Source organism: Vipera berus, assembly GCF_964194415.1.
Source record: "Vipera berus genome assembly, chromosome: 2".
Classification (NCBI taxonomy): domain Eukaryota; kingdom Metazoa; phylum Chordata; class Lepidosauria; order Squamata; family Viperidae; genus Vipera; species Vipera berus.
Genome location: NC_138203.1, coordinates 278,827,092 through 278,968,843, shown reverse-complemented (window position 1 = coordinate 278,968,843; position 141,752 = coordinate 278,827,092). Strand labels below are relative to the sequence as shown.

Below are 141,752 nucleotides of genomic sequence, written 5' to 3'. Positions count from 1 at the left end.
AAGCTGCCAAGTCTGCATCCAAAGAAGTTACCTGAATGGGAGGGCTTCAGGACCCCTTTTATCCCCCCACCCCCACCCCACAAAAAGTCCTTGCTTTGCTCTGTTGATTGACAAGACTGGCAGCTACTGATTTACAAGTCCTAGTAGCTGTTGATGGTGTTTGGGTGAGGGAGGGTTTTTCCATGTGCGGGGACCCAACTTTTTTTGTCTGATTCAAGTGACCTTTTTCTTAACAACTTGGTTCATTTTTATCTCTCTCCCTTCTTATCTATCTCCTGACGGGATCTAGACAAGATTCCTAGCTTTTGATCACCTTCCTTCCCTGCCTGCTTCGTCTTTAGAGATGGAATGTTTCAGCCTAGTCTTGAATTACCTAGATTTCTATGTGATGTCAAAATAATTATGTTAAAGGCTGGAGCCGTGGTGGTGGTGCAGTGGTTAGAATTCAGGATTGCAGGATAATTCAGCTTACTGCCAGGAATTCGATCAACACCGGCTCAAGGTTGATTCAGCCTCCCATCCTTCCGAGGTCGGTAAAACGAGGACCCAGATTTGTTGGGGGCAAATATGTCGACTCTGTAAACCGCTTAGAGAGGGCTGTAAAGCACGGTGAAGCGGCATATACTGTATAAATCTAAGTGCTGTTGCTATATTTCTGTTTCAAACAGTACCCGATTAATTCTTGGAGCGAGGGCGTTCTTCCTCCACTTCTAAGAGACAATTTGGTTCGTTTCCTCCGGAAGAAGCCAACAACGGATCCCACCCTAGTGGATTCTTTTAATCCAGTTGCTAACCTCACCTTTTGGGGTACAGTGGTTGAGAAGATGGTTGTTCTGTACCAGCCTGCTACCGGCCCTGCAGAAAAGGCAGGGACAACCCCTTTACAAACGGCAAGAGGCTGGAATTACGCCTGCCAAATTTATAGCTACAAAAACAAACAAGACACGAACCAAGAAACAGGAGCTTTAAGAAGCACGAACTATCCAAGCGGTTGCCTTCAGCAAACCAGCCCTCCCCACACATTCCCCTTATATAGAGTTCAGGGCGTGGCTTCTCTCTGCCTCCTTCCGAGAAGCCCCATTGCCTTCCTCTGTTTACTCCTAATTGACTGCCTCCTGCATCGGGCGTCCTTGAACAGGGCCAGCTGTGGGTCATCTTCATCCACGCTGTCAGGCTCACACAGCTGGGTCTCCGTGGTGACCAAGTGGGAGGGGCCTGGCTGAGGGCTCTCATCAGCAAGATCTTCAACCCCCTCAGCAAGGTCTTCAACACCCCCCTCCTCCTCCTCTGAGTCGTCCGACCCAACTGCCGAACCCACAGGCTGACCCTGAATCACAACAATGGTTTTGCGCATCTTCAGAGGACCTAGGATCCTTTTCCAGTCAGGGTTCAAGATCTGGGTATAGGATGGGGAAAGCATTGTTTGTATTTTTGGATGATCTCTGGCGCGGGCACGATGGGGGTAGTGTCTCCATCCTCGGCAGATTTTGATACCATCAACCATGGTATCCTTCCTTACTGCAGGTAAACATCACAGATGTTCATCATTGAGCTGCCCAAAGTTTTGGGTTGTATAGATTCAAACTCAATTTCATTGAGGGCCGCATCAGCATTGCGGTTGCCCTCAAGGGTCTGGGTGGGTAATGGCCAGGGTGGGTGTGGCCTACTGGGTGGGCATGGCTAGAGTGGGTGTGGCCTACTGGGTGGGCGTGGCCAGCTCTATATCATTTGCATCAAGGGTGCCTATGGGGGCCTGGGCAGGAGTGGGGCAGATCTGGGGGTCTCTGGTAGAAGGAGAGTCTCTGGGCCAGGGCCAAGGCAGTGGGGGCCGGTCCCTCACTGTTTCCAGGATGGCTTCGCGGGCCACATGAAACCACTTCGCGGGCCGGATCCGGCCCCCGGGCCTTGTGTTTGACATGTCTGGTATAGAAGAAGCCCCAAATAGCTCTTTTTTACGTAAAATCTTAAAAGGGCAACATTTCACCCCAGGATTAGGGCTGATTCCAGGGGTGACAGACAGGCTGTACGTCAGGGGTCTTCAAACTTGGCCCTTTTTATGACTTGTGGACTTCAACTCCCAGAATTCCTCAGCCAGCATGCCTGGCTGAGGAATTCTGGGACTTGAAGTCCAAAAGTCATAAAAGGGCCAAGTTTGAAGACCCCTGCTCTACGTTAACACCCTGACTCCTTCGGAAGCACATTTTGGAGGCTGGAGGAGAGTGTGGCCCAGCCAGGTTAAGCCACCTGCAGACCAAGGTGTACTTAGAAGAGTTTCAATCTCACGGGACTGGAAAGGCTCAAATACCCGCCGCGTTCCTACATGCCAGGAGCAACACAGGGCAAAAGTTACTCAGCTGCTGAACAAGCACTTCAGATACATGAGGTTGCCGGGGGGTGGGGGTGGGGCATGTTGCTCTTCTCCACCTCACCTGGACCGTGCTCTTAAACTCTGCAGGTCAGGGGCCGAGTTGTTACATAGTGGGTGGGCATCCTTAAATGTTTTCCCAATACTCCTATAACTTTGGGTTAAGACTGCGTCACGGAAATCACCGCACCAAAACAGAAGCGTTTAAGGTGAAACCATGTCCATGATCATCAAATGGCTGAAGTTGCGTGTCCCCCCAGCTGGTTTACCTGCCTCACCTTTCCTTCCCATCAGTCCCTGTGCTCCTCCTGACCCCACAGGAAGTCCTTTGCCAAAAGTACTGCTGGGGCGCAAATCTCGGCTTCTCTTTCCGCCTCCCCCCCCCCCGTTTAACACAGCTCTGCATCCCTGTTTTGGGAAAGGGGGTGTTTTGTATTGGCCAAGGAATTTAGCAAGATAGGCTATTGTGGGAAAATTTTTGTAATACTTTACAATATCTTCAGCCCTCGGTATACAGGTAGTCCTCGGCTTACAACCGTCGTGGAACCCAAAGTTCCGGTTGCTAAGTGAGAAATTTGTTAAATGGGTTTTGCCCCGTTTTGCTACTTTTCATGCCACAATTCTCCAGTGAATCAGGGAAAGTGGGTGCTCCATCACTGGAGGTTTTTAAGAAGAGGTGCCAGACAGTCACTTGTCTGAGGTGCAATAGGTTCTCCTGCTTGAGCAGGGGGCTGGACTAGAAGACCTCCAAGGTCCCTTCCAGATTCTATTCTATTCTATTCTATTCTATTCTATTCTATTCTATTCTATTCTATTCTATTCTATTCTATTCTATTCTATTCTATTCTATTCTATATATTCTATTCTACTGTACTCTATTTTCCATATTCTATTCTATTTTATTCTATTCTCTGTTTTCCATATTCTATTCTATTCTATTCTATTCTATTCTATTCTATTCTATTCTATTCTATTCTATTCTATTCTATTCTATTCTATTCTATTCTATTCTATTCTATTCTATTCTATTCTATTATTATTTTCCATATTCTATTCTGTTCTGTTCTGTTCATTAAGTTACTGACACAGTTGTTATAAATGAGCTTGGCTTCCCCATTGATTTTGCTTGTCAGAAGGTCGCAAAAGGGGATCACACGACCCCGAGACGCTGCAACCGTCATAAATATGAGTCAGTGGCCATGCTTCTGAATGTAAATCACGTGACCATGGGGATGCTGCAACGGTCATAAGTGAGAAAAGTGGTCATTTTTTCCCCAGTGCTGTTGTAACTTTGAACAGTCACTACGTTTTGCCGGTTTCAGGTGTGGCCCGGTATAATAATAATAATAATAATAATAATAATAATAATAATAATAATAATAATAATAAGAAGAAGAAGAAGAAGAAGAAGAAGAAGAAGAAGAAGAAGAAGAAGAAGAAGAAGAGGAAGAAGAAGAAGAAGAAGAAGAAGAAGAAGAAGAAGAAGTTGGAAGGGACCTTGGAGGTCATCTAGTCCAACCCCCTGCTGGGGCAGGAAACCCTATACCATTTCAGGCAAATGGCTGCCCAGTCTCCTCTTAAAAACTTCCAGTGTTGGAGCATTCACCACTTCTGGAGGCAGGTTGTTCCACCGGTTAGTTGTTCTAACTGTCAGGAAGTTTCTCCTTAGTTCTAGGTTGCTTCTCTCCTTGACTAGTTTCCATCCATTGCTTCTTGTCGTGCTTTCAGGTGCTTTGGAGAATAGCTTGACTCCCTCTTCTTTGTGGAAGCCCCTGAGATATTGGAACACTGCTATCCTGTCCCCCCTCACCCTTCTCTTCATTAAACTACACATACCCAATTCCAGCAACCGTTCCCTGTATGTTTTAGCCTCCAGTCCTCCAATCATCCTTGTTGCTCTTCTCTGTACTCTTTCTAGAGTCTCGACATCTATCTATCTATCTATCTATCTATCTATCTATCTATCTATCTATCTATCTATCTATCTATAATATATATATTATATCTATAATGTATATATTATATATACATATATATAAAGAAGAGGGAGTCAAGCTATTCTCCAAAGCACCTGAAGGCAGGACAAGAAGCAGCGGACGGAAACTAGTCAAGGAGAAAAGCAACCTAGAACTAAGGAGAAACTTCCTGACAGTTAGAACAATTAACCAGTGGAACAACCTGCCTCCAGAAGTGGTGAATGCTCCAACACTGGAGGTTTTTAAGAAGAGACTGGACAGCCATCTGCCTGAAATGGTATAGGGTTTCCTGCCTGAGCAGGGGGTTGGACTAGATGACCTCCAAGGTCCCTTCCAACTTTATATTATTATTATTATTACATATAATATATATTATATATATATATATATATATATATATATATATATATATATATATATATATATATATATATATATATATATATATATATATATATATATATATATATATATATATATATATATATATATATATATATATATATATATATATATATATATACACACATATAGATATACATATAGATATACATATAGATATACATATAGATATACATACACATATAGATATAGATATACATATACATATACATATACATCCCCTTCATGGATTACTGCCTTGTCGTGGCGAAGGGGCTTGCGTAATTCAATGAAGCTATGAGCTATGCCGTGCAGGGCCACCCAAGACGGACAGGTCATAGCTGAGAGTTCTGACAAAACGTGATCCACTGGAGAAGGAAATGGCAACCCACTCCAGTATCTTTGCCATGAAAACCCTATGGACAGTACCAAAAGGCAAAATGATATGACGCTGGAAGATGAGCCCCTCAGGTCGGAAGGCGTCCAATATGCTACTGGGGAAGAGCAGAGGGCTAGTACTAGTAGCGCCAGAAAGAATGAAGCGACTGGGCCAAAGCCGAAAGGACGCTCAGCTGTGGATATGTCTGGTGGTGAAAGGAAAGTCCGATGCTGTAAAGATTTTTTCTCCATAGGAACCTGGAATGTAAGATCCATGAATCAAGGAAAGCTGGACGTGGTCAAACAAGAGATGACAAGACTGAACATCGACATCTTAGGTATCAGCGAACTAAAATGGACAGGAATGGGTGAATTTAATTCAGATGACCATCAGGTATACTACTGCGGGCAAGAATCCCTCAGAAGAAATGGAGTAGCCTTCATAGTCAATAAAAGAGTAGGAAAATCAATACTGGGATACAATCCTCAAAATGACAGAATGATCTCAGTTCGAATCCAAGGCAAACCATTCAATATCACAGTAGTCCAAGTCTATGCCCCAACCACCAGTGCTGAAGAGGATGAAATTGACCGGTTCTATGAAGCCCTACAGCACCTTATAGAAGTAACACCAAAAAATGATGTCCTTATCATCATGGGGGATTGGAATGCTAAAGTAGGAAGCCAAAAGATAACTGGAATAACAGGCAAGTTTGGCCTTGGAGTACAAAATGAAGCAGGGCACAGGCTGATAGAATTTTGTCAAGAGAATACGATGGTCATAGCAAACACTCTTTTCCAACAACCCAAGAGACGGCTCTACACATGGACATCACCAGACGGTCAACACAGAAATCAGATTGACTATATGCTCTGCAGCCAAAGATGGAGAAGCTCTATACAGTCGGTAAAAACAAGACCAGGAGCTGACTGTGGCTCAGACCATGAGCTTCTCCTTGCAAAGTTTAGGCTTAAACTGAAGAAAGTAGGGAAAAGCACTAGGCCAGTCAGGTATGAATTAAATCATATCCCTGTTGAATATACAGTAGAGGTGACAAATAGATTTAAGGAATTAGATCTGATAGACAGAGTGCCTGAAGAACTATGGACAGAGGTTCGCGACATTGTACAACAGGTAGCAACCAAAACTATCCCAAAGAAAAAGAAATGCAAGAAAGCAAAATGGCTGTCTGAGGAAGCTTTGCAAATAGCTGAGGAAAGGAGGGAAGCGAAAGGCAAGGGAGAAAAACATAGATATGCCCAATTGAATGCAGAATTCCAGAGAATAGCTAGAAGAGATAAGAATGCCTTCTTAAATGAACAGTGCAAAGAAATAGAAGAAAACAATAGAATAGGGAGGACCAGAGATCTTTTCAAGAAAATTGGAGAGATGAAGGGAACGTTTAATGCAAAAATGGGCATGATAAAGGACCAAAATGGCAGGGACCTAACAGAGGCAGAAGAGATTAAGAAGAGGTGGCAAAATTACACAGAAGAACTATACAAGAATGAGCTTAACGTCCCAGATAATCACAATGATGTGGTCACTGACCTCGAGCCAGACATCCTAGAATGTGAGGTGAAGTGGGCCTTAGAAAAGCTGAGCAACAACAAAGCTAGTGGAGGTGACAGTATTCCAGCTGAGCTATTCAAAATCTTAAAAGACAGTGCAGTAAAAGTGCTACATTCAATTTGCCAGCAAATTTGGAAAACTCAACAGTGGCCACAGGATTGGAAAAGATCAGTTTACATTCCAATTCCAAAGAAAGGCAGTGCCAAAGAATGTTCAAACTATCGCACCATTGCACTCATTTCTCATGCTAGTAAAGTCATGCTTAAAATCCTACAAGCTAGACTTCAGCAGTATGTGGATCGAGAACTACCAGAAGTACAGGCAGGATTTCGAAGAGGCAGAGGAACTAGAGATCAAATTGCCAACATACGCTGGATCATGGAGAAAGCTAGGGAGTTCCAGAAAAACATCTACTTCTGCTTCATTGACTATGCTAAAGCCTTTGATTGTGTGGATCATAACAAACTGTGGCAAGTTCTTAAAGAGATGGGAGTACCAGACCATCTTATTTGTCTCTTGAGAAACCTATATGCGGGTCAAGAAGCAACAGTGAGAACTGGACACGGAACCACTGATTGGTTCAAAATTGGGAAAGGAGTCCGGCAAGGCTGTATACTGTCGCCCTGCCTATTTAACTTATATGCAGAGCACATCATGAGAAAGGCAGGGCTAGATGAATCAAAAGTTGGAATTAAGATTGCCGGAAGAAATATCAACAACCTAAGATACGCAGATGATACCACTCTAATGGCAGAAAGTGAAGAAGAACTAAAGAGCCTCTTGTTGCGGGTGAAGAAGGAGAGTGCAAAACTTGGGTTGAAACTTAACATTAAGAAAACCAAGATCATGGCAACTGGCCCTCTCAATTCCTGGCAAATAGATGGGGAAGAAATGGAGGTAGTGACAGATTTTGTTTTCCTGGGCTCCAAGATCACTGCAGATGGGGACTGTAGCCAAGAAATTAAAAGACGCTTGCTCCTGGGGAGGAAAGCCATGGCAAATCTAGACAGCACACTAAAAAGCAGAGACATCACCCTGTCAACAAAAGTGCGTATAGTCAAGGCTATGGTCTTCCCAGTTGCAATGTATGGCAGTGAAAGTTGGACCATAAGAAAGGCTGAGCGCCAAAGAATTGAGGCCTTTGAACTATGGTGCTGGAGAAGACTCCTGCGAGTCCCTTGGACTGCAAGGCGATCAAACCGGTCAGTCCTAGAGGAGATCAATCCTGACTGCTCTTTAGAAGGCCAGATCCTGAAGCTAAAACTCAAATACTTTGGCCACCTAATGAGAAGGAAGCACTCACTGGAGAAGAGCCTAATGCTGGGAAAGATCGAGGGCAATAGAAGAAGGGGACGACAGAGAATGAGGTGGCTGGATGGAGTCACTGAAGCAGTAGGCGTGAGCTTAAATGGACTCCAGAAGATGGTAGAAGACAGGAAGGCCTGGAGGAATGTTGTCCATAGGGTCGCGATGGGTCGGACACGACTTCGCAGCTAACAACAACAACAATACATATACATATACATATATATATATATATTCTAATCGTCACCTCCATATTTGTAGTTTCCGTTTACAAAGGGTAAGTAACCCAAGAATTTATTTTACAGATATTTTCCTGCTAGACTGCTAGATGAAAAACTCTTCACCCCCAGGAATTTTACCATCTCTTTGGACCAGAACCGAAGGGCTTCGCGCTTCTCGGTCTAATCGCCAAGGGGCGTGGCTGCCTGGAGGAGGCGGAGCCCGAGAGGAGACCCGAAGCCCCCCCCCCCATCGCTACTGTATTCCCCGGGAATCTCTCGAGGTTGGATCCTTCGAAGGAGGCTTCTCAGCCCCGCTTACGGCCAGGTAGGGCTCGGTCTCTTCCCGCCAGGAGAGCTTTTCCCCGCCAGCAGAAAGGTAGCTGCGGATCCGCCTCTTCGTCCTGCAGGGATTTCCTTGGGGAGATTCGGCTCTGGCGTCGCCTGCAGGGAGCGGATCCCTCCCTTCCCTCCAGGGGGGCAAAGGGGGGGATCCCTCCCCGGGCTGGATCTGCCCCCTCCTCGCCCGGCCGAGGCTCCCCGCGGGGCTCCGGGTGGATCCGGGAAGGAGCTTTTGGGGAAGACGCTTTCAGAAGGTCTCTCTGCGGTCCGTTTGAGCCGCAAGTCTCTGGACGTCGGTTTCTCTCCATTTCTGCAAGCGCAGCGTCCCTCTGGAGATCCTCCGTCATCCAGGTCGCACGCTTGTCCCTAAGGCGCTTTTTTTTCCTTCTTATTTTTTAAACGGCAACTTTTATTTTATTTATTTTTATTTTAATCCCATTTATATCCCGCCCTTTTCCGAAGACTCAGGGCGTCTTACAATCTAAGAAGCACAAATCAAATGTGCTTAGCAATAGCCTTCATTCTATGTATATGCCTGCTTATTAGGGCCTTCGCCCCCCCCCCAAGCGGCATTATTACAAAGTCAGCTTATTGCCCCCCAACAATCTGTGTTGGAATAACCATGATCTCTGTTCCTGAAGCTGGCTAGTACTTTTCTACCGTGGAAAGTCTTCAGTGAATCATGAATAAGGAAGTAAACCAGGAGTCTACAAACTTAGCGACTTTAAAACCAGTGGACTTCAACTCCCAGAATTCCTCAACCAGCCATGAGGTCTGAAGAATTCTGGGAGTTGAAGTCCACAAGTCTTTAAAGTGCCAAGTTTGAAGACCCCTGAAGTAAACAAAGAAACCTAGGAGAGATGTCATTGGCTACAGCCATATAAGGGCATGATTACAGAATTCTTTCACACCATCGGCTATTTCGTGTCAGGCCAATTCTGACGCCTCCTGCAGGTGATTGGTCATGACTGTATTTGAATCTACTATTAACACCAATGTGTCCTTTCAGGATAGGTTTGGAAGAGCACGTGTGTACTTAAATCATGCAGGATTGGCAGGATGTAACCGTGTAATCATGATTGGTTCATTTGAACTATAAATGAACGAGGTCCGCCGCTCCTCGTGGTTCGGTGTTCATCCCAGGAGCAGCGGGGCCCTCATCCCGAGAGATCTCTTGTGTCCTTCTTTCATGGGCGCCAACCCTGGGCGGGAGCAGCCCCTACCCAGCTTCACCAGCAGCTAATGATTCTCAACCCGGCTGTTCACAAGCAGCAGGTTCCCAGCAACTGGTGACCCCGACGTGATTCTGCGGAATACGTCCTCAGCCGTCCATTCTCATTCGCAAGACGGGTGGCCGCCACTCATCCTCGTCCGTCGCTAGACCCAGGACTTCTGGTGAGTATGGGCGGAAAATTCTCTCAACAGCAGACAGCGCATCTGCAGGAGTTGAGGGAGTTCATTGATAATGGCAGGGAATTGGCTGCTTTTAAAACAGGCAAACAACCTCCCCCGGTGAAAAAGAGAGACTTAATTCAGCTTCTTTCTTACGTGTGGGAGCAATGCCCAAAATATCCTGAAAGGGGATCCCTCAAATTGGCGACGTGGACCCAATTGGGAGAATATTTTCATGAGACCCTTAGGGCTCCGGTAAAAATTTTAAACTTGTGGAGGATCGTAATGGAATGTTTAACTCTCCACTATGCATGTTTTAACCAGATAGGAGGGACGGGCGGAACATTGGCCTTCTCCGTGCCGCCCCCACCCTATGAAAAATCAGAGAAACTTCCTCCTACTCCTAAACCCCCTCCTCCCCCCTTCCCTCCTCCTCCTCCTTCAGATCTCCCTCCGGAGAAACTTCCTTCTACTTCTTCTCTTTGCCCTGCTGTGCCTGTCCCTCCCTCTGCTCCAAAAGCCTCTGAGTTTGTTGCCATCACTATTTCTAAACCTCCTCCTCCTCCCTTCCCTACTCCTCCTTCTTCAGATCTCCCTCCTCCCCGCCCTACTCAAGGGGCACCTTTTGTTCACTCTATGCTTGCAGCTCCTGCCTCTGGGATGTTAGATCCAGAGGATTTAGAAGTTTGTGCTACCTATTCTGTCACTTTTGTAGTTCCTCCGGCTGCTGCGGCTGCCGTGGCTCCCACTGCTACCCCCCCACCAGCTCCACCCGCACTCCCTGTTTATGCTCCTCTGACTCCAAAAACTATTATGGAGATTAAAGCTGCTGTGACTCAATATGGCCTTCATTCTAAATACACTCTCGGCCTGATCACAGGTTTGAGTCACCTTGGCGCTCATATGACCATCGCTGATTATCGCATGCTGTTTGACATGATTTTAACCCCATTTCAAAACGTCGTTTGGTCATCAGAGTATGCCAAGCAAATCCAAATTTTAGAATGGAGAGGTCTTCCCCAAGATGTAACCAGAGAGCAACTATTGGGGGCAGGCCGATTCCAAAATTTGGACAATCCACTTCAAATGAGCCAAGCTGGCTTTCCTTTAATCGCACAAGCTGCCATGGCTGCGCTCAGGAAAGTCGATGAGTCCGGCAGAACACCCACCCAGACATTTACTAAGATCCAGCAAGGACCAAAAGAAAGTTATCAAGACTTCATCAGTCGTTTGACGACTGCTCTAGAAAGACAAATTGACAACGTTCAGGCTCGAGATGTACTTCTGCTCAAATTCGCTTTTGAAAATGCAAACAAAGATTGTCAGAAAGTGCTTCAGGCGATCGCAAACAAGCCTGGGGTTACTGTGGCTGAAATGTTGGAGCAATGCCGCATTGTTGGCACCATCACCTACTCCATGGAAGCACTGGCATCAGCCATAGTCACTGGCTTTTCTACCCAGGGGAAACTCCAAAAGGGGTCCCGCCTGGGCGGAAATTGCTTTAACTGTGGTAAGCCAGGCCACTTCAAATCTCAATGTAGAGCCCCCGGCGGAGGTGCTTCCAAATCAGGCAACCAATCGGCTAAACCGAAAACGGTGTGCCCCCGCTGCAAAAAGGGGTTCCATTGGGCCAATCAATGCCGCATCTCTTCTGGCTCCCGGCAGGGAAACTAGAGGAGGGGTAGTCAGCCAGCCCGACACCCAAGACTGACATTTCTATTCCTCTTAATGCTTCTAACCCCTCTGAACTTTTCACTGATTCTCTTTTTCATTCTCCCCCCGATTCTCATAGTCGCCTCCGAGGAGGTTGCAATTAATGTTCCTGGCTTAGTCTATTTTCTGCCTCCTGAACCCGATCCTAAACGCCCTTTACCTCCTCAAGGCCCACTCCTGGTTTTTCCAGTGCGCGATCTTATTGCCAGGGGAATTCTAGCCTCCCCATTTTTGCGAGACTCTTGTGACTTTTCCTCTGTTGCAATGGCGGTTACCGGAAACACGGCCACATCCTATTTTTGTTGCTCACCTTCGTAGTCATCAGCCTTTCCCAGGTTTTTTGCAAGAGGGAAACAATGTTGCAGATCAGGCTGCCTCTGGACCTTCGGCCTGTTCTTTGCAACCCCTTACTCCCTGGGAAAGTCATTCATATTTTCATCAAAATTCCAAAGCTTTGGCAGAAGCAGTTTGGCATCACCGCTGCAGAAGCAATTGCAATTCGCCAGCAATGTCCAACATGCAGCAAACAAGCAACTGCAATCCCTATGGGTGTTAATCCAAGGGGATTGGAGCCTTGCCAAATTTGGCAAATGGATGTCACACAATATGCACCATTTTCCCCATGGAAGTATTTGCATGTTTCAATTGATACTTTTATCATATTCGGACCTTTGCAATGCTGGGATGTCCAAAAGAACTCAAAACAGATAATGGCCCTGCCTATAGCAGTCAAGCCATGGCAGAATTTTGTCATCATTGGCAAATAACACACAAATTTGGAATTCCATATAATAGCCAAGGCCAAGCCTTGGTGGAAAGGGCTAACCAAACCTTGAAACATGCATTAGATCGTTATAAAAATCAGAACGGGGGAAAACGAAATCCCAACCTCCCAGCAGTGCAAGAAACTCTTAACCTTTGCGTCTACACTCTGAACTTTTCAAACTTGACTGGCCATTCCTTAACCACAGCTGCAAAGCAGCATTTTTCTTCTTCTTCTTCTTCAGATCTCCCTAAGCCACAGGTTTGGTACCGACAACTTCCAGACCTAACTTCTTGCCAACTTCTCACCTGGGGCAGAGGCTATGCTGCAGTCCAACTGCCAGACAAAGTGCTGTGGATCCCAGGTCACCACGTTTGTCCGTATCATGCCTCCACAAACACAACTGCAGAACCCATTAAAGATGACAGCATGGTTTGTGATTTTTTTCAGCTTTGTTCTTACGCCACTGACTGATGCCACTAAAACACAATTCCATCTGAAAGCTTACCCCAGACGTCAACTCCACTTCACCAGCTATCCCATCCCGTTCTTTACAATGACTCACACCTTTGACATTGCTTCCAGTCAAAAATGACTCTTTTCACACTGTTTTTGCCCCATCGCATGGACCCAGAAGGAACAACCTATTGTTAACAACGAGTCTACCATCATCATCCACGTCGCCACTATATTCAGACTGAGGGACAATGTGAACTCTGTAGCTCATGTTCCTGTCCAAACTTGGAATGGTTTCAACTTTCAGGAATTATTTGGCTCCTGGTTTCCCAAGGTACCTGGTTTACAAGCTATTGTAGCTTTAATTGGTATGATTGTATTAGGATGCATTGTTTACCTTGTGTCTATCCTATCTTTATCAAAAGTATTACTAACAGTATCCTATCTTTATCAAAAGTATTACTAACAGTATCCTATCTTTATCAAAGTATTACTAACAGTATCCTATCTTTATCAAAAGTATTACTAACAGTATTTCTTTGATAGCTGAACAGAGAGCTGTTAAACAAATTAATTCTTTATGGTACAGTAAGTATCAATCCCTTCCCCAGGAGGATTCAGAAGAGCCTAATGCTCAATTTGAACTAGAGACTCCTTTGTCTCCTAAAAGAGGAAAATAAAAATGCCTCTTGGGCTTGTTCGCCTCTTGACTCTCCCGAAGGTGCGTCTCTAAAGAGCCCATCCCTCCTCAACTTTGAAGCGGAACATACAAATTCTGCATTTAAAACAAAAACGGAGGAGATGTTGGAATAACCATGATCTCTGTTCCTATACATGTAGCTGGCTAGTACTTTTCTGGCTAATACTTTTCTACCATGGAAAGTCTTCAGTGAACCATGTGTAAGGAAGTAAGCCATAAACCCAGAAAACAAAGAAACCTAGGAGAGGCCATTTGGCTACAGCCAGATAAGGGCATAATCACAGTATTCCTTCACACCATTGGCTATTCCATTTAAGGCAAATTCTGACGCCTCCTGCAAATGATTGGTCATTACTGTATTTGAATCTACCTCTAACACCTATGTCCTTTTAGGATAGTTTAGAAGAACACATGTGTAACCATGATTGGTCAATTTGAATAATAATAAAATGTGATTGGTTGCTTTTGCTATAAATAAACAAGGTCCACTGCTCCTCGTGGTTCAGTGTTCAGTGTCCAGTGTTCAGTGTGCATCCCAGGAGCAGCGGGGCCCTTCCCCCGAGAGATCTCTGTGTCCTTCTTTCATGGGCGCCAACCCTGGGCGGGAGCAGCCTCTGCCCAGCTTCACCAGCAGCTAATTTCTCAACCCGGCTGCAGCAGCAGCAGCATCCCAGCAACAGCAGCATCCCTGCAAAAGACCTTTGAAGCAGGTGTAAATTACTCAAGATGTTCAGTAAGTCTAAGCAATAAAAATGTGTAATTTAAAAATCCCGGCAGTCTTTGATATATAGAACATTGTTACTTAATGCTTACATTATTGTGCCTTTGGTTGGATTTTCATCCTTGCTAAGAGGAAATGAGGTTACCCTTAATAGTATTTTTTTTTTCCTTAACACAGGGGTGTCAAACACAATTTCATGGAGGGCCGCATCAGCACTGCGGTTGCCCTCAATGGGCCGGGTGGGTATGGCCTGGGTGGGCGTGGCCTACTGGGTGGGCGTGGCTAGAGTGCATATGGCCTACTGGGTGGGCATGGCCAACTCTACATCATTGGCACCAAGGGTGCCTATGGGGGCCTGGGCAGGAGTGGGACAGATCTGAGGGTCTCTGGCAGATGGAGGGTCTCTGGGCCAGGGCCAAGGCAGTGGGGGCCGTTCCCTCACTGTTTCCAAGATGGCTTCGCGGGCCACATGAAACCACTTCGCGGGCCGGATCCGGCCCCCAGGCCTTGTGTTTGACATGTCTGCCTTAACATTACTTTCATATTTATACTTTCAGTGGTAGGATCAGTAAGAAAAGAATGGAACTGATTTTAAAACATTTTCCTGGTCGCTAAAAGCTTTCCCAACCAGGAATTTTAACATGTCTTCGGACGTGAGATACACAACAGAAGACGAAGGGAACGAAATCTCAGGTTAAATCTTTCAGGAAGACGTAGTGATTGTGAAAGAGGTTTTTATGACCGAAGGTAGATCTTTCCTGGCTGCAGTTTTTTTCCCCTTTTCTCAAAGAATCAAACGTTCCCAAACAGTTTCCCTCTAATCCTTCAATTCGAAGGTCAACTGGGCTACAATTTCTAACTTCTCTAGAACGGAAACCACCCCCGGGAGAAAATTCATGGGTCCCGACTGAGTTCATGGCCAACATCTCTCTTGACAAAGAGGCTGAGATGTCAACAGTGATGCCACGTAAATGAGTCTTTTTTTTGTGTGTGTGTGTCCTGGAAGAAGCATTAGAAAAATAGGGTTACTTGTTGATGACACAAATGATGGGAATAGAATTGTGATATAGGCAGATCTTCACAAGGTGCCAAACTGAAAGAAATCAGCCAGGGCACATTCAACAAAAGCAAAGGAAAAGAAGTTGTCAGCAAAAGGGAGTATACATGTGATAAATGTCAGCCCAGGAAGAGGACAACAGGATGCATATGTCTGGGTCAAGATAAAAATACTAACGGCTTAGCACAGCTACTTACTTGCTAGCTTGCAAGCTAAGGGGAAGTAGGGCAAAAGTCAGAGGCCTTAGCTTTGAGAGCTCTGCCACAGCCTAAACCAGGGGTCTTCAAACTTGGCCCTTTTATGACTTTTGGACTTCAACTCCCAGAATTCCCCAGCCAGGCATGCTGGCTAAGGAATTCTGGGAGTTAAAGTCCACAAGTCATAAAAGGGCCAAGTTTGAAGACCCCTGGCCTAAACCAAAGTTACAATCCTTCAGGCCATCAGACCTTCTGTCCCACCCTTGGGTTGACCGGTCACACCTGAGTTAGTCCCTGATTCTGCATTGCCTCAATGGAAACTGTCAGGATGATGATTTAAAGGCTAAACAGCTTGTGTAATTATGTAAAGGTGTAATGTAATGTGGATGATGCAATAATATGTGTAATATATTTATTTTATTTTTATTTATTTTATTAGGCTTATATACCGCCCTTCTCCCGTAGGACTCAGGGCGGTTCACAAGGTTTTTTTAAAAAACAATGCAACGTTACAAAAATTAAAAACAATTAAAATAATTACACTAACCTTGAAATATAACACAATTACAATTAAAAATACAATTGAAACCCCAGTTAATACTCTCAGTCTAGGCCAGAAAGCTCGAAGAGCCAGGTCTTCAGGTCCCGGCGGAATGAGCGAAGGTCAGGGGCAGTCCTAAGCAATGCAGGCAGCTGGTTCCAAAGGGAAGAGAAGGCCACAGAGAAGGCCCTCCCCCTGGGTGTTACCCGCCGGCAATCTTTTACCGGCGGCACCCTGAGAAGACCCTCCCTGTGGGAGCGCACAGGACGAAGGGAGCTTGATGCCGGCAGCAGGTGTTCCCTCAAATATCCCAGACCCAAGCCATTTGTTGTTGTTGTTAGTTGCGAAGTCATGTCCGACCCATCGCGACCCTATGGACGACGTTCCTCCAGGCCTTCCTGTCCTCTACCATCTTCTGGAGTCCATCTAAGCTCACGCCTACTGCTTCAGTGACTCCATCCAGCCACCTCATTCTCTGTCGTCCCCTTCTTCTATTGCCCTCAACCTTTCTCAGCTTTAGGCTCTTCTCCAGTGAGTCTTTCCTTCTCATTAGGTGGCCAAAGGATTTAAGTTTCAACTTCAGGATCTGGCCTTCTAAAGAGCAGTCAGGGTTGATCTCCTCTAGGACTGACCGGTTTGATCGCCTTGCAGTCCAAGGGACTCGCAGGAGTCTTCTCCAACCCCATAGTTCAAAGGCCTCAATTCTTTGGCGCTCAGCCTTTCTTATGGTCCAACTTTCACTGCCATACATTGCAACTGGGAAGACCATAGCCTTGACTATTTACACTTTTGTTGGCAGGGTGATGTCTTTGCTTTTTAGTGTGCTGTCTAGATTTGACATGGCTTTCCTCCCAAGGAGCAAGCGTCTTTTAATTTCTTGGCTGCAGTCCCCATCTGCAGTGATCTTGGAGCCCAGGAAAATAAAATCTGTCACTACCTCCATTTCTTCCCAATCTATTTGCCAGGAATTGAGAGGGCTGGATGCCATGATCTTGGTTTTCTTAATGTTTAGTTTCAACCCAAGTTTTGCACTCTCCTTCTTCACTCGCAACAAGAGGCTCTTTAGTTCCTCTTCACTTTCTGCCATTTAAACCACATTTAATTACAAACCACTGTTTACTGTATTTACTCCTGGATTACCTCAACGCAATAAGACTGTGCATGGCCTGATACAAACATGGTGAAGATTTTTTTCAGTTTTCTCGATCCAGTTTTCCCTCTCCCTGCTTTGTCCCTGTTGAATTTCTGCCTTGCTGATTTCTTCCATTCTGGCAGCAGGTTCTTCCCGAATTACAGTTGTATCCCCATTATTTTCTATTATCAAGAAATAATCCTATTTTTTTTCCCCTAATGCCTCTTTGCAGGACATTTATACATAGGTTCAGCATTTTGCTAAGCCATTTGAAATTAAAAAAACAAACAAACCTGTGAATAGGACGGGAGTGGCGGTGTCCCGGTTCATGTCAATCGACACCTGAGACAGTTTGATGTGCTGTAATGGTTAAGGCACCAGTCGAGAAACTGGGGGTTTTAGTCCTGCCTCAGGCACAAAGCCAGCCAGCTGGATTGCTTTCGATGGGCTGGATGACAAAACAAAGCAAGATTAGGCATACTCTTCAAAACAGACCACGAAGCCTGTACTTGTGGAGTTTGATCTGGCAAGAACAAAGAATGCTTATTCACAGGGAATATGTACATACATGTAAAGCTTGTAAGCAAACATTGTGTGGAGAGGAAGTCTGTCACATTTTCTCCCTTTAAATTTGTTATGTCTCCCTCCTGTGCAAAGAAGGCTGCTGCTGGGCTCCAAGGATGGGTGCCACTCTCCGAGAGGGAGGAAAACAGCTCTACATCCAGTTCGGTTTGTAAGTCCCATTCCAATGAGCCACATAAATTAAATTTATCTGATAAGGTGCCTGCGAATGAGTTACTGACTGGAACAGACTGTCTGTTTGCAATATAATCTTCCATTTTCTGCTGCTTCAAAGGCTTGGATAAACTCTCTGCTTGCAGAGTGCTGTCTCTTCCTTCATTTCCCCATTCAGGTTTGTTAAAAACAGGTTTAAAAATAAGTTTAGGTTTTAAAAGGTTAGAATGGGTTAAAAAGGGGTTTAAAAAGTTAAAAAGGGGTAGGTTAAAAATACAGTATTAAAAGAGGTTAAAAAGCTAAAATAAAAATAAAGTAAAATAAAATAAAACTTCTACTTTTGGAGGAGCTCTTTACAGCCTTTGCTGCCTGTCCACCATCTTGGCTCCAATATATATACCTGTAAAGCTTGTAAATACTGGGTGGTTAGAAAGCTGATAAGGGACGCGGTGGCTCAGTGGGTTAGGACGCTGAGCTTGTCAATCAGAAGGTCGGCAGTTTGGCGGGTCGAATCCCGAGTGCCGCATAACAGAGTGAGCGCCTCTTACTCGTCCCAGCTTCTGCCAACCTAGCAGTTCGAAAGCACGTAAAAATGCAAGTAGAAAAATGGGGACCACTCCGGTGGGAAGGTAACAGCGTTCTGTGCGCCTTTGGCGTCTAGTCATGCCGGCCACATGACCACGGAGACGTCCTCGGACAAGCGCTGGCTCTTCGGCTTTGAAACGGAGATGAGCACTGGCCCCTAGAGTCAGAAACGACTAGCACGCATGTGCGGGGGAACCTTTACCTTTTTAAAGCTTGTAAATACTGCGTGGTTAGAAAGCTGATAAAAATAACAAAGAGTTAGGCAGCCCTCAGCTAAAAGTTAGGAGCAGGGATGTCGGGGAGCAAACAGGATAATTCCTGAAGCATTCATTTGCCAAAGCTTAGGAATAGGGACTGCTAGAGACTTGATAGAATAATTGTTAGATTATTATTGGAATGTTTATTAGATGATATTTCTTATATATATTCCACCTTATCCCACCTTCTGCTTTAGAGAAAATGTGTAAATTCCGTGATTCGGGGATCTTCTGGCATTTTGGCCAGGATCCCTTTTCTTGGAGCGCTTCAATAAAAGACAACAAGACCTGCAATTCGTGTCCGGTGTTCTTCCATCGGCGTCAGCACCAGGCTCAGAGCCGAATTGGGGACGACAGTCTGGTCCAGTCCCTCTTTGTAATCCCTCTTCTGAAAGAAGCAAGGGCACAACCATTTCTCTAACCACTTGCCAGAAACACTGCAAAGATTTGAACAAAAAAGTCAGGACTGATCAGAAGATGAGCCAGCCACAAAAGTCTTCCAAAGAAGAAGAAAAAGCCAAAAAAAGGGGACCATTTTTCTGAAGAAGAGGGAGAGGTTTACAGGTAGTCCTCGACATACGGCCACAACGAGCCCCAAATTTCTGTTGCTAAGCGAGAAATTTGTTGAGTGAATTTTGCCCCATTTTACGACCTTTCTTGCCACCGTTGTTAAGTGAATCACTGCAAGGGTTAAGTTAGTAAAACAGCTGTTACAGTAAACCTGTTTCCCCCCCCCCCTTGACTTTGCTTGTCAGAAGTCGCAAAAGGGGAACCACACAACCCCGGTGAGGCAGGCCATAATAATAATAATAATAATAATAATAATAATAATAATAATAATAATAATAATAATAATAATAATAATAATAATAATAATAATAATGAAGAAGAAGAAGTTGGAAGGGACCTTGGAGGTCATATAGTCCAACCCCCTGCTCAGGCAGGAAACCCTATACCATTTCAGTCCAATGGCTGTCCAGTCTCTTCTTAAAAACTTCCAGTGTTGGAGCATTCACCACTTCTGAAGGCAGGTTGTTCCACTGGTTAGTTGTTCCAACTGTCAGGAAGTTTCTCCTTAGTTCTAGGTTGCTTCTCTCCTTGACTAGTTTCCATCCGTTGCTTTTTGTCCTGCCTTCCGGCGCTTTGGAGAATAGCTTGGCTCCCTCTTCTTTGTGGCGGCCCCTGAGATATTGGAACACTGCTATCATGTCCCCCCTCGTCCTTCTCTTCATTAAACTAAAGGTAAAGGTAAAGGTAAAGGTTCCCCCGCACATGCGTGCTAGTCGTTTCCAACTCTAGGGGCCGGTGCTCATCTCCGTTTCAAAGCCGAAGAGCCAGCGCTTGTCCGAGGACGTCTCCATGGTCATGTGGCCGGCATGACTAGACGCCAAAGACACACGGAACGCTGTTTCCTTCCCACCGTAGTGGTCCCTATTTTTCTACTTGCATTTTTATGTACTTTCGAACTGCTAGGTGGGCAGAAGCTGGGACGAGTAACAGGCGCTCACTCTGCTACGCGGCACTCGGGATTCGACCCGCCAAACTGCCGACCTTCTGGTCAACAAGCTCAGCGTCCTAACCCATTGAGCCACCACGTCCCTTTTTCATTAAACTAGACCTACTCAATTCAAGCAACCGTTCCTTGTATGTTTTAGCCTCCAGTCCCCCAATCATCTTTGTTGCTCTTCTTTGTACCCTTTCTAGAGTCTCAACATCGTTTTTACATCGTGGTGACCAAAACTGGATGCAGTATTCCAGGTGTGGCCTTACCAAAGCATTGTAAAGAAGGGGTTCAGATGTTGCTACAGCTATATTGCTCTGAACCTTTGCGCAAATAAATCAAATTTCTTTTGATTCCAGGGTCTGAGTCTGTTGATTCTGCAACACCGGTGAGGCAGGCCATAAAGAAAGAGATAAAGAATGCATAAAAAGGCTGCATGACATAAAAGTGAGGTAGGACATAAAAGCGAGGCATAAAGAAAATGCGTGTATTAGTTTGAAGAAGAACAAGGAAATGGAGAATGCCAAACCACAAGTTCAACTGTTGCTCACACCTCGTAGGCCAGCACAGAGTTCAGTTACAGCTAACCACATATGTCTCGCTTGTAGCTAACCACAAATGGAAGGCCGGAAACGTAGACGCTTAGCAAGACGCTTAGCAAGACACCTGTGACCTTTGCCAGAGACAAGGTTGCAAGACATTTAGCTACAATTTAGCATCGCTAAGGGGGGGGGACTAGGGGTGAGCTAGAAGGGGCCTAGAACTCGTATAACCAATCAGAACTCGTAAGTTACATTTCCGTGTTTTGCTACTTTCGAAGACTATTATATGTCCTTGCTTTTCATTGAAAAGGTGTTCAGACATCAATATTGCTTTTTGCTCTGAACCTTTTGCACAAAATAAATCAAACTTCTTTTAATAATAATAATAATAATAATAATAATAATAATAATAATAATAATAATAATAATAATAAGAAGAAGAAGAAGAAGAAGAAGAGGAAGAAGAGGAAGAGGAAGAAGAAGAAGAAGAAGAAGAAGAAGAAGAAGAAGAAGAAGAAGAAGAAGAAGAAGAAGAAGAAGAAGAAGAAGAAGAAGAAGAAGAAGAAGAAGAAGTTGGAAGGGACCTTGGAGGTCATCTAATCCAACCCCCTGCTCAGGCAGGAAACCCTATACCATTTCAGGCAAATGGCTGTCCAGTCTCTTCTTAAAAACCTCCAGTGTGTTGGAGCATTCACCGCTGCTGGAGGCAGGATGTTCCACTGGTTAATTGTTCTAACTGTCAGGAAGTTTCTCCTTAGTTCTAGGTTGCTTCTCTCCTTGACTAGTTTCCATCCATTGCTTCTTGTCCTGCTTTCAGGTGCTTTGGAGAATAGCTTGGCTCCCTCTTCTTCGTGGCAGGGATCTTTGATTCCGGGATCTGAGTCTCTTGATTCTGCAACATCTTGAGTCTCTTGATTCTGCAACACTGGGACACTGCAACCGTTATAAATCTGAGCCTGTTGTCCAGTGGTCTGAATTCTGAACAAGTGACCATGAGTAGGCTTGAAATGGTTTTATTTATTTATTTATTTATTTATTTATTTATTTATTTATTTATTTATTTATTTATTTATTATGGGACTTGTATGCCGCCCTATCTCCCGAAGGACTCAGGGCGGCTAACAACAATAAAATACAAATAAATACAAATATATATAAAAAATAAACTATCACAAAGCCCCACTAAAACCAATAAAACATTAAAAACATAATTAAAAACCCTTATCATCACTCCAGGTCGGCCTGTTGGAAAAGGTATGTCTTGAGGTCACGACGAAAGGACCGGAGATCAGGGACCATCCGGAACTCCAGGGGAGTTGATTCCAAAGGGCAGGTGCCCCCACAGAGAAGGCCCTCCCCCTGGGGGGGGTCGCCAGCCGGCATTGTCTGGCGGACGGCACCCTGAGGAGGCCCTCTCTGTGTGAGCGCACAGGGCGATGGGAAGTCGTTCCTGGCAGCAGACGGTCCTGCAAGTAACCCGGGCCTAAGCCATGTAGGGCTTTATAGGTAAGAACCCGGTTGTGTGAAAAAGGGTCGTAAGAATAATAATAATAATAATAATAATAATAATAAGAAGAAGAAGAAGAAGAAGAAGAAGAAGAAGAAGAAGAAGAAGAAGTTGGAAGGGACCTTGGAGGTCATCTAGTCCAACTTCAGGCAGGAAACCCTATACCATTTCAGGCAAATGGCTGTCCAGTCTCTTCTTAAAAACCTCCAGTGTTGGAGCATTCACCACTTCTGGAGGCAGGTTGTTCCACTGGTTAATCGTTCTAACTGCAACGCTCTCTACATGGGGCTGCCCTTGAGGACCACTCGGAGGCTTCAGCTGGCGCAGAATGCAGCCGCGCGAGTTGTGATGGGGGTTTCCCGATACTCCCATGTAACACCTCTGCTCCGCGAGCTGCATTGGCTTCCGGTTGCCCTCCGGGTGAGATTCAAGTTGCTGGTGATGACCTATAAAGCCCTGAATGGCTTGGGTCCGGGATATTTGAGGGAACACCTGCTGCCGGCATCAAGCTCCCTTCGTCCTGTGCGCTTCCACAGGGAGGGCCTTCTCAGGGTGCCGCCAGTTAAAGATTGCCGGCGGGTAACACCCAGGGGGAGGGCCTTCTCTGTGGGTGCACCTGCCCTCTGGAACCAGCTGCCCGCGGAGCTTAGGACTGCCCCCGACCTTCGCTCATTTTGCCGGGACCTGAAGACCTGGCTCTTCGAGCTTTCCAGCCAGGACTGAGAATTTTAATTTGTAATTTTATTTTAATTGGGTTTTAATTGGAGTTTAACAGGGGTTTTATTTTATTCAAGGACTAAATTGAATGAATTTTAATTGTTCTTAGCTTTTGTAATTTGCATTGTTGTTTTAAAATTCCTTGTGAACCGCCCTGAGTCCTAAGGGAGAAGGGCGGTATATAAGTCCAATAAACATAAAGGTTGACTCAGCCTTCCATCCTTCCGAAGTAGGTAAAATGAGGACCCAGATTGTTGGGGGCAATTAAGCTGACTTTGTAATAATGCCGCTTGGGGTGTGTGTGAAAGCCCTTATAAGCAGGCATATACATAGAATGAAGGCTACTGCTAAGCTTGTAAGCCGCCCTGAGTCTTCGGAGAAGGGCGGGATATAAATGGAATAAAAATAAATAAATAAATAAATAAATTAAGCTGACTTTGTAATAATGCCGCTTGGGTGTGTGTGTGTGCGAAAGCCCTAATAAGCAGGCATATACATAGAATGAAGGCTACTGCTAAGCTTGTAAGCCGCCCTGAGTCTTCGGAGAAGGGCGGGATAAAAATGTAATAAAAATAAATAAATAAATAAATAAATTAAGCTGACTTTGTAATAATGCCGCTTGGGGGTGTGTGTGAAAGCCCTAATAAGCAGGCATATACATAGAATGAAGGCTACTGCTAAGTTTGTAAGCCGCCCTGAGTCTTCGGAGAAGGGCGGGATATAAATGTAATAAAAATAAATAAATAAATAAATAAATAAATAAATAAATAAATAAATAAATAAATAAATAAATAAATAAATAAATTGAGCTGACTTTGTAATAATGCCGCTTGGGGTGTGTGCGTGAAAGCCCTAATAAGCAGGCATATACATAGAATGAAGGCTACTGCTAAGCTTGTAAGCCGCCCTGAGTCTTCGGAGAAGGGCGGGATATAAATGGAATTAAAATAAAATAAAATAAAAAATAAACATAAACATAACTGTCGGTTAATTGTTCTAACTTTTTCTAATTTTTTTCCTGTGCCACTGTAACTTTGGTCACTAAACGAAGTGTCCTAAGTCGAGGACTGTCTGCCTGTATTGTGGCAATCGAAGTCAGATTTTATTTTTATTTTTTGGCGACTGATCCAGCCAGGATTTTGAAGCAGAAATGGAGAAATCAGAGCGGCTTTTCTCCCTTGTGGGAGGGGGAGCGGGGGGGGGGGGGAAGGAGCTCTCCTTGCACAAGGAGTCCCCCTTTATTTTATTTATTTATTTATTTATTTGATTTATATACCGCCCTTCTCCTGGAGGACTCAGGGCGGTGTACAGGGCAATAAAATAAGAACATTACATAATACATTAATAACATAACATAATAACATAATAACATAATACATTAGATACATTAAGCCCCGCCCACCCCACTCACCCACCCCCCGCGAGGAAATGCAGCACCTGCCACAGTGGCGAGTTCAGGGAGCAGCGCTTTCCCCGCCCCCCCCCTCCCGAACGCGCAAATTGGTACGTTCCTTCCGCCTCGCCTCCTTTTGCACGGCAAAGAAAAATCCCGCTTTGGACGTTCGGGGGCGGAGCCAATTTTGCTTCCAAGCGGCTTGGCCAATCGCCACGCGAGGGAAAGGCCGGCCAAGATCTTCACGGCCAAGGGGCGGAGCTGCCGGGAGGAGGCGGAGCCCGAAGCCCCGCCCCTCGCAGCTCCTGTCTTATAAGCGCTTCTCTTCTCTGGTCGATCCGCGGATTATCCTTTTTCTCAGGCTTTTTGAGAATCGGTGCTGGATCTCCTGGAAGGAGGCTGCTCGGTCCCGCTTCGGCCAGGTAAGGCTGATCCACCACCCTCCTCTCCCCTCCGGCCAGGACAGCTTTTTTCCCCGCAAGGAGAGAGGTAGCTCCGAATGCCCGCCACGGTTGGCATGCAAGGAACGGATGCCCCCCCCCACACTTTGCATCGAGGGGTGCAAATGAGAGTTGGGGATCCTGCACTGCCGGCTCCGGGAAGGCGCTTTGGGGAAGTTGTTCTTTGTGGTCCATCCGATCCAAAGTCCTTCTTTCCCCCCCCAAGAAGCAACTGGTCTTTTATGGGGGGGTTCCCCCCCCCTTTGAAAACTTCTCATCTGTCAGATAAATCATTTGGGGTTTTTTTTAATTCCATTTATATCCCGCCCTTCTCCGAAGACTCAGGGCGGCTTACAAGCTTAGCAGTAGCCTTCATTCTATGTACATGCCTGCTTATTAGGGCTTTCACGCACACCCCCAAGCAGCATTATTACAAAGTCAGCTTAATTGCCCCCAACAATCTGGGTCCTCATTTTACCTACCTCGGAAGGATGGAAGGCTGAGTCAACCTGGAGCCTGATGGGATGCGAACCTGCACTAATTGCAGGCAGCTGTTGTTACTTAAGGAGGCATTAGCCCACTGCTCCACTGTTCCCACTCAAGCCGGGGTTGCGCAAGAATAAGTAAAAAAAAATGAGATCCAGACAGCGGTGAGCAAAGAAGAAATATACCATTATACCGTTTGCCTGAAATGGTATAAGGTTTCCTGCCTGAGCAGGGGGTTGGACTAGATGACCTCCAAGGTCCCTTCCTCCTCCTCCTCCTATTATTATTATTTCATTAAACATGAACCTCAGTCAACTGAACATTCAAATTGACTGGCGCTGATAGTTGACATGGGTTGCTGCCAGCATCCTGGGTATTATTATTATTATTATTATTATTATTATTATTATTATTATTATTATTATTATTATTATTATTATTATTATTATTAATTCATTAAACATGAACCTTCGCTCCTTCCGGCGTGATCTAAAAACTTATCTATTCGAACAAGCCGGCCTGGCCTGATGGATTTGGGTTTTAAAATTATTTATCTAATGTATTCTTATTTTATTGCCCTGTACACCGCCCTGAGTCCCCCAGGAGAAGGGCGGTATATAAATCAAATAAATAAATAAATAAATAAATAAATATTATTATTATTATTTATTCATTAAACATGAACCTCAATCAACTGAACATTCAAACTGACTGGCGCCGACAGTTCACATGGGTTGCTGCCAGCATCCTGGGTATTATTATTATTATTATTATTATTATTATTATTATTATTATTTATTCATTAAACATGAACCTCAATCAACTGAACATTCAAATTGACTGGCGCTGATAGTTGACATGGATTGCTGCCAGCATCCTGGGTATTAATATTATTATTATTATTTATTCCTAAAAGCAAAAACAGATGGCCTTTAGGAGCAGGCTGCAGAGAAATGGGGTAGCAGCTTATCCGGAAGGGTCGACGTCAAGGGGTCCTCAACTTTGGCAACTTTTAAGACTGGTGGACTTCAACTCCCAGAATTCCTCAGCCTTCTGGGAGTCGAAGTCCACAAGTCTTTAAATGTTGCCATGTTTGAAGAGCCCTGCTCTATGTGAACAGTTAGCAGTCTAAAGATTTGTAATTTCATGCTCCATGACAGGGGTCTCCAAACTTGTCAACTTTAAGACTGGTGGACTTCAACTCCCAGAATCCCTCAGCCTTCTGGGAGTCGAAGTCCACAAGTCTTTAAAAGTTGCCAAGTTTGAAGAACCCTGCTCTATGTGAACAGTTAGCAGTCTAAAGATTTGTAATTTCATCCTCTATGTCAGGGCTCTCCAAACTTCTCAACTTTAAGACTGGTGGACTTCAACTCCCAGAATTCCTCAGCAAAGCTGGCTGAGGAATTCTGGGAGTTGAAGTCCACCAGCCTTAAAGTTGAGAAGTTTGGAGACCCCTGCTCTTTCATGTGTTTTCTAAGAGCTGATTCTTGACAGAAAAATGTTCCACACTCAATGCACTTGTAGGGCTTCTCTCCTGAGTGAACCTTCTGATGTTTCCAAAGTGCTATTTTTGGAGCAAAACATTTTCCACACTCCCGACATTTATTTGGCTTCTCCCCTGTGCGGATTCTCTGACGGGCACCGAGTCCTCCCATTTCCCACATTCTGTTCATTTTGCTGACCGCTGTGTGTTTTCTTATGACTCCGAAGAGATGAGGTATGAGTGAAACTCACCCCACACGCTAAGCATTTATAAGGCTTTATCCCTGTGTGAATCTGCTCGTGGGCCCGAAGGTCGTAGCTGCGGGCGAAGGCCTTGCCACATTCCCCACAGTTGTAAGGTTTCTCCCTGGTGTGAACTCTCGCGTGCTTTTTAAGATACTCTTTGTGAGCAAAATGTTTCCCACAGTCCAGGCGTTGATGAGGTTTTTCTCCGGAATGAGTGATCTGATGCTTCAAAAGATGCGTTTTCCTGTAAAAGCGTTTACCGCACTCCGAGCATATAAAGGACATCACTTCTGCGTTTGTTACGTCACCCTTAAGGGACGTCATTCCCACATGCTTTATGCGGCTGTGACTTCTAGTGGAGACACTGATTCTCAGACCATTGTGGATTCTGTTAATATTTTAAGGGAAGATGGAAACAGTATAAAGAATGAAATATATTTGCATATAAAACTTATCACAATAGTACCCTTGCACACATCTATATGGAGTATAGTACCATTTCAGGGACGCGGTGGCTCAGTGGGTTAGGACGCTGAGCTTGTCGATCAGAAGGTCGGCAGTTTGGCAGGTCGAATCCCGAGTGCCGCGTAACAGAGTGAGTGCCTGTTACTCGTCCCAGCTTCTGCCAACCTAGCAGTTCGAAAGCACGTAAAAATGCAAGTAGAAAAATAGGGACCCCTATGGTGGGAAGGTAACAGCGTTCCGTGCGCCTTTGGCGTCTAGTCATGCCGGCCACATGACCATGGAGATGTCCTCGGACAAACGTTGGCTCTTCGGCTTTGAAACAGAGATGAGCACCGGCCCCTAGAGTCGGAAACGACTAGCACGCATGTGCGGGGGAACCTTTACCTTAATTTTTACCATTTCAGGCAAGTGACTGTCCAGTCTCCTCTTAAAAACCTCCAGTGATGGAACGCCCACAACGTCTGAAGGGAAGCTGTTCCAATGGTTAATTGTTCCAACTGTTAGGAAGTTTCTCCTTAATTCAAGGTTGCTTCTCTCCTTGATTAGTTTCCATCCATTGTTTCTTGTGCTGCCTTCAGGTGCTTTGGAAAATAAGTTGACACCCCACTCCTCTTGGTGGCAGCCCCTCAAATGCAAGAATGCCGCTATTCCTTTCTCTAGACTGGCCCTTCCGAATTCCTGCAACCATGTTTTAGTCTCCAGGCCTTTAATCATCTTAGTTGCTCTTCTTTGCACTCTTTCCAAAGTCTCAACATTTTTTCTGCAACGTGGTGACCAAAAATTGGATGCAAGTATTCCAGATGTGGCCTTACGAAGGCTTTATAAAGCGGCACTAATACTTCACGTGATTTCTTACTTTTATTTGGCTACACAAGAAGAAGTAAGCAGACACTGGATAAGGTATACTGTAGGAATGATAAAACTGCTCACGTGTGCATTCCGTCGTTTTTGATCACGTGCTTAACTCACAGGCTTGTGGTTTCTTGTGGAAATTTCCAGAACCCTAAAGGCCGGCTATGGCCTGAATTTTATTTCTGTCATTTCAACGTAAGAACTTTTTTAGACCAATTGCCAGAATTACCAGAATTCTTATTAACCATCTAAACCAGAGGCCCCCCCAGGCCCCAATCTTTTGGGCACCAGGGACCGTGGAGAAAGGTTTTTCCGTGGAACGGGGGGGGCGTGGTCCCGCGTCCAGCCTGCATCCCACAGATGGGGCTTCGCTTGTTTGCGCTGACCGGTTTCTAGCATGCCGCGGCCCAATGCCGGTCCACAGACCAGGGGTTGGGGACCCCTAATCTAAACCATAAAGAAATAACAGGGAGCCATTCCAGGAGGAGCCCATGTTAGTGTCTGGTGGCCCAAAGGACATAAGACCTACATAAGATGCACTGTCTACATGTAGGGTCTGTGACAACTCGCTATGGCCCTCGCCGTGGGCCAACTTGCTGCAGGACAGGAGTTACAGAAATATCAAAGAAGTTAGGAAGGAATAGAACCATTAAAGAAAGGCTGCAAAAGGAGAGACAGGATGAAATGTGAACGGCAAAAATTTAAAAAAAAATATTTTTTTCATTTTAAATAATTACATTGAATTGTTAAATTGTCCTGCAACAAGTCCCATGGCGAGTTGTCCAGTTCCGTCTACATGTGCGGATCCTTTTTACGTATGCAAGTCCAGGGAGCTGGGCAGTCCGTGCAATGGATTTCTCATCTGCATCACACACACACACACACACACCCCGGAGAGAAATGTTCTGTACCAGCCTGCTACCGGCCTTGCAGAAAGGCAACCCCTGTACAAACGGCAGAGGCTGGAGAGCGTCTGAGGCTGGAAAACGTCTGCCAAGATTTATTATACAAACAAGCAACAAAACATGAAACAAGATACCGGAACTTTGATCCTCAAACGGAGCGGTTGCTTTCAGCAACCAGCCCTTCCCCAAACACTCCCTTTATTAGAGTTCAGGGCGTGGCCTCCCTGTGCCTCCTTCCGAGGAGTCCCACAGCCTTTCTCTGCTTGCTCCTGCTTGACTGCCTCCTGCGTTGGGCGTCCTTGAACAGGGCCAGCTGTGGGTCATCATCATCCGCACTGTCGGGCTCGCGCAGCTGAGAAGAGGGGCCTGGCTGGGGGCTCTGCGAAGCCTCCAAGCCATCATCAGCAAGTTCGTCTTCAACACCCTCCTCCTCCCCCTCGTCTGAGTCATCCGAGTCATCCGACCCGGCTGCCGGACCCACAGGCTGACCCTGAATCACAACAAGAAATGAAAAGGCAGAGGTCACCCAAGTTCCTTCCACTGTCCTTACCACTTTCTGTAGAGCAGTGGTGGCGAACCTATGGCACGCGTGCCACAGGGGGGCACTTGGAGCCCTCTCTGTGGGCACGCGCGCCTTGCTCTTGGCTAAGTTTTCACAGGAAAAATCCATTTCTCAAACCCCTTCTTAGCCAAAACAAGCCTCCGGCGCGAGCAAGCTGTTTTCAGCTTCGAATTATATCAAATCTGACACCAGAAACAGACTAAGATGCCCTGAGTGCTGCATGTGTTGCTCTCAAACTTACAAAGTATGAGCCAAAGTTAGACAAATTATCAGCATGCATACAACAGCAAAAATCAAATGAGTTGTTCAAAAGCATGCCAAATGCAAACTTTTACCTTTCAGTAAAAAGTTGTTTGTATCATTGAAAGCTTTGTTATTGTGTTTTTCTTTTAAGGCAAAAGATGTTAATGTATGAGTTGTTTTTTTTCTAAAATAAAACCTCAGTATTCAGATTAAATTGCCATGTTGGCACTTTGTGGCAAATACGTGGGTTTTGGGTTGTAATTTGGGCACTTGGTCTCTAAAAGGTTCGCCATCGCTGCTATAAAGGGATGATCGAGAGCATCCTGTCCTATGGGTTGACTCAGCCTCCCCTCCTTCCGAGGTCGGTAAAATGAGAAGCCAGATTTGTTGGGGGTGGGCAATATGCTGACTCTGTAAACCGCTTAGAAAGGACTGCAAAGCACTATATAAGTCTAAATGCTATTGCTGTTCCGTGAGAGTCTGGTTTGGAAGCATCCCTGCTTCGGACAGGAAGGCGGTGCAGAGAGTGGTGAGGACGGCCGAAAAGATCATTGGCAGTTCCCTCCCTCCCATCCAGGACATAGCACAGAAGCGTTGCTTGAGCAGGGTCGACAGTATTGTCTGAGACACTACACATTCTCTTCACAACCTGTTTTCCTTGTTCCCTTCCGGGACGAGGGGGCTTCATGGAATCTGAAGCAGAACATCCAGATTCAGTCACAGCTTCATTCCATACTGTATCAGCCTGGTGAACTCTCTTCTTCCTCTTTCTGCTATGTATCCTATGTATTCAGGATGGACGGGGATTAATATTTATATGTATATTGATGTAAGAGTGTAGGTATATATATATGCCGTCTGGTGGCTCCCAGAGGGAGGGCGTTCTCTGTGGGCGCGCCTGACCTATGGAACCGTTTACCGGTTGAGCTCCAGATGGCTCCTGAACTTCGCTCCTTCCGACGCGACCTAAAAACATATCTGTTTGAGCAATCCGGTCTGGTCTGACGGGTTCTGTTGTAATTATTGTTTTAAGGTAACTTATCTTCTGCATTTGGGCAAAATTAGGGTTTAATTTGTTTTCAATATCTGTATTTGTGCATTCTGATATTTATGTCACTGTTCACCGCCCTGAGTCCTTAGGGAGAAGGGCGGTATACAAATCAAATAAATAAATAAATAAAATAAATAAATATGTATGTATACAGCATGTCTGTATCTGGGTTGTGTGTGTGCACACTTTTGAGAGCAGGCAACAGAATTTCATTTTTAATGTGTGCCAGTGTGCCCACAGTAAAAAAAAAAGACAATAAAGGTTATCTGACCTTCAGCCAGGCAAATGAGGGTCTACAGGGATTCTCTTGGTCATCCCTCCCCTCTTGATAAAAAAAGGGGAAGGGGAGATCTCAGATCTGCTCCACAGGGAGGATCCCAGCATTGCTTTGATTTGGGTAAGAGGAAATTGGGCATCCTCCCAGAGAACATTAAAGAGTCTTCTACCTATCATTTGGGCCAGGGGTAGGCCAGCTTGGCTCTCTTATGACTCGTGGACTTCAACTCCCAAAATTCCTGAGCCAGCATGGCTCAGCTTGGAAACCTCTCCCTTTCGCCTCAGCATGGCTGGCTCAGGAATTCTGGGAGTTGAAGTCCATGAGTCATAAAGCGGCCTAGGCCAGGGGTAGGCAACCTTGGCTCTTTTATGACTCGTGGACTTCAACTCCCAGAATTCCTGAGCCAGCATGGCTCAGCTTGGAAACGTCTCCCTTTTCCCTCAGCATGGCTGGCTCAGGAATTCTGGGAGTTGAAGTCCATGAGTCATAAAGCGGCCTAGGCCAGGGGTAGGCAACCTTGGCTCTTTTATGACTCGTGGACTTCAACTCCCAGAATTCCTGAGCCAGCATGGCTCAGCTTGGAAACCTCTCCCTTTCTCCTCAGCATGGCTGGCTCAGGAATTCTGGGAGTTGAAGTCCACGAGTCATCAAAGAGCCAAGGTGGCCTACCCCTGATTTGGGCTATTTTGGGAGCTGAAGGAGAGCAAATCTTCCTCCTCATTTCTTTTTCCTTTGTCCTCAGGTGCAGCCCGGAGAAACCTGTGGCCAAGGTTTTGCTTCCAAATAGCCTCTGGTTACAAGGAACCGCAAGCGACCAACTATGGAATCTGTGCAAGGAGGAAAATGCTTCAAACGAAGATCACCTCAGAGGAACCGGGAGAGACACTCCATGTGCTCTGAATGCGGGAAACCTTTTGCTTACCGGTCTCTCCTTTTGATCCACCGGAAGCTGCACACGGGGAATGGATCCCATCTGTGTTTGACATGTGGGAGATCCTTTCCTGACCTGTGGACCTTTGCCAAACATCTCAGGAGCCACCCTGGACTGAGGCCTTACAAATGCGGAGAGTGCGGGAAGCGTTTTGCTAAAGGCTCGGATCTTGGAGCCCATCAGCGGATCCAGCAGGGAAAGAGACCTTGGGAACGCCAGAAGGGGTGGAAAAGACTGGGCTTGTCTCAGAGCTCAGAGCGGCTTCAACATCAGCAAATCCACACAGGAGAGAAATCTTACAAGTTCAGACAAGGCGGGAAGAGCTTCCCTCAGCAGTCACAGCCTTGGCTCCAGGAGAAGGATCACAAAGAAATAAAGTCTTACCGATGCTTTGCGTGTGGAAAAACCTTTCCTGAAAGATCCTCTCTTCGGAAACACGAGAGTCAGCACACTGCTCCGGGAAGAGGAGAATGCCCAGAATGTGGGAAGTTTTTCTCTTGGAAATTAAGCCTGGTGCGACATCGGAGGCTTCACTCCGGAGAGAGACCCTACGAATGCCCAGAATGTGAGAAGCGATTTATGTATTCTCATGATCTTTCGAAACACCAAATGTCGCACAAAGGAGAAGAATGTGAGGAGGATGGGAAACGGAGTGTCTCAGGGACACAGACTGGGATTCATCAGAGTAGCCACACAGGAGAGAAGCCCTATAAATGTGGGGAGTGTGGGAAATCCTTTGTTCAAAAGGGAGGCCTCTTCCAACATCAGATGATCCACTCGGGGGAGAAGCCCTTTCAGTGCATCGAGTGTGGAATGTTTTTCCTCACAAAAGGAGGCCTCCGGCGTCATGAGAAAGTTCACACAGGGGAGAAAGATTACAAATGTTTAGACTGTGGGAGAACATTTGCTTATTCATCATCCCTTAGAAATCACAGCCGCATCATGCATGTCGGAGTGACACCCCACAAGTGCTTTGAGTGTGGTAAATGTTTTTGCAGAAAGGCAAATCTTTTGAGGCATCAGCAAATTCATTCCGGAGAAAATCCTTATCAGTGTCAGGAATGTGGGAAGTCTTTTCCTCACAAAGAATATCTTAGGAATCACGAGAAATTTCACGCAGGTGAAAAACATTACAAGTGCGGGGAATGTGGGAAGGCTTTTACTCGTAGTTCAGACCTTCGGGTCCATGAGAAGATACACACAGGAAGAGGTTCTTATCCATGCCCTGAGTGTGGGAAAATTTTCAGCTGGCGTTCGTCTCTTCGCAGGCATAAGAAAGCACATAAAAGTCAGCAAAAGTGCCCAGAATGTGGGAAAGGTTTTTCCCACAAATCAAACTTGGTTCGACATCAGAGACTTCACACTGGAGATGGACCCTATGAATGCCCAGAATGTGGGAAACGATTTGTGGAGTCTGCTGAACTTCAGAGACATCAGAAGGGGCACGCAGGGGAGAAGCCCTATCAATGTAGGAAAAAGTATGGAAAAAGTTTCTCTCAAAAGTCAGAACTTTGTGTACCTCAGAGCATCCACCCTGAGGAGAAACCGTATAAATGTGGGGAGTGTGGAAAATGTTTTGCTGAAAAGGCAGAACTTGGAGAACATTGGGAAATTCACTCAGCGGAGAAGCCCTATCAGTGCATCGAGTGTGGAATATTTTTCCGTCGCGAATCAGCCCTTATAAGTCACATTAAAGTTCACACAGAGGAAGAAATTGTTCTAGATTGATGTAAATGCCCTCACCGCAACCCCCTAGGTGCCCTCATGGGAATACCCTCGAGATCCTTGCCAAGAAGAGAAGAAGGAAATCCTGTTTAGTCACCTTAGACAAAGGAGTTCATGGAAGCCGTCTTGTGATTTCAGTGCAACTAAACAAAAAAAATTCTCTTCAATACATATTTACCTCCAGGCCCATCCTAAAGTTCCTGGTGGTCCCCCATTCAGCACTGGTGAGCTTATTGAATATTCAACTATTGAATGGAAATAAAAAAGAGAAAGAAATAAACTTAGAGAATCTTTTGATGACTCGGTGGTAGGTTTGGCAGAACTTGTGAAAGGAACAGAAATGGGGAAAATAAATAAATAAATAATTTAAAAAGTTGGATGGGACCTTGGAGGTCATCTAGTCCAACCCACTCCTCAGGCAGGAAACCCTATACCATTTCAGGCAAATGGCTGCCCAGTCTCCTCTTAAAAACTTCCAGTGTTGGAGCATTCACCACTTCTGGAGGCAGGATGTTCCAATGGTTAATTGTTCTAACTGTCACGAAGTTTCTCCTTAGTTCTAGGTTGCTTCTCTCCTTGACTAGTTTCCATCCGTTGCTTCTTGTCCTGCTTTCAGGTGCTTTGGAGAATAGCTTGACTCCCTCTTCTTTGTGGCAGCCCCTGAGATACTGGAAGACTGCTATCATGTCACCCCTCGTCCTTCTCTTCATTAAACTACACGTACCCAATTCCAGCAACCGTTCCCTATATGTTTTAGCCTCCAGTCCCCCAATCATCTTTGTTGCTCTTCTCTGTACTCTTTCTAGAGTCGCAACATCTTTTTTACATCGTGGTGACCAAAACTGGATGGAGCATTCCAGGTGTGGCCTTACCAAGGCGTTGTAAAGTGGTATTAATACTTCACGTGATCTTGATTCTATCCCTCTGTGTTGGCACTGTGTTGGCTTTTTTGGCAGCTGCAGCACACTGCTGGCTCATATTGAAGTGATTGTACACTAGGACTCCGAGATCCCTCTCACAGTTACTGTTGTTGTTGTTGTTAGTTGCGAAGTCGTGTCCGACCCATCGCGACCCTATGGACAATGTTCCTCCAGGCCTTCCTGTCCTCTACCATCTTCTGGAGTCCATCTAAGCTCACGCCAACTGCTTCAGTGACCATCCAGCCACCTCATTCTCTGTCGTCCCCTTCTTCTATTGCCCTCAATCTTTCCCAGCATTAGGCTCTTCTCCAGTGAGTCCTTCCTTCTCATTAGGTGGCCAAAGTATTTGAGTTTTAGCTTCAGGATCTGGCCTTCTAAAGAGCAGTCAGGGTTGATCTCCTCTAGGACTGACCGGTTTGATCGCCTTGCGGTCCAAGGAACTCGCAGGAGTCTTCTCCAGCACCATAGTTCAAAGGCTTCAATTCTTTGGCGCTCAGCTTTTCTTATAGTCCAGCTTTCACTGCCATACATTGCAACTGGGAAGACCATAGCCTTGACTATACGCACTTTTGTTGACAGGGTGATGTCTCTGCTTTTTAGTGTGCTGTCTAGATTTGCCATGGCTTTCCTCCCCAGGAGCAAGCGTCTTTTAATTTCTTGGCTACAGTCCCCATCTGCAGTGATCTTGGAGCCCAGGAAAATAAAATCTGTCACTACCTCCATTTCTTCCCCCATCTATTTGCCAGGAATTGAGAGGGCCAGATGCCATGATCTTGGTTTTCTTAATGTTTAGTTTCAACCCAAGTTTTGCACTCTCCTTCTTCACCCGCAACAAGAGGCTCTTTAGTTCTTCTTCACTTTCTGCCATTAGAGTGGTATCATCTGCATATCTTAGGTTGTTGATATTTCTCCCGGCAATCTTAATTCCAACTTTTGATTCATCTAGCCCTGCCTTTCTCATGATGTGCTCTGCATATAAGTTAAATAGGCAAGGCGACAGTATACAGCCTTGCCGGACTCCTTTCCCAATTTTGAACCAATCAGTGGTTCCGTGTCCAGTTCTCACTGTTGCTTCTTGGCCCGCATATAGATTTCTCAAGAGACAAATAAGATGGTCTGGTATGCCCATCTCTTTAAGGACTTGCCAGAGTTTGTTATGATCCACACAATCAAAGGCTTTAGCATAGTCAATGAAGCAGAAGTAGATGTTTTTCTGGAACTTCACAGTTACTACTATTGAGCAAAGTACCACCTATACTATACCTGTGCATTTGGGTCTTTTAAAATGAATAGTCAAAGAGGACGATGTTCACAAAAAATGCAGAAAGGGAAGACCCAATAAAATTGACAGGAAAAGCTGGTTTTAAGATTGAGACAGAAGTAAAAACCTTTGAGTATTTTTACCCTGAATATGAATTGTACGTAATTTTAAAAACATTGGAGTAAAGCACGGAATGACATGAAGGGGGATATGTTAAGATGGGGGAAAATTACAACTGCCCGTTGGGATCAATTTCTATGAGAAAAAGGAATATATCACCCAGAACGATGTTTCTGTTTCAAATAATACTTATCTTGATAATGGATGCACTATTTAAGCGATGGCAGAAAGATATAATAAAGGGCCACCTTCTTTTTATGACAATTCTGGCTTGTTAATTTGAGTGGGTGGCTTCTGGGGGTGGTGAATTCTTGTTTGATTGAGAGGGTTGTTCTAAACAGGGGTAGGCCACCTTGGCTCTTTTATGACTCGTGGACTTCAACTCCCAGAATTCCTGAGCCAGCCACGCTGAGGGGAAAGGGAGAGGTTTCCAAGCTGAGCCATGCTGGCTCAGGAATTCTGGGAGTTGAAGTCCACAAGTCATAAAAGAGCCAAGGTGGCCTACCCCTGGCCTAGGCCGCTTTATGACTCGTGGACTTCAACTCCCAGAATTCCTGAGCCAGCCATGCTGAGGGGAAAGGGAGAGGTTTCCAAGCTGAGCCATGCTGGCTCAGGAATTCTGGGAGTTGAAGTCCACAAGTCATAAAAGAGCCAAGGTTGCCTACCCGTGTTCCCCCCCTCTCCTCAAGAAAGCCATTGTTGCATCCTACCACACTGGAGAGTTTTCATCCAGTACCGAACCTCCCTTTGTGGGGGAAGGTGGTAGATATGTGACAGCTTCAGAGGGCCTTGGCAAAATAGATTATCTGGATCCTTTACCCTCTGGATTGAGATCTGGACATGGCATTCTTTGTGCTTTTGGGTGATCTCTGCCATGGGTGGGATGTGGGTTATGCATCCATCCTTGCCCTATTTCAGTGTTTCTCAACCTTAGTCACTTTAAGATGAGTGGACTTCAACTCCCAGAATTCCGTGCTGGCTGGGGAATTCTGGGAGTTGAAGTCCACTCATCTAAAAGTGGCTAGGGTTGAGAAATACTGTCCCATTTGACCTCTTGTTGATTTTCAGTATCATTTCCCATGGTATCCTTTTGCATGATCTGACAGGATTGGGCGAGTGAGGTATGGTGTTGTGCTGATTAATCCCCTTTATCCAGGGTTGATTCCAGTCAGTGATTGGCAAGGCGAGTGTCAACAACATCCAGCTTGAGAATCCAGAATAAAACTCCAGGTTCATTCTAACTCCGAAAATCTTTGTTTATTGAATACACTGCATGGTACTGTCAAATCAAAACTAACTCTAAGGTTCCAACACCAATTCATACACTTAAACAATAATTCCCCCAGCCAAACCCTCAATGTTTTACATAGTCCATATAAAAAAGTTCACTTTGTTATGGGAACCATCTGCTTCAAATCCACACCTGTTCTGGTGTCCTTGAAAAGGTTTCAGGCTCTCACGGTCTTCAGCAGAATCGAAGAAGTTTCGTTTGTCCATCTAACCCACTTGAAAGTAACACTCCCACCCCATTAATCTAAAAGCAAGTTGAAACGCAGAGGCACGTAGCTGCCAAAGTTTCATCCTGACAGCAAGATCGATTGTGGTCATAAGTCAAGGACTTTTTTTTGGTAACATGCAAAAATTCGCCTATTCCTAAACTAAAAACTGGGATGTTTTCTGGACTTAAGTGTTGCGTTACATCGCCCCTGTGTTCATGTGATCAAAATTCAAGCACTTGCAAGCTGCCCACACAACTGCAGGGGAGCTGGACCTTCCCACTGAAATACTCAAGTAGTTTATTCTCAGTTTTGCAGATAAGAGTTGTCCCAAAGGTGTTTTTTCCAAAGGCAACTGGACTTTGTTTTTCCTTGAAGACCTTTCGCTTCTCATCCAACTGAAGAACTGAATATCCAATTGAACAAAAGAAGCTTCTTTGATGAGAAGCGAAATGTCTGCATTTCTACAGACCTAGCCTCTGCCTAGTTTCTGCTTGGGGCTATGAAGAAAAATTGGTCCTGCTTTTCTGCCTTTAAGATCCTTTGGCAAAATATAATATTCTGCCTTTTTAGGTAAAGGTAAAGGTTCCCCCGCACGTGCGTGCTAGTCGTTTCCAACTCTAGGGGCCGGTGCTCATCTCCGTTTCAAAGCCGAAGAGCCAGCGCTTGTCCGAGGACGTCTCCGTGGTCATGTGGCCGGCATGACTAGACGCCAAAGGCGCACGGAACGCTGTTACCTTCCCACCATAGTGGTCCCTATTTTTCTACTTGCATGTTTACGTGCTTTCGAACTGCTAGGTTGGCAGAAGCTGGGACGAATAACAGGCGCTCACTCTGTTACGCGGCACTCAGGATTCGAACCGCCAAACTGCCGACCTTCTGCCTTTTTAATATTCCCCAAAATATTTCCTTTTCTGGGCTCTGTGTGTGTGACTTCCCACAGGTGTTTCCCCCCCCCCCAAAAAAAACAGCTGGTCTTTGTTTTTCCTTGAAGACCTTTTCGTTTCTCATCAAAGAAGCTTCTTCTGTTCAGTTGGATGTTCAGTTCTTCAGTTGGATGAGAAACGAAAGGTCTTCAAGGAAGGGTTGGGTTTTTAAAATTAGTTTTAAACTTTAATATGTATTGATTTTATGGGCATGATGTTTAATGGTTTTTTAATTTTTGTATTCAATTTTTATTGTGTATTGCCCTGTTCACCGCCCTGAGTCCTTCGGGAGAAGGGCGGTATAGAAATCAAATTATTAAATTAAATTAAATTAAAATTAAAAACAAAGTCCAGTTGCCTTTTGAAAAAACCCTTTTGGGATAACTGTGACCTGGAAGACTGAGAATCTCCATAGACAAGATGTTGAAGGATATACCAATCATTCCTTGGGCTGCTGATGTTCCCTGTGGTTCACCCATCATCCCCAACTCCCACATAGATACAGGTTGCAACAGGAAGAATGCCAGCCAGTTCCTGTGTTGATTTCTGTGTCAACTAACGTATGAACAGACAGACATACCATGTGCTTTTGAGCAGGTGTGCAGTATGTGATCTTGTGCTGATATTGGGCTACTCTTGGATCAGGACATCGAAGATCCCTTTTCTACTCTGGAGAAGCATTAGCATCTTTTTGACAAAGCAGTTTGTGGGAACCTTGAAACATATTTGTGCAGCTGAAGAAGCTGAATATAAAAATGCACACTAAAGAGACTTTCCAGAAGAGTTTGAGGTTTACATTCCCAAGCTTCTAATGTCCTTCCATTATACATGTGGGAGAGGAAGATGAGTTCCAAAGCCCTAAAAAACACGATGGGAGGGTGATCCATAAACCAAAAATAGGACATCATCTATCTATCTCCAGTCTACAACACAGTCCTTTCAACGGTTCCAAGAAGGGTCGACACACCCATTTCCACTTCTCAGGTGACCTTGTGGACACACAGATAAGCCTCCAGGTGGTCTTGATTTGCTAAAAGGATGCAAATGACCAGCTGTCTGCAAGGAGTATAAATCCCTTCCATTCCCCACCATCCAGTCAAGAGTTGAAGAAGCTTCTTGGATGAGAAGCAAAACGTCTTCAAAGAAAAACAGAGAGAGTCCAGTTGCTTTGGGTGGGACAACCTAAACCTGGGTGACTGAGACTCTCCGTAGATATACCATGGATTCATTTAATTTATTTTTATTTTATTTTTATTTTATTGGATTTGTATACCGCCCTATTCCCGTAGGACTCAGGGCGGTTTACAGGGCAGTTAAAACCATGAATACAAAAAATTAAAAAACAAAACAATTAAATGAAATGAAATTCAAGGCCCAAGAGTAAATGTAAAACCCAGTTAAATTAACAACCCCACAGGTTTTTTTGCACACTGCAGACATGTTGGCCCTACAAGGTCCTTCCCACACCCCCATGACTTTCTCTGACATACATACATACATACAGACAGACACACACACACACACTTCAGCACCATAGATCCACTTCAAGAAGATCCTCCACCCCAGGGGTCTTCAACCTTGGCACCTTTAAGACTTGTGGACTTCAACTCCCAGAATTCCTCAGCCAGCCTGGCTGGCTGAGGAATTCTGGGACTTGAAGTCCACAAGTCTTAAAGCTGCCAGAGTTAGAGACCCGGCTTCTACCCCTCCGCTTGGCAAAAGAGCCTTGGTGGAGCAGTGGGCTAATGCCTCCTTAAGTAACACCAGCTGCCTGCAATTAGTGCAGGTTCGTGTCCCACCAGGCCGCTTGGGGGTGTGTGTGTGTGTGAAAGCCCTAATAAGCAGGCATATACATAGAATGAAGGCTACTGCTAAGCTTGTAAGCCGCCCTGAGTCTTCGGAGAAGGGCGGGATATAAATGTAATGTAATGTAATGTAATGTAATGTAATGTAATGTAATGTAATATAAATAAATAAATAAATAAATAAATAAATAAATAAATAAATAAATAAATAAATAAATGGGGGGAAAAGGAAAAGGAGCCGGAAGTTGCCCCGTGCAAATGTAATGTAATGTAATGTAATATAAATAAATAAATAAATAAATAAATAAATAAATAAATAAATAGGGGAAAAAGGAAAAGGAGCCGGAAGTTGCCCCGTGCTATTGGCATTCCTCTCCCCCCACCCACCGGCTGATACTTCCTGCTTCTCTAGGAGTGACACCTCTATCTCCTTAACCACTCGAGCGCCGGAGCGGGAGGGTAGGAACGAAGGCTCGCCTTCTTGCCCGCCGCCTTTCTTCCCGCGGGAGCTTCTCTCGCTCCGGCTTCGCTCCGGAGGTCAGGAGCTCTTTCCGACGGCGGCGCCTCGAGGGAAAGCGGAGGAGGAGGAGATCGGGGCTGCAAAGGGAGAAAAGGAGGTAAAGCAAGGGAGAGCCACAGCTGGGTGGGGGAAGGAGCCCAGATGTTGCTCTCTTGGTCGGATTTCTCTCCCTTTCCGCCCCCCCCACCCACCCCTGGGCAAGATCGCTGGCGGGGATCTCCGAAAGCGGGGAGGCGAACTTGGGGAGATTGCAGGAAAGGATCCCACTTTTACCCTTCCCTTCTCTGGATGCCATCAGGGCATTTGTCGCTGCCTGGCGTTGTGGCCTTTGCACCAGCTCCTTTTGCAGTGCCCATTCATTGCATGGATTGCGTGTTGTCAGCTCCGCTGCAGTCCTGCCGGGGAGGGGAGGGGGGGTTTAGAGTATTATTATTATTATTATTATTATTATTATTATTATTATTATTATTATTATTATTATTATTATTATTATTATTATTATTTAAATTTTTATACCGCCCTTCTCCCGAAGGACTCAGGGCGGTGTACAGGGCAATAAATATCAAAATATAAATACAAAAGTTAAAAGGAGTTAAAAGAATTAAATAATCATGCCCAATATAATACAATGCTTAAAACTACGTTAAAATTAGATCCAAGAGTAAGAATACAGGCAGTCCTCGACTTATGACCACAACGAGGATCGGCATTTCCGTTGCTAAGCAAGGAGGCTGTTCCAGCGAGTCAGTCTCTCCCGATTTTTATGACCCTTTTATTTGCCTGGGTGGTTAATAATAATAATAATAAATAAACCTTTATTGTCAAAGTACAACATGTGTACATTGAGATTAGCTGAGCCTCTCCCCCCCCCCCCCCGTGCTCTCTCCCCCCAACACACAGTGACAACAAACCCTCCATCCCACCACACTATGCGAACCAACTACACCACACACCGGCCTCCCAAGAATCGCTTCTGTTGTGAAGTGAATCATGCGGTCGTTAAAGAAATCCGGCTTCTCTCCCTTGATTTACCTTGTCGGAAGCTGGCTGGGAAGCTGGGGAAATGGCCATAAATGCTACCTGGTTGAAAAAGCGCCCACATTTTGATCACGTGGCCGTGAGGATGCTAGGTTTGGTCATAAATGGGAGGAGCGGTCGTACGTCAGTGCCATCGCAGCTCCAAAGGGTCGCAAAGCAAACGGTTGGAAAGCGAGGACTACTTGCATGGAGGGATTCGGTTGGATTTGCAGGTCTAAGAGGCGGGGTCTTGGGGGTGGAGGCTTCCCAGGTGGGGGAGGACCATCTGGGATGAACATTGGGATCCATCTTTACTGAGTCCTGAGAAGCTCCATTGCCTGCTTCTGCCAGGGGGGGTGGCTGCCAGAAGCCTCCTTCAGCAAGACTTTTGCCCCATTTTACGACCTTTCTTGCCACAGTTCTTAACAGAATCTCTATGGTTGTTAAGTGAATCTGGCTTCTCCATTGACTTTGCCTACCAAAAGGGTCACAAAAGATAATCACATGACCCCGGGACACTGCAACCGTAATAACAACAACAACAACAATAATAATAAAGTTGGAAGGGACCTTGGAGGTCATCTAGTCCAACCCCCTGCTCAGGCAGGAAACCCTATACCATTTCAGACAAATGGCTGTCCAGTCTCTTCTTAAAAACTTCCAGTGTTCACCGTTTCTGGAGGCAGGTTGTTCCACTGGTTAATTGTTCTGTCAGGAAATTTCTCCTTAGTTCCAGGTTGCTTCTCTCCTTGACTAGTTTCCATCCGTTGCTTCTTGTCCTGCCTTCAGGTGCTCTGGAGAATAGCTTGACTCCCTCTTTTTTTGTGGCAGCCCCTGAGATATTGGAACACGGCTATCATGTCCCCCCTCGTCCTTCTCTTCATTAAACTAGACATACCCAATTCCAGCAACCGTTCCTTAGATGTTTTAGCCTCCAGTCCCCTAATCATCTTTGTTGCTCTTCTCTGTAGAGTCTCAACATCTTTCTCACATCGTGGTGACCAAAACTGGATGCAGTATTCCAAGTGTGGCCTTACCAAGGCGTTGTAAAGTGGTATTAACACTTCACGTGATCTTGATTCTATCCCTCTGTTAATGCAGCCTAGCACTGTGTTGGCTTTTTTGGCAGCTGCAGCACACTGCTGGCTCATATGTGATTGTCCACTAGGACTCCAAGATCCCTCTCACAGTTGCTACTATTGAGCAAGGTACCTGTATAGTTGGTTTTTCTTGCCTAAATGTAGAACCTTATTTTTTTCACCATTGAATTTCATTTTGTTAGATAGCGCCCAGTGTTCAAGTCTGTCCACATCCTCCTGTATCATAAATTATGAGTCAAGCGCCTGGATTTTGATCATGTGACCGTGAGGATGCTGCAAAGGTCATAAATGTGAAAAACGGTCACAAGTCACTTTTTCAAGTGTGGTCATTAAATCAACTGTTGTAAGTCGAGGACTAGCTGTAGTAGGGTTGTGGGGAAGGTGCTGGACTTGGAGTGTGGAGAATCAGGTCGAAGTTGGGGGCAAGGACTGAGGGCAAATCTTTCACATTCTCCTTTCAGCCCAGCTTACCTCACAGGGATGTGGTGATAATGAAAATGGCAGGGGATTTACTCCTGGAGGAGAGAGGGGATACAGATTTAAAGGGATTGGGGAAAGCGAAAAAAATATATATCTGATTGCTGATTTGGAAATTTCTCATCAGTTTGGGTTTGTGTTGCCGGTCCAAGTACTGATTGAATACTGTTATAAAGAGCTGAAATGGGCCAGATACACAATTGCTTTTTTATGAAATTGATTTTTGGGGACGATTTTGCCCTGAAAGCCTTCCTAAAAAATTCTTCAAATGAATATAATAATAAGCTAAATCCCAGCAGAATGTGAAAAGTTCGGTCTTGGTCACAAATCTCTGCGTGGTCCTCAAACTATCAGGATAATTTGGCGCTTGTCAATTCTGTTACTTCTTCAGCTTGCCCTGAGCCAAGACTAGAGGAAAACACTCGCCTACATTTAAGTTTGCTTTACTCCTTTGCTATGGACGCGGTGGCTCAGTGGGTTAGGACACTGAGCTTGTCGATCAGAAGATTGGCAGTTTGGCGGGTTGAATCCCGAGTGCCGCGTAGCAGAGTGAGCGCCTGTTACTCGTCCCAGCTTCTGCCAACCTAGCAGTTCGAAAGCACGTAAAAATGCAAGTAGAAAAATAGGGACCACTCCGGTGTGAAAGGTAACAGCGTTCCGTGCCCCTTTGGCGTCTAGTCATGCTGGCCACATGACCACGGAGACGTCCTCGGACAAGCGCTGGCTCTTCGGCTTTGAAACGGAGATGAGCACCGGCCCCTAGAGTCGGAAATGACTAGCACGTGTGGGGGGGGGGAACCTTTACCTTTACCTTACTCCTTTGCTAAGGAAGGAAGGAAAGGAAAAGAAAGAAAGAAAGAAAGAAAGAAAAGTTGGAGCAGTTGATAAGTGAATCACGCAGTCATTAACCGAATCCAAGTTTCCACAATTGACTTTGCTTGCCAGAAGCCATGCTGGAAAGGTTGCAAAATGGCAGTAGTGGCAAATATGTGTACCTCAGGTGTAGGATGAGGCGGAGATTTGCTGTCATGTCAGGTGAGGGTGGGTGTTGCGGGCTGATTGAAGGTTGGTGCTATCACTGTTTGCTTGTGCGGTTGATTTGAATTCTCAGGGTTAGTTAGGGTTACGCAGGGGTAGGCCACCTCGTCTCTTTTATGACTCATGGACTTCAACTCCCAGAATTCCTGAGTCAGCATAGTTGACTCAGGATTTCTGGGAGTTGAAGTCCATGAGTCATAAAAGAGCCGAAGGTTGCCTACCCCTGGACCGTTAGGGTGATAATGTTAGTTGGTTCAATTTTCAAAATAAAAGTGCTCATTTTCCTTCTGAGGTTTATTTATCTTGATAGTAATTTGGGCTGAACACAGGTGTCAAGCATTGGCCAACAAGATTAGCCCGGCTTCATACAACCTGATTCCTTTTATTTAATGAAAGCAAGGATACTTGTGTGTTAACTCCTGGGGGGAAAAAAGAACACACCCATCCTAGTAGGTTAAATATTGCAATCGGATGAGGCAATAAGATTAAGCTGGGAGTTGTTCGGTCTTCCCCTGTTTTTGTAACATTTCACTTAAATTTTTGGAGAATGCCAAAAGCTACATAACCATTCATTGCTTTTTGGTGATCTTAATAAATATAATGCTCTACAGCAGGGGTCTTTAAACTTGGTCCTTTTATGACTTGTGGACTTCAACTCCCAGAATTCCTCAGCCAGCGTGCCTGGCTGAGGAATTCTGGGAGTTGAAGTCCACAAGTCATAAAAGGGCCAAGTTTGAAGACCCCTGCTCTACGGCAGGGGTGTCAAACTCAAATTTCATTGAGGGCCGCATCAGCATTGCGGTTGCCCTCAAGGGGCTGGGTGGGTGTGGCCAGGGTGGGCGTGGCTAGAGTGCATATGGCCTACTGGGTGGGCGTGGCTAGAGTGCGTATGGCCTACTGGGTGGGCGTGGCTAGAGTGCGTATGGCCTACTGGGTGGGCGTGGCTAGAGTGCGTATGGCCTACTGGGTGGGCGTGGCTAGAGTGCGTATGGCCTACTGGGTGGGCGTGGCTAGAGTGCGTATGGCCTACTGGGTGGGTGTGGCTAGAGTGCGTATGGCCTACTGGGTGGGCGTGGCTAGAGTGCGTATGGCCTACTGGGTGGGCGTGGCTAGAGCACGTATGGCCTACTGGGTGGGCGTGGCTAGAGCGCGTATGGCCTACTGGGTGGGCGTGGCTAGAGCACGTATGGCCTACTGGGTGGGCGTGGCTAGAGCACGTATGGCCTACTGGGTGGGCGTGGCCAGCTCTACATCGTTGGCATCCAGGGTGCCTGTGGGGGCCTGGGCAGGAGTGGGACAGATCTGAGGGTCCCTGGCAGATGGAGGGTCTCTGGGCCAGGGCCAAGGCAGCGGGGGCCGTTCCCTCACTGTTTCCAGGATGGCTTCGGGGGCCGCATGAAACCACTTCGTGGGCCGGATCCAGCCCCCGGGCCTTGTGTTTGACATGTCTGCTCTACGGTATTGGGGATTGTACCTTCTTATGTGTGTTTTTATTGTTTTACTGCCTAATAGAAAAGATTCTCTGAGCAGTTTGTAACACTGAGAAACTGTTCCGGATTTGCTCTCCTGAAAAGTTAGGTTTTCGATCAGCTTTTAAGATCACTAAACTTTAAAGGGGACAGTCTTTATTGTGGATGTTAGCTGTCCTTTAAAAGAAGTCAGATCACTAAGAAGGATTTATCCAGACAATATTTAGATATAGTTTGTGGGTTTTTCTTTGCTTTCGCATTTACACTCTTATTTTGGAAATAAATTACTAACCATTAAGAAAACTAGGTCAACAGCAATTTAAAAACAATGAATTAAGCATATAAAAATAATGATATCTTTTCCCAGTGGCTCATTGTTTCTATAATTGCAAAAAAGCCATGTGGAAACTTAGCTTCCCCCTATCTTTTTTATTTTCCTTTGCTTGTGTGTATACACATACACAGTATATGTGTTTTCAAGTCAAAAGATTGACTTGCCCACCAGCTGGGTTGATTATGGGGAAATGCAAGTTTTGAACAGAAACAACTTTTCCAGACGTGGGTGTGTGTAATTACACTAAAAGCAGCTTCATTGCTAGCAGATCATGAGTTAAAGGAGGTGAAAAGAATCTAAACCTTGGCACGAACTTGAAGCTAATGTCATTACGACGAATCCTCGACTTACAACCACAGTTGGGATTGGAATTGTTGTCAGTAAGTGATGCAGTCATTAAGTGAGTTGTGACAGGTTTTACCTTATTTTTGCCCCAGTCGTTAAGTGATTCTGGCTTTCCCCATTGACTTTTCTTTGTCAGAAGCTGACTGGGAAGGTTGCAAATGGCATTCACATGACCCCCAGGACACCGCAACCATCCTAAATACATGCTGGTTGCCAAATGTCCAAATTTAAGAATCAGATTCACACTCGGAATAGAGCCAGAAGGGACCTTGGAGGTCTTCTAGTCCAACCCCCTGCTCCAAGCAGGAGACCCTACACCATTTCAGACAAATGGCTGTCCAGTCTCTTCTTAAAAACTTCCAGAGATGAAGCACCCACAACTTCTGAAGGCTAGCTTAATTGTCCCCATTTTCAGAACATCCTTAGCTCCAGGTTGCTTCTCTCCTTGATTAGTTTCCATCCATTGTTTCTTCTCCTGCCTTCAGGTGCTTTGGAGAAGAGCTTGACTCCCTCTTCTTTTTTGGCAGCCCCTGAGATACTGGAACTCTGCTATCATGTCCCCCCCCTCCTGCTTTTCTCTACCCAGATCCCACAATTGTTCTTCATATGTTTTTTTTTGTCTCCAGGCCCTTTATCATCTTAGTTACTCTTCTTTGCACTTTTTCCAAAGTCTCAACATCTTTTTTGTAATGTGGTGACCAAAACTGGATGCAGTACTCCAGGTGTGGCCTTAGGTAAAGGTAAAGGTTCCCCAGCACATGCGTGCTAGTCGTTTCCGACTCTAGGGGCCGGTGCTCATCTCCGTTTCAAAGCCGAAGAGCCAGCGCTTGTCCGAGGACGTCTCCGTGGTCATGTGGCCGGCATGACTAGATGCCAAAGGTGCACGGAACACTGTTACCTTCCCACCGTAGCGGTCCCTATTTTTCTACTTGCATTTTTACGTGCTTTCGAACTGCTAGGTTGGCAGAAGCTGGGACGAGTAATAGGCGCTCACTCTGTTACGCGGCACTCGGGATTTGACCCGCCAAACTGCCGACCTTCTGACCGACAAGCTCAGCATCCTGAGCCACGCGCGTCCCTTTTGGTGTGGCCTTACTAAGCCTTTATAAAGCAGTAGTAATACTTTGCATGATCTTGATTCTATGCCTCTGTTTATACAACCAAGAATTGCATTAGCTGTTTTGGCTGCTGCTGTACGCTGCTGGCTCATGTTTAAGTGATCGTCCGCTCGGACTCCAAGGCCCCTCTCACAGTTGCTATTTTTGAGCCAGGTTTCGCCTAATCTGTACTTGTAGCGTGGGTTTTTCCTGCCTAGGTGTAAAACTTCGCTTTTCTCCACATGAAATTTCATGCTGTCGGACAGGGCCCATCGTTCAAGTCTGTCAAGATCCTTTTGGATCCTGAGCTTGTCATTTTGTTTGTCAGAAGCTGGCTACGGTGTCACAGATGGGGATCACATGACCCAGGGGGTTTCTGCATTTCATCATGAATACACGCAGGTTGCCAAGCACACAAATTTTGATCACCTGACAATGGGGATCCTGCGACTGTCATAAGTGCAATGCATAAGTCCTAGGTCCCTTTTTTTCCAGTGCCACTGGAACATTGAAAGGTTGTTAAACAAAGAGTTGTAAGCTGAGGACAACCTGTATTTCTTCGTGTTGCCCATTATTTTGAAAGGAAATAAGGAACTAGGCGGTAAGGCAGATAAGCAGTAAATCTGAACTATAAAATTAATACATTGTGGATTGATTATTAGAATGTGGAACAACTGGCCTCCAGAGGTTGTGGAGGTTTTTAAAAAGAGTTTGGACAGCCATTTGTCTGAAATGGTATATAGGCCAGGGGTAGGCCACCTTGGCTCTTTTATGACTCGTGGACTTCAACTCCCAGAATTCCTGAGCCAGCCATGCTGAGGTAAAAGGGAGAGGTTTCCATGCTGAGCCATGCTGGCTCAGGGATTCTGGGAGTTGAAGTCCACGAGTCATAAAAGAGCCAAGGTTGCCTACACCTGGCTAGGCGGCTTTATGACTCGTGGACTTCAACTCCCAGAATTCCTGAGCCAGCCATGCTGAGGGAAAAGGGAGAGGTTTCCATGCTGGCTCAGGAATTCTGGGAGTTGAAGTCCACGAGTCATAAAAGAGCCAAGGTGGCCTACCCCTGGTATAGGGTCTCCTGACTGAGTAGGGGGTTGGACCTCCACTGCCCCTTCCAGCTGTTGTTAGTCTGTAGGACGCTTATAGTATTGTCATATATTTCATGTCCGTTTTCCAATCCAAATCCATGTGTTCTTGTGCATCTGTAAGCTAAAAATGCTTAATTAAAACAAAACCACTAAGAGGAAATTGTAGCAGGAAATCATGCCTTAAGCCAATATTGTAGTTATCCATCGAGTGCAACTATGGACTCTAAAACCCAAATTTTGCAGGCAGCATGATTCTCTGTATAAGACTGAGTGTACAAGAATGGTTTCTAATTAAAAAAAATGCAACTTGTGTCAGGTTTTCTTTTTAAATACAATTGCATTTTGTAGTCCACTACTCTTGAAAGGCGGGGAAACAACTCCAGGATTTTAGAACAAACCACAGAAGCTACTCTTGGGCGTAATTTGGAGTCGTTTTTCGTCAATCGTCGTTTTTTGCACAAAGTTTTAACTCTGGCTGTTTGGGTATTTTTACCATCTTTTTTTTAATTGAAAAGTTTTACAGTACATTTTTTAAAAAACAAAACCCCTCCCAACCCCCTCCCCTCTCCCCAAACCTCCTCAACTCTTCCCTCCCCTCCCCCCCCACTTCCCAGAGCTAAATACAGGGTATAAAAATACAAACAAACATAATCTACAATATGCAAACGACAATAAAATATTAAATTCTATCGCACTTTAACTCTTAATAAAATAACTACAAGCAGTTTATATATCACTTAAATCCAATACTTATTCAAATGCTAGGTGAAAATTTTTAGTCCCATATTTATTCTGGATGTAATCAATCCATCTTCGCCACTCCACAATATATCTCTGTTGCCACTGGTCTTTCAAATACGCTGAAATCTTTGCCATTTCCACCAGATTGGAAACTTTTAAAGTCCATTCTTCTATAGTCGTCAGTTCTTCCTTCTTCCAATATTGCGCTACTAAAAAAGGTTTTTTTACCATCTTGTCTAACCCTCCAGATGTGCTGGACTACGACTCCCATCACTCCGATGTCTGCGTATGGGCCTACCAGCTGGGGATGATGGGGCTGGCAAGCCAGCTTCATTTGAGAGCATCTGCTTTGGTGAGTGGTCTTTATAAAGACCTCTTTGCCCAGAATGCTGCTTCCCTGGGATAAATTCTCACTAAGGGTTAAATTGACCGAGACTTCTATTCCTAGGCTGTCTTCTAGGAAGCTGGGTTGTAAAATGGGTTTAGATCACTTCCTGCTTTTAACACTATTTCTTCCCCCCCTACTCCCCCCCCCCCGCATCTTAAGAATTTTTTTTCCACCTTGGGGGTCAATGGCTAGGCGGGATCTGGTAAGTTTCTTAAGTTTGAGGAGGTGGGGGGGTGGAAGGGAGAGATTCAAGAATGCGGAACAGAACGGCTATGGGCTCTGAAATCCGAGGGAACAAGACAGGATTGAGGCTTAAATGGATGGCCCTGTTTTTAGTTTGAGCCGGCGCCTTCCATTAAGGAAGCAGATGGGGCTGCAATGAGGCAGCTGCTGATTGCACAGAGAGCCCATCCAGACACACCACACACACAAATGCAAGATGAGGGAGGTCCTTGCAAAGAGATCCCCTCCGGAGTTATTTGCGTCAGTGCGCTTGCAGATTGCAAATAGAGTAGAGTAGAACAGAACAGAATAGAATAGAATATGGAAAACAGAACAGAATAGAATAGAATATGGAAAACAGAATAGAATAGAATAGAATAGAATAGAATAGAATAGAATAGAATAGAATAGAATAGAATAGAATAGAATAGAATAGAATATGGAAAATAAGAGTAGAGTATAGAGTAAACAAGAAAAGGAAAAGGAATAGAACAGAATAGAATAGAACAGAATAGAATAGAATAGAATATGGAAAATAGAGTAGAGTATAGAGTAGAGTAGAATAGGAATAGGAATAGAAAAGAATAGAATATGGAGAATAGAACAGAATTCCTGAGCCAGCCATGCTGAGGGGAAAGGGAAAGTTTCCATTGTGGCTCAGGAATTCTGGGAGTTGAAGTCCACGAGTCATAAAGCGGCCTAGGCCAGGCGTAGGCCACCTTGGCTCTTTTATGACTCGTGGACTTCAACTCCCAGAATTCCTGAGCCAGCATGGCTCAGCTTGGAAACCTCTCCCTTTCCCCTCAGCATGGCTGGCTCAGGAATGCTGGGAGTTGAAGTCCACAAGTGATCAAAGAGCCAAGGTGGCCTACCCCTGAGCTATACCGTTTAAGCAGGTTTTTCCCCAGACCTCGCCTTGACTTCCCTACTGTTACTAATCACTAATAAAAGTTCCATTTTGGGACAATGCCTGTTTCAAGAGTTCTGCTTTCTTGTGCGGCATTGATTTTGCTTCTCAGAAGGTCGTAAAAGGTGATCGCATGACCCCGGGACGCTGCAACTGTCATAAATATGAGTCAGTTGCCAAGCTTCTGAATGTTTTTCACAAGACTAGGGGGAATCGGTGTTAAAAACGGTCATAACTCACCTCTTTCGGTTCTATTGTAACTTCCGGTCACCATTAAATGAGCTGTTGTAACTTGAGGACTACCTGTGCGAGCCTAGCTTTTTTGTGTCAAGTTACTATGGTATTTTTTTTTCTTCCTCTTTCAGGTAAGGAAAGAAGTGGCTAGCTGGAATCAACCAGTCTTTCCTCTTTAGTGGCCGGATCTTCCATCTGGTGTTACCGAGCAACCAACAATTGATATTGCAGAATCAGGAACCTTCGTCTGAGCATCTCGTCTCTCCAAATTCCAGCTGTGTTGGTCCTGAAGATGAGGACCAAGCGAGGTCCAGAGCTGAAGGACACGCTGAAACAGGAAGAGAAAACGTGTGAACGAGAGGTAGCAAGCCCCCAAACAGCCCCCCAGCTCTGTCTTGCCTTCCAGGCTGGGAATAGCAGGAAATACCAAGGAAGAAAGGAAGCAGCCATCTTGGATGAGGAGAATGCCGTCCACTCGGACACAGCCCAGGATCAGATGCAAAGCCAGAAGCTTCTAGAAGACTTCTTACTGGGGCACGTAGAAGATCAGGTGAGCCTGGGAGCGCCTGGCATTGTCAAGGAGGGATCTGCTGTTTCAGGAGGAAGGTGGGATTCCTAAGAAAGCGCCGTAGCCAGATCTCCTAAGTCTGGCTTTAAATTGGCATTTCTGAAATGGAGGAGATCAGCTGGGCCCCTGGAGTTTATGGATCTCAGATCTGACGCCTACAGCTCCCAACGAAAAGTCAGGACTGATCCGGTGGCACCTTTCCTGACTAACAAGTTTGTATTAATAGCCGGAAGCTTTTGTGAGTGAGCTGAAGGTCAGGAAAGCTTATGTCCCGTTGGAAAAAGGTACGTCTGGACTTCTCCTGAAGTACCAAGAAAGGAGAATATTTGTAGCTCAGGGTTGAAATGAGGGGTCCTTGGGGCTTTCTGAGCTTGGTTGTTTGCTTGCAGACGTTTCATTACCCAACTAAGTAACGTCATCAGTGCTAGTTTGGGTAATGAAACTTCTTCAAGAAAACAGCCGCGCTCGGAGAACACCAAGGTTACCCCTCTTCTCCCGAGGTTTTGTTACAGTAGCCCAGGGGGAGGCCACCTTGGCTCTTTGATGACTCGTGGACTTCAACTCCCAGAATTCCTGAGCCAGCATGTTCTGTCCCCTCCATCTCAGGGACCTGTGACCTTTGAGGAAGTGGCTGTGCGCTTCAGCAAGGGCGAGTGGGGCATGCTGGACCCAGAGCAGAGGGCTCTCTATCGGGAAGTCATGGTGGAAAACTACGGGACCGTGGTCTCTTTGGGTAAGACTCTGTTTGATCTTCTGGGGGAGGTAAGCTTTCTTTACTGTTGTAAAAGAATGAGGTTCTCCACGCAAAGCCAAACAGAAGAACAAGAAAGCAACAGGGTGGCATATGATAAATATCCCAGCATATCATAAATATCATGGTGTATCATAAATATCAGCCAGCCGTGTTCTGCAGCTGCCAAAATAGCCAAGGCAATCCTAGGCTGCCTTAACAGAGGGATAGAATCAAGATCACGTGAAGTGTTAATAAAGGTAAAGGTTCCCCTGCACATGCGTGCTAGTCGTCTCCGACTCTAGGGGCCGGTGCTCATCTCCGTTTCAAAGCCAAAGAGCCAGCGTTTGTCTGAGGATGTCTCCGTGGTCATGTGGCCGGCATGACTAGACGCCAAAGGCACACGGAACGCTGTTACCTTCCCACCGTAGCGGTCCCTATTTTTCTACTTGCATTTTTACATGCTTTCGAACTGCTAGGTTGGCAGGAGCTGGGACGAGTAACAGGCGCTCACTCTGCTACGCGGCACTCGGGATTTGACCCGCCAAACTGCCGACCTTCTGATCGACAAGCTCAGCGTTCTAATCCACTGAGCCACCGCGTCCCGGAAGTGTTAATACCACCTTATAATGCCTTAGTTAAGACCACACTTGCAATACTGCATCCAGTTTTGGTCACCACGATGTGAAAAAGATGTTGAGACTCTAGAAAGAGTGCAGAGAATAGCAACTAAGATGATTAGGGGACTGGTGGAGGCTAAAACATAAAACGGTTGCTGGAATAGGGTAGGTCTAGCTTAATGAAGAGAAGGACCAGGGGTGACATGATAGCAGTGTTCCAATATCTCAGGGGCTGCCACAAAAAAGAGTGAGTCAAGCTATTCTCCAAAACATCAAAAGGCAAGAGGAGAAATAATGGATGGAAACTAACCAAGGAGAGAAGCAACCTGGAAGTAAGGAGAAACTTCCTGACAGTTAGAACAATTAACCAGTGGAACAACCTGCCTCCAGAGGCTGTGAATGCTCCGACACTGGAAGTTTTTAAGAAGAGACTGGACAGCTATTTGTCTGAAATGGTATAGGGTTTCCTGCCGGAGCAGGGTGTTGGAGAAGAACAGTGGTCCCCAACCTATGATCTGCTGCCAGCGGGCCACGGAAACGGCTGGCTGATGCGCACACGCGTGGGCGTGCATTTCTCCCCACTTGCGCTAGCGCCTGCGGTCCCATTTACACAGGCACGCAGGCGCAAATGGGGATGCTAGTGCCAGGCTGGTGTCTGCAGCCCGCATGCGCCACAAGCCTGAGTGGGTTGCGCAGCCCAGGCCGCTAGCCACCACGGTGGGCGCATGGCCGTTCGCACAGCACATGCCGCATGTGTCAACGGGGCTGCTAGTGCCGCGTGGGCGCGCAGACACCAATTTTGAAGCTGCTCCTTCCCTCTGGGCCTCAAGCTAGGAAAGGTTGGAGACCTCTGAACTAAGAGGCCTCCAAGGTCCCTTCCAACTCTGGCATTCAGGCCTTCCTGTGTCGTTCACGGCTGGAGCCACTGAGCCATTTTGCTGCGACTGCAGAAAATTCCCTCTTTAGTGCCTAGCATAGGGATGGCAAATCTTTGGGGCTCAAAAATTTGGAAAAGGCCTAACTTGACTCTCCTGGTGTTTCATCCCAACCCACATCCTGAAGAAAAGACAAACAATAAATATTCTTTTTTTAAATAAAAAAAAAGTACAATCATGTGTGATCCTAAGATTTGTTGGATGGGGGTTATGTTTAGGTCAGCGGTAGGCCACCTTGGCTCTTTGATGACTCGTGGACTTCAACTCCCAGAATTCCTGAGCCAGCATGGCTCAGCTTAGAAACCTCTCCCTTTCCCCTCAGCATGGCCGGCTCAGGAATTCTGGGAGTTGAAGTCCACGAGTCATAAAGCGGCCTAGGCCAGGGGTAGGCAACCTTGGCTCTTTTATGACTCGTGGACTTCAACTCCCAGAATTCCTGAGCCAGCATGGCTCAGTTTGGAAACCTCTCCCTTTCCCCTCAGCATGGCCGGCTCAGGAATTCTGGGAGTTGAGGTCCACGAGTCATAAAGCGGCCTAGGCCAGGGGTAGGCAACCTTGGCTCTTTTATGACTCGTGGACTTCAACTCCCAGAATTCCTGAGCCAGCATGGCTCAGCTGGGAAACCTCTCCCTTTCCCCTCAGCATGGCCGGCTCAGGAATTCTGGGAGTTGAAGTCCACGAGTCATAAAGCGGCCTAGGCCAGGGGTAGGCAACCTTGGCTCTTTTATGACTCGTGGACTTCAACTCCCAGAATTCCTGGGCCAGCATGGCTCAGCTTGGAAACCTCTCCCTTTCCCCTCAGCATGGCTGGCTCAGGAATTCTGGGAGTTGAAGTCCACGAGTCATCAAAGAGCCAAGGTGGCCTACCCTTGGCCTATTGCACCCCTCGGCCTACAGCGCAAGGAAAGGGGTAACTTGCCTCAGCCTCCAGCAACCTATCCATTTAATCCGAAAAACCAACATGTGATTTGTTTCCTTCCCTACAAGGGCCTTTAGTTCTCAAACCTGAGCTCATTTCCATGTTAGAAAACAAAGAAGAAAGACAAGGCCCCAGCTCTGAAGAAGGAGATGGGAAAAGAGATAGCGACCGATCGCTTGTGTTTTGGGTGGCTTCAGAATTGCCAAGTTCAAGGCAGCAGCCGGTTGATTTTCATGGTTATCTTCCCCCACACACACATCTAGGATTGAGAGACAGCTGGAGATCATGTTACCAGCAAACACAGATTTAAGTTAAAGTAGACAGTCATTTTTTTCACGGCAGTGAAGCTGACATAAGTAGGGCAAAAGGGATGTGCCAAACTGTGGTTTTGGAGATGGACCGTTTTGGAATGGAGGGGTCCTTCTTGCTCTCTGAGCTTGGTTGCTTTCTTGCAGATGTTTCATTACCCAACTAGGTAACATTGTCAGTGCTTAGCAAAACATCTGCAAGAAAGCAACCAAGCTCAGAGAGCACCAAGGACCCCCCCCCCTCATTTCAAGCCTCAGCCTCCAATATATTGGAATCTTGGAATTGCCAGGGAATGTTCTCTTTCTCTTCCAAACCATGTCAGCTGGATTATTCCAGGGCTGGCTTAGCAATTTTCCAGAAATAAAGTTGAACTTTTAGAAAAAGCCACCTAGAGAATGGCTGGATCGACACGATCCAGAAGGCTTTTTCTGTTTTGAAAGTCACTCTGTCTCTGGAACAGCAGATTTTTCATCCACCCAGTGCCCATCTTTAAAAGGAAAGAGGCACATTCATGAAATGCCGGAGGGTGTTTGAAGTTCAGGGAAAGCTCTGTGCTTTTTAATAAAATCAAATTGGTTGGAAAAATTAGATTCCTCCTGATAAACCTAACCATCATAAACCTAACCGGGATGTCCTCCAACAGTGTCACCAAATCCCAAGTGATTCTTATTTCCTGAGCTCTGCAAAGCTTGACAAAATCCTCCCGGCCTGAGAAATGAAATAAAATGATAACCAACGCAAAGTTAAGAGCACCACAATATTTTTTTATCATAAAAAAAACATATTTTCAACGTTTTCTAAAAATGGTTAAATTGGCAACTGGATCCCAGTTTATTAAACCGAGGTGTTGTTTTACTCATACAAGTAACTTCTTCAGTCAAAATGAAAATATTTTGGAGGGGGGGGGCTAGGCCAGGGGTAGGCAACCTTGGCTCTTTTATGACGTGTGGACTTCAACTCCCAGAATTCCTGAGCCAGCCATGCTGAGGGAAAAGGAAGAGTTTCCAAGCTGAGCCATGCTGGCTCAGGAATTCTGGGAGTTGAAGTCCACGTGTCATAAAAGAGCCAAGGTTGCCTACCCCTGGCCTAGGCCGCTTTATGACTTGTGGACTTCAACTCCCAGAATTCCATGCTGAGGGGAAAAGGAGGGGTTTCCAAGCTGAGCCATGCTGGCTCAGGAATTCTGGGAGTTGAAGTCCACGTGTCATAAAAGAGCCAAGGTTGCCTACCCCTGGGCTAGGCATAGAGTCAGAAAGTCAATCAATCAATCAATCAATCAGAACAGAGATGGAAGGGACCTTGGTTGGACCTTGAAATGTACTAACGGCAGGGGTTTCTACCCCAAAATGAAATGCAATATGTAAATGAAGAGGCATCCCAAAGATCCTTTTTTTTCCCACGAGGCAACTGGACTTTCCTGTTTTTCTTTGAAGACGTTTCGCTTCTCATTCAAGAAGCTTCTTCAGCTCTGACTGGATGGTGGGGAGATGGAAGGATTGAACAGCCTTCTCTCAACGGGGTGAGGGGGATATGACATCATCTATCTCCCATCTACAACTGAGTCCTTTCAGAAGTTCCAAAATGGCTCCACATCCATTTGCACCACTCAGGTAACCCTGAGGACACAGAAAAACCTCCAAGTGACCTCAACGACTCTCTTAAGAATGCAAATGACCGGCTTTCTGCAAGGAGTATAAATCCTTCCGTTCCCTCACCATCCAGTCAGAGCTGAAGAAGCTTCTCGGATGAGAAGCGAAATGTCTTCGAGGAAAAACTGGAAAGAAAATCCAGTTGCCTCTTTAAAAAAAGCACCTTTGGGACAACCACGACCTGGATGACTGAGAACTTCCGTGGGCATAAATGAAAACTCAAATCATCCAGGCCAAAAAGTATCTCAAAACGTTAAGTCATGGCAACTGGACGAAAAAGTTTTTTTTTACAGATGTTCACGATTGTTTACCTGTTCATCGTCTTATTTAGTAATTTAAGAGAAGAGCTAGAATATTTATATGGGAAATAGGAGAAGAGCGTACGTCGCTGTGACGGAGCGTGCAAGAGACCCTTAGTGAGTGGAGCTAAGGGAAGAAAGCGGGCGAGATTTTTGCTAAGGCAATTTTGCCCCATTTTACGACCTCTCTTGCCTCCGTGGTTAAGCGGATCCCTGCGGTTGTTATGCTAGCAACAACCGTTGTTATGTGCCCCTGGCTCCCTCCATTGACTTCACCTGTCAGAAGGTCGCTAAAGGGGGAAATTAGGTGAACCCGGGAGGCTACAGGTGTTCTGTACCAGCCTGCTACCGGCCCTGAAGAAAAGGCAACCCCTTTACAAACGGCAAGAGGCTGGAAAAACGTCTGCCAAATTTATTACTAACAAAAACAAACAAGACACGAACCAAGATACAGGAGCTTTGAAACACTATCTGAGCGGTTGCTTTCAGCAAACCAGCCCTCCCCACACATTCCCTTTATAAAGAGTTCAGGGCGTGGCCTCTCTCTGCCTCCTTCCGAGAAGCCCCACTGCCTTCCTCTGTTTACTCCTACTTGACTGCCTCCTGCGTCGGGCATCCTTGAACAGGGCCAGCTGTGGGTCATCTTCATCCACACTGTCAGGCTCACACAGCTGGGTCTCCATGGTGACCAAGTGGGAGGGGCCTGCCTGAGGGCTATCATCAGCAAGATCTTCAACCCCCTCAGCAAGGTCTTCAACACCCCCCTCCTCCTCCTCTGAGTCGTCCGACCCAACTGCCGAACCCACAGGCTGACCCTGAATCACAACACTAGGTATCAGAAATGTCGCATTTTAATTTTGGCCGCATCGCCACAGAGGTGCGGCAGTGGCCGTAAGCGTGAAAAATGGCCATTAAGTCACTCTTTTTTTTTTTACTGCCGTCGTAACTCCACCGAATGAACCGTTGTAAGTCGAGGACTACCTGTATTGGGGAAAGGATCTGGCTGGAAATCCTGCTTCTCCCTGATTTTTCCCTTGGGCTTGATTCCAGCAGGCGACACTTGGAGGAACGAGGGCAAGAAGGGCCCGGTTGGGGTGATGCCCGGCGAAGAAGATCCGGGCAAAGAAACGGAAGACGATCTGTGGAGTCTGAGGGGGGGAAAGAAAGAAGAAGAAGAAGAAGAAGAAGAAGAGAATCAAGCAACCGAACCTGGCCCAAAACAACCAGCAGGTATTGGAGGAAGATTTAGGATTTATATTGTGCCTTTCATGGAGGTGGGATTTCTGGCCTGCAGTAATACCAGATTTTTTTATTTTTATTTTTTATTTTAATTCCATTTATATCCCGCCCTTCTCCGAAGACTCAGGGCGGCTTACAAGCTTAGCAATAGCCTTCATTCTATGTATATGCCTGCTTATTAGGGCTTTCACACACACACACCCCAAGCGGCATTATTACAAAGTCAGCTTAATTGCCCCTAACAATCTGGCTCCTCATTTTACCTACCTCGGAAGGATGGAAGGCTGAGTCAACCTTGAGCCTGGTGGGACTCGAACCTGCACTAATTGCAGGCAGCTGGTGTTACTTAAGGAGGCATTAGCCCACTGCTCCACCAAGGCTCTCCTGGCTGTTGTGCGAGTGCTTGAGGTCCTCTCTCCAAATGAAACGCAGGGAATCTTGGGAGAGGGGGGGTAGGGGAAAAAGCAGAAAAATCAAAATGTTAGGCTGTCTGTTACCGCCAAGAGATTTCTCCTCGCTTCCTTGTCTTTTTTGCGCTATCCTGTGCAATGGGGGATTTTGCAGAACACAGCAATAGCGCTATAGCCCTTAGCCTTATGTACCGCTTCACAGTGCTTTGCAGCCCTCTCTAAGCAGTCTATAGAGTCAGCACATTTGCCCCCAACAAATCTGGGTCCTCGTTTTACCGACCTCGGAAGGATGGAAGGCTGAGTCAAGATTGAGCTGGTTAGGATCGAACTCCTGGCTGTGGGCAGAGTTAAACTGCAGTACTGCATTCTAACCATTGCACCGCCAGATAACATGGCCGAACATCAGAGCGCTATACAAAAGTGGATGGAAGCATGGAGTAGCTATACCTCCCAAGATATTTCTGAGCGTATTAATCCTAATAGTATAACTCCAGGATTTAATCTACCCCGACACATATGGGTGACATACAATAGAATTAGAACGACTCATGGGGTGTGTGCCGATTCTCTGTATAAATGGGGAAAGACACCTTCAGCACAATGTGATTGCGGGGCTCCCCGACAGACTATCCAACATATAGTGAGGGAATGCACTAATAGAAGATACCCAGGAGATTTTAAGGACTTCCTCTGCGTAACAATGGCAGCTACTGACTGGATCTCCAAACTCGACATTAAACTCTGAAATGTTATTTCTGTTTTCCTCTTAGGTTTTATAATTGCTTCTTTTTTTAAAAAAAATGTTTTAACTGTTCTAACTTGTAAATATGAAGTGCTTTTAATTTTGTGTGTGACCAGCCATACGCTAAATAAATAAACCAGATAACATGAGATAAAGTAACCTAACCTAACAACATAACATAACATAACATAACATAACATAACATAACATAACATAACATAACATAACATAACATAACATAACATAACATAACATTCTTTTGTGGTGCGTTGGTTGCACTTCGGCTGTTGTTTTGTTTGCTTGCTTTAATCCTGGGCTCTTTTCCCCCGCCTTTTAAACCAGAGAAACTTGTTAAAATAAGCAACTTTGAAAAATTGTTTCGGGAAATGAGAACCGCTGATTTACATCCTGGAAAAGAGCTAAAGCAGAGGTTCCCCAACCCTTTGGGCACCAGGGACCGTTTCCGTGGAGAAAGATTTTTTCACGGACCAGAGAGTGCGTGGTTTTGTGTGCTGCCTGCATCCCACGGACGGGGCCTTGCTTGTTTGTGCGCAGACCGGTTGCTGGCATGCCACGGCCCAGTACCCGGTCCACGGATCAGGGGTTTGGGGACCCCTGAGCTAAAGCAGTAAGTTTTGTGTTTTTTCCCCCCAACATTCTCTCTCTCTTGGTTTCCTCCGTGGCTGAAAGAGGACGAGACAGTTGCCGGAGCCGATTCGGAGACCGCTGGAGACCTGATGTCCAAGGAGCCCCCGCAGGCATTGCCAGGAAGAACACAGGGAAAGTTCTCTTTTGTGTTGGGGACGGCCGAAAGTGAGTATCCACAAGAATCAGGAGACTGTTCCCCACCCTGGCTCCGGTCAGCAGAATGCCTGCTCCAGAGAGATCATTTTAATAATAATAATAATAATAATAATAATAATTTTATTTATATACCGCCCTTCTCCCGAAGGACTCAGGGCGGTGAACAGGGCAGATATATAAAAAATACAAAAATACAAAAGTTAAAAAGAATTAAACATATGCCCAACTAAAAACAGTAAATACATATATTAAAAATGACAATAAAAACCCAACCCATCCCCCATCAGGCCAGGCCGGCTTGTTCAAATAAGAGTGTCTTCAGATCGCGACGGAAGGAGCGAAGGCCTTCCTTTCTGGTTGCTCAACCGGCAACCAGAAAAAAGCCATTTTTGGCACCAGAAAAAAGCCATTTTTATGTACCCAAGCAGAGTTTCCCCAAGGATCATCTGTTGATTCATGTCTTTCTTGAAATTATATATATATATATATAAAGATGTTGAGATTTTAGAAAGAGTACAGAGAAGAGCAACAAAGATGATCAGGGGCCTGGAGGTTAAAAACATACGAAGAACAGTTTCTGGAACTGGGTATGTCAAGTTTAACGAAGTTAAGGACCAGGGGTGACATGATAGCAGTGTTCCAGTATTTGTTGTTGTTGTTAGCTGCGAAGTCGTGTCCGACCCATCGTGACCCTATGGACAACGTTCCTCCAGGCCTTCCTGTCCTCTACCATCTTCAGGAGTCCCTTTAGGCTCATGCTTACTGCTTCAGTGACTCCATCCAGCCACCTCATTCTCTGTCGTCCCCTTCTTCTCTTGCCCTCAACCTTTCCCAGCATTAGGCTCTTCTCCAGTGAGTCCTTCCTTCTCATGAGGTGGCCAAAGGATTTGAGTTTCACCTTCAGGATCTGGCCTTCTAAAGAGCAGTCAGGGTTGATCTCCTCTAGGACTGACCGGTTTGATCGCCTTGCAGTCCAAGGGACTCGCAGGAGTCTTCTCCAGCACCATAGTTCAAAGGCCTCAATTCTTTGGCGCTCAGCCTTTCTTATGGTCCAACTTTCACAGCCATACATTGCAGCTGGAAAGACCATAGCCTTGACTATACGCACTTTTGTTGGCAGGGTGATGTCTCTGCTTTTTAGTGTGCTGTCTAAATTTGCCATGGCTTTCCTCCCGAGGAGCAAGCGTCTTTTAATTTCTTGGCTACAGTCCCCATCTGCAGTGATCTTGGAGCCCAGGAAAATAAAATCTGTCACTACCTCCATTTCTTCCCCATCTATTTGAGTATTTGAGGGGCTGCCATAAAGAGGAGGGCCCCCCCTTTTATTTTCCGAAGCACCAGAAGGAAAGACAAGAAACAACGGATGGAAATTAATCCAGGAGAGAAGCAAGCTAGAATTAAGGAGAAGTTTCCTGAGAGTGAGAACAGTTAACCAGGGGAACAGCTTTGCCTTCAGAAGTTGTGGGTGTTTCATCTCTGGAGGTTTTTAAGAAAAGACTGGACAGAAATTAATAATAATAATAATAATAATAATAATAATAATAATAATAATAATAATAATAATAATAATAATAATAATAATAATAATAATGTTGGAAGGGACCTTGGAGGTCATCTAGTCCAACCCCCTGCTAAGGCAGGAAACCCTATAACATTTCAAATGGTATATAGGGTCTCCTGCTTTTGAGCAGGGGGTTGGACTAGAAGACCTCCGAGGTCCCATTCCAACTCGGGTATTCTGTTAAAAGCGTTGCAAAATTCCGTAGGCTTCCTTTTAAGGCTCGTTAAATATGACTGTTCATTTAGTGATGGTTCGAAGTTACGACGGCGTTGAAATAAGAGACCTGTAACCAGTCCTCGGATCTATGACCATTACAGCAGTCCCCCACAGTCATGTGATCGCCGTTTGCAACCTTTCCAGACAATTTCCGACAAGCAACAAAGTCCAACGGAGAAGCCAGCAGGAAAGGCCCCAAGTCATAGCCGCGGGATGTCTTGTTTAATAACCGTAGTGATTTTTTTTTTTAATCCCATTTATATCCCGCCCTTCTCCGAAGACTCAGGGCGGCTTACAAGCTTAGCAGTAGCCTTCATTCTATGTATATGCCTGCTTATTAGGGCTTTCACACACACACCCCCAAGCGGCATTATTACAAAGTCAGCTTAATTGCCCCCAACAATCTGGCTCCTCATTTTACCTACCTCGGAAGGATGGAAGGCTGAGTCAACCTTGAGCCTGGTGGGACTCGAACCTGCACTAATTGCAGGCAGCTGGTGTTACTTAAGGAGGCATTAGCCCACTGCTCCACCAAGGCTCTTCCTTAACTGTGGCAGAAAAGGTCATAAAATGGGAGCAGGGTGACACGTGATACCTCGCCTAACAACTGCACCACTTAATGAATTATTGATGTTGTAAATTGCCCTGTTCACCGCCCTGAGTCCTTTCGGGAGAAGGGCGGTATACAAATTAAATTAAATTAAATAAATAAATAAATCAAGGACTATCTCTAATTTTTTTTAAAAAAAACAACAACACGTTTTATACATTTACGGATTGCCCTTTTTTTATTTATTTCTGAGCCTGCCTTATTCTGTGACTTGGCACCGTTCATGTTTTACCTGAACGGGGACGACATTTTTCTCAAACAGCATCCCTTAACTCGATCCATTCTCAGTAAGTTGAAGTATAACTCAGCCTCCCTGTCTCTCGTTTTGCTTTAATATTTCCCCCCCCCAAAAAAAGAAAATTCCATTTTCAGCTCCTCAGTGGCCACATTTGATACATCTGGCGAACCTGTTTGATTTTGCCTTTTTAATACGGAATTTGTCTTTCTTTCTTTCTTTCTTTCTTTCTTTCTTTCTTTCTTTCTTTCTTTCTTTCTTTCTTTCTTTCTTCCTTCCTTTCTTTCTTTCTTTCTTTCTTTCTTTCTTTCTTTCTCTCTCTCTCTCTCTCCCTCCCTCCCTCCCTCCCTCTTTCTTTCTCTCTCCCTCTTTCTTTCTTTCTTTCTTTCTTCTTTCTTCCTTCCTTCCTTTCTTTCTTTCTTTCTTCCTTTCTTTCTTTCTTTCTTCTTTCTTTCTTTCTTTCTTCCTTTATTTCTCTTTGTGTCTCTGCTTCTCTCTTTTTTTTCTTCCTTTCTTTTTTCTTTCTCTCTTTCTCTTTCTTTCTCTTTCTGTCTGTCTGCTTCTCTCTTTCTCCATTTCTCTTTCCCCGTTTCTCTTTCTCTTTCTTTCTGTCTCTTTCTGTCTATTATTTCTTTCTTACTTTCTTTCTGTCTGTCTGTCTCTTTTTCTGTCACTTTCTCTTTCTGTCTTTTTCTTTGTCTCTGCTTCTCTTTCTTTTTTCTCTTTTTCTTCCTTTCTTTTTTCTTTCTCTTTCTCTTTCTTTCTCTTTCTGTCTGCTTCTCTCTTTCTCCATTTCTATTTCTCTTTTTCTCTTTCTTTTTTCTCTTTTTCTTCCTTTCTTTTTTCTTTCTCTCTTTCTGTTTCTTTCTCTTTCTGTCTGTCTGCTTCTCTCTTTCTCCATTTCTCTTTCTCTTTTTCTTTCTGTCTGTCTCTTTCTCCATTTTTTTCCTCTTTCTTCCTCCTTTTCCCTCCCCCCTTTCTCTCTTTCTCTCCAACTAGGTGACCCCGGTGAAAGTGGGAGTGAACAGGAACCCCACGGGGTGCTGTCAGAAGACACGGAGGATGAAGAGGCGGCCAGCCACATTGGGAACCTCAAAGAGCCGGGGAAGAGTAACGAAACCCCGCCGGAAGAGCGGCCGAACAAAGGCAGCTCCCAGGAAAGCGACTACAGCGCCCTGCCGGCCCCGCAGAAGAAGACCCCCAAGGGCAAGAGGAAGAATCAGTGCAAAGACTGCGGGAAGAGTTTCACCCGGAAGGCCAGCCTGAAAGTTCACCAGCGGATCCACACGGGCGAGAAGCCCTACAAGTGCACCGTCTGCGCCAAGGGCTTCTGCGACAAGACCAGCTTCCTCCGCCACCAGAGGATCCACACCGGGGAGAAGCCCTACAAGTGCCCCGAGTGCGGGAAGAGCTTCAACCGGACCACCAACCTGATGACCCACCAGAAGACCCACGTGGAGAGCCGCGAGAAGACCTTCCACTGCTCCAGCTGCAGCAAGAGCTTCTACAACAAGTACAGCCTGAAGACCCACTGGCGGAGCCACACCGGGGAGAAGCCCTACAAGTGCTCCAGCTGCAGCAAGAGCTTCTGCGACAAGTCCAACCTGGAGGCCCACTGGCGAGTGCACACCGGGGAGCGGCCCTTCGAGTGCTCGGAGTGCGGGAAGAGCTTCAGCGACCGGCGGACCCTCCTCCGCCACCAGAGGATCCACACGGGGGAAAAGCCCTACAAGTGCGCCGAGTGCGGGAAGAGCTTCAACGACCTGGCCACGCTCCTCCGGCACCAGAAGATCCACACGGGAGAGAAGCCCTACCGCTGCACCGAGTGCGGGAAGAGCTTCAACCAGAGCTCCCATCTCATCCGGCATCAGAACACGCACGATGCCAAACGGCACAAGTCCTCCTCGGAAGCCAAGGGAGGGGCGAAGGCTTCCGTCGGGACCAACATCTTTTTGGATATCGGGAGTTTTGCCCAGGGGAGCTATTACCAGTACGCGCACCCGGCCGAGCCGTTTCCCTGGCCTCTTTCGACCTACGCGTCTTCCGCCGAGCCCGGAGACGCAGGCGTGCCGAACCTCTGGACTATTCAGGAGACCTCGGTGGGCGAGCAAGCCATCCTGGTGATGAAAGAATTCACAGAGGAGAGGACTTTAGCCCTGTGAAGGCGCTCGGGAGGGAGGAGAAGAGAAAAATGAAACCTGTGTTTTTATTTTTTTTTCCCCCGCGCCCCCCCAAGGACGGGTTTTATTGATCCGAAATCGCAAAGCAGGGATTTTAATTTTTATTTCTTTGGAAAGAGGCCAGTTTCTTTCAAAAAAAAAAAAAGAAGATTTCAGTTCCACAAAGACAGCATGAAATCCCTGGACGTCTTCATCCTTCGGCTCGAGACGACGATTGGAGAGAGATATTACTATTATTATTATTATTATTATTATTTTCTTTCTACAAAGACTCAGTTTAGGGAGTAAGCTCCAGGGAGGGGAGGAAAATACGAAGAGCTTGAGGGTTTCCAAAATTCGCAAGGATTGGTCACCTCCCCCCACTCACTTCTCAGTCCACGTGGAAGCAAAGAGAATAATTGAAGCCGTTGAAAGGAAAGGCAATCCACATCCCGCCTTGAAAGACGGGCGTTTTCCCTCCCCGTTTTTTTTAAACGGGATCCTTTTTAGCTCTGACTCCCTCTTAACAAACCCAGGTTTGAGAGAGATCTGGCAGAAGGACTGTCTGGTGTTGGTAAAACAAAAGGAGAGCCTCTTTTGTCAGCTGAAAAGTTAAGCGTGCAAAAAAAAAAAGAGGGCAGGTGAGGAACGGTGCGGTCCAAAGAAATCTTTTTTTTTTTTTTTTTTAAAAAGCAAGGTGGACGTGACGCAAGACCGCTGTCCCCGCGAAGACGCAGTGGCGTAGCGTGGGTTATCAGCACCCGGGGCAAGGCAAGTGACGTCACGGCACCGCCGAAAAGACGCGCCCCGCAGCGGCGTAGACTTTCCAAGAAGAGTCGCGTGCATGCGGGATGCTTCCGGGTCCCTCTCGAGGGCGGCTGGGCGGGGCTCCGACCTGCAAGAGCCGTTGCATTCAAGCTCGCACGTGAGCCCCGCTAAATAAAGCCACCCATGCGCACGAAGCTAGGCCAGCCGGCCGGCGGGTCCGTCTTCGCTCGGCTAAGCCTGCCGGGGCGCTTGCGGTTGGCCTGAGCCTGGGCGGAGAGTTGGGCGCTTCTATTTATTTTATTCAGTTTTATGTGGCCTCCCATCTCACCTGCCGGACTCGTTTCGCTTTGCAAGAAAGAGCAGCTCGAGAGCGGAGCCAAGCCGACTCTGTGCAGCCCTTGGGGCTCCCTGAGCAGCTCAGTGCGAGCGCGCCCCCCCAGATGTTGCGCCCGGTGCAGCCGGCCCCCCCTGCACCCCCCCCACGCTACGCCACTGCGAAGATGTATTTTTTAATTGTTTGGTTTCCAAAGATAGAGCTCTTCTAAAGGAAGGGTTTTCTCAGCCTTGTCAGCCTTAAGATGACTGGACTTCGACTCCCAGAGTTCCCCAGCCCCTCTCAGGATTTCCCAGCAATTCTGGGAGTTGAAGTCCACACGTTTGAAAGCGGCCGAGTTTGAAAAGCCCTAAAAAAAGCCATGCCGCCAAAATCACGAACCCGTAATGGATAAGTGTGGATGCATGAATAGCCGGGACCGTGTTAGATTTTTTTTTCAGCATGCCTTTAAAAAACAAAAAAAAAATCCTGTCATCCCTAATGCAGCACAGGAATTGACAGTGCTTTTTTTGTAAAAAAGAAAAAGGTGCCGGAACTCACACGTGTCATACAAACCCGCCTTGCCTACCCTACAAGGTTCCATCCAAAAAAAGGTGCCGGGACTCCGTTCTGAGCGTTCTATGAGGGGAAAAAAAAGCCCTGGGAATTGAGCATGTCACGGCCATTTTGTTTTAGTGGGAATTGGTGTGCTTGTCTACAGCGGCAGAAAGTCGTCACGATCAAAGCGATTTAAGGTTGCCCTCTTAACGCAGGAATCTGAGTAAAAGACGGATAATGCTGTCTTATTGTTTTCTAGCCAGACATTAAACCTCTCCAATGCTGGTGAGATTTCCAATGCGACACGGGCACAATTCTGGTGCAGGGAAAACCTTTGCGATGGAAACCAGAATCTCCTCTTGTTTGTTTGTCTGAGGAAAAACATCCCAGGGAAGGCTGACTTTATTTATTGATTCTTTTAAAAACCCCGCCCCTGTTATTTTTATTATTATTATTATTATTATTTTACAAAGGCATACATACTCCTTCCTCCTCCTCCTCTTTTCCCTACAACAATTAACAACAGCTTTGTGAGGTGGGTTGGGCTGAAAGAGAGGGACTGGCCCACGGTCACTCAGACGGACTTTGTGGCTAAGGTGGAACCACAGCCCAGCGCTTTTTATAAACAGGTGTAGAATCCAAATCACGTGAAGTATCAGTTGTTGTTAGTTGCGAAGTCGTGTCCGACCCATCGCGACCCCATGGACAACGTTCCTCCAGGCCTTCCTGTCCTCTACTATCTTCTGGAGTCCATCTAGGCTCACGCCTACTGCTTCAGTGACTCCATCCAGCCACCTCATTCTCTGTCGTCCCCTTCTTCTCTTGCCCTCAACCTTTCCCAGCATGAGGCTCTTCTTCAGTGAGTCCTTCCTTCTCCTTAGGTGGCCAAGGTATTTGAGTTTCAGCTTCAGGATCTGGCCTTCTAAAGAGCAGTCAGGGTTGATCTCCTCTAGGACTGACCGGTTTGATCGCCTTGCAGTCCAAGGGACTCGCAGGGGTCTTCTCCAGCACCATAGGCCTGAAGTATCAGTACCGCTTCATAAATCCTTAGTAAGGCCACACCTGGAATACTTGCATCCAGTTTTGGTCACCACATTACAAAAAAAAAAGATGTTGAGACTTTGGAAAAAGTGCAGAGAAGATCAACTATATATATAGTTGTCGTAAAATGGGCCAGTCACACAACCTACCCGATTTTGTGATTTTTTGTGTGTGCAGCGGTCGTTAAGTGACTATGGCAGTTGTAAAACAAATGCAGCGGTCGCTAAGTGTACCCATTGTTTGCAATGGTGCCAAATGAGATCACACGACGCTTCAAATGCGGCCGTGTTGCCCAGCTCCTCAGGCACAGGTGTGTGTATGTGTGTGTGTGTGACAAACGACCAGTCGTAAGTCTTTTTCAGGTAGGTCATAACTTCAGACAGTCGCTAAGCGAGCGGTCGTAAGTCAAGGATTGCCTGTACTACACAGACTAAAATTGACTAAAGTAGGCTGGCTCTTAAGGCATCAGTGGGCTCTTGTGGTTAATTTTAAACAACAGACAATGTTAGTGGTTTCTAAACACCAAATCAGATTTTTGGGATGGCAGATATATCCGTTAGTTGTTTTTTTTTTTTTACACAGACTGGGATTCTTGTTACGATTTTGAGCTGGCTTTTCTTCCTACGCGTCAGCAGTTCTGAAATAATACTTTGGAAAGGCTTTCCCACCCAGAGCTCTCGATACATTGCTGTGGCTGATGGGTATTGAGGTGCTAAAAGATTGTGCTGTATTAAGAGTATGATACAGAAGAAGACACGGTGGCTCAGTGGGTTAGGACGCTGAGCTTGTCGATCAGAAGGTCGGCAGTTTGGCGGGTCGAATCCCGAGTGCCGCGTAGCAGAGTGAGCGCCTGTTACTCGTCCCAGCTTCCGCCAACCTAGCAGTTCGAAAGCACGTAAAAAATGCAAGTAGAAAAATAGGGACCACTCCGGTGGGAAGGTAACAGCGTTCTGTGCGCCTTTGGCGTCTAGTCATGCCGGCCACATGACCACGGAGACGTCATCGGACAAGCGCTGGCTCTTCGGCTTGGGGAACCTTTACCTTTACTTTTTATAGAAGAATAAGTGCAGGATTGGGGTGTCATAGGACTCCTGAGCACCAATAAGGGCTGTGTGAGAACGTTACACACCAGAGACTCAGTAGGAGTTGGCGCAGGCATTCGACTATTGAGAGATTTGAGGGTTAAATCTTATTAAATCCATTAAATTCTTGTAATTACAAAAAGTCAATTTGGTGAAGCGGTCAAAGGCATCAGGTAGAAATTGGCAGGCCCTCAGTTCCAGCTGGGTGGCCTTGGGCCAGTCCCTCTCTCTCAGCCCTAAGAAGAAGGCAATGGCAAACCACTTCTGAAAACATGGCTAAGAAAAATGCACGGATTTGCCCTTGTTGTCCCTGGGACTCAAGATTGACTCCAAGGTGCGTGCGCACAAACGCGCACGCACACGCACACAAACACACAAAAGCCATAACTTAACATTTAAAATGTTTCTTAACCGTATTTCATCCAATGAAGTCATTGGGGTGAAAATGCACAGACAAGTTAAATTTTTTTTAAAGAAAAACAAACACGTTTCTAAAACAACCTTGGCTTGTGGCAAGCCCCTTCTAATAAATGCTGACATTTATTGGTTAATGATGGAGGTGAGCTGCTTTTATAAAAGGGTCTGTAGAGTTTGAGACAGAATGATGGGCTTCTGCAGCTGCACCATGCTAAATATTAAAATTTTCTCAAGGGACCCTCAGTTCTTGAAACTACTTAGATCAGGGGTCTTCAAACGTGGTCCATTTATGACTTGCGGACTTCAATTCTCAGAGCTGAATTCTGGGGGTTGGAAGTTCCCAAGTCATCAAAGGGCCGAGTTTGAAGACCCCTGACTTAGATGGTTGTGACATTTTCTGGGAACTGTTACCTGGAATGGTATTGTGTGGTGCAGGTTTTGGGAACGTGTGATCAGACAAACACTTAAGATTTTTAATTTACTTGTAAAGGGATACAGAGAAGGATGGATTTGGGTCATTTACCAAAGGTACTTGAAATTTAAATCTATAAACAGGATTTTTCTCAAATCGCCATCTTGTTCATCCCTCCCTCCATCTTCTGAGTTTTAAACACTTGACATTTATTGAGTTTCTGATTCTCTGGTAAGTTATGTATATTTTAAATTTAGACTGTGTTTGTTATCCGTATTTAGTTTAGGATTTTGCTATTTATATTACATTAGTCTCTCTCCTTTTTTTTTTATTTTAACCCTGAGGTCTTTCCAGCACAATAAGCTTCTTAGTTACACTATAAAACCCAGCACTTTGATTGCCTTGAATTTGCAAGTTAATTTTGGATTTTTTTTAAAAAAAAAGAATAGGCAATTGGAAACTAATCACTGTAACCCTTCTGAAAAACTCGCAGCAGAAGGGGAAAGATCTTGGATGGAGACGATCTATTCTGAAAATGTTGCAATGCAGATAGTCCTCAATTTACAGCAGTTTTTTTTAAAAAGGGACTTGCAAATGGAAGAATCTTTAAAACAAGTGATGCACGTGGCATAACGTGAGAATGCAAAGGTAATCGCTTCTGAGCAACAGTCTCTGCTCAGTTTCCCAAACATAAAAGAGATTCCCCCTCCTCTTCACTTGTTCCTTGATTTTTGCCCTTTTGTAGGAATTGTGTCAAATCTCTGCTTTTCGAAAGTAGCTGGTTCTTGTAGCTGATTGCCTTTCGTATGCATGGGCGGCTTTAAAAGGATTGTATGGTAATCATCTTTTAGTGTAATGGGAAGATGCTTTGCAAATAAAGAGTAATGAAATCGGTCATTTCTGTCCAGAGTTTTAACATATATGTGTTCTACCAACTAGACCAGGGTTAGGCCACCTTGGCTCTTTTATGACTGGTGGACTTCAACTCCCAGAATTCCTGAGCCAGCATGGCTCAGCTTGGAAACTGTCCCTTTCCCCTCAGCATGGCTGGCTCAGGAATTCTGGGAGTTGAAGTCCACGAGTCATAAAGCGGCCTAGGCCAGGGGTAGGCAACATTGGCTCTTTTATGACTCATGGACTTCAACTCCCAGAATTCCTGAGCCAGCATGGCTCAGCTTGGAAACTCTCCCTTTCCCCTCAGCATGGCTGGCTCAGGAATTCTGGGAGTTGCAAGTCCACAAGTCATGAGGGCGCCATAGTTCCCCCCATGCTGCCTCAGGAATTCTGGGAGTTGAAGTCCACAAGTCATAAAAGAGCCAAGGTTGCCTACCCCTGAACTAGACAATTCGGGCCCCGGTGGTGGTGGTGGTGGGGAGCTGTCATTTCATTTCTAAATAGAGAAACAGACTGAGCAGGAGCGAGCCAAAAAGCAATGGGAGCAGGAGTAACTTCTAACTTTCTGCCAGCTTCCCCCTTCCTTATGGAATCAGGCCAAGATCATCAAAAATCCTTCCTCCCTCTCTTCTCTTCCTCTGCCCCTCTCCCTCTCCCTCCTCCTCATTCCCGCCTCCTTCCTGTTCATCCTCTCCTCCTCCCCTCTCTTCTGTTGGAAGAAAGGTCTTCATCGTGGTTCATCCAAGCTGAGAACAAACATGGCAACTGCTCTGGGAAGGTGGTTGCAGTTTATTGGAGAGGAGTACCAGGTGGCTCAGTGGGTTAGGACGCTGAGCCTGTCGATCAGAAGGTCAGCAATTTGGCGGGTCGAATCCCGAGTGCCGCGTAACAGAGTGAGCGCCTGTTACTCGTCCCAGCTTCTGCCAACCTAGCAGTTTGAAAGCACGTAAAAATGCAAGTGGAAAAACAGGGACCACTCCGGTGGGAAGGTAACAGCGTTCCGTGCGCCTTTGGCATCTAGTCATGCCGGCCACATGACGACGGAGACGTCCTCGGACAAAGCGCTGGCTCTTCGGCTTTGAAACGGAGATGAGCACCGGCCCCTAGAGTCGGAAACGACTAGCACGCATGTGCGGGGGAACCTTTACCTTTACCAGACAGAAAGATGGCTGGCAGAAAAAGAAGGGCTGACCACATGTAGGGAGTGGGTTTTTATACCCTCTGGATCCTTTTGTTTGGAGTTGCTTCCTGTTCCTGTTTCGGGCTATTTCCTGTGCCCTGAACTTTTGACCTGAGTCAAGAGTGTGCCTTCTTGGTATTCTGATGGTGATGGGTTAATCCTATCATGTCCAAAGTTCAAGTCCTACTTCCCTGGGGCTGGGGTATGTAGATTTTAGGTGTCTCTGTCTTCTTAATCTCCCAGCTGAGGGGCCTTGCAACCTTCCTGACGGTTTCCATCTGCATTTGTACAGAGCTGGCTTCTGCTTGGGGAAGCGAGACCTGGGGCTATGGAGAAAAAGTGGGCCTGTTTTCCTGCCTCTTCAAGATCCATTTTAGGAAATAGATTTTTCTGCCCTTTTGATATTTCCTTCTCTGGGGGGCTGACTTCCCACACTTCTCCTCCTCCCTCATTGAGTCCCTCCCCTCTCTTCCCTTCCCTTATCTCTCTTCCTCCTTCCCTTTCTTTTCTTTGCCTTCTCTTCCTTCCTCCCCCTCTTCCCATCCCTTTTCCTCTTCTCTTCCCCTTTTCCTTCTCTTCCATTCTTTCCTCCCTCCTCTTCCTCCCCTATCTTCCTTCTTTTTCTTCTCTTCTTCCCTGTTCTCTACCAGCCTGCTACCGGCTCTGCAGAAAAGGCAGGGACAACCCCTTTACAAACGGCAAGAGGCTGGAATTACGCCTGCCAAATATTATAGCTACAAAAACAAACAAGACACGAACCAAGAAACAGGAGCTTTAAGAAACACGAACTATCCAAGCGGTTGCCTTCAGCAAACCAGCCCTCCCCACACATTCCCCTTATATAGAGTTCAGGGCGTGGCTTCTCTCTGCCTCCTTCCGAGGAGCCCCATGGCCTTCCTCTGTCTACTCCTAATTGACTGCCTCCTGCGTCGGGCGTCCTTGAACAGGGCCAGCTGTGGGTCATCTTCATCCACGCTGTCAGGATCACACAGCTGGGTCTCCGTGGTGACCAAGTGGGAGGGGCCTGGCTGAGGGCTCTCATCAGCAAGATCTTCAACCCCCTCAGCAAGGTCTTCAACACCCCCCTCCTCCTCCTCTGAGTCGTCCAACCCAACTGCCGAACCCACAGGCTGACCCTGAATCACAGCATTCCCTATCTTCTCTTTTCCTTTCTTTTCTTCCCTCCCTCCTGCTCTCCTCTCCTCTTCCTCCTTCCCTTTCTTTTCTCTCCCTTACTCCCCCTCTTCCCATCCCTTTTCCTCTTCTCTTCCCCCCTTTCTTTTCCTTCTTTTCTCCCTCCCTCTCTTCTGAACTGCATTACATCCACTACGGCAGACATGTCAAACACAAGGCCTGGGGGCCGGATGCGGCCCGCAAAGTGGTTTCATGTGGCCCGCGAAGCCATCCTGGAAACAGTGAGGGAACGGCCCCCACTGCCTTGGCCCTGGCCCAGAGACTCTCCTTCTACCAGAGACCCCCAGATCTGCCCCACTCCTGCCCAGGCCCCCATAGGCACCCTTGATGCGAACGATGTAGAGCTGGCCACGCCCACCCAGTAGGCCATACACACTCTAGCCACGCCCACCCAGTAGGCCACGCCCACCCAGACCATACCCACCCAGGCCCCCTGAGGGCAACCGCAATGCTGATGCGGCCCTCAATGAAATTGAGTTTGCCACTCCTGCACTAGGGTATGGGTAGGCAACCTTGGCTCTTTTATGACTCGTGGACTTCAACTCCCAGAATTCCTGAGCATAGCACAGCTGGCTCAGGAATTCTGGGACTTGAAGTCCACGAGTCATAAAAGAGCCAAGGTTGCCTACCCCTGCACTAGGGATATGGTGCACTATTCGAAGTTAAGCAGTCTCCCCGGTTCGGCTTTCAGCAGCCAACGATGGACGTAGCTCGCAGCTAAAAAAGTCATTCTTGAATCTTTTTTTGGGGGTGGGGTTTAAAATGGCAGATTGGTATGACAGCTTTTCAAAACTGCCGAGTGGGGAAAATACCATCGCAGCGAGAATACGGAAGCGGGGCGTTGCAGTTACTGAAGGAGCGCTTTGCATTACTCTAGAAAGAGTACAGAGAAGAGCAACAAAGATGATTAGGGGGCTGGAGGCTAAAACATATAGGGAACGGTTGCTGGAATTGGGTATGTGTAGTTTAATGAAGAGAAGGGTGAGGGGTGACATGATAGCAGTGTTCCAATATCTCAGGGGCTGCCCCAAAGAAGAGGGAGTCAAGCTATTCTCCAAAGCTCCTGAAAGCAGGACAAGAAGCAACGGATGGAAACTAGTCAAGGAGAGAAGCAACCTAGAACTAAGGAGAAACTTCCTGACAGTTAGAACAATTAACCAGTGGAACAACCTGCCTCCAGAGGTGGTGAATGCTCCAATACTGGAAGTTTTTAAGAAGAGACTGGACAGCCATTTGCCTGAAATGGTATAAGGTTTCCTGCCTGAGCAGGGGGTTGGACTAGATGACCTCCAAGGTCCCTTCCAACTTATTATTATTTTTTTATTGAAAAGTTTTACAAAAGGTTTTACCCCCAAATCCCCCCCACCCCAAAACCACCCACTTCCCCCCCCACTTCCCAGAGCTAAATACAGGATTATGGTTATAATAATCATATTCTAAATAAAAAATATGCAAGTATACAATTAACCAAATTCATAATGTGCTTTAACTCCCCTTTAACATTACTACAATCAAAGTACCAATAACAATATCCCACTAAAATCTACTCATAAGCTAAATGGAACTTTTTAGTCCCATATTTGTTCTAAATATAATCTATCCATCTCCTCCAAACTGAAATATATCTTTCCTGTGAATGATCCTTCAAATACACAAAAAATCTTAAACATCTCTGCAAGATTCGAAACTTTAAACACCCATTCTTCCAACTTATTATTATTATTATTATTATTATTATTATTATTATTATTATTATTATTATTATTATTATTATTATTATTATTATTATTTATTATTAATAAATGAGAAACCCAAACCTCCCGTTTAACGACGGGAGGTTGAGGAATTTATATAATTCTTTTAATTGATTTTAAGTTTTGTAACTGTTGTATCTGTTTTTTAAATAACCTTGTGAACCGCCCCGAGTCCTACGGGAGAAGGGCGGTATATAAATTGAATAAATAAATAAAATAATAAATAAATAAATAATTTTTAAATAAGCGTTGCTGATCCGCTTTCTCAAGCTTAAGGTTGCCTCTGATGTGAGCTCTGGTTGCATATTAAAACTCCCATGAGGTTTAAACTTTCTTTTGTTTTGGTGGGGTTTTTTTGCGCTGAGATTTGCCTGAATTCGTACTGTAGCTTTAAGGCTTGTGCCTCAGCTTCCCTGACGGCAACGCGCGCCGGAAATAAAATAGTAAGCAAAACAAAAAAACAACAACAAAAAACCCTGGAATTACAACGTCACAGATCAAAGAAAGGAGGCGAGACCGGAAGTTGCCTCCTTCTTTCCATTCCGCCATGTGCCTTGTCGCTCTGGGCCTCTCTAGGCATCACGGTGCAGTTGGTTTGGTTAACCCTTGGAGCTCCGCTGCGGAGCTGTAAAGTGATCTTCGGCTGGCGACCTTTTGCGCTTTGGAAAGAAAGCGCTTGTGTCTTTTTTTTTTTCCCATCTGTGACTCTGAGCGAGTGCAGAGTACCTCCCCGGGAGAAACCGCAGGCGCTCCTCGGGTTTGAACGAGCAGGAAGCGCCCAAGTGGGAGACTGCCGCTGCCAAAGAAGAAGCAGCATCGTGTCGAGGAATACTCTGCACATGTTCAAGGATCCTGCCGTTGCTGCTTTCCCTGGATTCAGTGTGAGCAATGCAATTTCTGCCCCGCCGAACGGAACGTTACTTAGGAGTGTGTTGCTGGGAGTTGCAATCCTGCTTAATATTAGGAGTGCAATCTTGGATTGCAAATCTGAATTGCCCCCCCCGCCCCCCCCCGCCCCAAATATTTTGGAGGGGGCAGAAGCGATTCTAGGCTGGATCGTTTGTTAATTGAGACTTGGGAGCCGGGGAAGCGAAGTTAAAAATGAACGAGTATAACAAGCATGAAATAATACAAAAATTAAAAAAAATGTGTTGAGGGATGAAGCCACACACCAGCCATGTGCTATGCGAGATGGGTGGTAAATAAAAGTAGTAATAATAATAATAATAATAATAATAATAATAATAATAATAATAATAATAATAATAATAATAATAATAATAAGTCCTTCGGGAGAAGGGCGGTATACAAATTTAATAAAATGAAATGAAAAATTAATAATAATAATAATAATAATAATAATAATAATAATAATAATAATAATAAGTCCTTCGGGAGAAGGGCGGTATACAAATTTAATAAAATGAAATGAAAATAATTAATAATAATAATAATAATAATAATAATAATAATAATAATAATAATAATAAGTCCTTCGGGAGAAGGGCGGTATACAAATTTAATAAAATGAAATGAAAAATTAATAATAATATAATAATAATAATAATAATAATAATAATAATAACAACAACAACAACAACAACAATAATAATAATAAAAAACAACCTCAGCTATGGCCTACATTTTTCACAGATGTGGTACTAATAGCTCTGCAATGTGACTCTTGCAGTTCTTCGCTTAGGAATTCATCAAACATTGGGTTTCCTTAAATTGCCAAATGCGTTGGACTACAAATACCATCACTCCCAAGGAGTGTGATCATTGGAAGGTAAATTTTAAAGGGTGCTGTAGTTGAATGAGCAACTTCTGAATTGGGTGCCTAATCCAGGGGTCTTCAAACTTGGCCCTTTTATGACTTGTGGACTTCAACTCCCAGAATTCCTCAGCCAGGCAAACTGGCTGAGGAATTCTGGAACTGGAAGTCCACAAGTCATAAAAGGGCCAAGTTTGAAGACCCCTGGCCTAATCTATATGGTCCACTTGGCTGAGTAGGAAGACTATCCCGTGTTTTTCAACCTTGGCAATTTTAAACTGTGCGGATTTCAATTCCCAGAATTTCCCAGCCTGCTTGGGGGAATTCTAGGACTTCAGCTCCACATGGCTGAAAGTTGCCTAAATTGGGGGGGAGGGAACTGCTCTAGTCCAACACATCTGGAAAGATGCACCTAGGAGATTTTTTTTTTAAAAAAAAAATAGAATACGACTGCGTAGCTGCCATGCTTTGAATCTCTGCACACCACAGAGTATTCAGTTGCACCGGTGAAAAGAAAAAAAAGGAGTTAAGGGTAAGATAGCATATTTGAGGGGCTACCACAAAGAAGGGGGGGGGAGTGTCAATCTACTTTCCAGAAGGCAAGGCAAGGAACAATGGACGGAAAGTAATCAAGCAGAGAAGCAACCTGGAATTAAGGAGAAACTTCCTAACAGCGAGAACAATCAACCAGTGGAATGGCTGGTTGGGTGCTCCATCAGTGGAGGCTTTCAAGAAGAACCATTTGTTTGGTATGGTATATAAGTTCTCCTGCTTGAGCAGTGGGTTGGACTAGAAGACCTCCAAGGTCCCTTCCAACTCTGGTATTTAAATCTCAATGAGCACCTAATGTAATCAAAAAAATACTATGAAGTGTCAGGCAAAAGAGTTGCTTGCTGGAGAGCTTGAAGTAAAGGATACAACAGTTCAGTTGAAAGCGCTAACACTCTTGAGAAGCAAGCCAATCTTGTTACAGCTTCTCTGGCCAAGGAATTCTGGGAGTTGAAGTCCACGTGTCTTAAAGGTTGGGAACCCCTGAATTAGAAGGAGGTGCAATGTTCCTACTGGATGCCGATCCCTCCGAGAGATGCTTGGGAAATTATAAGCTGCTTCTCTTTGATTGTCCAGGGGAATCCTCTTCTCTAGCTGTGCTAGAAATCCCAGGAGCCTTAATTGCGCAGGTATCTATTGTGTAATTGTCCTTGTGTAATTGTCCCTCTCTTCAAAGAAAAGGACCCCATCAAAATGTTCTCCGTGTGCATCTCAACAGGAGGCCACCGGACTCCCCTCCCTTGGCGCTCACTCCAGGAGCTGTAGGAAAGCACACTAAAGGGTTACACCACAGCCACTCCTACTTCCTAGAGAGGCTGGAGTAACCTTGGGGCTGGAGGATGGGTTTGTATAAAATTCGGCAAGGCCTCTTCCTGCGCGCCCAACCGCCCTGCCTTGTAGGAAACTTATCAGACCAACAAGAGACAACAGCCACATCTACGCCACGGGTCTCATAGATTGTGGGAAGAAGCGTAATGCGCAGGTGAGAATAAATGCTGTGGGCAAAACTGGGACTTCAAGGTTTTTGCAGAGTCTGGTCTCGCTCACCTGTGGTCCTTGCACTCTCTTCTCTTTTGTGCGTTGCTTAGATACATTTTCAGTTTGCCGTCTGTATCCCGGCAGCTTGAGTTTCTCTCCCGGGGACCTTTTATTTTTCCCCGTTTCCTCCTTGATTCCACGGCTTTTTTTAAAAGCAGAATTTTCTTCCTGCCGCAGTAGGCTGAGATGCTTGCCCTTATAGAAAAGTTATAGAGTTATCTCCTTGCAGCTATGAATTTGGATGCCGGGGTGCTCTCAGGCGGCAAGGCAAGGGCAGCCACGGGTGTGAAGATCCCAGCAAGAGAATCTTGAAAGACTTTTTTTTTGTAACTTACTTCCCCTCCTTATTTGACACCTCAGTTGCAGTGCGGTAAGCTTATGCAGGCTTCAGAATTTGTTCCTAGCGCGGAAGAGCAGATCTTTAAAGTTAACACCCAAATGAATCAACAAGAAAAAGAATGGCATTTACAGGCTGTATCAAAAGTGGTATGGTTTGCTGACGAGGTGAAGTTTGCCAGGATGTGTTGGAGTTGAGGTACCTAAAATGTTATGTTTTTAAGATTTTCAATTTCAATCACAATAGAGCTGGAAGGGACCTTGGAGGTCTTCTAGTCCAACCCGCTGCTGAAGGGGTGGGCCGCGGTGGCGAACCTATGGCACGTGTGCCACAGGTGGCACGCAGAGCTCTCTCTGTTGGCACAAGTGCCGTCACCCCAGTCCTAGGCCTTCAGCTGGCTTTTATAAAACCTTTTCGCTTTAGGCCTCCGTCGCCGTGGGCAAAAAAGAAATAATAATGGCCATTTTATTATTTATTTATTATTTAAATTTATATACCGCCCTATTCCCGTAGGACTCAGGGCGGTTTACAGGGAAAATTAAAATACATAGTATACAAAATTAAAATCAATTAAAACTAGTAATTAAATTACAGTCCCTGAAGTTAAACTAAAACCCAATTAAATTAAATTAAATTAAAACCCCTCAGTCTGGGCCAAACAGCTCGAAGAACCAGGTTTTCAAGTCCCGGCGAAATGAGCGAAGGTCGGGGGCAGTCCTGAGTTCCGTGGGAAGTTGGTTCCATAGGGCCGGCGCGCCCACAGAGAACACCCTTCCCCCTCTATGAGTTCATGGTGAGGTAATCCTAACCTTAAGTGGAATTTCCCTCCAATGGGATTTTTCCGTGTATTTTACCAGGAAACATAGATAGGGCATGCTAGAAAATTCAGTGTCCTCCTAATCATACTCAAGAACTCTGAAGTTTTGGGTGATGTCCATTTTGCTCTCTGAGTTCATGGTGACCTAACCCTAAGTGGAATTTTCCTCCAGTGGGATTTTCCCATGTATTTTACCAGGAAGCATAGATAGGGCAAGCTAGAAAAGTAAGTGCCTTCCTAACCATATCCAAGCATTCCAAATTTATTGGCCATGTCCATTTTGTTCTCTGAGTTCATGGTGAGGTAATCCTAACTCTAAGTGGAATTTTCCTCTAGTGGGATTTTCCCATGTATTTTACTAGGAAGCATAGTTAGGGCAGCCTAGAAAAGTCAGTGCCCTCCTAACCATACCCAAGTATTCTGAATTTGCCTCCAGAAGTGGTGAATGCTCCAACACTGGAAGTTTTTAAGAAGAGACTGGACAGCCATTTGCCTGAAATGGTATAGGGTTTCCTGCCTGAGCAGGGGGTTGGACTAGATGACCTCCAAGGTCCCTTCCAACTTATGATGATGATGATGATGATGATGATGATGATGTCCATTTTGCTCTATGAGTTCATGGTGACCTAACCCTAACCCTAAATGGAATTTTCCTCCAATGGGATTTTCCCATGTATTTTACCAGGAAACATAGTTAGGGCAGCCTAGAAAAGTCAGTGTCCTCCTAACCATACCCAAGTATTCTGAATTTGTTGGTGATGTCCATTTTGCTCTATGAGTTCATGGTGACCTAACCCTAACCCTAAGTGGAATTTTCCTCCAATGGGATTTTCCCATGTTTTTTACCAGGAAACATAGATAACCCTAAATCCATGGTGGCGAACCTATGGGATGCGTGCCACCTGTGGCCTCTCTGTGGGCACATGCCCCATCGCCCTAGTCCTAGGCTTTCAGCTGGCTTTTATAAAACCTTTTTGCTTTAGGCTTCTGCCGCTGTGTGCAAAAAAAAAAAAGGTTCATTCAATCAATTTCAACTTCTCACGGGGGAAAAAAAAGATATCGCAAAGTTGGAATTAATTGACTGAACTTTTTAGTCCCACCCAGTCTGCCCTTACCCCCGCAGCCACGCCCAGCCAGTGGGCCACACCCACCCAATTGGCCACACCCACCCAATGGGCCACTCCCACCTGGCACTCGACGATACATAACTGGGTTTGGGGTCGCAGTTTGGGCAGTCGGTCTCTAGACCCTGATTTATGTGTTTAGAAATGGTGCAGTCAACTTTTTCTCCCATTAGAAAGAATCCCAATGTGGAGTAAAATCTATTTTTAAAAAATGTTAGCCGTTTACACAGGATGCTGTAAACCTCTAAAAATAACTTGAAGGTCTTAAGTAGTTTTTAAAAATAACTTTATAAAGGGACCAAAATCTTGCCAGGTGGTACGTCTTAAATCAAAGGGCCTGAACAGGAAGGATTATGTCTTGGTTCTCAGGATGTTCAAATTGTTCGACTTAGACCGGCGCGACTGGAATTTAAAAGAACTATTCCTTTCTTTGATCTAACCTACCTTGCAGGGTTGATTTGGCGAAAAGCAGCTGAGAAAGGGACACATTATTGAAATTCTGGAGCAAGGGAGAGGATAGAGAGGCAACAAGGTCATTCTTGTAAATATTTCAGGTTAACCTTTTACATCCCTTGGTTCATTTACTTGGCAGTGAATCCTATTTAATTTGTTGTTGGGAAGGTAGATGCCTAGACCAGGGCTTTTCAATCATTGTACCACTTTTAGGATATGGCAACATCCGAGTACCGCCAGTCGCCTAGCAAGGTGTCAAAAACTTGATGACCAAAAAAAAAAAGGAAAAAAAGTGATGAAGTACAGGTAGTCCTCGACTTACAACTGTTCGCTTAGTGACTGTTCGAAGTTACTATGGCACTGAAAAAAGTGCCCCCCAAGCCACAGCCGAGCAAGACACCTGCCTGCCTTCACGGCGGCGCTCTTCCTACTGTCTGAGGTTTTCATTGTTGTGAGCATTTCTGTTGAGGATTGGCAGCGGGGGTGGGGGGTGGGGGTGTTTGGTTTTTATCTCCCCCCCCGCTGGGTGGTTGCAGCAGGTTTTGGTCACTTCACATGACCCTGGGACACTGACCGTCATAAATATGAATCAGTTGCCAAGCATCTGAATGTAATTCACAAGACCCTGGGGATGCTGCAACATTCCAGCTGATCGGCGCTTCTTCTGGGCTCAGCAGAAGCGCCGGGATTAGCGCCGAGCTCCAGCTGGAGTTTGGCACTGATCCTGGCGCTTCCGCTGAGCCCTGACAGCCCTGCAGCTCCAGCCGTCTCTCGCTCAGGCTTGTGCGGCGCTGCCACTGGTTCAGCTCATTCCCCCCCCCTGGCTACCACTTTTCTAGGATGGTCACGTACCACCTGCCAGATGCCAATGTACCACAGGTGGTACCCGTACCACTGGTTGAAAAGCCCTGGCCTAGATTACACCAGAAAGGTAGTTCTTTCCATAAGATTTTTGCAGTCAGATAACAAGAGAAAAACAGAAGGAAAGTGAACCATTTGTTTACTGACTGTTAGAAATCACAAGAGTACTGGAAAAAGCGACTTACGACCGTTTTTTCAAACTTATGACCATTGCAGCACCCACCCCCACCCCATGGTCATGTGATCAAAATGTGGGTGCTTGGCAACTGACTCATATTTATGACGGTCACAGTGTCCCGGGGGACGCTGTGATCCCCTTTTGATCAATGGGGAAGTCAATGGGGAAGCCAGATTCCCTTAACCACTGTGTTACTCGGTTTAACAGCTGCACTGATTCATCCACTTGAACGGCTGTGGCAAGGAAGGTCATAAAACGAGGCAAAAGCTCACTCAGCAACTGTCTTGTTTAGCAGCGGAAATTTTGGGCTCAATTGTGGTCACAAGTCGAGGACGGCCTTAAAATGCCCCTTTAAGCCAGGCAGCCACACCATTTTTTTTAAAAAAAAAACAAAACCCGAATAAATAAACGATGGTGGTTGAAGACAAAAGCAATCTAACATCAGGTTGTAGAATAATAGGCGGATTAGAAGCTGGTGAGATTGTCTCAAAAAATATGCGCGCTGTTGAATCTTCCTGAACTCAGAAAAAAGTAGTGCCATGGTTCACTCAGCTCACGTGAGGTGGGCGGCTAGATAAATGTGATTAATTTTGTATTTAAAATATCTGGGGGTGATCAGAGTTTATATTCCAACATTTTAAAGTACGGTTTCTCTTCTAGAATCAGCTGTCCGTCACCTTTCGTCAAGGAAGAACAGTCTCTATGCTGATCTTGAGTGATTTTTTTTGTCTGTGTGTCTGACTGCAATTTTCCAAAGCTTGTGGGCCTCGCCAGAAGATCCATCCGGTTCATCCTTTGTAATCATTTACCTTTATTTTTAAAGCTATCTTTCAAAGAGGAGGCTACAGCTGTCCGGGGAGCTTATTTGGCTTGGAAATCCTCGTCATTGCAGCTTTGAAAAGCTCCCGTCGGCCTCGCACGCGGACCTTTCCTCCACTCTATGTGGACGTTGCCTTGTGTGAAACGTTAGCCACAAAGATGGCTACTGAACTGAGGGCTGGGGGAGCCACCTTCCTCTCCTTCCAGAATGTTCTGGGCCACGGCGTGAACCCTACAAGGAAGACCGAGGAGGAAGCCCAAGTGAGGGCCCTAGAAGCTGATGGGGAACGGACGGTCCCTCGGGTCATTCAGGTTGGGACCATAGGAGAGTTCCTGGGCTGGATGGCTCCCCAAGAGGTGATCCACGGATCAGAGGAGGGCTTGGCCCAACGCTGGGAAACCCAGTGGCAGGAAGTCTTGAAGGCGATCCAGCCTTTACCTTCCGGGTTTGGGCCTCAACACCAATTCAGACCTTTCCCCTGGGACTCCTACGAGTCTGTGGCCAACATCAGCCAGTGGTCGAATGGGGAAGGTGTCCCCCAGTTCTTGGTGGTCAACAACGGTGACTTTTCCCCTCCGATCTTTTATGGTCCAGAGGCTGAAGAAAGCAGGCCGGTGAAGGACGTGGGTGTGGACGAAGAGGCTCTCTTGACCGAAGCTAAGCGCCAACGCTTTAGGCAGTACGGTTACCAGGAAGCTGAAGGACCTCAAGAGGTTTGCAAGAGACTCCGGGAATGTTGCTGCCAGTGGCTGATGCCAGAGAAGCACTCCAAAGAGCAGATCCTGGAGCAGGTGATCTTGGAGCAGTTCCTGGCCGTCCTACCTCCAGAGATGCAGGGCTGGGTCAGGGACCGTTGTCCTCAAGCTTGTTCCCAGGCGGTGGGCCTCGCCGAAGAGTTCCTCAGGAGCCAGGAACAAGAGATTAAGGTAATCTGTCTCTCTAGTGTGGGAGATTAGAACCGGCATCAAATGGTTTTTCAAAAGGTTTGTTTGTTTATGTGTGTGTGTGTGTGTGTGTGTGTGTGTAAGCCGGCTTTCATTCAGAAATTTATCTCCTCCCATTTTTTTCTCCCCACAGCCACCCACTGCAAGCAGGGTGGACTGGACGAGAGGAACTGGTCCAGAATCCTCCTAGCTGGAGGGGGGGGGACCAGAATTTGAATCTCTCACTCCTGTTGTGGCCCCTTTATTAACCGTTACGATGCACCGTTTCCCCTTGGGGAGGAAATGCTGGCTGGGTTTTCTGCCACCAGAGCCAGCTAATGTGACATTTGCGCACTGACAACCCTGTGGGGGTTCGCTTAACGGCAGCAATCAGAACTCTGGCAAAGTCGGCATAGTCCCGTGATGCCGCCCTTTACAAATGTGTGCTCGGGCTTATTTCCGTTTTGTTAAGTGACAACTACCTGCGCTACCAAGAACAGAGTTTCTGGGGAAGTAACACAGGGTGGTGGTGGGGGAAGCAGTTCTGTGACCCGATTATTTAAGGTATAGGCCGGGGGTAGGCAACCTCGGCTCTTTTATGACTCATGGACTTCAACTCCCAGAATTCCTGAGTCAGCAGGACTGAGTCAGGAATTCTGGGAGTTGAAGTCCATGAGTCATAAAAGAGCCGAGGTTGCCTACCCATGGTATAGGCCTCTGTGGAAGAATTTAAGCAAGGGGAATTTTCTATCAATTGTTCTAGCCCAGGGGTAGGCAACCTCGGCTCTTTTACGACTCATGGACTTCAACTCCCAGAATTCCTCAGCCAGCATAGCTGGCTGAGGAATTCTGGGAGTTGAAGTACATGAGTCGTAAAAGAGCCGAGGTTGCCTACCCCAAAGCTCCGGGACACAGTGAGAGTTTTAAGTCGAGTAGCGCACTCGTGATTTAGCTAGCAAGCATTTACGAAAACCTCACCTCTTTATTGGCAACCTCACCTCTTTATTGATCCGAAATTAGAATTAGCAGAAAATCATGGCATTTGATTGGTGCGTTTATTTTTTCTCTTTGGGGTCCTTCGAAAACCACACGTTCGGACCTCTGTAATTCCTCGTGGCTTGATCATAACTGTACCCCAGTTTCTTCTTTTGAGGGTCTTCTTGCCCCTGAAATATTAATAATGTCGGGAACGGGGGGGAGGGGAGAAATGCACTTTCAGATTTGCAAGGTTCTGTTAATGTAATCTTACAATAAAGTAGAATTAAAGACAGTCCTTGACACAGAACCAATCGTTTAGAGACTGCTTGAAGTTAACGGCATTGGGGGGAAAAGTGAGTTGCGTCCCTTGGTTCATTTACTTGGGAGTGAATCCCATTTAATTCGTCGTTGGGAAGGTAGATGCATAGATTACACTAGACCAGAGGTAGGCCACCTTGGCTCTTTTATGACTCGTGGACTTCAACTCCCAGAATTCCTGAGCCAGCATGGCTCAGCTTGGAAACCTCTCCCTTTCCCCTCAGCATGGCCGGCTCAGGAATTCTGGGAGTTGAAGTCCACAAGTCATAAAGCGGCCTAGAGCAGGGGTAGGCCACCTTGGCTCTTTTATGACTCGTGGACTTCAACTCCCAGAATTCCTGAGCCAGCACTGCTCAGCTTGGAAACCTCTCCCTTTCTCCTCAGCATGGCTGGCTCAGGAATTCTGGGAGTTGAAGTCCACGAGTCATAAAAGAGCCAAGGTTGCCTACCCCTGGGCTAGTCCATGGGGAAGTCAAATTACTAAGTTAACAACAGGAGTGATTCAATAACCACCCTGGCAAGAAAAATCCTAAAATGGGGCAAGACTCACATTCCAAGTGTCTATTGGAGATTCTCAGTCCTCCGGGTCACGGTTGTCCCAAAGGCGCTTTTTCAGGAGGCAACTGGACTTCCTTGTTTTTCTTTGAAGAGGTTTCGCTTCTCATCCGAGAAGCTTCTTCAGCTCTGACTGGATGGTGGGGAATGGAAGGATTTATACTCCTTGCAGAGAGCTGGCCATTTGCAGTCTTTTAGAGAGTCAAGCTGAGGCCACTTGGAGGTTTATCTGTGTCTTCAGGGTCACCTGAGTGGTGCAAATGGGTGTGGAGCCTTCTTGGAAGTGTTGAAAGGACTGAGTTGTAGACTGGAGATAGATGAGGTCGTATCCCTCCCCCTCTGTTGAGAGAGGGGTGTTCAGTTTTGACCTAGATGGCCTCTTTGATCCCTCTTTCAAGCCACTGGTCCTCTCTGTCCAAAAGAAAAGCAAGAAAGACCAGTCGCCTCATGAAAAAGCACCTTTGGGATTCACTCACCAACTGTCTCGCTTAGCAGGAGAAAGGTTGGGCTCAGTTGTGGTTGTAAGTCAAGGACTGCCTGTTGTTAATCCTGGTATGCTTCTTGTCTGGACTACCTCACAGGGCTGTCCCCGGGCTCTGAAGTTGTGGCTTATGGGAGCTGCCTCTTCTGTCTTAGGTGCTGGAACCGTGCGCAGCGGTGGTGGTGGTCTCCCCTGAGGCTGGAGAGTCCCTGGCAGCCTCTGGATCTAACAGCCACCTGTGTGGAGAAGCTGAACTGAAAGACAGTCAGGATCCCAACGGCGTGGGTAGGTACTCACTGTAGTAAGGGCAGGAGAGAGCACTTCTGTGTTGATTGGGTGCTGGAAGCGTACAAGTAGTATTTGTGCATATTGAAAGCAGGCGGTCCTCGACCTACAACAGTTGTTTTAGCGACCGAAGTTACAACGGCGTCGGAAAAAAGTGACTTACGACCGTTTTTCACACTTATGACCATTGCAGCGTCCCGCTGGTCACATGATCAAAATTCAGACGCTTGGCAACTCATTTCTACCGATGGTTGCAATGTCCCAGCGCTCACGTGATCTTCACCTGTTGCGACCTTCTGACCAGCAAAGTCAACAACGAAGCCAGATTCATTTAACAACCACGATCCTAATTTATCAGCTGCTGTGGCTCACTCAACAGCTGTGGCAAGGAAGGTCACAAAATGAGGCAAAACCTAGTCAACAAAATGTCTCGCTAAGAGCAGAAATTTTGGGCTCAATTGTGGCTGTAGGCCGAGGACCAAACTGTAGGTCTGCATAGGTCCATTGTTAACTTCGAACAGTCGCTAAGTGATGAGTCGTTAAATGAGGACTACCTATACCCAAAGATTGACCTCTTGGGAGAGGGAGACGATAGGTGGAGAATCCGAGAGGGCAGCAGTTGATGGGTGAGCCATCATCATGTCTTGGTTCCGACCGATGGAACTCTTCAAAGAACTTCGAGGCATTGTTTACCTTAAAGAATCTTTATTTGAGTCACATAGCATGGGCACTAACATAATTGAAGCCAAAAACTGAGTTCTCCTCCCTTGAGCACATAGTATCAAAGCACATTTCCCTCCTTCAGCCGACAGTCATAAATCACATGCCCCAATTAGTTTGAAGCGCGGGCTTTCCCTCCAGCTCTCCAGCCCACCAATTCTTATCATCTTATTTCAATAACCTTGGTTCTCACATTAGGTTCAGTATCGTTATGTCTAGCTAGACTCTCATGCACATTCCTCCTCCTCCCCCCAGCATCATCTGACTCTAAAAGCAAAAATAGAAAATGGTTGCCTCTCCATTTGTTGTCAATGCAAAAAACATCCGATGTTAGCAGCGTTGACACCTGGGCTATATAAATAGTACTTAGCAATAGCCCTTAGACTTATATACCGCTTCCCGGTGTTTTACAGCCCTCTCTAAGCGGTGTACAGAGTTGACATATTTGCCCCCAACAATCTGGGTCCTCATTTTACCGACCTCGGAAGGATGGAAGGCTGAGTCAACCATGAGCCGGTCAGGATCTTCAGTGTTTCAGATCTCTGTGCTAGATATATCTGATATTAAAAGATTCTGGAGGACAAAGAGAACAGAGGAAAATTGCTGACATCTATAATAAGCTATTGTTATTCCGTGGCTACATCGTGTCTGCCTCTTTGTGACCCCCATGGATATAGCAGAGTTCTCCAACCTTTCTGGGCTCATGGCCTGGAGGGGGAGAGCAGCTTCCAAATTACTGCCTGTGCGTCCATGTGCACGCAGGCAAACAGGGCCACGCCCACTAGTGCAGTACTAGTGGCCACGTTCGTGCATGTAGCATGCGCTGGCACCATGCACATGTGCAAATGGCCGTGCACCCCTATGGCGGCTGTTGCCATACAACACCCCCCCCCCGCGCTGGTGGCCCATTCGTGCATGCACAAATGGGCTGCACGATGCCCCCGCGCTAGCAGCCTTTTCACGCAGGCACAAACGGGGTATGCAGGCCCCACCGCGCTAGCGTTCCTGTTTGCACATGCGGGCATGTGCAAACAGCCGTGGGGGCTAGCATGAGTGGGGGGGAATCTGCGCCCACGTGTGCGCGCCCTGGCCAGCCATTTCTGCAGCCTGCTGGCGAAGAGCCCGCAGCCTGGTACTGGGCCATGGCCCATAGGTTGGGGATCCCTGGACTATAGCCTGCTACACACCCCTACTCTCCACTCTGTCCCAGATATTGCCCAAATTCATTATGCCACTGACATTATCTAATCATATCATCCTCTGCCGTCCCCTTCTCCTTTTGCCTTCCATCTTTCCCAACATTAGGGTCTTTTCCACAGAGTCCTGTCTTCCAATTAGGTGGCCAGAGTATTTGAGCTTCAGCTTTACTATCTGTCCTTCCAAAGAACAGTCAGGGTGGATTGCCTTTAGGAGTAAGCTAGTAGTGAAACTAAGCCGGTGATGGCTGAATCTAGGCTGTCTCTATTGGGAATTGGATGCTGGAATGGGTAGACCCCCCCACTCCCCAAACCTGATGTACCAGTATCCAGTTCCAGCTATTGTTTCTTGTTCTGGTCTAGAGCACGGGTAGGCCATCTTGGCTCTTTTATGACTGGTGGACTTCAACTCCCAGAATTCCTGAGCCAGCCAGGTTGAGGAGAAATGGAGAGGTTTCCATGCTGAGCCATGCTGGCTCAAGAATTCTGGGAGTTGAAGTCCACGAGTCATCAAAGAGCCAAGGTGGCCAACCCCTGCCCTAGGCCGCTTTATGACTCGTGGACTTCAACTCCCAGAATTCCTGACCCAGCCAGGTTGAGGGGAAAGGGAGAGGTTTCCAAGCTGAGCCATGCTGGCTGAGGAATTCTGGGAGTTGAAGTCCACGAGTCCTAAAAGACCCAAGGTGGCCTACCCCTGGGACCCTAGAGGAAGCCCAACATCTGGATGTTTATGCTGTTTCAACAGGTGAACCAACCACGAGCAGGAATACGCTGGGGGTTTCTCAGCAAAGGGATCCTGAGCTTCCCGTATTGTTCGGATCGTTAATGGGGCAATCGGGATTCCTCGACAGCAGGGACAGGCTGGTGGGGACGAACCCAACGGAGCTGGTCCAGAAAGGGGACGAAGCGAGGCTTTGCAGTGAAGGGGTCTACGAGACGGTGGTCCGCTTGGAAGAACATGGGCACTGGTGCCTCGAATGTGGCGAAAGCTTTCAAGACGCCTTGCAGCTTCAGACTCACCAGATCTCTCATGCGGGTCGGAAGCGTCCGGAGTGCCCAGTGTGCGGGAAAAGTTTCCGGGACCTTTCGCACGTTCTCCGGCATCAAACCGTCCACACGGGAGAGAAGCCCTACGGGTGCTTTAAATGTGGGCAGAGTTTCACCCAGAAACCCGCACTTAACCGGCATCTGAGAAAACATCTGGAAAGCCAGAATGACTCAGGTACGAGGGGGGCTTCCCCGCCGCTATCCAAAGGCTGTGGGTGATGTGGAATATCGGAAGGGTTGCCGAATGGACTACAGACAGTCCTCAACATAAGATCTCCATTCGGAGCCCAAGATTTCTGTGGCTAAGCAAGACAGTTGCTAAGTGGGTTGCCAAGGTTGAGATCTGAGCTACACAAACAGAATATTGACGATCTGTGGAGATTCTCACGTCATCCGGGTCGCGGTTGTCCCAAAAGTGCTTTTCCAGGAGGCAACTGAACTTTCTTGTTTTTTCTTGGAAGATGTTTCACTTCTCATCCAAGAAGCTTCTTCAGCTCTGACTGGAGGGTGTGGGGGGGGGGAACACAGGGCAGAAAAAAATCATCCTGCAGCCAAGAAGGCCCCCACACCTTTTGGCACCATTCAGGTGGCCCTGAGGATACAAACAGCCAGGTGGCCTCAATGACTCTCTAAAACTGGGGTCTTCAAACTTGGCGATTTGAAGACTTGTGGACTTCAACTCCCAGAATTCATGTGATCCAAATTCGGAAGCTTGGCAACCGATTCGTATATATGACGGTCACCGTGTGGCAGGGTCACGCGATCCCTTTGTGCGACCTTCTGTCAAGCCAAGCCCACGGGGGAAGCCAGATTCGCATCACAACCGTGTCACTAACTGAACAACTGCAGGGATTATCTTACCAACTGTGGGAAGAAAGGTCGTAAAGTGAGGAAAAAGCTCATTTAACAACGGTCTCGCTTAGCAACATAAATTTGAGGCTCAGTTGGGAGGGAGTGTCGTACGTCGAGGACTATCTGTACGCTTACGGTTGTCTTTTTTTCTTCGCCAAAAAGGTTTCATCCCAAGTCTTCAACCCTCACAGACTGACCTGGGCGGTCGCAAGCGTCCAGAGTGTTTGGCCTGTGGGAAAAGCTTCCGGGACGTTTCCCAGGTCCTTCGGCATCAGACGGTCCATACGGGAGAGAGGCCTTACAGCTGCCTTGAGTGCGGGCAGTGTTTCACCCAAAAGCCGGCCCTCAACAGACATCAGAGGAAGCATCTCGAAGGAGAAACCTACAAAGGTATGGAGGAAGCGTTAAGAGGAGGACCCCTCGGCCTTCACCTCTCCTGCCCTGAAACTAAGCGATACCTGCTTCCAAGGAAATGTGTCTTGAAGGAAGGAGAACGGAACAGAGTTGGAAAGGGACCTTGGAGGTCTTCTAGTCCAGGGCTTTTCAACCAGTGGTACGGGTGCCACCTGTGGTTCATTGGCACCTGGCAGGTGGTACGCAGCCATCCTAGAAAAGTGGTAGCGGGGGAGGGGAATGAGCTGAACCGGTGGCAGCACCGCACAAGCCTGAGCGAGAGACGGCTGGAGCTGCAGGGCTGTCAGGGCTCAGCGGAAGCGCCAGGATCAGCGCTTCTTCGGGGCTGTCAGGGCTCGGCGGAAGCGCCAGGATCAGCGCCAGGCTCCAGCTGGAGCTCGGCGCTGATCCCGGCGCTTCCGCTGAGCCCAGAAGAAGCGCCGATCAGCTGGAATGTCGCAGCATCTCCAGGATCTCGTGATTTACATTCAGATGCTTGGCAACCGATTCGTATGGTAGAATGCTGGGCTGACCATCAGGAGGTTTGCATTCGAGACCCGTTTTTGCTGCAAAGCGGGCTGAGCTTCCGTCTCACGCTCCAGCTCCTGCCAATCCACCGGTTCGAAAGTACTATACTAATATAGTATAGCCTAGTATAACCTAATAGCAATAGCACTTAGACTTATATATCGCCTCACAGTGCTTTGCAGCCCTCTCTCTAAGCAGTTGACAGAGTCCGCATATTTGCCCCCAAACAATTGGGCCCTCATTTTACCGACCTCGGAAGGGTGGAAGACTTGAGTCAACCACGAGGTGGTCATGATCGAACTCCTGGCAGTGAGCAGAGTCAGCCTGCAATGCTGCATTCTAAGCATTGTGCCACCACGGCTCCTCACATTACATATTACATTATCTCGTTCTCAGAGGGCAGCGGTGGTTGAAACGTCTCCGTGATGCACTCCGAATGTTGTTCGATACATCTGATTTAGCACAAGTTCTTAGCTGCTTGATGAGCTTGTCTGAATGGTCTGAACCGCTTAAGTGGGTCGAGGATCTGCTCTTCTGTCTATGCTCTCTTTGGCTGGCATATTTCGACTTCTTTTCTTATTGCAGGAGACCAAGAACAGCATGGGAACCAGGAAAATAGCCACCTGGATGGGGCAACCCCTTCTTGGCCCTGGCCTAACCAAACATTCCCCGAGAACAGAGTTGGCCTCTTTGCCAGCAGCCTGGGACAGCGGCCGTTGATGAGTCAGCATCCCACAGCGGCCTCCAGCGTGAACCAAAAAGGCGAAGTGACAAAGAAAACGGTCAGCCGTCGGGGGCAGAAGAAATACTGGTGCTTTATCTGCTTCAAAGGCTTTCGGGACAAGGCGGATTTGGTCAGGCATGACCGGATCCACACGGGCGAGAAACCTTATGCCTGCTTGGACTGTGGACGGAAATTCAGCTACACCTCCAGCTTATACAAACACCAGCTGATCCACAGGCGATCAGGCAACCCGAAAGGGACCCAGTTGAGAGAGATGTCCGTAGACTACAATCCAGGGGATCTTTCGGCCACCCTCACAGCTCCCTCGGCCTCTCTTGAGGACCGCGGAGGGTGGAGGAACGGAGTGAAGTTGGAGGCGACCGAGGAAAAACCGCCCACGGAGCCCTTACCGGTAGGAAAGGCCAACATGCGATCCAGTGACTTAGCCTTTGAGGTTTCAGCAACGTAATTCAAAACGGTTGGCTTAATTTTCCTGCACCGGGTGAGTTTTGAGCAGATCCGACTTCCAGCATCCAGAGATCCTAGCTTGAGTAGAGAAGAGAAGCTTGGCTAGTTGATGAAGCAATTGAGTTCAAACCAACCAGCTGAATCCTCCCCCCTGCACAGGTGGGCGGGCGGGTTTGTGTGTGTGTGTGTGTGTATGCGCGCGCGCACACACACATACACACACACCTGCCCACCATATGCTTCTCTGGAGATACGTACGTAAAGACTCTTTCTGTCTTTGACCATCACTATGTTGTTATTAATAATATTACTTTACGCACAGTAACATTGCAGTTTTCCTTTCTCCGTTCCAATAAAAAGGGTAAGCCAACTTTATATCACAGCCATGTTTTTTAGGAGGCGGGGATGGGTGGGTGGGTGTGAAACCTTATACTCTCAATCCCAAATGTTCATTTTCTGAGCGGGGGGGGAGGGGGTCAGGCGGGGCTCAGAAATATCGAAACAATAAAAACAAGAGACATCCCGCTGTTCTTTTCACGGGCGCCACACAACCATGACGCTCAAGGAAAGGGGCGGGGCTCTGATCTGAACTCCCATCTGGACGTTTCTGACAGCCACCCACCCAACTGCAGACACCTCTGCCAACTTGCCACGTCGTGGCGGGGTCTTGAGCGCAGAAGCCAGCCTCACTGGAACGTGCCAGGAGTTCGATCCTCGCCGGCTTGGGGTTGACTCGGCCTTCCATCCTTCCGAGGTTGTGTTCTGTTCCAGCCTACTACCGGCCCTGCAGAAATGTCAGGGACAACCCCTTTTCAAAAGGCTGGAAGTAAGCCCGCCAAATTTATTTACACAAAACACATCCAAAACAGAGCAAACTAAGCAAAACAAAATACGAACCACTAAAAACAGAAGCTGCTCAAACGGTTGCCTTCAGCAACCAGCCCTCCCACACATTCCCCTTTTAAACAGTTTCAAGGCGTGGCTTCTCTTTGCCTCCTTCCGAGGTGCCCCATTGCCTTCCTCCGTTTACTCCTGATTGACTGGCTCCTGCTTCGGGTGTCCTTGAACAAGGCCAGCTGTGGGTCATCTTCATCCAAGCTGTCAGGCTCACACAGCTGGGTCTAAGGACGAACCAGATGGGAGGGACCTGGCTGAGAGCTCTGCGATGCCTCAGAACTGTCCTCTGCAGGCTCTCCAAACTCCTCCTCCTCCTCCTCTGAATCGTCCGACCCAACTGCCGAACCCACAGGCTGACCCTGAATCACGACAGGTTGGTACAATGAGGGCTCAGATTGATGGGGCAAAGAAACGGACTCCACAAACCGCTTAAAAGAGGGTTATAAAGCACTACGGAGCAGTATGTAAGTCTAATTGCTATCAGGGTATGTGGCTCCAGATTTTTAGACGAAAAGATTTCAGGAGAAATTAGTAGAAAAAAAAATTAAGCAGGAAGCTGGGAGGCTGTGATAAAGCCTCCAGTTTCTAGAAAGTGCAAATGGGACTTTCTTTTGAATCTCTCCTCTTTGGGGATGAAAAATCCGGCATTCTACAAGTCCCAATTTCTCAGCCAGCCAACCTGATGAATTACTGGCCCAATTTAAGTAGAGGCCAACGCGCTGAGTAATAGCAAAAACGCCTCCACACCAGCTCTGGCCAAAGAGCCCCTTCTTGTCTCAGCGCATGGAGCTTCTCATCCCTCCATCAGTTGAGAGGGAACCTCATCCATTCCTGGGCTGGACTGTGGCTGTCAATCAAAGAAGGGATCTCCTAGGAAGCATTAAGGCTTTCTGCAGCCTTCATCCACTACCTCCCTATGCAACCCTCAGAGAGGAGGCTGGGAAAGGGCTTTGACCGTCGGTCAATAAATGCAGCTTCTCTGCTGTGGACCTGTTCTGTACCAGCCTGCTACCGGCCCTGCAAAAAAGGCAGGGACAACCCCTTTACAAACGGCAAGAGGCTGGAATTAAGCCTGCCAAATTTATTAACATAAAGCAGAGCAAAACAAAACACCAACCATGAAACAGGAGCTATGAAACAGGAACTAATCAAGCGGTTGCCTTCAGCAAACCAGCCCTCCCACGCATTCCCCTTTTATACAGTTCAGGGCGTGGCTTCTCTCTGCCTCCTTCCGAGGTGCCCCATTGCCTTCCTCTGTTTACTCCTGATTGACTGCCTCCTGCGTCGGGCGTCCTTCAACAGGGCCAGCTGTGGGTCATCTTCATCCACGCTGTCAGGCTCACACAGCTGGGTCTCCGTCGTGACCAGGTGGGAGGGGCCTGGCTGAGGGCTCTCATCAGCAAGATCTTCAACCCCCTCAGCAAGCTCTTCAACACCCCCCTCCTCCTCTGAGTCGTCCGACCCAACTGCCGAACCCACAGGCTGACCCTGAATCACAACAGGACCTCTTGCCTGTGTTTCATCTCTCACGGTGGGAACCAACCACTCAGGGACCCTTCAAAGTCCCAGCAATCTACAGCTGCCTTTTTGGACAGCTGCCAGAAGACTGTTGGTGTTCCCTCTTATCTGGTTAGTAAATATTTTGTTTAATTGCTGGGAATATTTAATTCTGGTATCTTTAGGTCATAAGAGTGTAATAGTCACTGGTGTAGCACCTATGTGACCCTCCATCCTGTGCACTTTAAACTACACACACACAACAGACTCACATTAACTGAATTATGGATTGCATGAAATGCAGCCTGGTATCAATTTGCAAAGTGCACTAAATTGATTACATAGTTCAAAATCGCAGTTCTTGTGGACTACAATGTACCGTATGCCCTAAGTAAGGTATGGCTCAATGAATCACGAGTGTGTCAGCCAAGATGGTGGCTGTTTTAAAGGACATCACATACACAGCTAAAAAGCAGCAAGACGTTGTACGGTATGGCACAGTGACTTGACGTCCATCTTGATTTTTTTGATCCCCCACCCCCCAGTACATGCCCTGCAAAAAGTCCTGTTGATAATTTTGAACAATACTTTTATTAAGGATTATAATCACAGATCAAACAAAGAAATTTAATATAAATACGCGTGTGAATATATAAAAAAGGGGAAAAAAGAAAACCCTCCAAAAAAAGATAGTAAAAGAAAGAAATTTTCTCTCTTCATCCTCAGCCAGCATATTCAACACCAACACTTTATCACTAAATAAAAAACCAGATGCATCTTCGTTCCATCCCTCACCCCGTTTTCGTCTCTCTAAATCTTCTGTTCTCCTTATTGATCAACAGGGGTCTAATAAAAAAACAGAAACACCTGGATGCCTTGAGTTACGACTCTCCACAATTTATGGCCAGTGGTGTAATCACTCTGGCAAGTTACTAATGCAGTTTAGCAAGCAAAATATTCTCACACTCCCAAGATTTGTACACTTTGGCTCAATTGTGTATTCTAAGATGGTACTGAAAGTTAGTTGACTAGAAAAAGTAACATTTCTAGGATTTCCCTTCTGTCACTGGGTGAAGTTCCAGGTGAGCAGTAAGGTGTGAAGTTTGGGAAAAAAATGGATTCCACATTGTTCACATACCTCTACTATGGGCTTTCTGGTGCATTTTTAGCTTTGATTTGCAGTGAAAAGTTTTCTCACACACTACACACTTGTAAGGCCACTCTGTTCCATGATTTCGGGTGTGCCTGCGAAGTGCTGAAGGTTTGGCAAAATATTTCCCACACTGCAGACATTTGTGTGGTTTTCCTCCAGTGTGGATTCGCTGATGGTTCAAAAGAGTACTTTTTCGAGAAAAACATTCATCGCACTCCAAGCATTTCTCATAGAGTCCCTTATAATAATAATAATAAGTTGGAAGGGACCTTGGAGGTCATCTAGTCCAACCCCCTGCTCAGGCAGGAAACCCTATACCATTTCAGACAAATGGCTGTCCAGTCTCTTCTTAAAAACTTCCAGTGTTGGAGCATTCACAGCTTCTGGAGGCAGGTTGTTCCACTGGTTAATTGCTCTAACTGTCAGGAAGTTTCTCCTTAGTTCTAGGTTGCTTCTCTCCTTGACTAGTTTCCATCCGTTGCTTCTTGTCCTGCCTTCAGGTGCTTTGGAGAATAGCTTGACTCCCTCTTCTTTGTGGCAGCCCCTGAGATACTGGAACGCTGCTATCATGTCACCCCTCACCCTTCTCTTCATTAAACTACACATACCCAATTCCAGCAACCGTTCCCTATATGTTTTAGCCTCCAGTCCCCCAATCATCTTTGTTGCTCTTCTCTGTACCCTTGCTAGAGTCTCGACATCTATTTTACATCGTGGTGACCAAAACTGGATGCAGTATTCCAGGTGTGTGTGGCCTTACCAAGGCATTGTAAAGTGGTATTAGTACTTCACGTGATCTTGATTCTATCCCTCTGTTAATGCAGCCTAGCACTGTGTTGGCTTTTTTGGCAGCTGCAGCACACGGCTGGCTCATATTGAAGTGATTGTCCACTAGGACTCCGAGATCCCTCTCACAATTACTACTACTATTTATGCGGCTTCACTCCTGTGTGGATTTGGCTGTGATGTTTAAGGTGAGATGACCGAGCAAATGCTCACCCAGTCGAAACATTTGTAGTTTTTTTTTTTACCCCGTGTGAATTTTCACATGATTTCTAAGGGCCGATGTGGTAGAAAAAAATCTTCCACATTCAATGCATTGGTATGGCTTCACCCCTGTGTGGGTTTTATGATGTAACCGAAGGTTTCCCTTTAGAGCAGGGGTCTTCAACCTTGGCCCTTTTATGACTTGTGGACTTCAAATCCCAGAATTCCTCAGCCAGCGTGCCTGGCTGAGGAATTCTGGGAGTTGAAGTCCACAAGTCTTAAAAGGGCCAAGTTTGAAGACCCCTGCTTTAGAGCAAAACATTTCCCACATTCTGCGCATCTGTACGGCTTCTCTCCTGTGTGCAGCCTCTGATGCCTTCCAAGGGATCCGGCGTCGATCCTGCGAGGAGAAGCAGGACACGGGGAGGGAAGCGGAGATCCAGCGAGTGGGAGGGGGAGAGGCGGGGGCGGGGAAAGCCAGGAGGAGGGTCGGGAAGAACCCTTCCGGATTCCGAAGATCCTGGAAGGGCAGCTGGGCAGATGCTCCGGAGAGAATGGAAGGAGGCGGATTACCAGGGAATCCTCGGAGGGAGGAAGTGGGAAAGATCCAGGAGCGCACAAGGGGACACACCGTCCCTTCGAGGGGGGATCTTCCCCGGCTGGGAGTTTGCCGAGCCCGACTGAGGAGGGAGAGGGTGTCACTGCACGTTTTTTTTGTTCGTCAGAAAAGTTCATTTCTAACTGTACATTTCCCCTGCTCTCTGCACCTGTTGTGATAACTTATCTGGTAACCATAGTGAATCCCATATGACTAGTTATGTTATGGTTTTAGTCTGTTTAGTGCGCATGTCTTAAAAAAGTTCTCACAGTTATTTCTTTATTGTCTTTCACTTTGCTGTTACTGTCTGTTACGTTAGGATGTAGTCAGCTAGCTCTCTTTATAATATATATTTAGTTTTATATTTTTGTAGCTAAAAGGTATTTAGTAAGATTATGCGTTGTTTCTTTATTACCTTCCTTCATGCACATCATGCATTCTCTGAAGCACGGTCCTTCGCCGTCTACTAAGGTGATTTTTTACCTTGACAGAGGGAGGGGCTGCCCAGGGTCCCTTAACTGGGGGGGGGCTCCGTGGCCGGGGGGGGGAGGATGCAGAAGCCGAGTCGCAAACCGCCTTTACTCCCCCACCGGCCATCCATCCCCCTCTGCCTTTCCCAACATCTGGATCCTTCCAGGTATTTTTTTTTGGGGGGGGGAGCATCACCTCCTCCACACCCGGCGCCGGATGTTTCGCAGATTCGCCGCCTCTTCCCTTGCTTCCACCCAAACCATCATCCTCTCCTCTGGGTGTGTGTGTGTGGGGGGGCGGGTGTCGGATTCTGAGGGCTGATAATGGAGAATCTCTTTTAGATCCACCCGATATGGGGGATTATTCTTCTTCCAGAGAAAGAAAGAAAGGAAAGAAAGAAAGAGAAAGAAAGAAAGAAAGAAAGAAAGAAAGAAAGAAAGAAAGAAAGAAAGAGAAGGAAGGAAGGAAGGAAGGAAGGAAGGAAGGAAGGAAGGAAGGAAGGAAGGAAGGAAGAAAGAAAGAAAGAAAGAAAGAAAGAAAGAAAGAAAGAAAGAAAGAAAGAAAGAAAGAAAGAAAGAGCCTTGGTGGAGCAGTGGGCTAATGCCTCCTTAAGTAACACCAGCTGCCTGCAATTAGTGCAGGTTCGAGTCCCACCAGGCTCCAGGTTGACTCAGCCTTCCATCCTTCCGAGGTAGGTAAAATGAGGACCCAGATTGTTGGGGGCAATTAAGCTGACTTTGTAATAATGCCGCTGGGGGGGCGGCGAAAGCCCTAATAAGCAGGTATATACATAGAATGAAGGCTATTGCTAAGCACATTTGATTTGTGCTTAGATTGTAAGCTGCCCTGAGTCTTCGGAGAAGGGCTGGATATAAATGGGATTCAATAAATAAATAAATCTGAAGTTGAAAAGGGGTCCCGGAGAAGCTCCGTCAAAGGAAACTTTCCTGCTGGTGGGTAAATCTCATCCTGGCTCCACCCGGTCCCTTCAGCTCCCCCTCCAGGGTCTTGGGATAAAGTTTTACTTTACATGTCCCATTTAAGAGCTGGAGGTCTGGGTCTCTTCCACTGTGAATAGGATGGAGAAGGGGGCAAAAAGAGACCCCCCAGCCTTAAGTGGCATCTGAAGGATATTTTCTCCCTCTGAATCATAACCTTTTTTTAAAAAAATAACACCCAGCCAGGGAACTTTTTTCTCTCTTCACCGCAATTATGAACTGCTTTGTGTTTTGTTTTGTTTTGTTTTTTAAAAAAAAAGTTTTCAGGATAAAACGTTAAGAATTTTAGGCCTCCTCTCTGTGGGGATTCACGAATGTATGAAAACAAATGTCTCATTTCAAGGAACGGACTTTCCACACACCAAACTCTGATGCGGTTTGTTGCCCGGAAAGTGTGTCCAGTAGTCTGAGCACCTGGAGAGTTTCTCTCCGGGGCATTTTTACCTGCAGACCCAGGCATACATTCCAGAAAAACATTTCACGCACAATTTCTTTTTCAGGTGTGTTCTTCAGGGCCTCCAGAGGTCTCGTCTGGACTACTGCAATGCTCTTTACATGGGGCTTCCCTTGAAGACCACTCGGAGGCTCCAACTGGTACAGAATGCGGCCGCGAGAGTTGTCTTGGGAGTTTCCCGGTACTCCCATGTTACACCTTTGCTCCGCGAGCTGCATTGGTTGCCAGTTGTCTTCCGGGTGAGACTCAAGGTTCTGGTAATGGTCTTTAAGTCCCTACATGGCATGGGTCCGGAGTACCTCAGGGACCACCTGCTGCCGGCGTCAACTTCCCTCCGCCCTGTGCGTTCCCACAGAGAGGGCCTCCTCAGGGTGCCTCCGGTCAGAGAATGTCGGCTGGTGGCCCCCAGGGGGAGGGCCTTCTCTGTGGGCGCTCCGGCTTTATGGAACCAGCTGCCGGTCAAGCTCCGGACGGCACCGGACCTTCGCTCCTTCCGACGCGGTCTGAAGACCCATTTATTTGAACAAGCTGGCCTGGCCTGATGGGGGATGTTAGGGTTTTTAATGGGGTTTTTTATATTGTTATTGTTTTTATCTGGGTGATTATTTAATTCTTTTTAATTTTTGTATTCTCTATTTATATGTGCCCTGTTCACCGCCCTGAGTCCTTCGGGAGAAGGGCGGTATACAAATTTAATAAATGAAATGAAAATGAAATGTCTCAATGAGGTCAGTATTTTACAGTATTCCAAGCATTTATACCAGAGACCCCCTTTTGCGAATGATCCGGGGTCTATCAAGGTTTCATTACAGGTAGTTCTCAACTTGCAGCAAGCATTATGGGTCCATAAACTACTTCTGACCACTGTAAAATGTTGCCTCTCCCCCCAGGTTATCTAACCACATTGTGAGCACTTGGTAACCGGGTGGCTCTTACCACCAGCTCCATGATCTTGCGTCCATCGGATCACAATTTGCAGGGGGTTTGCTTATTGGCCATAAAAAAATCCCATAAAATCAGATCCTTTCATATGGGTACCCCAACAAGACAAGTGGGTAAACCTATAATTGGTTAGCTCATCTTACTTGGCACTGATAATGTTACCTACCTGGGTAATGAAACGTCTGCAAGAAAACAACCAAGCTCAGAGGACACCAAGGTCCCCACACCAGCTCTGGCCAAAGAGCCCCTTATTGTCTCAGCGCATGGAGCTTCTCATCCCTCCATCAGTTGAGAGGGAACCTCATCCATTCCTGGGCTGGACTGTGGCTGTCAATCAAAGAAGGGATCTCCCAGGAAGCATGAAGGCTTTCTGCAGCCTTCCTCCACCACCTCCCTATGCAACCCTCAGAGAGGAGGCTGGGAAAGGGCTTGGACCGTCGGTCAATAAATGCAGTTTCTCTGCTGTGGACCTCTTGCCTGCGTTTCATCTCCCACGGTGGGAACCAACCACTCAGGGACACGTCAAAGTCCCAGCAATCTACAGCTGCCTTTTTTGGGAGCTGCTACAGCTGTTCCCTTTTATCTGAGTAGTAAATATTTTGTTTAATTGCTGGGAAATTTTAATTCTGATATCTTTAGGTCTTAAGGCATCGCCCCAATACGCGCGCACGCACACACAACTGCTTCTCCAGGTGCAGATTCCATCACAGGTAGAAAGGCGGAGAAGGAAAGCAGCCATTAACTAACCAGGATCAAAGGCTGGAAAAGGAAGGAGTTGTTGCAAAGAGATTCAAAGTTGCTTGCCTGTTTTTAGAAAGGAAACAAAAAAAATGCTACCTTAAAAGGTGGATCTCGGCTCAATCAGGAAACAAAACCCAGAAGAATTCTAGAACTCCCTTTTATTGATGGAGGCTAGCTAGAGGAATGTACAGGTGAAAGTCGGAAAATTAGAATATCGTGCAAAAGTTCATTTATTTCAGTAATGCAACTTAAAAGGGGAAACTAATATATGAGATATACTCATTACATGCAAAGCAAGATAGTTCAAGTCGTGATTTGTCATAATTGTGATGATTATGGCTTACAGCTCATGAAAACCCCAAATCCACAATCTCAGAAAATTAGAATATTGTGAAAAGGTGCAATATTCTAGGCTCAAAGTGTCCCACTCTAATCAGCTAATTAAGCCATAACACCTGCAAAGGGTTCCTGAGCCTTTAAATGGTCTCTCAGTCTGGTTCAGTAGGAATCACAATCATGGGGAAGACTGCTGACCTGACAGTTGTGCAGAAAACCATCATTGACACCCTCCATAAGGAGGGAAAGCCTCAAAAGGTAATTGCAAAAGAAGTTGGATGTTCCCAAAGTGCTGTATCAAAGCACATTAACAGAAAGTTATGTGGAAGGGAAAAGTGTGGAAGAAAAAGGTGCACAAGCAGCAGGGATGACCGCAGCCTGGAGAGGATTGTGAGGAAAAGGCCATTCAAAAGTGTTGGGGACTTTCACAAGGAGTGGACTGAGGCTGGAGTCAGTGCATCAAGAGCCACCACACACAGACGGATCCTGGACATGGGCTTCAAATGTCGTATTCCTCTTGTCAAGCCGCTCCTGAACAACAAACGTCAGAAGCGTCTTACCTGGCTTAAAGAAAAACAGACCTGGTCTGTTGCTCAGTGGTCCAAAGTCCTCTTTTCTGATGAGAGCAACTTTTGCATCTCATTTGGAAACCAAGGACCCAGAGTCTGGAGGAAGAATGGAGAGGCACACACTGCAAGACGCTTGAAGTCCAGTGTGAAGTTTCCACAGTCTGTGTTGATTTGGGGAGCCATGTCATCTGCTGGTGTTGGTCCACTGTGCTTCATTAAGTCCAGGGTCAACGCAGCCATCTACCAGATTTTGGAGCACTTCATGCTTCCTTCCGCAAACGAGCTTTATGGGGATGCTGACTTCATTTTCCAGCAGGACTTGGCACCTGCCCACACTGCCAAAAGCACCAAAACCTGGTTCAATGACCGTGGGATTACTGTGCTTGATTGGCCAGCAAACTCGCCTGACCTGAACCCCATAGAGAATCTATGGGGCATTACCAAGAGAAAGATGAGACATGAGACCGAACAATGCAGAAGAGCTGAAGGCCGTTATTGAAGCATCCTGGTCTTCTATAACACCTCAGCAGTGCCACAGGCCGATAGCTTCCATGCCACGCTGCATTGTGGCACTAATTGCTGCAAAAGGGGCCCAAACCAAGTACTGAGTACATATGCATTATTATACTTTTAAGAGGTCCGATATTGTTCTATGTACACTCCTTGTTTTATTGATTGCATGTAATATTCTAATTTACTGAGATTTGGGGTTTTCATGAGCTGTAAGCCATAATCATCACAATTATGACAAATCACGGCTTGAACAATCTTGCTTCGCATGCAATGAGTATATCTCATATATTAGTTTCCCCTTTTAAGTTGCATTACTGAAATAAATGAACTTTTGCACAATATTCTAATTTTTTCGAGTTTCACCTGTAAACCTAAGATCAGAATATTCAGATATTCCCTGTGACCTTCTAAGTAAGCAAAAATTGGACTTTGAAGAAGCAGGATAGGAAGAGGGTTGACAGATCTCGACCTCTGGTATTGGGGAAAACTCCTGAGATTATCATGGAGAGCCAAGAAAACAGACAAATGGATCACACAAGAAACCAACCAGAATCCTCACTCCAGGCATAAATAGACCAGGCTCAAACTGTCATCAATCAGAGATAGGCTGCAACAATGTTTGCTTTAAGGAGAAGGCTCTGATGTGGAGAAAGATGGAGGGAACGAGAAGAAGAGGGCAACCAGGGGGTGGATCCAGGCAAAGTGACGATGGGGGAACCATTGGGGGACCTGATCCAGTTGGGGATAGAGATCATTCTGGAGAAGATTTATCATGCAGTTGCCAAGAGTCGACACAGACTTGATGGCACAGAATAACCAAAACCTTTGGCCCTTTTCGTCATACAGGGGGTCCTCATCTTACAACCACAATAGAGCCCAAATTTTCTGTTGCAAAATGAGACAGTTTTGCCCCATTTTTAGGCTTTCCTTCCCAGAGTTGTTAAGTGAATCACGGCAGTAGTCAAAGCAAAAACATCCCATGTTGTTAAGATAGCAACATGGTTGTTAAATGAATATGGCTTCTCCCGTGACTTTGCTTGTCCGAAAGTCAAAAAAAAAGTAAACACACAACCCTGGTACACTACAACCGTCATAAAGAGTTGAGTCAGTTGCCAATTGTCTGAATTTTGATCATGTTGTGACCATCAGGATGCTGCAATGGTTATAAGTGTGAAACATGGTCATATGTTCCTTTTTTCAATGCCATTGTAACTTTGAATGGTCAAGTTTCCTGATTGTGAAGGTTTCCCCACACCAAAAAACTGTAGGATGTCCCTTCTGGGATTGTGTGAAGTTCCTGGTCAATTGTCAGAGGTGACGCTTAAAAAATTGTTTTCCACATTCTTCACAACTGAAGGGGGTTTATCTCTACGATGGACTTTCTGATGCCTTTTTAGCTGAGATTTACAAGGAAAGGTTTTCTCACACTCTGCACACTTGTAAGGCGACTCCCCTGTGTGACTTCCGGTGTGGCTGCGAAGTGATGAAGTTCGGGCAAAACATTTCCCACACTCAGGACATTCGTATGGTTTCTCTCCAGTGTGGATTCGCCGATGTCTCACAAGAGTATTTTTTTGAGAAAAACATTTATCGCACTCCGAGCATTTATGGGACTTCTCTCCTGTATGGATTTGGCTGTGACGTATAAGGGAATATGAATGAGCAAATGCTCTCCCACACTCTAAACATTTGTAATTTCTTTCCCTTGTGTGAATTTTTACATGACTTCTAAGGGCTGATCCGGTAGAATAAAATTGTCCACATTCGAAGCATTGATATGGCTTCTCCCCCGTGTGGGTTTTATGATGTTTCCAAAGGTTTCCCTGTTGAGCAAAACATTTCCCACATTCTAGGCATCTGTACGGCTTCTCCCCTGTGTGGATTTTATGGTGTGTCCAAAGGTTTCCATGTTGAGCAAAACATTTTCCACATTCTAGGCATCTGTACGGCTTCTCCCCTGTGTGGATTTTATGATGTCTCCAAAGGTTTCCATGTTGAGCAAAACATTTCCCACATTCTAGGCATCTGTACGGCTTCTCTCCTGTGTGGAGCCTCTGATGCCTTCCAAGGCTTTGTTTTACGGTAAAGCATTTCCCACACTCCCCACACTTGTATGGTTTTTCCCCTGTGTGGATTCTCTCATGAAGCTGAAACCCTCTTTGTGTAAGAAAATCTTTCCCACATTCCCCACATTGATAGAGTTTCTCCCCTTTGTGCCCCTTGTGATGTCTCCGAAGATCAGAAAGAAACATAAATCGTCTCTCACACTCTGGACATTCATAGGGTCTCTCTCCAGTGTGACATCTCTGATGTCGCACCAGGCTTGATTTCTCTGAAAAACATTTCCCGCATTCGAGACACTTTTCATTTTTCTCCCCTCTGTGTGTTTTCACATGAGTCCGAAGAGTTGAACTCTGGATGAAACATTTTCCACACTCAAAGCATTTGTAAGATTTTATTCCTGCATGAACCTTCTCATGGATACGAAGATTTCCCGTCCGAGAAAAGCTCTTCCCACATTCCCAGCATTTGTAAGGTTTCTCCCCTGTGTGAATTCTCTCGTGGTTTCTGAGGTAGGTTTTTTGACGGAATATTTTCCCACATTCCAGACACTGATAGGGTTTCTCTCCAGTGTGGATTTTCTGATGGGTAAGAAGACTTGACTTTTGTCCAAAGCGTAAGTCAAAGCGTAAGGGGTTTAGTGTGGGGGAGCTTCTGAAATCTTTCATGTCTTTTCCAAAAAGGGATTTCTCACCCTCCAATCCTTGACTGGATCCGCTTCCCACATGGACCTTCCTGTGGCTCAAAAGGAGGGACCGACGAGCAAAGGATTTCCCACACTCTGAGCATTCATGGGTTCTTTTGTGGTTTTTCGGAGAGCTTCTTGTGTCTGACGGGGGATTTGTGAGTTTCCCGCCCTCCATGCTTTCTGGCAGTTGCTGCCTGGTGCTGATTTTCTACTATCTCTTGAAAGTTGACTTGCAGGTGAATCTTTGGTCAGAGTTGTTTTCCTGCTGGTGGAAAAAGAAAGAAGATGAGAATAATGTTTCCTTTTGACAAAGGTAGAGAATCACAAAATCGTAGCCTTGGAAGGGACCATGAAGGTCTTCCAGTCCAATCAGTCTGTCATGGGCAGAGGTCTACAGTACACCCCAGACAAAATCTCCATTGATTTCATCTTTTCCTTCTTGGTTCTCGTCCTATGACGAGGTGAAAAAGAAGGCCTGAAACTTTAGGTAGGAGGAAGGCCCAGGCAAGGGACGTGGGCGCGTCTGGGGGTAGGGGAGATCCAGGTGACCAGGCTCAGGTCACCCATGAGTTTGGGGGTGATGGAGTGGGATGCACAGCTGCAGCCACCCATGGAAGTCTGGGCTGCCCCATCCAGGCTATGGAAAGCAGCCCTGATTGACAGCAATGCCGGGGCTGGGCCTTAAGTGGAGGCCTGGGGTCACTGAACCCAGACCTGGACTTCAGCCCACTGTCACCTCAGGCACTGAGAAATGAGGCCTTGATCCCCAGACCGGAGGCCTTTGCAGCCTTGCGCCATTCTCCAAGCCGTGTTCCATACTGTTGCTAAGCAACGTGTCCCAAAGCATCAGTAAGCTTCTTCAGGGCCCCCTCAACTGACTGACAGCAATGGTGAGGCTGCGCCTTAAGTGGAGGCCTGGGGCCTTCAACAGTTTCAGCCAGCGGTCATTGAACCCAGACCAGGACTTCAGCCCACTGTCACCTCAGCCACTGAGAAATGAGGCCTTGATCACCAGACTGGAGGCCTTTGCAGCCTTGCGCCGTTCTCCAAGTCACGTGTTCCATACATGTTTCCAAGCAACGTGTCCCAAAGGATCCGTAAGCTTCTCCAGGACCTCCTTAAGTCAAACGTGGCCTGTGCCAGGACTCACAAAGGCCTCTCCTACCGACTTCAGGCAACCCCACATTCCCATCTGGGACTCATCTGCTTAACGACATGTGAAATTGCTTAACAACCACAACCTCAGGAGTAGAGATTGCAGTCACTGAGCCAAACTCTCACGTGACATCTCAACGACCAAGACTCTAGTGTCAATTCTGGTCATAAGTCCAGGACAAACTGAGGATATACCAAAAACTAAGGCATCGCAGAAGCAAAAGGGAAGGAAAGAGAGAGACTTTTCTGATTCTTATCCTTTGTTTCTGCTTCCTGGGACTTTTGCAGTTATTTATTTATTGATTTATTTATTTATTTCCATTTATATACCGCCCTTTTCCCGAGGGACTCAGGGCAGTTTACAGGGCAAATTAAAACAGTACAATATATACAGGTTAAAATTAAATTAAATTCTGTCCCATCATGACTTCTGGATTCCTGCTTCCCTGCAAGACATTTTTTATGTTTTATAAAATATTAAAAAAAGGAGAAAAATAGATCCAGGAAACTGCAGACCAATCAGCCTGATATCAGTACCTGGGAAGATCCTGGACAAGATGATCAAGCAAGGAATCTGCGAAAGCCTAGAAAAAAAAATTACTACAAGCCAACGTGGGTTTGTCAAAAACAGATTGTGCCAGATAAAACTTACTGCATTCTTGGTCAAAGTGACTAAAATAGTAGAATAGTGAAATTCAATGGATATGCTATACTTGGACTTGTATGAGGCATGTAACAAAGCCGACGACAGTCTACTTCTACGCTAAGCACATTGGTTTGTGCTTAAAATTGTAAGCCGCCCTGAGTCTTCGGAGAAGGGCAGGATATAAATGGGATTAAAAAAAAAACTTCTTGGTAACACACACAAAAAATGTGGGATAGACAGCATCACCACCAGAGGGATTCATAACTGCCTTGACCAATCGCACTCACCATGTTGTAGTCCTCAATGGAGCTACATTACAGTTTGACCAGCATTTTGGGAGCAAAAAACAATTTCTCTGCATTGCTCTTTTGTCCAATAAAGATTTAAAAAACATATGCTTATTCTCCAAACCAAGAAGATTTGTTTACTCACCTTTAAAGTTACAACTAAGAGGTCTCTGGGTCACTTGTTCCATCGTGTGGGTCAAGGTCAGGTATGGCCCTCATTGATGACCAGTTTGATCTTTCCTGAGCGACTGGCCCTTTGTGCAGGGAGATGCGTCTCCAAGCGGGCCACGATTTCCAAAATCTCTAGAATGGATTCCCGGCCAAAGGTTGGTGGGTCCCGATCCAAGAACACGCCACCCCTTCTCCTCTGTGGAGCTCACTGGTCTCTTGAAAGAGAAATGAAAAAGGCTCAGAGGCTGACAGTAATCTGAATATAATCCGCAAATGACTTAGAAAAGGGATGAGAATATGGAATTATTAGTTGAGGATACAAAATAATGGAGACAGAATCATTATTCAGGAAGATATTGATGAGCCAAAATGGAAGAAACCAGCAAGATGAAGTCCAACAGGGACCAAGGCAGAGTTGTGAGTAGGTAACACCAGCTGCCTGCAATTAGTGCAGGTTCGCATCCCACCAGGCTCAAGGTTGACTCAACCTTCCATCCTTCCGAGGTAGGTAAAATGAGGACCCAGATTGTTGGGGGCAATTAAGCTGACTTTGTAATAATGCCGCTTGGGGGGGTGTGTGTGAAAGCCCTAATAAGCAGGCATATACATAGAATGAAGGCTACTGCTAAGCTTGTAAGCCGCCCTGAGTCTTCGGAGAAGGGCGGGATATAAATGGAATTAAAATAAATAAAAAATAAAAAATATAACATGAGAGAGAGCAGATGGGGCAGAGCACGTGTGGAAATTGCTGCTTTTTCCGGCTCTTTTTGGAGGCTGCAAGGGCCACAAAGATTCCAGGTAGGCATTTCGAAAAATATTTACAATTAGGAAAAGCAGCCTTTTCGCCATCAGTCAGCTTATTTTTATTACCCGCTCACAAGACCAGCCTCAAAACTTCCTCAGTGCTTTGTAAACTGTCCACCAAGATGGGGCAGCTACATCACAGCTTCTTCTAGGCAAAACAAGGAAAGTATAAAGTTTAGAAATTCGTCCCAGCTTTTTAAGGTGGAGGAAAAGTAAACATTAGCATCAAAACAAAGGACTTTATTTTTTTCCGCTTTTTACATTGAGCTAAAAGAAAGAGGATCTCCTGGAGGGTCAAGAAAACATGAACCGCATTCAGTTAATTTAAACCTTTTCTTTTCCCCAAGGACCACCCCCACCCCATCGCAATGAGGTCGGTGTGTGTTTAATACCTCATTACAAAACTCCGTTTACTCCATTTTCTGCAGCTGCACGCGCGGGATATGCATGCTCGGGGACCTCCCGCTCTGACGGACCACAGAGAGACCTTCTGGAGTAACTTCCCCAAAACCTTTCTTCCGGAGCCCCGCGGGGAGCCTCGGACGGGCGAGGAGGGGGCAGATCCAGCCCGGGGAGGGATCCCCCTTTGCCCCCCTGGAGGGAAGGGAAGGATCCGCTCCCTGCAGGCGACGCCAGAGCCGAATCTCCCCAAGGAAATCCCTGCAGGACGAAGAGGGGGATCCCCAGCTACCTTTCTGCTGGCGGGGAAAAGCTCTCCTGGCGGGAGGGACGCCCCGAAGGCCGGAGGGAGGAGAGCAGCCAGACCTGTCCGGATCGGGATCCAGAAGCCTCTCCCGAGGGATCCAGCGCCGATCCTACCGGGGCGAAGAGGAATACAGGAAGGGAAGCGGAGATCCAGCGAGTGGGAGGGGGAGAGGCGGGGGCGGGGAAAGCCAGGAGGAGGGTCGGGAAGAAGCCCCGGGAAGATCCCTTCCGGATTCCGAAGATCCTGGAAGGGCAGCCGGGCAGATGCTCCGGAGAGAAGAAGGAGGCGGATTACCAGGGAATCCTCGGAGGGAGGAAGTGGGAAAGAGCCGGGAGCGCACAAGGGGACCCACCGTCCCTTCGAGGGGGGATCTTCCCCGGCTGGGGAGGAGGGAGAGGGAGGGGCTGCCCAGGGTCCCTTCCCCGGGGGGGGGCTCCGTGGCCGGGGGGGGGGGAGGATGCAGAAGCCGAGTCGCAAACCTCCTTTACCCCCCACTCCCGCCATCCATCCCCCTCTGCCTTTCCCAACATCTGGATCCTTCCAGGTATATTTTGGGGGGCGATCTCTACCGGCATCGCCTCCACCACAGGCGGCGCCGGATGTTTCTCCATTATCAGCCCTCAGAATCCGATGTGATGGTTTGGGAGGGTGGGAAAGGGCTTGGACCGTCGGTCAATAAATGCTTCTTCTTTGCTGTGGACCTCTTGCCTGCGTTTCATCTCCCACGGTGGGAACCAACCACTCAGGGACCCTTCAAAGTCCCAGCCATCTACAGCTGCCTTTTTTGACAGCTGCTAGAAGACTGTTAGAGGGACGCGGTGGCTCAGTGGGTTAGGACGCTGAGCTTGTCGATCAGAAGGGCGGCAGTTTGGCGGGTCGAATCCCGAGTGCCACGTAACAGAGTGAGTGCCTGTTACTCGTCCCAGCTTCTGCCAACCTAGCAGTTCGAAAGCGCGTAAAAATGCAAGTAGAAAAATAGGGACCACTCCGGTGGGAAGGTAACAGCGTTCCGTGCACCTTTGGCGTCTAGTCATGCCGGCCACGTGACCATGGAGACGTCCTTGGACAAGCGCTGGCTCTTCGGCTTTGAAACGGAGATGAGCACCGGCCCCTAGAGTCGGAAACAACTAGCACGCATGTGCGGGGGAACCTTTACCTTTACCTTTTTAGAAGACTGTTGGTGTTGCCTCTTATCTGGGTAGTAAATATTCTGTTTAATTGCTGGGAATTTTTAATTCTGGTATCTTTAGGTCTTAAAGAGTGTAATAGTCACTGGTGTAGCGCTTATGTGACCCTCCATCATGTGCACTTTAAATTAAACACACACAACAGACTCACATTAACTGAATTTTGGGTTGCCAGAAGTGCAGCCTGGTAACAATTTACAAGGTGCACTAAATTGATTACATAGTTCAAAGTCGCACTTCTTGTGACCTACTATGTACTGTATGCCCTAAGTAAGATATGGCTCAATTAATCACGAGTGTGTCAGGGAGGGAGGAGGAAGTCACAAGAACCAAGATGGTGGCTGTTTTAAAGGACATCACATACACAGCTAAAAAGCAGCAAGACGTTGTACGGTATGGCACAACTTGACGTCCATCTTGATTTTTTTGATCCCCACCCCCAGTACATGCCCTGAAAAAAGTCCAGTTGATAATTTTGAACAATACTTTTATTAAGGATTATAATCACAGATCAAACAAAGAAACTTAATATAAATATACTCGTGTGAATATATAAAAAAGGGGGAAAAAGAAAACCCTCCAAAAAAAGATAGTAAAAGAAACTTTCCTTCTTCATCCTCAGCCAGCATATTCAACACCAACACTTTATCTCTAAATAAAAAACCAGATGCATCTTCGTTCTATCCCTCACCCTGTTTTCGTCTCTCTAAATCTTCTGTTCTCCTTATTGATCAACAGGGGTCTAATAAAAAACATGTAAGATCCATGAATCAAGGCAAGCTGGACGTGGTCAAACAAGAGATGACAAGACTGAACATCGACATCTTAGGCATCAGCGAACTAAAATGGACAGGAATGGGTGAATTTAATTCAGATGACCATCAGGTATACTACTGCGGGCAAGAATCCCTCAGAAGAAATGGAGTAGCCTTCATAGTCAATAAAAGAGTAGGAAAATCAATACTGGGATACAATCCTCAAAATGGCAGAATGATCTCAGTTCGAATCCAAGGCAAACCATTCAATATCACAGTAGTCCAAGTCTATGCCCCAATCACCGGTGCTGAAGAGGATGAAATTGACCGGTTCTATGAAGCCCTACAGCACCTTATAGAACTAACACCAAAAAATGATGTCCTTATCATCGTGGGGGATTGGAATGCTAAAGTAGGAAGCCAAAAGATAACTGGAATAACAGGCAAGTTTGGCCTTGGAGTACAAAATGAAGCAGGGCACAGGCTGACAGAATTTTGTCAAGTGAATACGATGGTCAGAGCAAACACTCTTTTCCAACAACCCAAGAGACGGCTCTACACATGGACATCACCAGACGGTCAACACAGAAATCAGATTGACTATATGCTCTGCAGCCAAAGATGGAGAAGCTCTATACAGTCAGTAAAAACAAGACCAGGAGCTGACTGTGGCTCAGACCATGAGCTTCTCATTGCAAAGTTTAGGCTTAAACTGAAGAAAGTAGGAAAAAGCACTAGGCCACTCAGGTATGAATTAAATCATATCCCTGTTGAATATACAGTAGAGGTGACAAATAGATTTAAGGAATTAGATCTGATAGACAGAGTGCCTGAAGAACTATGGACAGAGGTTCTCAACATTGTACAACAGGTAGCAACCAAAACCATCCCAAAGAAAAAGAAATGCAAGAAAGCAAAATGGCTGTCTGAGGAAGCTTTGCAAATAGCTGAGGAAAGGAGGGAAGCAAAAGGCAAGGGAGAAAAAGAAAGATACACCCAATTGAATGCAGAATTCCAGAGAATAGCTAGAAGAGATAAGAATGCCTTCTTAAATAAACAGTGCAAAGAAATAGAAGAAAACAATAGAATAGGGAGGACCAAAGATCTTTTCAAGAAAATTGGAGAGATGAAGGGAACGTTTAATGCCAAAATGGGCATGATAAAGGACCAAAATGGCAGGGACCTAACAGAGGCAGAAGAGATTAAGAAGAGGTGGCAAAATTACACAGAAGAACTATACAAGAATGAGCTTAACGTCCCTGATAATCACAATGAGGTGGTCACTGACCTTGAGCCAGACATCCTAGAATGTGAAGTGAAGTGGGCCTTAGAAAAGCTGAGCAACAACAAAGCTAGTGGAGGTGACAGTATTCCAGCTGAGCTATTCCAAATCTTCAAAGACGATGCAGTAAAAGTGTTACACTCAATTTGCCAGCAAATTTGGAAAACTCAACAGTGGCCACAGGATTGGAAAAGCTCAGTTTACATTCCAATTCCAAAGAAAGGCAGTACCAAAGAATGTTCAAACTATCGCACCATTGCACTCATTTCTCATGCTAGTAAAGTTATGCTTAAAATCCTACAAGCTAGACTCCAGCAGTATGTGGATCGAGAACTACCAGAAGTACAGGCAGGATTTCGAAGAGGCAGAGGAACTAGAGATCAAATTGCCAACATACGCTGGATCATGGAGAAAGCTAGAGAGTTCCAGAAAAACATCTACTTCTGCTTCATTGACTATGCTAAAGCCTTTGATTGTGTGGATCATAACAAACTGTGGCAAATCCTTAAAGAGATGGGTGTACCAGACTATCTTATTTGTCTCTTGAGAAACCTATATGCGGGCCAAGAAGCAACAGTGAGAACTGGACACGGAAGCACTGATTGGTTCAAAATTGGGAAAGGAGTCCGGCAAGGCTGTATACTGTCGCCTTGCTATTTAACTTATATGCAGAGCACATCATGAGAAAGGCAGGGCTAGATGAATCAAAAGTTGGAATTAAGATTGCCGGAAGAAATATCAACAACCTAAGATATGCAGATGATACCACTCTAATGGCAGAAAGTGAAGAGGAACTAAAGAGCCTCTTGTTGCGAGTGAAGAAGGAGAGTGCAAAACTTGGGTTGAAACTAAACATTAAGAAAACCAAGATCATGGCATCCGGCCCACTCAATTCCTGGCAAATAGATGGGGAAGAAATGGAGGTAGTGACAGATTTTATTTTCCTGGGCTCCAAGATCACTGCAGATGGGGACTGTAGCCAAGAAATTAAAAGATGCTTGCTCCTTGGAATGAAAGCCATGGCAAATCTGGACAACACACTAAAAAGCAGAGACATCACCCTGTCAACAAAAGTGCATATAGTCAAGGCTATGGTCTTCCCAGTTGCAATGTATGGCAGTGAAAGTTGGACCATAAAAAAGGCTGAGCGCCAAAGAACTGAGGCCTTTGAACTCTGGTGCTGGAGAAGACTCCTGCGAGTCCCTTGGACTGCAAGGCGATCAAACCGGTCAGTCCTAGAGGAGATCAACCCTGACTGCTCTTTTTTTTTTATGGAAAAGTTTTAAAATACATTTTTAAAAACATAAACTCCCTCCCTCCCCTCCCCCCACTTCCCCTCCCCCCCCCCGACTTCCCAGAGCTGAATACAGGGTATAAACTTTAACCAACTTAAGCTAAAATATGCTAACCAACTAAAAAAAGACACTTTAGATTCTATCGCACTTTAGCTCCTGTTAACATAACTAAATAACTAAATAATAATAACTAATTAATAATACATCATATAATACTAATACTTATTCATATACTAAATGAAACTTTCTAGTCCCATATTTATTCTGAATATAATCGACCTGGTTATTTCTCTCCAAAAATTCCAATAAATCTACCATATGTCTCACATTATTTTTCATTTGTCTACCACTTATAAATCCTGTTTGATCACTATGAATCATTTGCTGCATAATCTTCATTAATCTATTTGCTAAAAATTTTGCAAATATTTTATAATCAGTATTTAAAAGCGATATTGGTCTATAATTTTTGGTTTGGGTAAGATCTTGATCTTCCTTTGGAATCAACGATATAAAAGCTGTTTTCCACGATGGAGGCACTTCTCCAGATTGAATTGTTCTAAGTCAGTGTTTTTCAACCACTGTTCCGCGGCACACTAGTGTGCCGCGAGATGTTGCCTGGTGTGCCGTGGGAAAAATTGAAAAGTAATTATAAAATACTTTCTTTGTGTTTATTTGATTCCTATTCAAGAGAATTACTTTATATATAGTCAATATAGGCACAGAGTTAAATTTTTTAACATTTTCTAATGGTGGAGTGCCTCGTGATTTTTTTCATGAAACAAGTGTGCCTTTGCCCAAAAAAGGTTGAAAAACACTGTTCTAAGTAACTCTTTTAGAGGTTCCACCATTTCTAACTGTAAATTTTTATAATAAATGGAAGTCAAACCATCTGTTCCTGGTGCTTTACCCACTTTTAATTGTTTAATTGCCAAAATAATGTCTTCAGCATTTATCAATTGATTCATCCCTTCCCTTTGCTCTTGTGTAAGTACAGGGATATTCACTTCTTGTAAGTATCTATCTATATCTAAACTTTGAATTCTATCCCCGGCATATAACTTAGAATAAAATTCAACAAAGCCTTTTTAATATAACTTTGCTGAAACATCTCTTTACCCTTATATTCTATCTTATCTATGTTACGTGACCTTTGTTTTTTCCTTAACAAATAAGCTAGCCACCTACCCGGCTTATTAGCATTACAAAAAGTATTGTGTTTAACATACCACAGGTTAGATGCCACTTGATCTGCCATCAACATATTAAACTGACCTCTTAACAAAGTAATTGCTTCCTTCACCCCTCTTATCAGATGGGTTCAAAGTTAGAGCCTTCTCTTTCCTCTTGATTTCCTCCTCTAACTCTTTACACTTGTATTCCAATCTACGTCTATATTTATTATTCAAATATATTAACACTCCTCTCATATAGGCTTTACTTGCATCCCAAACCATTTCAATAGGAGTACCCTTATGCATATTTATATTAAAAAATTCTGTCATCTGTTTTTTACATACATCCACATTCTCTTGATATCTAAACAAATTTTCATTTAATCTCCAAGATCTTCTATCTTTCCTCTCCTTATCCAATTCCAACCATACTGGACTATGATCTGATAAAGTTCTTGGACATATTTTGATCTTCTTAATCCTAGAAAAAAAATCATTAGTAGTTAATACAAAATCAATCCTAGAAAAGGATTGATGTCGATCAGAAAAAAAGGTAAAATCTTTTTCTTCCAGATTTCGTTCTCTCCAAACGTCTCTCAATTCCAAATCATCTTTCATCTCAAAAAAAGATTTAGGCAATCAACCCTGACTGCTCTTTAGAAGGCCAGATCCTGAAGCTAAAACTCAAATACTTTGGCCACCTAATGAGAAGGAAGGACTCACTGGAGAAGAGCCTAATGCTGGGAAAGATTGAGGGCAAGAGAAGAAGGGGACGACAGAGAATGAGGTGGCTGGATGGAGTCACTGAAGCAGTAGGCGTGAGCTTAAATGGACTCCAGAAGATGGAAGAGGACAGGAAGGCCTGGAGGAACATTGTCCATAGGGTCGCAATGGGTTGGACACGACTTTGGAACTAACAACAACAACAAAAAATAAAAAACAGAAATACCTGGATGCCTTGAGTTATGACTCTTCACAATTTATGGCCAGTGGTGTAATCACTCTGGCAAGTTACTAATGCAGTTTAGCAAGCAAAATATTCTCACACTCCCAAGATTTATACACTTTGGCTCAATTGTGTATTCTAAGATGGTACTGAAAGTTAATTGACTAGAAAAAGTAACATTTCTAGGATTTCCCTTCTGTCACTCTGTGAAGTTCCAGGTGAGCAGTAAGGTGTGAAGTTTGAAAAAAAATGTATTCCACATTGTTCACATACCTCTACTATGGGCTTTCTGGTGCATTTTTAGCTTTGATTTGCAATGAAAAGTTTTCTCACAATTTACACACTTGTAAGGCCACTCTCTTCTGTGATTTCGGGTGTGCCTGCGAAGTGCTGAAGGTTTGGCAAAATATTTCCCACACTCCAGACATTTGTGTGGTTTTCCTCCAGTGTGGATTCGCTGATGGTTCAAAAGAGTACTTTTTCGAGAAAAACATTCATCACACTCTGAGCATTTATGCGGCTTCACTCCTGTGTGGATTTGGCTGTGACATATAAGGTGACATGACCGAGCAAATGCTCTCCCACAGTCGAAACATTTGTAGTTTTTTTCCCCCGTGTGAATTTTCACATGATTTCTAAGGGCTGATGTGGTAGAAAAAAGTCTTTCACATTCAATGCATTGATATGGCTTCACCCCTGTGTGGGTTTTATGATGTGACCAAAGGTTTCCCTTTTGACCAAAACATTTTCCACATTCTACGCATCTGTACGGCTTCTCTCCTGTGTGCAGCCTCTGATGCTGTAAAAGGCTTGCTTTTTGGGTGAGGCATTTCCCACACTCGCCACATTTGTATGGTTTTTCCCCTGTGTGGATTCTCTCATGACTCCGACATGCACTTTGTGTAAAAAAATTTCTCCCACACTCCCCACATTGATAGGGTTTCTCCCCTCTGTGCCTCCTCTGGTGTGTCCGAAGTTCAGAAGAATTTGCAAATCGTCTCTCACATTCTGGGCATTCATAGGGTTTTTCTCCAGTGTGAATTCTCTGATGTATTACCAGATTTCCTTTTCTGGAAAAACATTTCCCGCATTCTAGGCACTTTTCCTTTTTCTCCCCTCTGTGTGTTTTCTCATGAGTCCGAAGGGTTGAACTCTGGGTGAAACATTTTCCACACTCAAAGCATTTGTAAGATTTTATTCCTGCATGAATCTTCTCATGGACCCAAAGATATGAACTCCGAGAAAAGCTCCTCCCACATTCCCAACACTTATAAGGTTTCTCCCCTGTGTGAATTTTCTCATGGTTCCCCAGATGGCCTTTTTGACGGAAAAATTTCCCACATTCCAGACATTGATAAGGTTTCTCTCCGGTGTGGATTTTCTGATGTGTAACAAGATGTGACTTTTTACCAAAGCATAAGTCACATTCCTCACATTTATAAGGTTTTAGTCTGGTGGGGTGTCTGAGATCTTTCGTGAGTTTTCCAGAGAAGGATTTCTCACCCTTCAAAGCTTGACTGGATACACTTCCCACATGGAGCTTCCTGTGGGTCAGAAGGAGGGATCTGCGAGCAAAGGATTTCTCACACTCTGAGCATTGATGGGTTTTTTTGTGGTTTTCTGAAGTGCTGCTTGTGTCTGACGGGGCATCCAAGAGTTTCCCACCCGTCATTCTTTCTGGCGGCTGCTGCCTTGTGCTGATTTTCTGTTATCTGTTGATAGTTGACTTGCAGGTAAATCTTTGGTAATCTTTTATCTGCTGTTAAAATGAAAAACAAACTGAGAATATTTCCTTTTGAGACATGTAGAGAATCACAAAATCTCAGCCTTGGAATGGACCTTGAAGGTCTTCCAGTCTCACCCTCTGCCCAGGGTAGGGTCCTCGGTATACCCAAGACAGTCATGGAGGCCCTACATCTGTAGGAGAGATGTCCTCAACTTAGAACCACAGTCGGGACTGGAATTTTGGTCATTCATTGAAACAGCGGTCAGGTGAGGGGTCACATAAGCATTTCCCTCCACAAGCACAATCCCACATTCCTGGTTGCAATCATGAAGTGATCTTGAGGGTTCTTAATGGAAGGGCAGGCAATGGTCGTGGGGGAATCTCAGGGGTGGGGGAGGTCCTAGAGACCAGGAACAGCCCCCCCATGAGTTCAGGGGTGATGAAGTGGGATGCAAAGCTGCTGCCACTCCTGGAAGCCTGAGCCGCCCCAGCCGGGCAATGAAAAGGAGCCCTGATTGACAACAATGCTGGGACTGCGTGTTAAGTGGAGGCCTGGGGCCCTCAGCCGTTTCAGCCATCTGCCACTGACCCCAGGACTGCACTTCAGCCCATTGTCTCCGCTGCCACTGAGAAATGAGGCCTTAATCCCCAGACCGGAGGCCTTTGCAGCCTTGCGCCGTTGTCCAAGTTGCGTTGCAAATCCAGATTCCTTAACTGGGACTTTGACTGCTTGTGAAATAGCTTCACCACCACAAGAACAGGATTGCACTCTTTGAGCAAAGCAATCATATGACATCTGACTTAATGGCCACTTTTCTCAAAGACTGAGATTCCGGTCTGAATTGTGGTCATAATACGAGAAGTACCTATAGGGAATCCCCAAAATTTAAGGTGCTGGTACTTACCTTTAAAGCCCTACATGGCTTAGGCCCAGGATACTTGCAGGACCGTCTGCTGCCGGGAATGAGTTCCCATCGCCCAGTGGGCTCACACAGGGAGGGCCTTCTCAGGGTGCCGTCGGATAGACAATGTTGGCTGGCGACCCCCAGGGGGAGGGCCTTCTCTGTGGGAGCGCCAGCCCTGTGGAACCAACTTCCCCTTGAGCTCCAGATGGCCCCGGATCTCCGGTCCTTTCGCCGTGGTCTTAAAACATTCCTTTTCCATCAGGCTGACCTGGATTGACGACAGGGATTTTTAAAATGTTATTTTTTAATTTTAATTTTTAATTTTTATTGGGGCTGTTAGTTTAATTCTTTTTTTAACTTTTGTATTGTTGTATTTTTTTATTCAGAAAGTGAAGAGGAACTAAAGAGCCTCTTGTTGCGAGTGAAGAAGGAGAGTGCAAAACTTGGGTTGAAACTAAACATTAAGAAAACCAAGATCATGGCATCCGGCCCACTCAATTCCTGGCAAATAGATGGGGAAGAAATGGAGGTAGTGACAGATTTTATTTTCCTGGGCTCCAAGATCACTGCAGATGGGGACTGTAGCCAAGAAATTAAAAGACGCTTGCTCCTCGGGAGGAAAGCCATGGCAAATCTAGACAGCACACTAAAAAGCAGAGACATCACCCTGTCAACAAAAGTGCGTATAGTCAAGGCTATGGTCTTCCCAGTTGCAATGTATGGCAGTGAAAGTTGGACCATAAGAAAGGCTGAGCGCCAAAGAATTGAAGCCTTTGAACTATGGTGCTGGAGAAGACTCCTGCGAGTCCCTTGGACTGCAAGGCGATCAAACCGGTCAGTCCTAGAGGAGATCAACCCTGACTGCTCTTTAGAAGGCCAGATCCTGAAGCTAAAACTCAAATACTTTGGCCACCTAATGAGAAGGAAGGACTCACTGGAGAAGAGCCTCATGCTGGGAAAGATTGAGGGCACTAGAAGAAGGGGACGACAGAGAATGAGGTGGCTGGATGGAGTCAGTGAAGCAGTAGGCGTGAGCTTAAATGGACTCCAGCAGATGGTAGAGGACAGGAAGGCCTGGAGGAACGTTGTCCATAGGGTCGCGATGGGTCGGACACGACTTCGCAACTAACAACAACTTTTTTATTGTTGTTAGCCGCCCTGAGTCCTTCAGGAGATAGGGCGGCATATAAGTCCCAAAAATAAATAAATAAATAAATAAATAAAAAATTAAGGCATCGCATAAGGAAGAGAGGAGGGAAGAGAGTTCAGGTTAGCGTAAACAATTTCTTATTCTCTTTTCTTCCTTTGCCTATACATTTTATAAAACACTACAGAAAGAAAGAAAGAAAAAAACCAGGGATCCAGGAAATTATAGAGCAGTCAGCCTGACATCAATACCTGGAAAGATCCTGGGAAAGATAACGAAGCAAGGAATCTGTGAACACGTGGAAAGCAGCAAAGCTCTTTCTCGAAGCCAACCTGGGTTTGTCAAAAACAGATCACGCCCGGGGTAGGCAACCCTTGGCTCTTTCGTTGACTTGTGGACTTCAACACCCAGAATTCCTCAGTCAAGCACGGCCGGTTGAGGCATTCTGGGTACTGAAGTCCACAAGTCCTTAAAAAAAAGAGGCAAGATTCCCCAGCCCTGCGCTGGACAAAACCTATTGTGTTCTTTGTCCAAGTGACTGAAAGAGCGGAAGGGCAGTGGACATCCGACCGGGTTTCCCTTCTCTTCCGCAGCCCACCTCGGGACTCTGGAGCAGGCGGCGATCACGGTTTGCTCAGGCTGCGGAGGTTGGTGATGGTGCTGCTGTTGCTGCCAAGCGGATCTGGCGTGGCTCATCGGTGCTCCGGTTCTTCAGCCCTCCTGCTTCCCCCCGTCTTTCCTCTCGGGCTCCGGGCGAAGCGGGCGCCCAGCCATCCCGGGCTGCTCCTGCCTGGCGCGGGCGAGTCAGCCCAGGGAGCCGGAGCCGCCCGCCATAAAGCCAAGCGGGCGGCGTGGGGCGCGGGTGCAGCTGCCTCCCTCCGCCTGCCGGGCACCGACCGCAGCCTCGCAGCTCCGGCAGAGGCGGCTCCGCTGGATGGAGTGGAAGCCGCTGCTGGGCAGCATCCGGGGCTTGGCGGCGGGCCAGACTGCAGGCCCCGCCCCTTCGTAGCCTCCGCTCCTCCCTCCCCCCTGCCCTGCCCAATCTGCCTTTCCCAGTCTGGGCGCCCGGTTTCTCGGCTGGGCATCGGCCTCCGTGGTTCCACTGCGCATGCCCGGGCTTCCGATCTGCTGCCGCCCCGCCCCTTCCTCTCCTTTCCCCTCCACTCCCCCCGCCCTTCATTCTGCCTTCCCAGCCTGGGCGCCCGGTTTCTCGGCTAGGCATCGGCCTCCGTGGTTCCTCTGCGCATGCCCGGGCTTCCGATCTGCTCCCGCCCCGCCCCTTCCTCTCCTTTCCCCTCCACTCCCCCCGTCCTCCAATCTGCCTTTCCCAGTCTGGGCGTCCCGTTTCTTGGCTGGGCATCAGCCTCCGTTGTTCCTCTGCGCATGCGGAGAGTGCCTTGCTCTGCCCGGGCTTCCGATCTGCTGCCGCCCCGCCCCTTCCTCTCCTTTCCACTCCCCCCGCCCTCCAATCTGCCTTCCCTGCCTGGGCGCCCGGTTTTTCGGGTGGGCATCAGCCTCCTTGGTTCCTCTGCGCATGCCCGGGCTTCCGATCTGCTCCCCCCCCCGCCGCTTCCTCTCCTTTCCCCTCCACTCCCCCCGCCCTCTAGTCTGCCTTTCCCAGTCTGGGCGTCCCGTTTCTTGGCTGGGCATCGGCCTCTGTGGTTCCTCTGCGCATGCGGAAAGTGCCTTGCTCTGCCCGGGCTTCCGATCTGCTCCCGCCCCGCCCCTTCCTCTCCTTTCCACTCCCCCCGTCCTCCAATCTGCCTTTCCCAGTCTGGGCGCCCGGTTTCTCGGCTGGGCATCGGCCTCCGTGCTTCCTCTGCGCATGCGGAAAGTACCTTGCTCTGCCCGGGCTTCTGATCTGCTCCCGCCCCGCCCCTTCCTCTCCTTTCCCCTCCACTCCCCCCGCCCTCTCTATAGTCTGCCTTCCCAGCTGGGACCACGTGTTCCGAAGCCTCCTCTGCTCCTGCGGGGGGGGGGGGCGTCCGCGTCGTGGGTTCCTCTGCCCATGCGAAGAGTGTGTCTCTGCTGTTCCACTGGTTGATCGTCCTGACTTGTCCGGACGTTTCTCCTCAATTCCACCTTGCTTCTCTCTTTGATCAACAAAGATGATTGGGGGACTGGAGGCTAAAACATATAGGGAACGGTTGCTGGAATTGGGTATGTGTAGTTTAATGAAGAGAAAGGTGAGGGGTGACATGATAGCAGTCTTCCAGTATCTCAGGGGCTGCCCCAAAGAAGAGGGAGTCAAGCTATTCTCCAAAGCACTTGAGAGCAGGACAAGAAGCAACAGATGGAAACTAGTCAAGGAGAGAAGCAACCTAGAACTAAGGAGAAACTTCCTGACAGTTAGAACAATTAACCAGTGGAACCACCTGCCTCCAGAAGTGGTGAATGCTCCAACACTGGACGTTTTTAAGAAGAGACTGGACAGCCATTTGCCTGAAATGGTATAGGGTTTCCTGCCTGAGCAGGGGGTTGGACTAGATGACCTCCAAGGTCCCTTCCAACTACTACTACTACTTCTTCTTCTTCTTCTTCTTCTTCTTCTTCTTCTTCTTCTTCTTCTTCTTATTCTTATTCTTATTCTTATTATTATTATTATTATCATCAGTTTCCAACCGTGGTTTCTCGCCCCCGCCCTCTGGTGCTCTGGTGAACAAGCTGCCCCCCCCTTTGCCTTGTGGCAGCCCCTCAAATACTGGAAGGCTGCTACGGCGTCTGAGCCGAATCTCCAGGAAAACCTGTCAAGCCGAAGAGCGGGATCCGCAGCTACCTTTCTCCTGAAAGCTCTCCCGAGGGATCCAGGGATCCAGCACCGATCCTCGCTGGGCGAAGCGGGACAGGGAGATCCAGCCAGTGGGAGGGTGAGGGTGGGGATTCTGGTCTCTCCTGTCTCCGACTTGCAGCCCCGCCCCTTTGCAACGTACAGGTAGTCCTCGACTTACAACTGTTCACTTAGTGACTGTTCAGTTACAGTGGCACTGAAAAAGTGCTACTCAAGCCACAGCCGAACAAGACGCCTGGCTGCCTGCCCAGCGGCGCTCTTCCTCCTATCCGAGGTTTTCATTGTGAACATTTTTTTTAATATATATAAACTTTTTATTGTTTTTTTCCCCCTCTACATACATATTAGTTTTTCAAACAGCGTGTGATCTGGGTTCATATCACGCTAATACATAATCAAGTCCTACCCTTTGGTTCTCTCTTCTAGCCGTTTGTAGAATAAATTCCAGCTTTGGTAGTATTCTGTTCCTTCTTTATCTTTTAGCCTCATAGTTAATCTGTCCATCTCCGCACATTCCAGTATCTTTTTTATTACTTCTTCTTCTGAAGGTATTCATTCTTCCAGCATTAAGCATAATTTATTCTTGCTGCGATTTTAAGATGTAAAACCAAATATAGATTTTGGTTATTAATCTTTTCTGGTACTATACCTAATAAAAAAAATTCAGGATTAAATATTACATGTTCGCCTAATAGCCAAGCATGTATTTTTTCCAATAGGCCTTTACTTTGTCACATGTCCACCAGGTAGGATAATATGTACCTAAATGATGTTTACATTTCCAACATTTACTTGATACATTTTTAAACATTTTTGCTAATCTTGCTGGAGGCAAGTGCCATTTATAAAACATTTTATAGAGATTTTCTGTAATTTGACATTTTCTATAAATTGACATTGTCAATTTATAATTTCTCTCCCATAATTCTTGCCATTTTTCTAATTCTATATTATAACCAAAGTTTTTCACTTTCCACCTCTAAGATTAACAAAAATTATACATTTTCTTAATTAATTTCTCATCAGAAGTAAATAATATCAAATACAGTTTGTTCTTTATAGAATCCATACAGTTTCATATCTTTTTCATATCTATTTTGTATTTGTAAGCGTATCCACCATGACATGTTGATACCGTGATTTTCCAGCTCCTCTTTCGATTTTAATGTCCCATCAGTATTTAAAATATCTCTATAAGTCCATGTTTTTTCAAAATCTAACAGATTTGTGTGTGAAAAAGCTTCAATTGTTGATAACCACCCTGGAATTTTTACATATATTTTCGTTTTAATTTTTCCCCATACTATTATCAAAGCATTTCTAATACAGAAATACTTATGAATTTTGTTTTTACCATACCACAAAAAAGCATGCCACCCCAATTGTACGTCATGTCCCTCCAAGTATAACAACCTTTTCTTCCTAAGCATTATCCATTCTTTCACCCATGTTAATACAGATGCTTGATAATACAAAGCCCACTCAGGTAGGCCAAAGCCTCCATTTTCCTTAGTATCTTGCAAGGTTTTCATCTTTATTCTAGCTTTCTTTCCTTGCCATACAAACTTCAAAATTAATGAATTCAACTCTTGAAAAACATTTTTCCCAAGTTTTATCGGAATTGTTTGAAACAAAAATAAAATCTTAGGCAATATATTCATTTTAAGTGTAGCAATTCTTCCTAATAATGACAATTTTAAATTCTTCCACTTTTCCAAGTCTAGCTTCATTTGTTTCAATAACCTTATGTAATTATCTTCTTTTATTGTTGAGCACTTAGCTGATCAATATATACCCAAATATTTTACCTTTTTCACTATTTGTACCTCTATTACCTCTGAAATTCGGCTTTTTTGTTTATTCTGTTTATTTTTTCTTGCCATATATGTTATCGCTATACCTCTGAAATACGCTTTAGCTGTATCCCATGGATTTTGTACAGTAGTATCTTCTTTTCTATTTTCTTTGAAGAAGAATTCCATTTCTTTTTTTGTTAACTCTATAAATTCTTTTTCCTTTAATATGGAACGATTTAAAGTCCACCTTGGCCCTTTTTGTAATCCTTTCCAGGTCGTTTTCAACGGATTATGATCTGCCCAAATGCCTGTTTCTATTTCAATGTCCTGAACGTTCATTCTGTTGTTGGGAACATTTCTGTTGAGGATTGGCAGTGGGGGGGTGGGGTGGGGGGTGTTTGGTTTTTATCCCCCCCCCCCGTCTGCTGGGTGGTTGCAGCAGGTTTTGGTCACTTCACATGACCCTAAGACACTGTGACCGTCATAAATATGAATCAGTTGCCAAGCATCCAAATGTAAATCACAAGACCCTGGGGATGCTGCAACATTCCAGCTGGAGCCTGGCGCTGATCCTGGCGCTTCTGCTGAGCCCTGACAACCCCGAAGAAGCGCTTATCCTGGCGCTTCCGCTGAGCCCTGACAGCCCTGCAGCTCCAGCCGTCTCTCGCTCAGGCTTGTGCGGTGCTGCCACCGGTTCAGCTCATTCCCCTCCCCCCCCACTTTTCTAAGATGGCCGCGTACCACCTGCCAGGTGCCAATGTACCACAGGTGGTGCCTGTACCACTGGTTGAAAAGCCCTGCCCTAAGTAAGATATGGCTCAATTAATCACGAGTGTGTCAGTGAGGGAGGAGGAAGTCACAAGAACCAAGATGGTGGCTGTTTTAAAGGACATCACATACACAGCTAAAAAGCAGCAAGACTTTGTGCGGTATGGCACAACTTGACGTCCATCTTGATTTTTTTGATCCCCACCCTCAGTACATGCCCTGAAAAAAGTCCTGTTGATAATTTTGAACAATACTTTTATTAAGGATTATAATCACAGATCAAACAAAGAATTTTAATATAAATACGCGTGTGAATATATAAAAAAGGGGAAAAAAGAAAAGCCTCCAAAAAAGATAGTAAAAGAAATTTTCTCTCTTCATCCTCAGCCAGCATATTCAACACCAACACTTTATCACTAAATAAAAAACCAGATGCGTCTTCGTTCCATCCCTCACCCCGTTTTCGTCTCTCTAAATCTTCTGTTCTCCTTATTGATCAACAGGGGTCTAATAAAAAACAGAAATACCTGGATGCCTTGAGTTACGACTCTTCACAATTTATGGCCACAATTTATGGCCAATCACTCTGGCAAGTTACTAATGCAGTTTAGCAAGCAAAATATTCTCACACTCCCAAGATTTATACACTTTGGCTCAATTGTGTATTCTAAGATGGTACTGAAAGTTAATTGACTAGAAAAAGTAACATTTCTAGGATTTCCCTTCTGTCACTGGGTGAAGTTCCAGGTGAGCAGTAAGGTGTGAAGTTTGAAAAAAAATGGATTCCACATTGTTCACATACCTGTACTATGGGCTTTCTGGTGCATTTTTAGCTTTGATTTGCAATGAAAAGTTTTCTCACACACTACACACTTGTAAGGCCACTCTCTTCCGTGATTTCGGGTGTGCCTGCGAAGTGCTGAAGGTTTGGCAAAGTATTTCCCACACTGCAGACATTTGTGTGGTTTTCCTCCAGTGTGGATTCGCTGATGGTTCAAAAGAGTACTTTTTCGAGAAAAACATTCATCACACTCTGAGCATTTATGCGGCTTCACTCCTGTGTGGATTTGGCTGTGACATATAAGGTGACCTGACTGAGCGAATGCTCTCCCACAGTCGAAACATTTGTAGTTTTTTTCCCCCGTGTGAATTTTCACATGATTTCTAAGGGCTGGTGTGGTCGAAAAAAATCTTTCACATTCAATGCATTGGTATGGCTTCACCCCTGTGTGGGTTTTATGATGTGACCAAAGGTTTCCCTTTTGAGCAAAACATTTTCCACATTCTACGCATCTGTACGGCTTCTCTCCTGTGTGCAGCCTCTGATGCTGTAAAAGGCTTGCTTTTTGGGTGAGGCATTTCCCACACTCGCCACATTTGTATGGTTTTTCCCCTGTGTGGATTCTCTCATGACTCCGACATGCACTTTGTGTAAAAAAATTTCTGCCACACTCCCCACATTGATAGGGTTTCTCCCCTTTGTGCCTCCTCTGGTGTGTCCGAAGTTCAGAAGAATTTGCAAATCGTCTCTCACATTCTGGGCATTCATAGGGTTTTTCTCCAGTGTGAATTCTCTGATGTATTACCAGATATCCTTTTCTGGAAAAACATTTCCCGCATTCTAGGCAGTTTTCACTTTTTTCCCCTCTGTGTATTTTCTCATGAGTCCGAAGGGCTGAACTCTGGGTGAAACATTTTCCACACTCAAAGCATTTGTAAGATTTTATTCCTGCATGAATCTTCTCATGGACCCAAAGATATGAACTCCGAGAAAAGCTCCTCCCACATTCCCAACACTTATAAGGTTTCTCCCCTGTGTGAATTTTCTCATGGTTCCCCAGATGGCCTTTTTGACGGAAAAATTTCCCACATTCCGGACATTGATAAGGTTTCTCTCCGGTGTGGATTTTCTGATGTGTCAGAAGGTTTGACTTTTTATCAAAGCATAAGTCACATTCCTCACATTTATAAGGTTTTAGTCTGGTGGGGCGTCTGAGATCTTTTGTGTGTTTTCCAGAGAAGGATTTCTCACCCTTCAAAGCTTGACTGGATCCACTTCCCACATGGAGCTTCCTGTGGGTCAAAAGGAGGGATCTGCGAGCAAAGGATTTCTCACACTCTGAGCATTGATGGGTTTTTTTGTGGTTTTCTGGAGTGCTGCTTGTGTCTGATGGGGCATCCAAGAGTTTCCCGCCCGTCATTCTTTGTGGCGGCTGCTGCCTTGTGCTGATTTTCTGTTATCTGTTGATAGCTGACTTGCAGGTAAATCTTTGGTAACAATCTTTTATCTGCTGTTAAAATGAAAAACAAACTGAGAATATTTCCTTTTGAGACATGTAGAGAATCACAAAATCTTAGCCTTGGAAGGGACCTTGAAGGTCTTCCAGTCTCACCCTCTGCCCAGGGTAGGGTCCTCGGTACACCGAGACAGTGATAGAGGCCCTACATCTATAGGAGAGATGTCCTCAACTCAGAACTATAGTCGGGACTGGAATTTTGGTCGTTCATTGAAACAGCGGTCAGGTGAGGGGTCACATAAGCATTTCCCTCCACAAGCACAATCCCACATTCCTGGTTGCAATCATGAAGTGATCTTGAGGGTTCTTAATGGGGGGGCAGGCAATGGTCATGGGGGCATCTCAGGGGTGGGGGAGGTCCTAGAGACCAGGAACAGCCCCCCATTAGTTCAGGGGTGATGAAGTGGGGTGCAAAGCTGCTGCCACTTCTGGAAGCCTGAGCCGCCCCAGCCGGGCAATGCAAAGGAGCCCTGATTGACAACAATGCTGGGACTGCGTCTTAAGTGGAGGCCTGGGGCCCTCAGCCGTTTCAGCCATCTGCCACTGACCCCAGGACTGCACTTCAGCCCGTTGTCTCCGCTGCCACTGAGAAATGAGGCCTTAATCCCCAGACCGGAGGCCTTTGCAGCCTTGCGCCATTCTCCAAGCCGCGTGTTCCATACTGTTGCTAAGAAACGTGTCCCAAAGCATCCGTAAGCTTCTTCAGGGCCCGTCAACTTCCACATTTCCTGTGCCAGGACTCACAGGGCCTCCCCTGCCCACTTCAAGCAAACCCACATTCCTTAACTGGGACTTTGACTGCTTGTGAAGTAGCTTAACCACCACAAGTACAGGATTGCAGTCTTTGAGCAAAGCAGTCATATGACATCTGACTTAATGGCCGCTTCTCTCAAAGACTGAGATTCCGGTCTGAATTGTGGTCATAATACGAGGAGTACCTATAGGGCACAGGTCGGCAACCCACGGCTCCGGAGCCGCATGCGGCTCTTTCAGCCGCCTCAGTCCTCCGGCATGTGCAGTCCCCCCCCCAACAAAAAAGTGGGACTAAAAAATGTTCAACCAATCAATTCAAACTTCTCACGGAAAAAAAAACTTGCAAAGTTTGAATTGATTGGTTGAACTTCTTTTGGTTGAACTTCTTCTGCCCACAAACCTCCTTTCTTCTTTGGACTCCACATGGCGGCAGCGGAGGAAGACACTGGAGGACTGCTGGAAAGGTGAGTGGGCCGTTTTTCTGTATGCTGTGCCTTCCTCTTTCTGCTGCAAAAGACTGGGGTGGGGAGGGACTTGGGTGAGTTGGCAGCAGCCCTTTTCCCACCTGCTACGCCTTCCTTGGGCTCCCCTGCTGCGAAAACCTTGCTGCCGTCTCTCATTGAGAGAATGGGGCGGTGGAGGCTTGCAGAACGGCGGATCCAGCCTCTGCTGGAGGCTTGCAGAGAGGAGAGTGGCGTGCTGTGCCTCCGTCAAGGTAGCGGGAGCGCTTCAGGGAAGCTGCGCATGGCTGGCGGGAGGGGAAAGCTCTGTGCCGCCTGTCACTCCCTCCTCCTTTCCCAGCAGCTTCAGGCGTTCCTGACCGGGGCCCGCTCAGAGCACACACGTGCACTTCCCCTCCGCCGCCCCTCAGCAAGATGCGCCCCAGCAAGCTTCTCCCGCGCCTGCTTTGCCTCTCCGCGGCTTGCTTCAGCCCGGCCGGCGGGCTCTTCCTCTTTGGAGAGCCCGGGTTTTCCTACAAGCGGATCAACTGCAAGCCCATCCCCGCCTCGCTGCTGCTGTGCCGTGGGATCGAGTACCCCGATACGCGGCTGCCCAACCTGCTGGGCCATGAGACGGTGCAGGAGGTGTTGGAGCAGGTGGGCGCCTGGATCCCGGTGGTGCAGAAGCAGTGCCACCCGGACACGCTTGCAGAATGGTGAATTGAGCCTCTGCCGGAGGCTAGATCCACCGTTTTGCAAGCCGCCGGCAAAGACTCGATCTGCTGTTTTGCTAGCCTCCGCCACCGGCTGAGGCTCGATCCGCCGTTTTGCAAGCCTCCGCCGCCGGCAGTGGCTCAATCTGCCATTCTGCAAGCCTCTGCTGCCGGCAGAGGCTCGATCCGCCGTTTTGCAAGCCTCTGCCGCCCCATTCTCTCAGTGGGGCGGTGGAGGCTTGCTTCTGCTGCTTTTCTTTTGGCAGAGCCATCCATACTAGAGGTGGACGGGGGCAGGGTTAGTGCACGTTTTGCCTTGTTCTGCACATGCGTGTGCGTGCACACACACACACACATTTTGCGGCTCCCACTTTTTTGTGTGTGACGGAACCGGTTCCGAGTGGCTCTTTTGCTGTTTCAGGTTGCCAACCCCTGCTATAGGGAATCCCCAAAATTAAGGCATCGCATAAGGAAGAGAGGAGGGAAGAGAGTTCAGGTTAGCGTAAACAATTTCTTATTCTCTTTTCTTGCTTTTCCCTATACATTTTATAAAACACTACAGAAAGAAAAAAAAATCAGGGATCCAGGAAATTATAGAGCAGTCAGCCTGACATCAATACCTGGGAAGATCCTGGGAAAGATAACGAAGCAAGGAATCTGTGAACACTTGGAAAGCAGCAAAGCTCTTTCTCGAAGCCAACCTGGGTTTGTCAAAAACAGATCACGCCCGGGGTAGGCAACCCTTGGCTCTTTCGTGACTTGTGGACTTCAACACCCAGAATTCCTCAGTCAAGCATGGCCGGTTGAGGCATTCCGGCTCAAAATGAACTAAGACTTCCGACCAAAGTCAAAAATAACCAAAAATGCTTCTTTCAACATATAAAAAACAAGAAAAAAGTTACGGAAATGATTGGTCCATTAGTGGGGGAAAGTGGCAAGAAGGTGACAAGCAATAGGGAGAAAGCAGAACTATTTAACTCGTTTTTTGCATCTGTCTTTACACAAAGGGAAAAAACAGTCCAACCTACCAAAACCAATGCCATAAAAAACAGAATAGAAACGCAAGTTAAGATAGGCAAGAAAATGGTAAGTGAACACCTGTCCAGCCTAGACGAGTTCAAATCACCAGGACCAGATGGATTACATCCCAAAGTTCTCAAGGAACTGGCAGACGTGATCTCAGAACCCCTGAACTATATTTTTCAAAGATCCTGGAGCACTGGGGAACTACCAGAGGACTGGAAGAGAGCTGATGTAGTTCCCATCTTCAAAAAAGGGGAAAAAATAGATCCAGGAAACTACAGGCATTTCAACCTGACCTCAATACCTGGGAAGATTCTGGAAAAGATAATCAAACAACAAATCAGCGAACACCTTGATGCAAACAAAGTCATCACTAAAAGTCAACATGGGTTTGTCAAAAACAGATCATGCCAGACAAATCTTATTACATTCTTTGACCAAGTGACAAAATTAGTGGACCAGAGGAATGCTGTAGATATAATTTACTTGGATTTCAGTAAGGCATTTGATAAAGTAGATCACAACCTACTACTTGATAAGATAGAAAAATGTGGGTTAGATAGCATCACCACCAGATGGATTCGTAGCTGGCTGACAGGCCGTACTCAGCATGTGGTCCTCAATGGAACCGCATCTACATGGAAGGAAGTGTGTAGTGGGGTGCCCCAGGGCTCTGTTCTGAGCCCAGTGCTCTTCAACATCTTCATCAACGATTTGGATGAGGGGATAGATGGGGAACTCATCAAATTTGCAGACGACACCAAGCTGGCAGGAATAGCCAATACTCCAGAAGATAGGCTTAAGATACAGAAGGATCTGGACAGACTCGAACACTGGGCACTATCTAACAAAATGAAATTCAATGGTGAAAAAAGTAAGGTTCTACATTTAGGCAGGAAAAATCAAATGCATAGGTATAGTATAGGTGGTACCTTGCTCGATAGTAGTAACTGTGAGAGGGATCTCGGAGTCCTAGTAGACAATCACTTCAATATGAATCAGCAGTGTGCTGCAGCTGCCAAAAAGCCAACACAGTGCTAGGCTGCATTAACAGAGGGGGTCACCACGATGTAAAAAGATGTCGAGACTCTAGAAAGGGTACAGAGAAGAGCAACAAAGATGATTAGGGGGCTGGAGGCTGAAACATATAAGGAACGGTTGCTGGAATTGGGTATGTGTAGTTTAAAGTAGAGAAGAGTGAGGGGTGACATGATAGCAGCATTCCAGTATCTCAGGGGCTGCCCCAAAGAAGAGGGAGTCAAGCTATTCTCCAAAGCACCTGAAAGCAGGACAAGAAGCAACAGATGGAAACTAGTCAAGGAGAGAAGCAACCTAGAACTAAGGAGAAACTTCCTGACAGTTGGAACAATTAACCAGTGGAACAACCTGCCTCCAGAAGTGGTGAATGCTCCAACACTGGAGGTTTTTAAGAAGAGACTGGACAGCCATTTGTCTGAAATGGTATAGGGTTTCCTGCCTGAGCAGGGGGTTGGACTAGATGACCTCCAAGGTCCCTTCCAACTTACTATTACTACTACTACTACTATTATTATTTATTATTATTATTATTATTATTATTATTATTATTATTATTATTATTATTATTATTATTATTATTATTATTATTATTATTATTATTATTATTATTATTATTATTATTATTATTATGTCCTTAAAAAGAGGCAAGGCTCCCCAGCCCTGCGCTGGACAAAACCTATTGCGTTCTTTGTCCAAGTGACTGAAAGAGCGGAAGGGCAGTGGACATCCGGCCGGGTTTCCCTTCTCTTCCGCAGCCCACCTCGGGACTCTGGAGCAGGCGGCGATCACGGTTTGCTCAGGCTGCGGAGGTTGGTGATGGTGCTGCTGTTGCTGCCAAGCGGATCTGGCGTGGCTCATCGGTGCTCCGGTTCTTCAGCCCTCCTGCTTCCCCCCGTCTTTCCTCTCGGGCTCCGGGCGAAGCGGGCGCCCAGCCATCCCGGGCTGCTCCTGCCTGGCGCGGGCGAGTCAGCCCAGGGAGCCGGAGCCGCCCGCCATAAAGCCAAGCGGGCGGCGTGGGGCGCGGGTGCAGCTGCCTCCCTCCGCCTGCCGGGCACCGACCGCAGCCTCGCAGCTCCGGCAGAGGCGGCTCCGCTGGATGGAGTGGAAGCCGCTGCTGGGCAGCATCCGGGGCTTGGCGGCGGGCCAGACTGCAGGCCCCGCCCCTCGGTAGCCTCCGCTCCTCCCTCCCCCCTGCCCCGCCCAATCTGCCTTTCCCAGCCTGGGCGCCCGGTTTCTCGGCTGGGCATCGGCCTCCGTGGTTCCTCTGCGCATGCCCGGGCTTCGGATCTGCTGCCGCCCCGCCCCTTCCTCTCCTTTCCTCTCCACTCTCCTCGCCCTCCAATCTGCCTTTCCCAGTCTGGGCGCCCGGTTTCTCGGCTGGGCATCGGCCTCCGTGGTTCCTCTGCGCATGCGGAAAGTGCCTTGCTCTGCCCGGGCTTCCGATCTGCTCCCGCCCCGCCCCTTCCTCTCCTTTCCACTCCCCCCGCCCTCCAATCTGCCTTCCCTGCCTGGGCGCCCGGTTTCTCGGCTGGGCATCGGCCTCCGTGGTTCCTCTGCGCATGCGGAGAGTGCCTTGCTCTGCCCAGGCTTCCGATCTGCTCCCGCCCCGCCTTTTCCTCTCCTTTCCCCTCCACTCCCCCCGCCCTCCAATCTGCCAACCCAGTCTGGGCGCCCGGTTTCTCGGCTGGGCATCGGCCTCCGTGGTTCCTCTGCGCATGCCCGGGCTTCCGATCTGCTGCCGCCCCGCCTTTTCCTCTCCTTTCCCCTCCACTCCCTCCGCCCTCTCTATAGTCTGCCTTCCCAGCCGGGACCACGTGCTCCGAAGCCTCCTCTGCTCCTGGGGGGGGGGGTGCGTCCGGGTCGTGGGTTCCTCTGCCCATGCGAAGAGTGTGTCTTTGTTGGCCGGAAGCCCCTCCTGCTCCAGTTGAACGGAGCGATCTTCCTTTTTATTAGGTTTTCCTCGTTAGGCACTCCGTTCAGAGTGCCAGTCAGGAGCAATGGATTTAACAATAATGATGATGATGATGATAATAACAGTAACAACAACAACAATAATAATAATAATAACAACACCAATTTACAATGCCTTGGTAAGGTCATACCTGGAATACTGCATCCAGTTATGGTCACCACGATGTAAAAAAGATGTTGAGACTCTGGAAAGAGTACAGAGTAGAGCAACAAAGATGATTGAGGGACTGGAGACTAAAACATATAGGGAACGGTTGCTGGAATTGGGTATGAGTAGTTTAATGAAGGGAAGGGTGAGGGGTGACATGATAGCAGTTTTCCAATATCTCAGGGGCTGCCACAAAGAAGAGGGAGTCAAGCTATTCTCCAAAGCGCCCGAAGTCAGGACAAGAAGCAACGGATGGAAACTAGTCAAGGAGAGAAGCAACCTAGAACTAAGGAGAAACTTCTTGACAGTTAGAACAATTAATCAGTGGGACAACCTGCCTCCAGAAGCTGTGAATGCTCCAACACTGGAAGTTTTTAAGAAGAGACTGGACAGCCATTTGTCTGAAATGGTACAGGGTTTCCGGCCTTAGTAGTGGGTTGGACTAGATGACCTCCAAGGTCCCTTCCAACTTATTATTATTACAAGAATAAGAAGTTGGAAGGGACCTTGGAGGTCATCTAGTCCAACCCCCTGCTCAGGCAGGAAACCCTGTACCATTTCAGTCAGTCTCTTCTTAAAAACGGAAAAACGGAGAGAAATTAAATCCCTCTGCTGATCTCCTGACTTTCCCTTGTATTCTCCCGTGTTCCTTTTTTCTAACAACTCTCCATACGTGACCGTTTCCCTTTGCCTGCTCTTTTCGTTTCCCATAAATCGTCTTCTTCTGCCAAGAATTTCTCGGGCACCGTCCCGGTTTTATATCCCTTCCGGATTCCCAATGCATCACTTCGATCACAAGGATTGTTGAAGTTGTACCACGTACAAACCAGGCCACCCAAATTTCAGCTCCTGCTCTTCTTATTTTAAAATTCTCTTTATTTCTCAGCAAAACTCATTCTGTTTGCCCAAACCGAACAGGCTGCAAAGGAGAATTTCCCAATCAGACTATCTATCCTCTTTTCTTTACATCCTGAAGAGTTTTAAAATTCAACTTTTGTTTTAAACAGAAACGTCACGGAAGTAGGTAAAAGCATTCATTTTTAATCACAGAAATTCTCCCCAGCCAGAGTTGTAATTCCCACATCCTAACACATCCTTCTCGATTTCATCCCGTGCCTTAACGTAATTATTTTGACATACAATTTCTATTTTTAAAAAATAATGCTCATGTTTCTTACACTTCCCCCCCCAACAGTTCTATTTGCTCTCCCATGTTCATATTTAGTTTGTGATCTTTATATTAATTTTAAAACCAGCTGTTGACCAACACAAAAATATTATTTTCCCATTAATATTTTTGTTCCTTACAAAAAGGTTTCCCAAAATTACGGGCTTCCGGTGGCGGCGCGGCGCCGAAGACAGCCTTCCCGGGCTGCCCGCGGCTCAGCTGTTTGTTTTTTCGCCCGAAACAGCGCTGATCAGCTGTTCGGGCGAAATTGAAGCCCCCTCCTCGGGAGAAGAGGAGGGGGTGAGGTCTCAGGTAGGGGTAGAGTTCTCCGGGGCCGCCTGAGCTTGGAGCTTGGGCGGCTGAAGGATTGAACTCCCCCGAAGCCTGGGTTGCTCCCAGCTGGCCGGCGTCTCTGCTCCGAACTTCTTGGAGCAGAGCCAGGCGTCTGCGAACCATCCCTGCCTGAGGAAAGAACTATGATTTAAAGGAGCAGGCAGAGCGGTGCAAGAGGTAAAGGTGAAGAGGATTATTTTACTATACTTTCTAGCTTTTTGGACTTTTTAAACTTTAAGTGAAAGTGCGTCATAATTGAGGACTAAAAGATGGCGGCGAAACCTCCCCCTAAAACTCTTCGGAGCGGTGGATCCTCGCCGGTGCAACAATCATCACTACAGGCGTTGCACCCTTCTGAAGTGCTGACACCGAAGGATTTACGAGATGCTCTGGATAAACTTTTGGAATCAATCAATCAATCAATCGGTGATAAATTTGCACAGATGAAGGAGAAATTGGAGAAATTGGAGGAGAGAATGGAAGAGAGGATGGAACAGAAGTACAGCGTGATGAAGGTAGACATTTTGTCTTCAGTGCATAAAGTGGCGGGATGTGTGGAAGAATTAGATGAAAAAATGGATGATCTGGCTCAAAGGAACGCTATATTAGAAGTAAAAGCACGGGAGAATGAAAATGCAAGAGACAAAATGGAAAGGGAGTTAAGCCTAGCCCAATATTACCAGATGCAGTTTGCTGTTAGAATCAGAGGGTTAAAAGAGAACATTAAAGAAGATTTAAAGCAGCTGATTTCTGAGGCTCTTGAAGTGGTATTAAACCAGCCAGCATCTGAAATAAGAGCAGCTATGGATAAAGTGTTTCGGGTGAATTCATGGATTGCCAGACAGAGAAAATTGCCTAGAGATGTGGTGGTTTACTTTGCAAAAAGAGAGATTAGAGATCAAGTTATACAAGCTGCCTATGATGCTAAAGTGGTGATTGCTGAACAAGAAGTCTTGGTTTTAAAAGAAATTCCTCCAAGGATTTTAAGGGGAAGGAAGGACTATACATTTCTCGTGCATGAGCTTAAGCAAAGAGATATAAGGTTCAGATGGGAGATTCCAGATGGGCTGATGGTGATGCATGAAGGTAAAAGGTATCGGCTGATTACTGTGAAGCAAGCGCGTGATTTTTACAATAACGTCTTAAAAGCAACCCCATCAACACTTCTGGAAGCTGGAAAGGGATCGGGAGAAGGAGAACATCAAGAGGATGAAACAGAGGAAAGTGGCCCTGGAGTAGATCAAGATACAACTTCTTTGGATGATCCTAGAGAGCAAAGAGTAACGCGTGCTGCTTTAAAACGAGCAAAGAAAATAAAAGAACAAGATCAGCAAAAGTCTTCAGATTCTTCACAACGTACGCAAGCTGTGGGAGGAGCACGGCCTAAAGAAATTAGCCCTATCAAAGCTGTGCTCCAAGAGCTTTGGGAGGATATGCATGGCAACTAAATTTCTAACCTGGAATGTTAATGGACTAAATTCACCGCAGAAGAGGAAGAAAGTTTTTCAATATTTAAAACAATTTAAGATAGATGTTATATGTTTGCAAGAAACGCATATTAGAGTTTTGGATCAAAAGTATTTATTGAACTCGAGACTGGGTACGCAATTTGTTGCCTCTGCAGAGAATAAGAAAAATGGAGTGGTTGTTTATGTTAAAAGTGCCTTAACAGCAGACTTAATTGAAGTAGATAAGCATGGAAGATATGTTATGATTGAGCTGTTGTTAGAAGGCAAAAAGACGCTTCTAGTTGGATTATATGCACCTAATCAACAACAAGCGGATTTTTTTAGCTTACTCCACACAAAGCTTACCCAGTTGGATTATAAATCTTTTATTCTTATGGGAGACTGGAATGGTGTCTTGGATGCACAGTTGGACAAGGCTGGAGCTTTTAAGCGTATTCCAAGTCATGCTAGATTGCCTAAATCTTTTTTTGAAATGAAGGACGACCTGGAATTGAGAGATATTTGGCGTGAGAGGCATTTGCAGGAGAAGGATTATACTTTTTATTCTGATAGACACCAATCTTTTTCGAGGATTGATTTTATTTTGTTGACTAATGATTTTTTTTTAAGAACTAAAAAGGTGAAGATTTGTGCAAGAACTATTTCTGACCACAGTCCAGTTTGGTTGGAGATTGATAAGGAGAAAAGAGACAGGCGCTCATGGCGTGTAAATGAGAATTTGTTTAGAAATCAGAGAAATGTGGAAGAATGCAAACAGCGGATGAAGGATTTTTTTGAGATTAATATGAATAAGGGTACCTCTATGGATATGGTTTGGGATGCTAGCAAGGCATATATGAGAGGGGTGTTGATATATATGAATAACAGACATAGACGTGCAGTGGAAACTAGAAGGAAAGAACTGGAGAATGAAATAAAGGAAAAAGAAAAGGCTTTGATTCTGAATCCAGAGGATGTGAAGGTTAAGGAGGCTATTAGACTGCTAAGAGGACAATTTGATAAATTAATGGCAGATCAAGTGGCAACCAATCTGCGGTTTGCTAAGCATAATACTTTTTGCAACGCTAATAAGCCAGGCAGATGGTTAGCTTATAGACTGAGGAAAAAACAAAGGGCCTCTAATATAGATAAGATTGAGTATAAAGGAAGGGTTGTGTTTCAACAGAATCTTATTAAGGATGCTTTTGTGGATTTTTATTCGAAATTATATACTAAAGAGGAAATTAATGTAAAAGATATTGACATATATTTGGAGAATGCTAGCATCCCAGTTCTTACGCAAGTACAAAAAGAGGGGATTAATCAACTGATTACAGAAGAAGAAATTCTTACAGCAATTAAGGAATTGAAGTTGGATAAAGCGCCAGGTACGGATGGCTTGACTGCAGCCTATTATAAAAATTTACAATTAGAAATGATAAAGCCGTTAAAGGAACTGTTTCAGACAATTCAGAGGGAGGGAAAGGTGCCACCGTCTTGGAGAACAGCTTTTATCTCTTTGATTCCGAAGGAAGACCAGGATGCTACTCAAGTTAAAAATTACAGACCGATATCGCTTTTGAACACAGATTATAAGATATTTGCTAAGGTTTTGGCTAATAGACTGATGAGGGTTCTGCAACAGGTGATTCATGGGGATCAAACGGGGTTTATTAGTGGTAGGCAAATGAAAAATAATGTGAGACATATAGTTGATGTTTTAGAGTTTTTGGAAAGGCACAACCAGATCTCTGCAGCGCTAATTTTTTTAGATGCTGAAAAGGCCTTTGATCAATTGAATTGGCAATTTTTGTTGAAAGTTTTAGATAAAATGGATTTTGGGGAAAATTTCTTACAGCCGATTAGGGCATTATATCAAAAACAAACTGCCCGAATCATAGTTAACAATAGCCTGACAGCAGCATGTAACATTGAGAAGGGCACAAGGCAGGGGTGTCCGTTATCGCCCTTGTTATTTGTGTTAACATTAGAGATATTATTGGTTAAGATTCGGAGTTCGGGAAAAATTAAGGGGATACAAGTTGGGGATCAGGACTATAGATTGAGAGCATTTGCAGATGATCTGGTTGTTACAGTGACCCAGCCAGAGCACTCTGTTGTGGACCTGATGGAGATAATAACACAATATGGGAAGGTTTCTGGATTTAAGGTAAATACACAGAAAACTAAAATTTTGGCTAAAAATATGACAGTTTCACAGAAGGCTCTCTTAGAAGGATTAACTGGATTTGAGATTGTTAAGAGGGTTAAATATTTGGGGGTGATTTTGTCGCCCTCTAATACAAAGCTATATAAAAATAATTATGAAAAATTATGGGGGAAAATTCAAAAAGAATTGGAGAGTTGGCAAAAATTGCAATTGTCTTTGTTGGGACGGATTGCAGCAGTGAAAATGAATGTCCTGCCCAAATTTTTATTTTTGTTTCAAATGATACCGATCCTTAAGAAAGATTCTAATTTGGAGGAATGGCAGCGTGGTATCAATAAATTTGTGTGGGCAGGGAAAAAACCACGAGTTAAACTTAAGATTATGCAGGATACTCGTGAGAGAGGTGGTCTTAAACTGCCTAATTTTAAATTATACTATGAAGCTGCTGCATTAGTAGGAATAAGTGATTGGATTAATTTGACGCAAGGGAGGTTATTAAATCTTGAGGGCCATGATTTGTGGTTTGGCTGGCATGCATATTTGTTGTATGATAAGAAGGTAGACAATGTGTTTAGGGTGCACATTTTAAGACAGGCATTGCTGAGAGTTTGGAAGAAGTATAGACATAAGTTGAGTTGCAAGATACCATTGTGGGCAATTCCAAAACACGCAATAGAAAATATTCATGCTGGCTTCAAACATGATGTGACTACGTACAAGGAGATTTTAACTTTGGAAAGAAATGTTTGGTGTTTGAAATCATATAGCCTCTTGCGAGAAGAGAAGGTTGTTCAAAACTGGTTTCAATATATTCAGCTACGGGCCAGGTGGAAAGACCAGAAAAATGGTTTTACAATGATTGATGAAAATTTGATAAAGCAAGTTAGAAATCAGGGATCAGCACATATCAAACGGATATATCTTGCATTGATAGAGATTGATTCAGAGACAGAGCTTGTTAAGGATTGTATGATAAAATGGGCCCAAAACATCCAAGAAGTTATCACAATGGACATGTGGGAAAAGATTTGGGTGAGGAACGTAAAATTTACTCAAGCTCAAAATCTAAGAGAGAACTTTTATAAAATGTTTTATAGATGGCATTTAGATCCTAAAAAGCTTGCAAGTATGTATCCGAATTACCAGCCTAAATGTTGGAGGTGTGGTGATGAAGATGCAACATATTTTCACATATGGTGGACATGTAAGAAGGTCAAGGCTTTTTGGATAAAAGTCTGGTGGAATATGCAGAAGATTTTTAAACAGAGGATAAAGTTTTGTCCGCAACTTTTTTTGTTGGGAATAATTGCAGACGCTACAGTTGTGGACACTAAGTTGATGTTGAACCTAATTACGGCAGCAAGACTTTTGATAGGCCAATATTGGAAGAAAGAGGAATTGCCGACCATAGAAGAGTGGACTTTAAAGGTTTCCGACCTGGCAGAGATGGCGAAGATTTCGGCTTATTTGAAAGATCATTCGCAAGAACGCTATATTATGGAATGGAGAAAATGGATTGAGTTTATCCAGAACAAGTATAGGGTTAAGAAGTTTTATGTAGCATTCGAATAAGTCTTCTTTCGTTTTTTTTTCTTTTTTATTTTAGTTTTTTTTTATATATAGTTAATATTGTTAAGGTGTGTCTTATCCTATATAAGCTAGAGAGTAATGGATTTTAGATTTTATAGTGGGTAGTATATGGTTGCTTATGATTGTCTTTTTATAGATATATACCTTGTATTTAGCTCTGGGAAGTCGGGGGGGGGAGGGGGGGATGGAGGGAGGGGAGGAGGGAGGGAGGTTGGGGGGAGGTAGGGGGGGGAGGAGGTAGGGGGGGAGTAGGGAGGGGGAAGGTGGGTTTTTTAAAGGAAAATTGTATTTTAAAACTTTTCAATAAAAAAAAAAAGGTTTCCCAAAATTACTACTGAATTATCAGCAAATGCCCTTCCCCCCACCCCCCAGGTTTCAGCACAAACCCTTTCCCTCTTTGCAGTTTTTCTCCGAGAAGCTCCTGAGTTTTAACTGGACCCCAGACTTGCCTTAACCCCATCTTGCCAGACCCAGAGACCCTCCCTTCCACTGTGCTTGTCTCAGCTAAGAGGCCACCCCTGGCCACTCTAGGAAAGCTCGGCAGTGCTGGATGGGAGACCACTAGGAGGTCCTTGGGCTCTGGGTTGGCTGGGAGGTAAATACACGTTCAAGAGGAAAATGGGATCTCCCTGTCATTTTAGGTGCAATGGAATCACAAGGCAATTTCCACGACCTCATATTATCTGAGGCGTCTAATTGGAGTTTCCTTCTTCCCTTCTGGATCACAAAATCTTAATATACAAAACGAAAAATTAAAAAAAATCAGAAATAAAATTTTGAATTCTGCTGAAGATGGAGGTTTGTTGTCACTGTGAGTTGGGGGGGTGGAAGCACGGAGGGAGGATCAGCTAATCTCAATGTATACATGGTTGTACTTTGACAATAAAGGTTCGTTCATTCTCGAAGCATTTCTGGAATCTCTCCTTGTTGGATGCTTTGGTGTACAAAAAGCACATGAAACTGGGACAAAAAAAATTGCCACGCTGGTTTTCTGATTGTGAAGGTTTCCCCACACCAAAAAACTGTAGGATGTCCCTTCTGGGATTGTGTGATGTTGCTGGTGAATTATAAGATGTGACATTTAGAAAAATGTTTTCCACATTCTTCACAACTGAAGGGGTTTGTCTCTACGATGGACTTCCTGATGCCTTTTTAGCTGAGATTTACAAGGAAAAGTTTTCTCACACTCTGCACACTTGTAAGGCGACTTCCCTGTGTGACTTCTGGTGTGCTTGCAAAGTGATGAGGTTCGGGCAAAACATTTCCCACACTCCAGACATTTATATGGTTTCTCTCCAGTGTGGGTTCGCTGATGTCTCACAAGAGTATTTTTTTGAGAAAAACATCTATCGCACTCCGAGCATTTATGAGACTTCTCACCTGTATGGATTCGGCTGTGGTTTCTAAGGGTATATGAATGAGCAAACGCTCTCCCACAGTCTAAACATTTGTAGTTTCTTTCCCCTGTGTGAACTTTTACATGACTTCTAAGGTTTGATGTGGTAGAATAAAATTGTCCACATTCGAAGCATTGATATGGCTTCTCCCCCGTGTGGGTTTTA

The 141,752-nt window shown here is 46.0% G+C and overlaps 5 protein-coding genes and 1 long non-coding RNA gene across 19 annotated transcripts in view; 3 read left to right on the top strand and 3 right to left on the bottom strand.

The window, feature by feature from the left end:
• The first annotated feature begins 24,785 nt into the window (after window positions 1–24,785).
• Window positions 24,786–34,582, top strand: LOC308661185 (uncharacterized protein). Its single transcript, XM_081316026.1, has 2 exons — window positions 24,786–24,869; window positions 32,199–34,582. The coding sequence occupies exon 2, from the start codon at window positions 32,277–32,279 to the stop codon at window positions 34,113–34,115; it is 1,839 nt and encodes a 612-aa protein (XP_081172152.1). The 5' UTR covers window positions 24,786–24,869; window positions 32,199–32,276; the 3' UTR covers window positions 34,116–34,582.
• Window positions 34,583–41,093: 6,511 nt separating this feature from the next.
• LOC308661181 (uncharacterized protein) lies at window positions 41,094–66,298 on the top strand. 5 transcript variants are annotated; one of them, XM_081316020.1, is made up of 7 exons: window positions 41,094–41,257; window positions 50,115–50,218; window positions 51,749–52,167; window positions 52,792–52,918; window positions 58,700–58,876; window positions 60,728–60,850; window positions 64,463–66,298. In XM_081316020.1, exons 3-7 carry the CDS (start codon window positions 51,910–51,912, stop codon window positions 65,623–65,625), a joined length of 1,848 nt encoding a protein of 615 aa, XP_081172146.1. In that variant the 5' UTR covers window positions 41,094–41,257; window positions 50,115–50,218; window positions 51,749–51,909; the 3' UTR covers window positions 65,626–66,298. The 5 variants fall into 5 exon arrangements, with proteins under 5 accessions (XP_081172146.1, XP_081172142.1, XP_081172144.1 ...); XM_081316016.1 differs by having other exon boundaries at window positions 58,697–58,876; XM_081316018.1 differs by lacking the exon at window positions 50,115–50,218 and having other exon boundaries at window positions 58,697–58,876.
• Window positions 66,299–76,068: 9,770 nt separating this feature from the next.
• On the top strand, window positions 76,069–93,050 carry LOC308661169 (uncharacterized protein). Of its 3 annotated transcripts, none has more exons than XM_081316002.1 (6): window positions 76,069–76,116; window positions 83,027–84,112; window positions 86,597–86,726; window positions 89,388–89,864; window positions 90,704–90,931; window positions 92,048–93,050. In XM_081316002.1, exons 2-6 carry the CDS (start codon window positions 83,345–83,347, stop codon window positions 92,653–92,655), a joined length of 2,211 nt encoding a protein of 736 aa, XP_081172128.1. In that variant the 5' UTR covers window positions 76,069–76,116; window positions 83,027–83,344; the 3' UTR covers window positions 92,656–93,050. The 3 variants fall into 3 exon arrangements, with proteins under 3 accessions (XP_081172128.1, XP_081172126.1, XP_081172127.1); XM_081316000.1 differs by lacking the exon at window positions 76,069–76,116 and adding an exon at window positions 78,423–78,540; XM_081316001.1 differs by lacking the exon at window positions 76,069–76,116 and adding an exon at window positions 80,959–81,406.
• An 11,061-nt stretch (window positions 93,051–104,111) lies between these two features.
• LOC308661194 (uncharacterized protein) lies at window positions 104,112–107,994 on the bottom strand (the record flags this gene model as incomplete). Its single annotated transcript, XM_081316045.1, has 2 exons — window positions 107,793–107,994; window positions 104,112–105,824 (listed from the first exon to the last, which is right to left on the bottom strand). The coding sequence occupies exon 2, from the start codon at window positions 105,732–105,734 to the stop codon at window positions 104,112–104,114; it is 1,623 nt and encodes a 540-aa protein (XP_081172171.1). The 5' UTR covers window positions 105,735–105,824; window positions 107,793–107,994.
• A 17,342-nt stretch (window positions 107,995–125,336) lies between these two features.
• LOC308661254 lies at window positions 125,337–132,593 on the bottom strand. 3 transcript variants are annotated; one of them, XR_014024923.1, is made up of 3 exons: window positions 129,922–130,626; window positions 128,549–128,665; window positions 125,337–127,389 (listed from the first exon to the last, which is right to left on the bottom strand). It is a non-coding gene; the product is annotated as an uncharacterized lncRNA (long non-coding RNA). The 3 variants fall into 3 exon arrangements; XR_014024921.1 differs by lacking the exons at window positions 128,549–128,665; window positions 129,922–130,626 and adding an exon at window positions 132,039–132,593; XR_014024922.1 differs by lacking the exons at window positions 128,549–128,665; window positions 129,922–130,626 and adding an exon at window positions 132,123–132,593.
• Window positions 132,594–141,294: 8,701 nt separating this feature from the next.
• The window catches only part of LOC308661196 (uncharacterized protein), a 118,797-nt gene continuing 118,339 nt past the window's right edge, over window positions 141,295–141,752 (bottom strand). For all 6 annotated transcript variants that reach the window (XM_081316054.1, XM_081316053.1, XM_081316049.1 and 3 more), the window contains one exon: window positions 141,295–141,752. This exon is cut by the window's right edge. In XM_081316054.1, the coding sequence (XP_081172180.1) occupies window positions 141,296–141,752 (457 nt within the window). In that variant the 3' untranslated portion in view covers window position 141,295.

What these genes read in the sequence shown, in the direction of transcription:
- LOC308661185 (XM_081316026.1), top strand. Translation starts at nt 32,277, where the DNA reads ATGGAATCTGTGCAAGGAGGAAAATGCTTCAAACGAAGATCACCTCAG.
- LOC308661181 (XM_081316018.1), top strand. Translation starts at nt 51,910, where the DNA reads ATGAGGACCAAGCGAGGTCCAGAGCTGAAGGACACGCTGAAACAGGAA. An exon ending in TGGGGCACGTAGAAGATCAG is followed by an intron (nt 52,168 to 52,791) that starts GTGAGCCTGGGA and finishes CCTCCATCTCAG; the next exon opens with GGACCTGTGACCTTTGAGGA. An exon ending in TGGCCCAAAACAACCAGCAG is followed by an intron (nt 58,877 to 60,727) that starts GTATTGGAGGAA and finishes CGTGGCTGAAAG; the next exon opens with AGGACGAGACAGTTGCCGGA.
- LOC308661169 (XM_081316002.1), top strand. Translation starts at nt 83,345, where the DNA reads ATGGCTACTGAACTGAGGGCTGGGGGAGCCACCTTCCTCTCCTTCCAG. An exon ending in TCAGGATCCCAACGGCGTGG is followed by an intron (nt 86,727 to 89,387) that starts GTAGGTACTCAC and finishes CTGTTTCAACAG; the next exon opens with GTGAACCAACCACGAGCAGG. An exon ending in CGAAGGAGAAACCTACAAAG is followed by an intron (nt 90,932 to 92,047) that starts GTATGGAGGAAG and finishes TTCTTATTGCAG; the next exon opens with GAGACCAAGAACAGCATGGG.